At 52.7% G+C, this 114211-nt stretch overlaps 10 protein-coding genes across 14 annotated transcripts; 4 read left to right on the forward strand and 6 right to left on the reverse strand.

Moving 5' to 3' along the window:
* Positions 1–347: 347 nt before the first annotated feature.
* Positions 348–14161, reverse strand: PIN1 (peptidylprolyl cis/trans isomerase, NIMA-interacting 1). The gene is made up of 4 exons (XM_075076188.1): positions 14041–14161; positions 11554–11754; positions 4946–5056; positions 348–1643 (listed from the first exon to the last, which is right to left on the reverse strand). The coding sequence occupies exons 1-4, from the start codon at positions 14096–14098 to the stop codon at positions 1534–1536; spliced, it is 480 nt and encodes a 159-aa protein (XP_074932289.1). The 5' UTR covers positions 14099–14161; the 3' UTR covers positions 348–1533.
* Positions 14162–14447: 286 nt separating this feature from the next.
* UBL5 (ubiquitin like 5) lies at positions 14448–15430 on the reverse strand. Its single transcript, XM_075076189.1, has 5 exons — positions 15338–15430; positions 15113–15173; positions 14931–15014; positions 14780–14817; positions 14448–14666 (listed from the first exon to the last, which is right to left on the reverse strand). The coding sequence occupies exons 2-5, from the start codon at positions 15166–15168 to the stop codon at positions 14623–14625; spliced, it is 222 nt and encodes a 73-aa protein (XP_074932290.1). The 5' UTR covers positions 15169–15173; positions 15338–15430; the 3' UTR covers positions 14448–14622.
* On the forward strand, positions 15397–17896 carry FBXL12 (F-box and leucine rich repeat protein 12). Its single transcript, XM_075076185.1, has 3 exons — positions 15397–15548; positions 15622–15694; positions 16194–17896. Exons 1-3 carry the CDS (start codon positions 15448–15450, stop codon positions 16971–16973), a joined length of 954 nt encoding a protein of 317 aa, XP_074932286.1. The 5' UTR covers positions 15397–15447; the 3' UTR covers positions 16974–17896.
* A 2090-nt stretch (positions 17897–19986) lies between these two features.
* On the forward strand, positions 19987–23328 carry LOC142048891 (hepatic lectin-like). Its single transcript, XM_075076187.1, has 6 exons — positions 19987–20143; positions 21060–21167; positions 21573–21647; positions 22007–22158; positions 22568–22680; positions 22970–23328. The coding sequence occupies exons 1-6, from the start codon at positions 20101–20103 to the stop codon at positions 23103–23105; spliced, it is 627 nt and encodes a 208-aa protein (XP_074932288.1). The 5' UTR covers positions 19987–20100; the 3' UTR covers positions 23106–23328.
* A 4479-nt stretch (positions 23329–27807) lies between these two features.
* On the forward strand, positions 27808–55857 carry LOC142048805 (LIM homeobox transcription factor 1-alpha-like). 2 transcript variants are annotated; one of them, XM_075076007.1, is made up of 9 exons: positions 27808–27994; positions 28454–28522; positions 32159–32345; positions 51844–52076; positions 53540–53697; positions 53788–53865; positions 54550–54682; positions 55078–55236; positions 55608–55857. In XM_075076007.1, exons 1-9 carry the CDS (start codon positions 27808–27810, stop codon positions 55760–55762), a joined length of 1359 nt encoding a protein of 452 aa, XP_074932108.1. In that variant the 3' UTR covers positions 55763–55857. The 2 variants fall into 2 exon arrangements, with proteins under 2 accessions (XP_074932108.1, XP_074932107.1); XM_075076006.1 differs by lacking the exon at positions 27808–27994 and having other exon boundaries at positions 28465–28522.
* Positions 55858–63345: 7488 nt separating this feature from the next.
* CHCHD5 (coiled-coil-helix-coiled-coil-helix domain containing 5) lies at positions 63346–65134 on the reverse strand. Its single transcript, XM_075076010.1, has 4 exons — positions 64998–65134; positions 64771–64911; positions 64500–64651; positions 63346–63806 (listed from the first exon to the last, which is right to left on the reverse strand). The coding sequence occupies exons 1-3, from the start codon at positions 65117–65119 to the stop codon at positions 64501–64503; spliced, it is 414 nt and encodes a 137-aa protein (XP_074932111.1). The 5' UTR covers positions 65120–65134; the 3' UTR covers positions 63346–63806; position 64500.
* Positions 65135–65182: 48 nt separating this feature from the next.
* ATP13A1 (ATPase 13A1) lies at positions 65183–81675 on the forward strand. The gene is made up of 26 exons (XM_075076000.1): positions 65183–65544; positions 66277–66366; positions 66671–66861; positions 67205–67277; positions 67604–67759; positions 67897–67966; positions 68627–68733; positions 69366–69495; positions 70080–70135; positions 70745–70871; positions 71146–71283; positions 71783–71903; positions 72523–72680; positions 73483–73658; positions 74042–74152; positions 74664–74789; positions 75111–75219; positions 75761–75960; positions 76355–76451; positions 76888–77069; positions 77878–77992; positions 78584–78780; positions 79200–79342; positions 79917–80028; positions 80277–80420; positions 81267–81675. The coding sequence occupies exons 1-26, from the start codon at positions 65218–65220 to the stop codon at positions 81375–81377; spliced, it is 3567 nt and encodes a 1188-aa protein (XP_074932101.1). The 5' UTR covers positions 65183–65217; the 3' UTR covers positions 81378–81675.
* A 294-nt stretch (positions 81676–81969) lies between these two features.
* Positions 81970–83999, reverse strand: MVB12A (multivesicular body subunit 12A). The gene is made up of 9 exons (XM_075076009.1): positions 83863–83999; positions 83692–83787; positions 83498–83594; positions 83279–83405; positions 83064–83186; positions 82829–82911; positions 82420–82484; positions 82281–82331; positions 81970–82178 (listed from the first exon to the last, which is right to left on the reverse strand). Exons 1-9 carry the CDS (start codon positions 83989–83991, stop codon positions 82116–82118), a joined length of 834 nt encoding a protein of 277 aa, XP_074932110.1. The 5' UTR covers positions 83992–83999; the 3' UTR covers positions 81970–82115.
* Positions 84000–84093: 94 nt separating this feature from the next.
* Positions 84094–89120, reverse strand: DSN1 (DSN1 component of MIS12 kinetochore complex). The gene is made up of 11 exons (XM_075076005.1): positions 88974–89120; positions 88837–88882; positions 87359–87706; positions 86864–86937; positions 86613–86685; positions 86149–86236; positions 85069–85128; positions 84812–84883; positions 84564–84711; positions 84369–84456; positions 84094–84290 (listed from the first exon to the last, which is right to left on the reverse strand). Exons 1-11 carry the CDS (start codon positions 89103–89105, stop codon positions 84202–84204), a joined length of 1218 nt encoding a protein of 405 aa, XP_074932106.1. The 5' UTR covers positions 89106–89120; the 3' UTR covers positions 84094–84201.
* Positions 89121–89218: 98 nt separating this feature from the next.
* Positions 89219–104355, reverse strand: PBX4 (PBX homeobox 4). 4 transcript variants are annotated; one of them, XM_075076001.1, is made up of 9 exons: positions 104032–104355; positions 100576–100649; positions 93123–93364; positions 92573–92763; positions 92131–92266; positions 91729–91885; positions 91423–91529; positions 90489–90590; positions 89219–90063 (listed from the first exon to the last, which is right to left on the reverse strand). In XM_075076001.1, exons 1-9 carry the CDS (start codon positions 104256–104258, stop codon positions 89971–89973), a joined length of 1329 nt encoding a protein of 442 aa, XP_074932102.1. In that variant the 5' UTR covers positions 104259–104355; the 3' UTR covers positions 89219–89970. The 4 variants fall into 4 exon arrangements, with proteins under 4 accessions (XP_074932102.1, XP_074932103.1, XP_074932105.1 ...); XM_075076002.1 differs by having other exon boundaries at positions 90504–90590; positions 104032–104354; XM_075076004.1 differs by lacking the exon at positions 104032–104355 and adding an exon at positions 103306–103676 and having other exon boundaries at positions 90504–90590.
* Positions 104356–114211: the final 9856 nt, after the last annotated feature.

Below are 114211 nucleotides of genomic sequence, written 5' to 3' on the forward strand. Positions count from 1 at the left end.
GGCACTAGAAGTGCTGATTTTACCTTATCTGAAGTAACACCTTGCACGAGCATTTAAACAGCTCTTACGAAACAAGACATCGACTCGATGCGAAGCAGGAGACCCCCACGACAACAAGAGATTAAAGAATCCTAGCTAATAGCTTGAGACACATTTGGAGAAGTTGTTCTTAGCACCGTGCAAGCCACAGTTCCATTTTAGGATTAAAAACAAAACCCCAAACAAACCCAAACCAACAAGAGCCAACTCAGCACGTATTGCAGAGGTTTTTTGTTTGTTCTAATAGAAGCAACGAGATCTCTGCGGGCAGAGGAGGAGAAATAATCAATACCAGAGCTCTTGAAATGTTTAATTGGAGAGGGCTTTATTTTCTGCTTAAGAGAACTGGAACTATACAGCTGGTTTGCATCGGACCAAAGCTAGGATTCCCCCCCCGCCCCCTTTTTATTTCACTAAACATAAGCAATGCAGTGTAACCGGAAAACAACGACTTACAGTGTCTAAACCACAAGTTGATCGAGAGGAGCTTGAGAAAAAACAACAGCCTTCTAGCTAAAACTGAAAATCCACAATACATTCTGCCCTACAGAATGGCACTGTCATGGCTAAATAATGGAGTGACTCCAGGCTGGAATGGGAAGCACACAGCATCCTACGTACCGCTACACAGCTCGGGCTGGCACTGATCTTCCTGCAGTGGGAACTACTGGCCGTTAGCCTCTCTCGTTTGTATTCGGAACCGAAAGGCATCTTCAAGTTTTAGAGTCAAAGCAGTGGCAGGTGCAGAGAGAGCTCCCGGTGCCACCGCGTGACGGGACAAGGGACGACGCTCCCCGAGACAGCTGCATTAAGGGAAGCTATGGACGGACACCGAGGGATGGGTGCCCCGCGCTAAGCTGGCTCATCGATTTTGATATCTTACGGTCAATTGATGAATGGCTTTAAGTAAATCAGTTCTACAAACCAACAGACCGGACTGCAGAGCAAATACCGTTCGTTCGGGTTATAAATGCGTTTAAGCAAACATGCAGAGGGGTTGGGGAGTTCATTCCGTCGTAGCACCAGAGTTCACAAGTCAGCTTCGCCAGCATCGGTGCCGCACTGCAATAAATACTCTGCGTCTCTAACAGGGTGGACGTGGGAAGCACTGAAGGGTGACCTTTAGCGTTGACAACTCCTCGGCTTAGGAGACATGTCAATATAACTCAAGCAGCTGTGGCATGCCAGAAATGTTGTTTTTAAACATTCTCTCTGCTTATGAAAGGTGCTACCCGTCTTATTTTGATTGTGTTCTCAACCCTTGGCTAACCATGCATCTCTGCAGGTGAAAAACATCGTGTCAGGTGCCACAGAAGATATTGAGATATGAAATGAGCTGGGCTTTTTTTTTTTGGTTTTTTTTTTTTTTGTTTTAAACTGAATATGAAGTTCATTTGGGAGAATGCAGGGTTGGAGTAGCTTTTGTTTTGTGGGTTTTATTTTTTTTTCCTTTCTTCCCCTCACCCTTTCCTTTCTACATGTCACCAAGGCACTTCACTCTGTGCGTAGGATGATGTGGATCCCTGATTCTGTGAAAACTGGTCCGCTCATCTCACCAGCCCTCAGCGCAAATGAGGCATCTTCAAAAGGTTTCTGCATCTGACCTGCAGAGAGCAGACACCAGAAAGTTCAATTAAGCTCAGCAACAAATGGAAGATCTTTCTGAGCAAGCAAGCCTCAAATGAAGACAGCTTCCAGGCAAACAACAAAGTCACCAATTAATAACTTGCGGGGGGTGTTTGTTTTCATCTAGTCCCTGAAGATGATTCAAAACAACTCATTCACACATGCATGTACACAGACTTTCTTTTTTAAACAGGGAGGGTTGTTCAGATCCTACAGACATCACTGCAGCAAGGAAAGATACTCAGAGAGCTGCGGACCCAGACGGCAGAGGATCTCTGTTCTGCAGACTCACTGGCACAAGTGGATGTTCGTCTTCCAGTCCCGTGTGCCCTCCAGGTACGCAGGGGGAATGGATGCGGTGTGCATTACAAGCTGCGCTAAATAATTTACAAGGCACACGTAGATAATGTCATGACCTAGATAAGAACTGCTCTTAAGGCTCCAGCCTCCAAGTCACTCAGTTTCAGGAGGTTTAGTAATCCAGGCTCAGGAAAGCCAGAGGTGCTTGGAGGAAGGACCCCGTGCGGGGATTCACGAGTGCAACTACCGCAGCTCTGCAGTGGGGCGGAAGGAATAAGCAGCACAAGTGCTCAGCCAGGATAATTCAAGTCAAGAGGAGAAACACCAGCCTGTTGCAGGGCGGGGGTCCAAGGGGGACAGTATTTTTGCCCAGTTTCCTGTGACAGAAAGTAGAGCAGAAAAACTGCCCACCCCAGACAAAATAATGAGGTTTTACTGTTACCAACAGGTCAAAGTCTCACCGGGGGGTTCTCGGCAAAAGCTTCAGCAGAAGGACAAGATGCCTGCGAGGGAAGGCCGGGAGGCGACAGTCCCCCAGGCACAGAGGGAACCCTTACTTAGCTCTTAGCCCTGACCACGCTTGCCAAGCTTGCCTCGAGATGCCTGAGGAGATGTACAGAGCAGCGTCTTGCCAAAAACGCAGCATCCATCTCCTGTTAAGTTTATGACCCTTGTCTCCAAGCTCCGAGGCGGTGCTGTAGCTTTGGACTCTGCAGCACATTAGGAGGGGGCTGCAGAAAGCTTTTAGGCAGCCTGACAGCTGGATCCTCAGCAGACGTTGCAGCCATACGCTAATCTCTTTGCAAACTAAACCTTCCCGACCCTTTCAAAGACCACACATCCCAGACGCGTCGCGTCTAGCCCAGCAGCATCTCCAGAATTTAGGTTTTATTTCAGGACCTCCATCCATCCCCACCCCCTTCTCTAGCAAGGCAGTCAGGTGCCACAAGAGATGCTCAATTCCTCCCTTTCAGGATGAGGAATACCTTTGGCTTGGTATTTTCCCCTTAAAAAAAAAAAAAGGGGGGGGGTTTATTACTGAAGTGACCCGATGCACACGGTTTTCCAGAGTTTTGCTTCTCTCATTTCAGCATTTAGATTAATTACCAGGAGAGGGGAGCAGCTTGCCTGGCTTGTAAGCTTTGGGTACAAAGCCGACATCATTCGCTGTCAGGCAGACCTGCCTCGCCACCTGAATTGTTTTGGTTTTTTCCACTAGGACCTGAAATCTTGACTTCAGATGAGGCAACAGCCTCCCTGCTGCACCACAGTGGTCTTCCTCAAGCAGAAACATGACTTTTTTGAAGGGTTTCAGGAAGACAAATTGAAATGTTTTAATAACTTCACCTCTGAAGTAACCAGTGCTCCAAGTTCTAACAAATTACATTTTCAGCCCAGTAAGAAGAAAAAAAAAAAAAAAAAAAAGAGAGAGGCAGAGAGGGGGATGGAGCGACAGCGCAGGGTTTTGGCCACCACGCATGGTTCCAATGCCATCTAGTGGAAACTGGCTTTTGCAACGTTTCTTTACAATTTGGTGCAGCCAGAAAATCAGTATAAATCTCTTTCCGTACATCTCCAAAGAGCACAATGAGCTGAGTTTCTGCTGAACCCCAACCAGCAGACGCAGCACCCTAGGGTTAACGTTTCATTATAGGCAATAACATATCTCTCTTTAGCCCTGCCTGAAAGGGCCTGGTAGAGGAAGGAACTGTTGCTGACCTGCACCCTAAAAAGGAACAGTGATTAAATACAGTATTTTGGTGGGGGAAAACCCCCCCCAAACCACATTCCTGCATAGTTCCACCTGCCAAAGCTGGGTGGGCTTCAGGGAGCAGGGGCCTAAAGAGCATCTCTGGAGGCCCTTCCATGGTTACGTCTGCAGCAGCAGCGAGCCCGCTGGTGTGTTTAGTATTCCTGGGACATCCTAAGTGGGGTAAAAGCCTGGCATGACGAGGCAGGTGTGCAAAATCTCCTGCAAAACCTGTATACTTGCTGCAGGGCGAGATGAGGCGAGCTTCTGAATGCTTCAGTCCACGAACTCTGAGCGTGAGCTTAGGAAAAAGGCTTCCACTAAAAGGACACGCCGGACTGCAGCTCACTGCTTCGGATGCGGACAGCTCTGACTACAGATCCCCCTCTGGGATCGCTGCAAGTCCCTGTGACTTTGGGGCATAGATTGTAACAATAAATAGAGCATTCGCTCTCCTTGGCGGGAACCTTTCTTGGCCGTCTTCAAATAAAATATGCATGTACACTCTCGCTATAAAGAGATTTTGGGTTGTTCTTTGAATATTGTAGCTGTACTCATGACGCAATTGCTTTCTATTTTCCTCCTAGTGGAAATTACTGCAAAAAGCATTCGTAAGATAAAGCAAAAGAGGTTTCAATGTTACACTTTCCCATCCCAAAGATTCTTCCTCCCACACCAGCAAATCTCATTAATGAAGAAGCATCCCCGAGCTTTCTGTCGTCGCTCCCTCATTGCACTGATCAATAATCCTGTAACAAAATCTCTCACCAGCAACATTATTTCGGCAGGCTGTGAATTGTTCTTATTTCCACGACTTGTTAACAGCTTTCTCACTGAAGCTTAGAATGCCAAATTATTTATCTGGCGTGCCGTTAGCACGACTTATCCACTTTCTCCTTATTCATGGCTCATTATGCTGTGCAACTGGATTTCCATTCAGTGTAGCCGGAAAATCCTTTTCCAGAGGGAAAAGCCAATTTCACGAAGGGCGTTTGCACAACGTTGCCTCTCTGCCTAGAATAATATTACGGTTGCATTCCTAATTGGTTTAACTTCTAGGCATCAAACTACATTTCCTGCACAGCAGGCCGCCTAGCATATAAATCCATTTTCATGTTCATTCCCCCAGCAGCGGGGTGCATTATTAAACCCCACCCCCTGCCAAGAAGATCAGCATCAACCCTGTAATCTTGATCTGGTGTTCACGCTGCCAGGCTGAGCTCGACTCACCTCTTCCAAATGCACCCAGGTCGCCTCCTGCTTTTGCCGAGCTGCAGTCGCTAAACTGGGAAGCGAGAGATTCAAAATCCTCTTCTCCCGATTTTATCTTCTGGATGTAGCCTGTAAATACAGGGAATAATTCTGTCAGGAGAAGGAAAAACAGGGAAAGACCAAAAAAACCACCCAAAACCCTCACCTTAAGCATGACATCCCACAGCAAGAAGGGCACAGCCACGGACACACACCACGTGCACGCAGAGAGGTTTTCAAACCTCCTGAAAGACGCCAGAGCCAGAACTAAACTTTCATAACACCCCAAAAGCACTTTATTTTTTGCCCAAGCACGTTTCCACCTTTGCACCGTGGCCCGGTTCTATTTAAGCTTCCATGAAATAAAAAATGGTGATTCCACCTCCTACTGCCCCTGAAGCATGGGAATTTATTATTGGGCTTCAGAATAGATGAGCTTTTGATTTCAGAAGGGCTCACCTCAGTAGGAGAATGAGCATGAAGAATCCCCGAGGAGTGAATTATTTGTCAAGACAGCTTTTTAAAAGGTCAGTTAAGAAATATTCGTAGGTTTAACCGAGAGCTCTGCCTCACTGTTATGAATCTTCCTGAATGAGCAAAAAAACACCCTGCTAACTCATAACACGAAAACCTAGGAGATAAATCATATTTTCCAGTCAACAGCTTGATAACATGATTGGGGAGCCGCTAATTACAGATCCTGACTGCTCTCGGAGATGGGCAAAGCACAAGTGCCACTGATGTATCCCTTAACACCGCGTGAGGCAGATTTTCATTGATTCTCGAGACGAGAAACTCCTGTTTAGTTTCATGGAACTCAACCAGCTCCTTCCTTAAAAGGAGCGTAACCACACATCAAAATCCCAAGCCCTCTCTGGTCGCACTTGCAGCCACCCCCCACCAAAACAGCATTTAGTACCGGCTGCAAGAAATGTTCCTGCACGAGGAGAGCCGTTTAAGCTGGACTCGAAGCCTGCGAAGAGCAGTTCTATCTGCTGTAGGTCCGGCTGCCGGTTAACCCCCCACCTTCCCAAGGCAGCCTGCTCCTGCCAGAGGGCCTTGCCTTCTACGCTTTGGACCACAAGACCAAACTGACTACCCAAGATGATCAATTAAGACTAAATTACATTGCGAAAATCGTTCACCCATGTATTCTACGCAGGGGAGCATCTCCCGGAGGAATCGGTCCACGTGTGCCCTGAAGCGCAGAGGAACAGCCCCCAGACCCGCGCTCCAGCTCCCAGCCCAAAGCAACTCTCCACACCAGGTGAAATGCAGTTAAACTTATTTCTCACTAGAGAGCTGTTTAATTTTTAAATCCTTCTTTCCAGAAACCTCCCGTCAGCTTTTGAAAGAACCAGCAAAGCCTGACTGCCTTCGATTTTAGACCTAAAGAGTCTTCCACCTTCAAAAAGAGATACTGAGGGGCAGGTGATTTTCTTGAACAGAGAAACAGCAGTGTTGTTCTACCCCCTCAAAGCTATTAAGTCTCCTGGTTTTGATAACCAAACTTTCTATTTCAGGTCACTCCCATGTAAGCCCTGCAGCCTGCATGTATAAAGAGCCTGCACTTTGCTAGATAAGCCTCTAAAAAAATAAAATAATATGAAAAAAATGGGCTGAGCATGATTTATTCCAACTGCAAGCAATGGAAGATCCCCACTGGAAAAGGGTCACGCATGTAATTCAAGAGCTAGGCTTTATTATTTGGAGGGATGCTCTCACAAGAGGAAGAGGACAATTTCTGATGCAAAAGAATGAGGAAATAAGTCTTTTCCAGCTCATTTTAATGCTATAGACTTGTATACACCGGAGAATATACCTGTGAGGGCTGGGGGCAGATAAGAAAATATTCCTTAATGAGAGAATGAAGGTTGGGGTATCCAGCAGCAACTGAAAAAGCAGGCTATCGGCTTTGGAACGAACCCCTTTATTGCAGTTTAATGCTTGCAAGACCAAAACAAAGGGATTTTCAGTCTTCAGATTAGTCTTCTAGCCTACAGCCCATTTTCCCTCATTAAATCAGCTGCCACTAGCCTAAATCTTTGAATTCAGCAAGGCGTTCAGGACAGCTAGGTTTGCTTTTCCAGCTGGACCGGCCAGGAAGAAGAGCTACCAAAAAAATGGGGATAGCAGATTGATCACCTCTTGTTCGAGATTTTTATTTTTAAACGGGGGTCCTGAATAGAATTCAAAAGCCATAGAAAGTTATCTTAACTCCTAGAGCACGTAACCTGCTTCAACAGCAAACACCAGCAGCGGTATTGTCACCGAAGGGAGATTAGACACGTTTATCCCACCCGCTGCCTCAAGCACACACGAACAGGTGGAGAAAGACTAAGGTGAAAGTCTGAAACTCTACAAAACTTAAGACAACACCTACTTATCCTGTGTTAAAAAGGCAATAAGGGTTATTTATCGGGGTGGAAGACAGTTCACAGCATTCCTACGTTTTAGGAAAGAAACAGATATGGGTTCATCCTACTAAACTAAGCTGCTTGAGCGTAAACAGCCTGCTTGTTGACAAAACAGGAGTTTATCCTAAAAATACCTACTTGCACCACCAACAAACACGTGCACAAAGCCGCCAGTCCCCAGCAAGTACCCGTCACATGCAGAAGTGTCAGGGATTACAGCTTTAAGATACTGAAGTTAAACTAATAAAGCATCCAAATTAAGGATCAGAGTGATTTATATCCAAAAACTGCCTGCCCTGGTCACACCAGCAGGTTTTGAGGGGTAAAGAGCTTGTGGAGAAAGCCAGTCAACTACATATTGAAATAGGATTTAGTTATTAAAACCCCCTAATTTTACGCTAGTGACCAGCCTGAGAGCAAAATCTGCCTGTCAATGAGATGAGCGTTCTGCTGGATAAAGCCTAAGGCTGAGGCAGCTGTCCTCACCTCTGCCAGAACAAGACACGCTGTCTAAACTTTGCAAAGTGGGATTAACAAGCCTTTTCCCCAGATGATCTCAGCCGTTTAGAACAAGTTATGCAGATGAGGAACTGTCCGGGTTTTAATAAACTACACCTTAAAAAACCTCCAGGCGTAAGCAAAATTGAATAATGGGAGATGAGTGCAAAGAGAACATGATGAAGAATGGCATTGGATTGTGCTGAAATGGGGAGTGTCGGGGAAGTGAAGCTTTTGGGGACTGATCTTTGGGATGAATCCCAGCTGACTGTGCAACAAGAAACGGGTAAGCTAACGAAACGTGCAAATAACGAGCTGGAGGGTGGGGAAGCACTGTCAGCAGAAAGGAGGATCAGAATATTAAACGTGACCTGAACAACTAAGCAAGATCCAACAACACCAAGCAAACTCACACACGGATCTGCAAAGCAGCCACAAGAAAAAAAGTCTGATGTATGCAGAGGTCCATCGGGAAGAGGAGGACCTAGATGCAGAATTACAAGGAACTCCAAAACCAGCAGTATGACTTTAAAAGCGAGAAGTGCAGCACTGAAACTGTGGTATCCTCAGCAGAGGGAAGGGCAGTGGTAAATGCCACAGTAGAAGGCACTGCCAAGAGCTAATCTGGAATATTGCATACCACGATGAACCCACGCTCAAGAAAGATTAATCGGAACTGAAGTGCAAAGGAGGGCCAAGAGCAGAAACAGCAGAACAGATGACCTACATTACCAGAAACTAAAAGCCCGGTTGGCTCAGTGTGCAAAAACAGGCTGGTAAAGAGCAGGGCTCTCTAAATCCACTGAGAGGTCAACATCAGGAAGAAATTAAATTTAATTGAGTAATTAAACAACACGAACGCAAGAAACGCCGGCTTAAAACCAATCACAAGCAGTATTTAGCTGGAAACTGGGTTTCTACACCCCAGAGCAAAGATGGTCTGGGATAACCTTCACAGCAAATTCAGCCAGAACCCTAACCACCTCTTAAACGGCGCTTGATAAAGCTGGCAGAAGGGACTAAGAGGTTTCGCAACCTTTAATATCAGGGTCAGGCTCAAATCTGAAATTTCTTTCTAGTCCCACATTCCCGACGATGTTACCACCTATCAAAAAAGCACCTGGTGAGCCAAGTCCTCCAACTCCTGCTGTACCACAACGGGAGAGCTAACCTACATTTCATTCTCCACTGCGACTTTCTTAATGGATTAAGAATTATTCACGGACGACGCACCCCTCCATCCTTCTCGACTCACCTCCCTCATTACTGGAGAAAAGCCATCAGATGGAATATTTGACATCAGTCAAGTTCACCTACCGAAAACATTTATCTTTGGTATTGTCCCCTCCCCTGCGGGAACAGAGAGCTCCCGAACCAAATTTCTTTCTCAGATTTTTATTGCATAAAGCATTAACGCCAGAGCTAGATTTGGAGGGAGATCTCAGACATAACCGGTCTCCAAACAAAACATGAAAACGTGTGGTGCTGTGCCTGTCGAGCGAATTCCTCCCCAGAGCCCTACTTAGACAATTCTGCGCTATAATTACATTCACCAGGTACAGTACATCTGTTCAGAGAAGTTCCTTGATGCCTGGCTGGCAGGAGCCGTAGCAGAGCTAAGCCGTGCATCCTCCCAGTATGTTTCAGCCATTCTAGAAACTTAAATTACAGCAATATGCAAGAAGCCACCATAAAATAATTAATCATAAGCTGATGTTCCCTATGACCTTCCCAGGAATAGTGTTTATTGGAGACAAACTTGGACAGAATGGTGGTTAGGGGTTTGGTTTTTTGACAACAGTATTCCTGTTACAGGAATTAACTCCCTAACAGCCTTCACCCAGACGGCAAGCGGGGTATTTACGTGAATAAAGTTTTAAGCACGACTCTTTCCTCTTCAGACACCACAGAGAGATTACGAAACAAGGAGTTATTCGATAGTGAGGAGGGTCTGAAGCTGCCAAGCTTAATCTCATTCTTTCGAGCCAAGGAAAGCTTAAGCTGTTTCTTCCCACCACCTTACCAGGTAGCTAAGAACTGCGGCATCTCAAAGTAAAGCACCCAACCAAAGAATTACAACAATTGTTGAGCCCAAATAACGTTATTCAGGCCTCTAACCAGTTTACAGAACACCCGCGTATCAAAAAGCCTACCTGATCACAAGCTCCTGAAATACCTGTTTAGAGATAACGAGCCAAGTTTCCCTTCTAAAATGTGATTCCCACTTACAAAGATCCAAGTACCTCAAGGCCCAATTAAAAGACACCAGCATCATGCATCATTTAATCTCTGCTTGGCAGAAAGCACCACGCTGGCCTTTTGATGAACACTGCTCCAAGAGATGGCTCTAAAACAGTTTTATTCTTTTTTTTTAAAAAAAAAAGAAAAAAGAAAGAAAGAGAGAGACAGAATTTGCAGCTCGGCTGAAATATTTCAGTCTATCTTTGCCACAGTCTCCACTCCCTTGGCACAGATCTCCGCACTAGGCGTGCATCCTGCTTTATCGCCTCCGGTCACGCTTTCTCAGCCACCCTAACCCAAAGGAGACAATTCCCTAAGGAAATTCCCACCTGTGCCAGTTAATTTAGCCTCCCCTTCCAAAAGGCGGTGAGCAGATACCACCTGCTGGTCACTGCCTGGCTGCTTCAAATTATTTAGCAAAGAAACTTCCCCTCCCAGGTCTCTCAAACAAGAAAGTCCTTAAACTGATTGTTGGTTAGGACCAAGGCAATGGCCAAAACACCCTCCTTATCTTCCCTCCCTCACTGCTGAAGCCACAGAAGATAGCACAGGCCCAGAACTGTGGTCCATATCTGCGTGCTCACCGCTCGCGGCGCGTCAGCTAGCCTTTGCAGCCTCGCTGCCAGAAGAGACAAAGCCACCCACTAAAGAGCACGCTCTCAGTTTCATCAGTCAATCACTGGGACTGACTTAAACCTCACCCCAAGCCCCCAAATTCCTTATCCTAAGAGGTAAAAGCCAGTAGTAACAGCTGGACTTTGAACTTGCTTCCCTAAGATCAAAACCTCAACTTTAAAGAAACGTGACATCAATTCAATTTTACTGCCAGAGCTGCAAGGAAATAAAAAAACCATCTAAAGATTAACACCACCGATGGCGGAAGGCACGCAGCGCCCTCGCTCCTAGAGCGGATCACAAGCCAGAACACTTTGGGAAAAGCCCAAGCGGCCAGGTCATCGCACAGCCTCGCGCAAGGCCGACTGCCTCCTACAAGCAACTTGATTTCAAGCAGAGGTTAATTAGAACTTACTCTAAGTTGCTGTTAGGGCAAGGAGTCAAGTGACATTAAATAAAAAGAAATGTTTAAAGAACATTTGTTTTAGCTTTAAATAATTTTATTTTTAATATAAAGATACACATTTACAAAGAAAATACAAACAAACCTCTGAAATAACATTACAAAAAAAAAAACCACATAGGGGAGGACACACGGGCTGGGACCTATCTTTACGTCATTTAATCGTACAGTAAAATCGTTTCTCCAAGTGGCTGGGCCACGTAAAAGTCCATGTTCAAATCACTTGCCTTAAAAAACTTTGCTTTATCAAGTTCACAACACACTGAACCCCTCAGCTCGGGGTCCAATTCTAGCCTTATAATGACTTTTCCCCTTCAACAGTATCATATTCTCTCTCTCCTGCATTTACTTGCCATTTATAAGCTCCAGTGCCTCATCTTTGGTCCGCGTGATCTTTTCCTGCCTCCACGACGAGGGTCTTCTGGACTGGTTGTGTTTCACCAAGAGATGTGAACATCGCACTTTGCTAGGCTCCCCTTGGCCGTTCTTCCCGCTGCCGCTGGGCCGTTCCCACTGGCTGGCATTTGTGATGTGGTTGAAGTAATAAACACGGCCTGCGGACAGAGAGAGGGGCTGGGGTTTAATAAAAGCTCCCGACAGACCCCAAGAATCAGCTTCTTGACCCCAAGAATCAACTTCCTGACCCCAAAGGCACCTCAAATACGAGATTTCTGTGAGTGCCTGGCCACATCCACGCAATTGGCTCAAACACACGAGGTAAGAAACAAGACTTTACAACTCCACAGGATTTCCTACGCGAGCGCTTCCGTCGGGAAACGCCTTGAGTCAAAGCAACAGCCCCACGCGGAAGCAGGCTCCAGCTGTCTTTCCAATTCACGACGCTCATGCAGATCAGCGACAAAACACCCACTGACACAGTCAGAAACCATAAACACCCCCAGGCAACACCCTGCCACTGCTGAGGAGGCGGACTGTGCTGGGTTTCTGGCCTGGGGATAAGACTGTGTTTCACCTCAGCCCTATTTACAAGGGTGAAGCTGGGTAAAGCCTCTCTGTTAAGCACATCCTGCAGCAAACGTGGCGAGTTACTGTTAGCAAAGATCACATCTTTGCATCGCACAGACCCTTCCTTCTGAAAAATCACTTTTTTTCTACCAGAAAATAAGACCTTCCTGCACAAGTTATCCATGGTTTCCCTGGGTAGCAGAAAATGAAGCTCCTGTGAAGGCACCTCCTGACATGTTCAGCGTTAAAGCCAGGTAATTCTGCTGCTCAAAGGCCTTCCAGTGCCCAAAGCCACACGTGCATTTACCTGCAGTAACTCACAGCATCAATCAAGATATTTTCTGCTAGCAAATCATTCATCCCAAAGCTCTCCACTGAAGCTAGAAGCAGACTAGTCTCGAGAAAAGAGCCAAGCAAACCAAGGTGAGGGACTGCAACAGCAGAGCTGTGTGGGGGAAGCTACGACCTCGTAGCAAAGGGCCCGAGTTGCCCATTTAAATCCCAACCAACAGCCTAAACCCGCTAACTGCAGCAAGCCACGGAGCCCCCTCTCTCCCTCCAGGACGCTTCAACCCCGGTAGTTCTGGCAAAGGAGGGTTCACATGGGCCCCTGTTCTCTCTCGGCCTCCCTAGACTCATCATCCCCACCTCAAACAATGAGTACAGCAGCCAAGTCGATGAAGACGACCTCCTAGGAACTGTTTTTCAGCCACTAAGCATGGAAAGCTGTCACTGCAAAGGGCAGAACTATACTAAATGCACCATCCTAACCAACAACGTCCCTCCCTGAGCCACCGGCAGCCCCACCAAGGGCAAAGCATCCTGCCACGCTCCAACCCGGCCTTGTAGAGAGCAGCTTCTCTCCTGCACCACTTCCCTCCCCCAGCTACCCCCAGACAGAGCAAACCCCCCTCCCCAGCCCCAGCTATCCCTCCCCAGCAGACAACACTCTCAGGAATCATAGAATCACGGAATCATTAAAGTTGGAAAAGACCTCTAGGATCATCAAGTCCAACCACCAACCTAACACCACCAGGCCTCCTAAACCATGCCCCAGAGCACCAGGACATGTTTTTTGAACACCTCCAGGGAAGGAGACTCCACCGCCTCTCTGGGCAGCCTGTGCCACTGCTCTGGCACCCGCACAAGAAAGAATTTTCTCCTCATATTCAGGTGGAGCTTCCCATCGTCCCGTTTGTGCCCGTTGCCCCTTGGCCTGGCATTGGGCACCACTGAAAAGAGCCCGGCCCAGCCCCTTGACACCCACTCTTTAGATATTTATAAGCATTGATAAGAACCCCCCTCAGTCTTCTCTTCTCCAGGCCAGACCCAGGTCTCTCCGCCTTTCATAGCATCAATAAGGTTGGAAAAGACCTCGAGGATCATCAAGGCCAACCACCAACCCAACCCCCCCCTCCCGGCCTCCTAAACGATGCCTTGAAGCACCACATCTACACGCTTTTTGAACCCCACCAGGGATGGGGACTCCACCACCTCTCTGGGAAGCCTGTTCCTGTGCCTGACCACTCTTTCAGTACAGAAATTGTTCCTAATTTCCAATCTAAACCCCCCCACCCCCGACGCAGCTTGAGGTACTCGGGCACGACGCCCCTCAGGCACGGCCGCCTCCACGCCAGGCACCCCGCATACCCCCGTCCAGGCTCTCAGGCCAGCCCCAAGCCCAGCTCCCCAGACCCCGCCGCCCCCAGAGCCCGCTCAGAGCCCTCAAACCCCGCCGAGGCCCAGGCCGGGCCCACCGGGCTGCACCTCCGCCGGGGTCCTGGCCGGGCCCCCGATGCCCCGAGAGGCCCGGCTCACCGTCCCGGTAGCGGCGACCCCCCCAGCCCCTCCGCTCCCGTCGCCGCCGTCCGTACCGGAGCTGCGGCTCATGCGCTTCTCCCAGCCCGCGGGCAGCTTCTCCTCCTCCGCCATCTTCCCTCAGCTGCGCCTCCCGCACCGCCCGCGCCCGGCCCGGCCCCATTGGCGCGGGGAGGGGCGGAGCGATCCCACCCCCTCCCTCCTCCCATTGGCCCGAAGGAAGGAGACGCCCAACCTCCCCGCCTTGTCATTGGCTGAAGCGCCCGCCTTTCTGGCGCTCATTGGCTACAGGCGGGAGGCCGCATTGAAGGCGGAAGCAGTGTTGGGCACGTGACGCAGGAGCGAACGGTGGCCGCAAAGGGCACAAAAGCCGTAGAGAAACAGAAGCGCGTCGTTGCCCACCGCTCCGGCGGCTCCCGGTGCCCCGTCCCCGCTGCGCCGCAGCCCCACAGCAACCACAGACTCGAGAAACACATTTATTATAAACCACTTAAACACTTCAGGGCAGGTTTAGAGCCTCAGCGTGGCTCCAGCTCGGCCATACCGGGCGTGGGGGGCGGGGGAACAAGGAGTTGGGGGAGGGTCCCACGGAGAAAGGAGCACTGGGAGGGGCGGGAACCGGGAGGGGACGGTAACGGCTACTGGTAGTAGAGCTCCAGGTTCATGCCATCATGGATCTCATCTGGAGGATGGAGTTAAGGAGAAGGGCGGAGGTCGAGGGGGCTGGGGAACGTGTGGACACCCCACCCCACCCCCGCGTTAACACCGTAAAAACACCCGCCCGGAAAAGGATACAGTCGCCCAGCGTGACGTGATCCTTGAAGATGGTGTACCTGCGGGGACGGAACGGAACACACGGCTGTCGGGCGGCCGGGACCAGCTCCGCCGCCCCCGGGATGGCGGGGTTGGGGCTGCGGGGGAGAGGGGACCGGAGGGCCTCACTCACCACTTCTTGAGCACGATTTTGTCCCAGCGGGTCCCGGTCTGCGCCGCGATCAGCTTCTTCAGGTCACGGATGGAATCCTCCGTGCTGGCGGGGCTGTTAAGGAAACGGGGGGAACCGGGAGGAGCCCCCCCTCCCTCCGCCCACCCCGGACACCCCCGCCCAGTCCCGGTTCCCGGGGATACTTGCATTTCACCCGCACCTTCTTGCCCAGACGATCGTTGCAGACGACTTCGATCATCGCGGCTGAGGGATGAGAGGGGTTAGCGGGGACGGCACGGGACACCGGGGGTTACGGGGTGGCACCGGTAGGGGAGAAGAGGCACCGGGAGGGATTGTCGATAAGGAAGGGGGTTAAGCAGGGAGGTCTCGACGCCCCCGGATCCCGCCCAGGACCCCCAGGTACCCACCGAGCTCTGCGTCACTCCGCCACAGCCGCTACCGTACCGGAACCGGAAGCTACCGGTAGCTGTCCCGGAAGCGGAAGTGACACTCGCAACCGCTAGGTCAAGGGGCCAAGATGGCGGAAGCGGCGGGAGGAGAACTGCCGGTTCTGCCCGACTCGGTGATGCTGCGGGTCCTGGCGCTGCTGCCGGTGCGGGACCGGCTGCGGGCGGAAAGGTGGGATCCCCGCACCCCCGATCGGTACCGGCCGCCCGGGCCCCGCCGTTGATCGTCTCCCGCCTCCCCGCAGGGTCTGCCGGCGCTGGCAGCGGCTGGCGCGGGACCGGACGCTCTGGAGACATGTGGATCTGAGCCCGTGCCGGGTACGGGCCGCCCGACCGCCTTCCCGCGCCGGGGGAGGGAATCGCTCCACCGCGGGCAGGGGCTGAGATGGGGGGGGGGAATCACCCCACCGCGGGCAGGGGGTGAGATGGGGGGGTGGAAATCACCCCCCTGCGGGCGGGGGCTGAGATGGGGGGGGGAATCACCCCCCTGCGGGCGGGGGCTGAGGTGGGGGGGGATGACCCAAACTGCGGGCAGGGGGCCAAGATGGGGGGAATCACCCTACTGTGGATGGGGGGCTGAGATGGGGGTGGGAATCACCCCAGTATGGGTGGAGGGCCAAGATTTGGGGGGGCAGATCACCCTGCAGTGGGCAGGGGGTTGAGATGGTGGGGGGGAATCGCCCCACTGCGGGCAGGGGGCTGAGATGGGGGGAATCACCCCACTGCAGGTGGGGGGCTGAGATGGGAGGGGGATCACTCCACTGCAGGCAGGGCCCCCCCCGCCCACCCCCTGGGAACAGGCCCTTTTCTTTCCCAGCGCCAGATCAGCTCCCAGACCCTGTGGTACCTGGTGCGGTGGCGTTTCTGTGACAGCCTACGGACGCTGCGGGTGGGAGGCAAGCTCTGGTCCGGCAGCAAGCGGCAGCTCCTCTCCCCGGCGCTGCTGGCCGCCCTCGGGAAGCGGTGCCCCCAGCTCCACCGGCTGTGCCTGGCAGAGATGGACCTCCGCCCCATCCCCTATGAGAGCATCCCCCCTTCCCTCACGGCGCTGGAGCTGAGTTACTGCGAAATTCCTGCCGCCTGGTTCTGTAGCTCTGCTGCGAGGACCCTGCCGCAGCTGCAGCACCTTGTTGTCCACAAGGTCCCAGCCTTTTCCAATTGCCATCTGCTGAACGTCTCCTCCCAGAGCCGCCTGAAGACACTGAGCCTTTCTGGCACCTACCGCATAACAGATACAGGGATTCAGGCCGCGGCTCCGCACCTGGAGGAGCTGGAGCACCTAGTGCTGCACGACTGCCGCATCGGTGACTCTTCCATGGACTTCGTCGGGCGCCACTTGAAACATCTCCGGTTCCTGAAGATTGAGAGCACTTACCCCCTGACGAATGTGGGTCTGGCTTGTTTAGCAACCCTGCAGCACCTGGAGACGCTGTGCCTCGACGTCGGCCACGAGATTCCCCCCAGTGCCATTATTGCTTTGTGCCAAGCACTGCCCCAGCTGAAGAACCTCAAATTAGGCAGGGCTTGCTTTGAGGATGGAGTAATAGATAAAATTCAGGCGAGTTTGCCCAACTGTAGTTTTTCACGTACTCCTTGACACGCAGCCTGAAGCAACAGGGCTTTGGCCATTCACTGTTACACCTCAAGTGCTCTTTTTGGAGTTAAGTCTCTTTTCGTGGGAGCGGCTGTACATATTTGTGAGATAGAATTTTTGTTGGGGCTAGACCAGCAAGTGTGTCACGTGAAGTGGTTTGTCAGGAACTTACTTCTGGTAGGATCCCTCCTTTTCCGGGCATCAGGGGAATAGGAAACCTGGGGAGCAGCCAGCCTTGGGGAACCCCAGTGATGAGCTCACCAAAGACTGGCTGAGGTTACAAGTTTAACCTCTGCCTCTTCCTCCTCTTCCCTCGCTGGTAAATGTCAGGCAGCAACTTAACGAGGGCAGAATTCAGGGAGTAAAGCGAGGTACATTCCTGCCACTGGGGAAAAAAAAAGGTCTGGTCGCCCAAACCCCAGATTTCCAGTTAATATCTAACTCCGATTGCTTAACCACCCTGCATGTACACTCCAAACTCTGCCGGGGAAGAAATACCTCAGCGACACGTGCCAGAGCTGCTGTGTTCTTGGAAGGGCTCAGCCAATCCACCCAGACAGCGAGCGTTTCAGTCCAGGATGTCACCTTTCTTCCACTTCCCTTCAAATTCAGTTCTTTGAGTTACCGGAAAGGTTTTGATCGCGGGGCTTCCGGAACACCTGGTGCCGAGAGCCACGGGTCCCGTTTGCACAGCAGATGGGCTGGTGCGAGCTCTGGGGCATCGCCGGGGGCTGCTGTCGCCTCTGGGCTGTGCAGCAGGAGCAGCCACGTTTCCTCATCACCTTTTATTGTCCGCCTCCTCCTCCCTGCAGCGTCTGAACACCAGATAACTGACGCTGAGCCTTGTGACATTGCTGCCGTTGAGTCAGCCACGGATGTTTTGAAATCAAATATTGTATTTAATAAATACAAACGCTGTTGATTTATGTTTTCTCTCGCTGCAATGTTTTAACTGAACTTATGTCTCTGTTAAAATAAAGAGGCTGGGCAGCGCTCGCCACCGAGCGGCGTCCCCAGGCGTTAACAGCTGAGGAGCTGCTGACCTGAGATGAAGGTACAAGCAGGGACATCGTGTCAGCACGCTCGCCAGGCTTGGCACAGGAGTCCCTCAGGGAGACCCATCGATTCGTCTCCTGGTTTAGTCAACCCATCAATCCTAACAGAGCTTCTCCCTTACGGCAGGGAAATACGTGGAGTTACCAAGAGCTCAAACCCAACACCCAAGTCCTGGATTCTCCTAACGCGCCGATCCCCTCCCCGAGAGATTCCCCTACGTTGTTCACATCCTCCCTGATCCCAACAGGAAGAGACGTGACCTGATGTTTCCCACAGAACATTAGTTGCTCTTATTTTTCCCCTCCTTGGGAGCAGGGAGAGACAAGAGCATTCTCCTAGGAAGCACAGCGGAAGGGTGAATGTCTCAGCTGAGCCTTTTCTGGGCTCTGCCTTGAGATAAAGCTGTTTCCCCACACACACACCCCCTGCCCTCCATTCAGCTTATGCAATAAGCCGTTGGTTTTCAGACCTGGATGGCAGTGACCCCGTGTGTGATGAAATCCTCCTTGTGTGTCTTGTTAACAGCCGGTCTTTGTGCCCTGGCCTCCTTTCTGTTCCTAAACGCAATCTCAGTGTAGCTTTGGGGCAAATAAACAACGGCAAAATGCCCCAGCTCTGCTTTGGAAAGCATCCCAAGGCTGCTGGCTTAATAACTGTTTATCACGGGCCCAGAGATTTACGCTGGAGTAATTAACGTTATTAAAACTTCAAGCATTATCTGTCCCAGCACTCTCTGGGCTGGGAGAGCGAAGGTAAAACAGCAAAAGGGAAAATTAAAAACAGTTAAAAAAAATATAAAAACTGTCAATCAGTCAAGGCGCAGCTCGACGCGGGGAGAACCTCAATGTTCTCTAGATGTTTGCAGTGGGATGTTTGCGAGCCTGACGGCGCAGCGCTCCCGACAGCGTCGTTTCATATCCGACAGTCCCAACTTGCCAGTTTTCCACCGTCTCCGCAGAGCGCGTAATTGCTAACCGTGGAGTAGCACGGAACAGCAGTTACAAGCTCGTATGGCACAAAGTGGGCTTTTCAAGCCTTGGAAGCAGGAGGGGAGCTGTAAATAGCAGGTGACCACGGGCAAATGATAGGAATAAAGGTTGTCTTGAATCATCAGTTCTGTTTCGGCCCCGGTAGAACAGCAGCTCGCCCTCCCCACACATCTACTGAAGCTTTTGGAGGGCTCTTCTAGACCCTTATTGCTTCTAATTTCCAAATTCAGGGGGTTTCTACCCTTTATCTCCATTTAATCTTTTGCCAGCCTTTAACCTGAACTGTTCTTCCCCCAGCCCCACCCTGCAGCTGCCTACGTGCACATCATGACATCAAAGCCCAGCTTTTTTAAAAATACAGACTAAAAGACTTGCAGAGAGCCAGCTAAACCCGCAGCGAGCCAGCTAAACCCGCAGCGACGCCAGGGCATGGAACAGCTCTCAGAGTCCTATCAGGGCTGAGCCGAGCAAAGGTCCGCAGCCACCAAAGTGAGAGGAAAACTCGGAGAGGCCCTAAACGTCCTGGGTTATCAATTACTGCAGGGAGGGAGCCTTCGTGGGCAAGCTGCTGCTACGCCTCTGTCCCACGTAGACCTGCATGGCACGTTCACACAGGTGCTTTATCAGGTCCAGCTCCGTTTTGTTTTCTTGGGCGAGCGCATCTGGTGGGGCCCCACTTGTGCTGTCAGCTTCGGTTTCCAAACCAAAGGCCTTTTCCTATTTTCCTGACCCGCTCATTTCCACGCTTGGGGAAAACACCTTCAGAAAGGTGAGAATTTACCCTTTTTTAATTCGAAGGGATGAGGAAGATTTACAAACAAAAAGGGCACCCAGCTTGGCTGGAGAGGGGGGAAAAAAAACCCTCCCGACAGATGAATTATTGGAACTGGACACGATCCAAGCTGCTATTTCGAGAGGACAAACCAATAGGACACAGCCTCAAAAACCGCTGGTTAAATTAACCTTTGGACGGGACTGAACATCCCTAGAGGTGCTGCAAGTTCTGTGTTCCGGAGCTCCCGGTGAAAAAGCTTCTGATTACTTGGTCCTAAGCTGCATCCTCCTCCCAGCCAGAGCTTACCAGGATGGACGAGGAGCATCTTCACGATGATCTGCAAGTTCTTAAAGGTAAACTTCAGCCACTTCAACCCACCACCTCGAGGACATGGGCAGGAGCAAAGAGGGTAATGAGACTGTATCTTGTAGCGTGGTCTTTCTCCACCAACAGCTTGGTCTCTGAGGGAGAGGAAAGGCCGTGCTCTCCTTCCTCCTCTGCTTAGGCAACTCAGCTGCTCAGCTCTAACGGGGTTGTTTGGGTGGGATGGGGAAGCCCACCCTGGTGAGCTTGTCCCTGGGCTTGAGGCTCAGGTGGAAGATGAGGGAAAGGGATGTCGTTGCAGTTGTGGGCTGCCACTGAGCTGAAGGTCTCCTGGTCTTGTGAAGCTGGTGGTGCCACCTGACTCGGTTCAGCCTCCAGCACGTCTCCTGGACCAGAGTAAAATTAGGCTCTTCCTGGAGTCTCCCCGAGCCCAGCGCCCTTGCAGACCTCCCAGGGCTGAACCTTGGGACCCATGGGTATTTCCAAGGTTCAGCCCCTCGGAGAAGGGCAGCTGATGCCAGCCAGGGACAGTAAAGAGCCCCCAGACCCACGCTGTCACTTGGGGGACCATCTCCCTTTTGAAAAGCGTTATGAGGCAGCCAGGAGGGTTTAAAAATGCAGCCCAGGACACATGGCATAAGCTTAAAATGTCTTTTCCTTTTGCTTATGTGGTACCTGAGATGCCCTGCCGCGCCCTTAAAGCCGCTACGGTGCTAACACAATGCACCCTGGGACAGCCATCCATTTTGGGGTGCTTTCAGCCCCCTGGCTGGGTCTAAACAGGAATTATCATCAAAATCTTGGCTTCTGTAGCAAATAGTTAACTATTACGGGTTATTTATTAACTCTTCTATAAATGGAACCAGAGGAGCTATGAAAAAAATCCCAGTGATCCCAGGAGAATATTTTCACGTCTCTTTTTCCCCCCCGCCCCCTCTTTTACAGACAGAAACTTCTTCCAGCAGAGGCTGAGATCCTTTCTCACGGTATACTTGCTACTGGCCCTCCTCTTCTTCATGCTCATCACCCTGTTTGCTGTGTCGCTCTCCAGAGGTACTGGGACATCTTTGAACGAATTAATTAGGCACTAGGGAGGTACATGAGGTCTAAGTGCACGCTCTGGAGCCTCTATAGGTCCTAATTCCACAGGACGGGGTGGCCAGAGGAGCTCCCAGACCGGCCCATGTAGCGACCGCTGATGTCCACGCCACCCTCTCTACATAAAAAATATATATAAATATATAAAATACAGGCTAATCCAAGCTATAAGCCAGTATTTTAAGTTTCCCAGGATTTCTTTGCCCCAAAGGCTGCTGGAAAAGTGCATTCCCAGCAGATTAAAGAAGCCAGCACAAAACATATCTATAGCCTTGCCAGGGTGAGGTCCCCACAGGCAGCCCTCGGCGCACGGGTGGCGACACAACCGATAACCAGCACCTCTCCGTCTCTCTCCGATAGTTTCATCCATTTCCTCTAAACTCAACGAAGTGAAGCCGGAGTGGAAACAGAACTTTTCTGGCAAGGATTTTCTGTGTAAGTCCTGGCTGTTGCCCAAAGCTTTTCTTCCCTGCTGAGGTTTCCCTAACTTATCCCCCAAAGCGTTCCTGCTGAGGCGGGGCAGGGCACCCACCCCCGCCCGCGTTTGCTGCTCTGCTGGCAGCAAACGCTTTTGTATTTTAGAAATAAGCTAAATTTTCCTTGTGGTAGAGGCTTTTTTGGCTACCAGTTGCTGCCTTCGTGGCAATACAGCGTAAAGCGAGCTTCGGGGCTTTGCCGCTGTGTCTGTACCAGTTTGGCACTGGAGCGCTGCTGGGAAAACCCTCTCGCTGGGACGAGGACCAGCTCGACTGCCCGCAGTGCCCCTGACTTACCCCTCGTCCTTCTTTCACCAGTGTTTCCCTGCGGACCCAGATCCAGGGAATGGGAATACTTTGATGGAAAATGTTACTACTTCTCCCTAAGCAGAACGAACTGGTACAAGGCGAAGGCTCAGTGCGAAGAGATGCACTCGCAGTTGGCTATAATTAACAGCTACACCAAGCAGGTAAAGACCCCCGCTCTAGGCAGGGAAGCCCGAATCCTGCCCGCAGCCCCAGCCTTCTGCAGACACCCCCTCACCCCCGGCTCCCTCCCTGGCTCCCTGCTGCCATCCTGCACACCCCAGCCTCGCCGGGCAGCTGGGAGCTGGTGCTTGTTATCCTTTGCATCAGCCAGCAGAGAGCAGGCACAACCTGCCTGCCCGCATCCAGAGCTGCTCTTGTGCGTGCGGGATGCTTAGAGGCAGCACCAGCGCCTATCCCGCTCCTCCACCTTGTCAATAAACAGCCAAGTGCAGATTTGTACCTCTCCGGCTCCTCCACGGCACAACCGCGGAGCTGAGATTGCCCCGAGCCTGCCAGCTCGAGGAGCCGTTTCCTGGTGCTTTTCCCTCCTGATCCCTCTCCCCGCTGCAGAATTTTGTCATGTTCAGGACAAGGAATGAGCGTTTTTGGATCGGGCTCACGGACGAGAGCATGGAGGGGGAATGGAAATGGATCGACGGAACCGACTATAAAACCACGTTCACGTGAGTGCCGGCCGGCCCTGCGGTTTTGCGCCCAACACCCCAAAACAGCAGGCGGCTTCCCTGCCTGCACCCCCCCTGTTTCAGCCAGCAGACTGGGTTTCTTCACCCTGCCCTGGGTCGGGCACTTAAGCGAGGTCTAACAGCAGCACGGGCAAGAATTAGCATCTAAACCCACCTAAAATCAGGCAGGTTTAGCTAGTCCCTGCCTTTCTCCCAGCCCCAGGGAAAGGTGCTCCGCTCAGCTGCCTGCCCCCGCTGCCCGCTCTCAGTTTGATCCTTCTCTTCCCAGATTTTGGAAGGAGGGAGAACCCAACAACAGCGACCACAACGAGGATTGTGCCCACGTCTGGATGTCCGGGAAGTGGAACGACGTCGCCTGCACCTATGAGTGCTATTACGTCTGCGAAAAGCCTCTGCCCAACTGAGCAAAGCCACGCGCGGAGGCAACCTCCGACGCTCTGGCACCCCAAATGTTCCTTTTTCTTCTTAATTTATACTATCGGAGTGCCCGCTCCCCCTCTTCCTCTCCAGCACGCTGTCCCGAGGAAGAGCGGGGATGGATTTTGATGGTCCTAAGCAATATACGCAGGAATCTGGGTTCTCCGTGGGGAGCTCAGCCTAATAAAGGACGATTTTTGCTCCGGTTAACGAAGCTTCTCTGTTTCTAGGCGTGCGTGTGAAGGGGTGGGGGCGAGCTGGGGCTGCAGACGGACGCACGCCCTGCAGCTCAGCAGCAGCGCCGGGAGCAGATGGGGACGAACGGGACAGGATAGGGGATTTGCTGCCCAAGGCAGCATCCCGGGAGCGGGACGGGGGCATCTCCCGCGGTAGCACCAGGGAGGGGAGGCCTGGACGGACTAGAGCAGAGCTGAGCCACGTCCGAGAGGGTTCGGTGCCTCCGCCGTGAGGTTTCCTGCTCCTGGGGGGGTTTGGTGCTAAGGATGGCTCTGCGTCTCGAGGAGCAGCCCCTCTGCCTGTCCCCGCTCCTCCTGGCTCGAGGCCCTGCCACCGAGCCGAGGATCCGCGTCAAGCAGCCGTGGGACACCAGTAAACACAGTTTCACAGGTGGAAATGAGGTTTGGTTTCCCTACTGAGAGAAAAAAAACCGTAATTTTAATAACTTTTCCTTTTTTTTTTCTTCTCTTTTCCCAATTTGTATTCCGCATGACAAAATTGCCCGGTACTTGTTTGTTAGAACATCAAGCTCGATGGTGGTTCAGCTCTGCATCACTGACGGGGTCCTTGGGCCAGCGGCGGGGGCTGCAGGACCCCGCAGGGATCGGGCTCCCTCCCACATTTTCCATCCTTTCACGAAAAAAAAAAGCTCATTTTTGGGCCAGGCAGGGAAACCCCAAGCTCCCACCCCGGTTTCACGCAGGAGTCGCCTCACAGCGCGCGCCCTTGTGCTACGAGCCGCTGCTGGCACCCTGCTCGTGCACAGCGTCAGCGGGTGCGTGCAGCTGCGTGTGCGCGCGGCGAGGTGTGCGTGCACGCTGCAAGGTGCGCGTGCGTGCTGCAAGGTGCGTGTGTGCCCACGCGTGTGCGTGCACGCTGCAAGGTGCGTGTGCGTGCTGCAAGGTGCGTGTGTGCCCACGCGCGTGCGTGCACGCTGCAAGGTGCGTGTGCGCGCTGCAAGGTGTGCGTGTGCCCACGCGTGTGCGTGCACGCTGCACGGTGCGCGTGCGTGCTGCAAGGTGTGCGTGTGCCCACGCGTGTGCGTGCGTGCTGCAAGGTGCGTGTGCGTGCTGCAAGGTGCGTGTGTGCCCACACGCGTGCGTGCACGCTGCACAGTGCGTGTGCGTGCTGCAAGGTGCGTGTGTGCCCACGCGTGTGCGTGCACGCTGCAAGGTGCGTGTGCGTGCTGCAAGGTGCGCGTGTGCCCACGCGTGTGCGTGCACGCTGCAAGGTGCGTGTGCGTGCTGCAAGGTGCGTGTGTGCCCACACGCGTGCGTGCACGCTGCACGGTGCGTGTGCGCGCTGCAAGGTGCGTGTGTGCCCACGCGTGTGCGTGCACGCTGCAAGGTGCGTGTGCGTGCTGCAAGGTGCGTGTGTGCCCACACGTGTGCATGCACGCTGCAAGGTGCGTGTGCGTGCTGCAAGGTGCGTGTGTGCCCACGTGTGTGCGTGCATGCTGTAAGGTGCGTGTGTGCCCACATGTGTGCGTGCACGCTGCAAGGTGTGTGAGTGCGCTGCAAGGTGTGTGTGTGCGCTGCAGGGTGTGTGTGTGCCCACGTGTGTGTGTGCACACTGCAAGGTGTGTGTGTGCGCTGCAGGGTGTGTGTGTGCCCACGTGTGTGTGTGCACACTGCAAGGTGTGTGTGTGCGCTGCAGGGTGTGTGTGTACCCACGCATGTGTGTGCCCTGCAAGGTGCCTGTTTGCCCACGCGTGTGTGTGCACACCGCAAGGTGCACATGGGCGCTGCAGGGAGTGAGTGTGTGCCCTCACATGTGCGTGCAGAGCACAAGGTGCGTGTGTGCCCTGCAAGGTGTGTGTGCGTGCCCCAGGGAGTGTGTGTGCCCATGCGTGTGTGTGCACTCTGCAAGGCATGTCTGTGTGCTGCAAGGTGCGTGTGTGCCCACGCGTGTGTGTGCACAGTGCTAGGTGTGGGTGCACAGTGCTAGGTGTGGGTGTGCCCATGCGTGTGCGTGCACAGTGCTAGGTGTGGGTGCACAGTGCTAGGTGTGGGTGTGCCCATGCGTGTGTGCGTGCACAGTGCTAGGTGTGGGGTGTGCCCACGCGTGTGTGCGTGCACAGTGCTAGGTGTGGGTGCACAGTGCAAGGTGTGGGTGTGCCCATGCGTGTGGGTGCACAGTGCTAGGTGTGGGTGTGCCCTGCAAGGTGTGGGTGTGCCCATGCGTGTACGTGCACAGTGCAAGGTGTGGGTGCACAGTGCTAGGTGTGGGTGCACAGTGCAAGGTGTGGGTGTGCCCATGCGTGTGGGTGCACAGTGCAAGGTGTGGGTGTGCCCACGCGTGTGCGTGCACAGTGCTAGGTGTGGGTGCACAGTGCAAGGTGTGGGGGCACAGTGCTAGGTGTGGGTGTGCCCACGCGTGTGCGTGCACAGTGCTAGGTGTGGGTGCACAGTGCAAGGTGTGGGGGCACAGTGCTAGGTGTGGGTGTGCCCACACGTGCGCGTGCACACTGCTAGGTGTGGGTGCACAGTGCTAGGTGTGGGTGCACAGTGCAAGGTGTGGGTGTGCAGTGCAAGGTGTGGGTGTGCCCATGCGTGTGCGTGCACAGTGCAAGGTGTGGGTGCACAGTGCTAGGTGTGGGTGCACAGTGCAAGGTGTGGGTGCACAGTGCTAGGTGTGGGTGTGCCCATGCGTGTGCGTGCACAGTGCAAGGTGTGGGTGCACAGTGCAAGGTGTGGGTGCACAGTGCAAGGTGTGGGTGTGCCCATGCGTGTGCGTGCACAGTGCTAGGTGTGGGTGCACAGTGCAAGGTGTGGGGGCACAGTGCTAGGTGTGGGTGTGCCCACGCGTGCGCGTGCACAGTGCTAGGTGTGGGTGCACAGTGCTAGGTGTGGGGGCACAGTGCTAGGTGTGGGTGTGCCCACGCGTGTGTGCGTGCACAGTGCTAGGTGTGGGTGCACAGTGCTAGGTGTGGGTGCACAGTGCAAGGTGTGGGTGTGCAGTGCAAGGTGTGGGTGTGCCCATGCGTGTGCGTGCACAGTGCAAGGTGTGGGTGCACAGTGCAAGGTGTGGGTGCACAGTGCTAGGTGTGGGTGTGCCCTGCAAGGTGTGGGTGTGCCCATGCGTGTACGTGCACAGTGCAAGGTGTGGGTGCACAGTGCAAGGTGTGGGTGTGCCCACGCGTGTGTGCGTGCACAGTGCAAGGTGTGGGTGCACAGTGCAAGGTGTGGGTGCACAGTGCAAGGTGTGGGTGTGCCCATGCGTGTGCGTGCACAGTGCAAGGTGTGGGTGCACAGTGCAAGGTGTGGGTGCACAGTGCAAGGTGTGGGTGTGCCCATGCGTGTGCGTGCACAGTGCAAGGTGTGGGTGCACAGTGCAAGGTGTGGGTGTGCCCATGCGTGTGCGTGCACAGTGCTAGGTGTGGGTGCATAGTGCAAGGTGTGGGTGCACAGTGCAAGGTGTGGGTGCACAGTGCAAGGTGTGGGTGTGCCCATGCGTGTGCGTGCACAGTGCAAGGTGTGGGTGCACAGTGCAAGGTGTGGGTGCACAGTGCAAGGTGTGGGTGTGCCCACGCATGTGCGTGCACAGTGCAAGGTGTGGGTGCACAGTGCAAGGTGTGGGTGCACAGTGCAAGGTGTGGGTGTGCCCATGTGTGTGCGTGCACAGTGCAAGGTGTGGGTGCACAGTGCAAGGTGTGGGTGCACAGTGCAAGGTGTGGGTGTGCCCACGCATGTGCGTGCACAGTGCTAGGTGAGTGTGTGCGCTGGGGGGAGCCGCTCTCCCCCGCCCGGTACCGGGGGTGCCCGGCCGTGCACCCCCCCCCCCCGAGTGCAGCTCGGGGCCGGGGCTGGGTTGGGGGGGGCAGCACCCACCGCCCCCCGGGACACCCTCCCGGCTGCAGCCCCGGGGTCCTGCCCGGTGCTCGGGGCCGCCCCGGAGCTCCGTCCCCGCCGCTCGGTCCCGGTTCGAGCGGCGGCCCCCGGCCCGGTCCCCCCCGTACCCCCCCCCACGGGCGATGCCCACGGCGGATTCGTTCGAGGAGCCGCGGGAGGGTCCCGGAGCCGGGTGCCCCCGGACCCCCCGCCGCCCCCCGCCCCGGTGGGACCGTCTCCGGGACCGAGCGGGGCCACGGAGGCCCCGACGGCGGGAGGACGCGCCTCCGCCCGCCCTGTCGGCGACACGGCTGTCGTGACAGAGCCCGACAGCCCGGCGGTGAGCGGCGGAGCGGGGGCGGATTAGCGAGACCGGCGGCGCGGAGCCTCCCCCCCCCCCCTTCCCGCGACAGCCCGCACCCCGCGGAGCCTCTCCCCGTGCCTGCGACAGCCCCTGTCGTGAGGAGCTCTCCCGCTGTCACGACAGACGCCGCCGGGGGCGCGCCGTCGGCATCGCTTTTTGGGAGCACCGGCTTCCACCGGCATCAACCCTCGGGGGACACCGGGGAGTGGGGGGTTGGGGGGGCGTCCGGAGAGGGTTTGGGGGGGGGTCCCCGCCTTGATGGGGCCCCCGACGCGCTCCCGGCTCAGGCGCGCTCCCGGGGGAGGCGGGGGGCGGCGGCGCTCACGGGCGCGGGCGCGGACACGGGCGGGGGCTGCGCGCTCTGCCCCGCGGCCGGTCGCGCCCCGCTCCGCTCCTCTCCCTTCCCCGCCCTGCCGGTACCGCGGCCGCTGTCGCTACCGGTGTCGTTATCCCGGTAAGTGCCCGCGCGTAGACGGGGCGGGAGGGGATGCGGTGCCGGTAACCCGGGATGCTCCGTACGGGGAAAGCCCGGAGGGGTGGGGGTGGGGGGCGACACGGGTGTGCGCCCCGTCCGTGAGCGGAGGGACCGGCACCGGCAGCGCGGGGACCCGTCGGGCTGCCGTATCGCGACAGGACGGGACGGGGTGTGGGGGGGGAAGCACCGCGGCCGCAGCCCCCGGCGCAGCCCCCCTGGTGGGCTCCGGGGATGCCGGGGGCAAGGTCGGTCTTAACCCCAACGGGACCGGTGGGAGCGGGGGGGGTGGACGCCGTCACCGCCGTGATTTCGTTGCCGTTCGTTAACCGGTGCTCCGGGACGTGGAAAAACGACCGGGAGGCAGCGGGTAACCTTGACCCACCCGGGGGGCGACCGGTCCCGGTCCTTAACGCTCCTCTCCGCCCGCAGCCCCCGCCGGCATGAAGACGGAAGAGGCTCCGTCCTGCCTGCAGCAGGCAACGCCGGTCCTGGGCTTCGGTGAGTGCCGGAGAGAGCGGGAGCGGGTGCCACGCACCGGGGAGCGGGGACCCCCTCAGCCCCCCACGCCCGGGCTGCTCAGGCAGCACCCGTAGCTGCCTGCCCCATCCTCATCCTCCCCGTGCTGCTCCGGGGGTCTCGGCGCATCCGCAAGTTGCAGCGGGACCAGCCGGCCCTGCCTGCGCTGCCCGTTTTCCCCCAACCGTATGATCCCATCTACGGTCACCGGCATTCCCGGCTCCTCTGCGGTGTTTATTCCCCGCTCGGGAAGGAGATTCCTTCCCCCCCACATTGTCGGGGTGACCAGGGGAGAGGGAGCACCCCCTCCTCGCTCAGCCTGGCTTTGTGGTTTGCTGATTTTGAGGCAGCAAAAGGCACGGCGAGATGTTGGCACGCTGCAAAATGCCATCTTGCAACCCCAAAGCAGCTGCGGCTCTGTGGGCTGGGGCTGTCCTTAACGGCAGACGGCACCGGCGTTTAGCGAGGCACAAGGCATGGAGCTCGGAAGGGACAGGGACCCCCCAAGAATCCCCCCCTTTTCTGCCCCGACCTCCTGGATAAACCCCTTAGGGTTCATACCGGTCCTTCGCTGATTTTCGGGAGCATCCCGTGAAGGGCCAGGCTGCGGTCGCGTGGCCCTCGACCACCCCAGCCACGGGCAATAGCTGGTTTTGCTGACCCAAAATTTAAATTACAGTGAGAATATCTGCCCACGAGAGCCCACGAGAGCCGGTGGGGAGCTGACGCACCGTGGGAGGGCCTGGATGCGGGTGGGGGGGGTGGGTAATTTTGGATAACGCTGGGGTGAGGCACCCGAGCTGCCTCCCCTCCGCTTGGGTGCTGGGCTCGCCGGGTCGTATCCCTTTTCCCTTTCTCAGAGAGCCACAACATGGTGGCTTGGGATTGCTCATCGTTAATATTCGCGGGTCTGAACTTGGGTTTTTAGAAGCCTGATGTCTTTGGGGCAGCGTAAGGCGGAATCGCCTTTACTTTCAGTTTTGTCTCTTTCTCCCGGGCTGGCTGTGGGGGGATTCAGGGAAGCCGACAGCTTTCCCCGGGGTTTTCACATCCCCCTCGTCCCCCCGGAGCTCGGGATCGCTCCCTCATGTCCCCTTGTGTTACGGCATCGTGGCCTCGTGCTGAGCAAGGCTCAGGTGTGACTTGTTGCTGGGTGGTAACCTCTGCTCCGGGCCCTGCCTGTGCATCCCGAGCCTCGACGCGGGCAGGCAGCAGGCAGCATTCTGCTGCCTCTCACCACCCCGAACCCCTGGCATCCTCCTGCCTGTTCGCTGAGCGAGAGGGAGGGACAAACCTCCCCGGGCTGAAGTTTTGTGTCTCTCCCTTTTAGACTGATCCCATATTCCCAGAGCTCCCTGGCGATTTAACTATCTGCTCTCCGACTAATTTGCTATTAGGTTATTCCCCGTTTCCCCCCCAAAGATTAAAGAAGAGGTGGGGAGTTTTAGTCCCAGATGCCCGTAACCTGCTGGAGGTTTGGCTGGTCCCGCGGTGACACGCAGCTCGTGGGGTCAAAGTCAAGAAGGGTGAAAATATTTGACTGTAGAAGTTAAGAACGGAGGAAAAAGTGAGAAGCGGGGGCTCAACGTGGGATGAACATCCAGGGAGAACCTCTGCACGTGCCCACAGCCACCGGGATGTGGTTGCTTGTTGCCTTGGCCATCCACGCTACCCTCCTGGCATTATAGAGCTGCACCATTACAGCTCTTCTGCTGCTGCTCCGGCACCACCAGCAGCGCGGCAGACGTTCGTTTTTCCTCTTCTTGGGCTAAAATTCTCATTTCCACTCCTGATCTGCTGGATCCCAACGTGAGGGAGGGCTCTCAGGGTCTGGTCCCCTCCGGCTGATGCTGCCACCTGATTTCCAGGTCCCAGCACTTAATTAATGAGCTGTGCCGAGCCTGGGAGCTGCAAGGGACTCGACTTGCCGCGACGTCCTGCGTCGCCCAGGCACGTGGCTGCAGGCTCAGCCAGCTGGGATGCTCGAGGTGCAGGACCCAAACCCAAGCATCGCAATGAAGCGGGGCAGAAGCTGCCTTCGCACAAGATGCCCCCTTTTTTGGGTGCATAGAAAGCCCAAATTAGCCCAATTTCCCCCCCCCCCACACCCCGAAAACAGTCCCTCCTGTGTTGGGGTACCAACAGCAGCGCCCTTCAAGGCAGAGAGCATTTGCCGTAGTTTCAGTGATTTCAGGACTTTGGGGAAGCATCTCTAGCTAAAGTTGGACAGAAGGAGTGTTCAGAAAGTTTCCTGCTCACGGATACTTTCTGACTGCCTGCGTTTGGCCTCCGCTGTGGCGGTCCTGCCTGTGCCGTGCCCCGCTCATCCATCCTCCTACCACAGATTTGAGCCTGGTGAGTCCAAGGAGGCGGAAAGCGAGTTGCCGATGGGCTGATTCAGGGTCCTGGCCGGGATCTTCATCAGCGGAGGCGCGTGGTCAGGTGTAAGGGCAGCTTCCCAGAGCCTGGGAGGGAAAACCTGCAGGGCTGGGGGCGTCTCTGCATGTTCCTGGAGAAGCAGAAAACCCCCTTTTGCTGGAGATGCTGCTGGGTCAGGGCTCCTCTGCACCTCCCAGCCTTGCGCAGAGGTGCATGGCTCTCCACTGGAATGTGTCTCCCGCTATTTGCCACCGCTACGTCTTGGCTTTGACCCCATGCCCTGGGAGAGCGCCCAAATTAGAGCTGGGCTTAGGGTCCCCCCTCAGCCCCGCGTTCCTCCAAGGTGCAGCAGAAGACCTTGGTTGCCCCTGGCAGCTCACTGCCTTTTAAAACAGCCATAAACTTCGTCCATGGGATGCCATCATCCCCCCAACCCTTCGAGGGGGCTTGGGCAGGTGTTACCCCGGGATCCACAAGCTTACAGGAGGATAAAAGCATCGAGAAGCTGGAGAGGACAGAGATAAGTGGTCGTAAAACCCAAGGAGCTTGGCAGGGTGGAGGTTGTGGACATCGGAGAGGGTGCCGCTGCCTGGCTCAGCCTCCAACCCAGATCCAGCACACCAGATAGCGTGTTTATTACTCACTCCTTTACCTTGAAGTTATCATGATAAAGCCTTTGAAGAGCAGCCATAGATTTACATGTTGATAACACTGAGGAAGAAAAAAACCCCCAAATCTCTGGAGCCTTTTTAAGCAGCTCTTCGCACCAAATCTGGGGTGAAATGATAAAATTCAGATGCAGGTCTGTTCTCTGACCTGGGCCGAGGTTTCCAACGAGCCCAGCACCCACAGTCTCCGGCCGAGACGCACATACATTTGCCCTCTGGTTCCCCAGCGTGTGTCCTCCACATCCTCTGCGATTTACACATTGCCAGAGCCGCGGGCTTGGGGTTCACCTGCAGAGGAACCCAGAACCTGCTGCTTTCGCAGAGCCAACTTTGGCATTTCTTTTCAAGCGTGTCACAAAAACCTCCATGCCGAGCCTCCCTTCTCCCTCCCCTACACTAACGCCACGTGGCTTTAAAAAAAGAAAAGCAAAACCCAGCAGTAGATGATTGCAAGGAGTTATGTGAGGCTAAGCATCACCCCCCAAAAGGCAGACGCTATTACTGCAGGACATGATCCGCCCCCCCAGCAAAGGCAAACTCCTTCTCACGCCATCTCTTCGCTGCTGCCCAGGTTCGGACTCCAAGATGCGGGAGGTGTGCGCCGGCTGCGACACCCCCATCTCCGACCGGTTCCTCCTGCGAGTCAACGAGCGCTCCTGGCACGAAGGTTGCGTGAAATGCGCCGTCTGCCTGCAGCCGCTCTCCGGGACCTGCTACTGTCGCAACCGGCAGCTCTACTGCAAACACGACTACGAGAAGTAAGTGCTCTCCGGTTTTCTCTGGTTTTTCCGTCCCTCTCGGCTCCGTTTTGACCGTGTTGGAGGCTCAGTTGTGAGGTGGGGTTCTGGAAGGGTGGGTTGCGAAAGGGCGTCGTGGTGTCGGAGTCGTGTCGGCGGGCGAGGACCAGGGATAAAGACCGCAGAGGTGTCCCGCAAAGCGATGCTGCCCAAATAGAGGGACAGAAGCGTTTAGCTCTGATTTAACTTGGTGCCGTGGCAGGGGTGAAGAGGAAGAAGGGATGAGCTGTTGGCTGAAGAGGCAGAAAGGATGAGCCGTTGGTTGTTGGGATGCTTTCTCAAGGAATGAGGGACGTTCGAGGCTGCCCAGGAGATGAAAGCGCTCCACGCCTTGTCCTTCTGGGACACGCGGGCCGGCAGATTTAACCTGAGGAGCTTTGCTTTGCAGCAAAGGTCCTGCTCACAGGGCGAAGAACGGATCAGGCGAGGACAGGAGCGGGCACGCTGTCCCCATACCGTTACGCTGGGAGCTGCTAGCAAGCTCTGCGTGCTCTCGCAGCGGGGCGCCCGCTCTTCGGCGCCTGTCTTTGCCGTGGCCAGGGTGCCGGGCTTTGCTTGTGGTGGGAGTCAGGTGCCTTCAGGAGGGTCAACGCCACCAAATATTTAGAATAGAATGGGAATGGAATGGAAATAGACTAGACTAGACTAGACCTGACTAGACTAGACTAGACTAGACTAGACCAGACGAGACCAGAATAGACTGGACTAGAACAGGGTAGACTAGACTAGACTAGAACAGAATAGAATAGACCTGACTAGATTAGACTAGACTAGACTAGACTAGACTAGAACAGAATAGAATAGACCTGACTAGATTAGACTAGACTAGACTAGACCAGACTAGACCAGAACAGAATAGACTAGACTAGAACAGGCTAGACTAGACTAGAACAGGCTAGACTAGACTAGACTAGACTAGACTAGAACAGAACAGGCTAGACTAGACTAGACCTGACTAGACTAGACTAGACTAGACTAGACTAGACTAGACTAGATTAGACTAGAACAGAATAGAATAGACCTGACTAGACTAGACAAGACTAGACTAGACTAGACCAGACCAGACCAGAATAGACTAGACTAGAACAGGATAGACTAGACTAGACTAGACTAGACTAGACTAGAACAGAACAGAATAGACTAGAATAGACCTGACTAGACTAGACTAGAACAGAATAGAATAGACCTGACTAGACTAGACAAGACTAGACCAGACTAGACCAGAACAGAATAGACTAGACCAGAACAGGATAGACCAGACCAGACCAGAATAGAATAGAATAGAACAGAACAGAACAGAACAATTTGAGTTGGAAGGGACCTACAACAATCATCTAGCCCAACTTCATGTGCTTTTGAACACCTTGCTAGGGCTCCCAGGAGAAGACAGGGCTGCCGCGCTCCTCTGCTCGTTGTACAGTTTTCATTGCGTAGATAAAAGGAGGTGTTTGGGTGTTAGTGAATCCTGGCGGAGCTGAGCAGAGGGGAGCGGCGCGCGGAGCTGGAGGGGCTGAAGGCATTTTGTAAGCGGAAAGCTGGGTTGTGGTGGTGTGATACGGAAGGAGCCAGCCCTAAAATGTGGCAGGTAGCTGGAGAGGCTGCAGGAGAGCTGGGGAAGCAGCCGCCCTGCGTATCGTATCAGCTCTGGGCTGCGTGATTCGATAAAATATAGCCGTTGCTGTGTGTGAAGTCCTGGGAAAAAACAGGTTTTTAGCTTTATCCCAAACTCAGCCTTGTCTGCAAAACTCAAAGGGCAGCACCCCGCTCAGTGCTGGAGACGGGTCCCTGATTTTCGGCAGCGCCTGGGTGGGCGGCGTGGCCGCACCCTGCCCCAGCGCTAAAGCAGTGAAGGCTTTTTTGCCTTTAGTGGTCATAAATGTGCTTTTATTAACAAAGCTGCTCAGGTGCTTCTGTTAGCGTTTCTCGTACTGTTGGGAGGTGAACACGGGATGGAAGGTCTCCTCTCTCTGCCACTGCCTGGCTCTGTGGCCACAGGTGAATCCTTTCCCCTTCACTCTGACCCCCTCCAATGGAAAACTGGAGCCTTGACCCTTTGCTTTCCTTCAGTCGCTGGTGATTTCCTTTTCCAAGGGGCACCGGGAAGCCCAGGGAGCCTGTTTGTGCACCCCCATGGTTTTGCAGCCTGGACGCATCTTGCAGCAGAGCAGCAGCTGGAAATGAGTCTGGGAGGACACAGAAAGGGGCTGCCCTCTGAGGACAGCCTCGTGTCCCCAGTTCTGCCTTCCCCTGGCAGCCACCACGAGCCCCAGGTGGCACTTTTTTTTGGGGGGGGTGATGTGGCACAACAAGCCACTCGTTTCCCCTAAGGCTGATCCCTGACAGCTTTGAGCCGGAGCGGTGAGAGCTTGTTCTCTGGCCACCCCCTTTCCTTCAGCTTCTCAGGAACATGAGATAAGCTGGAAGAGCCTGAAGGGAGTGCAGGATCTGCTCCTCTGAGCAGGACTTTGAATGATGAGCCAGCGCCGCAGCCTCCTGCCTGGATGCACCAACCAAGTGGCATCGGAGCCGGGGCAGGGGCGATCCTGCCGGAGGTTATCTCTCAGCACGGAGCACTTTGATCATGTCTGTGAAAAACAGAGCTGCTTCCGCGCTGGCTGCTGGCTCCGTCCGCCTTGCAGCAGGGCAGGGGTTGGCTCAAAGGCACTGCCTTTCCTTTTGCCTCTGGCAAGAGGGCTAAATAAGCACGGTGACACTCCGGCGAACTTCAGACGCGTCGGAAAACACAGTGAGCTTCTCCCTCCCTGGGCCAGGGAGCTCTTTGGAGCTCATCAGCTCCGTGACTTCGCTGGTTGTCATCACAGCTGCCGCCAATGCTATTAATGCCGTGGCAGGAGGCACCGAGGAGATGGTCCGGTGTCAGTTGGTGGCTCGTGGTGACGGCGATGCCTCCTCGGTTCTTCACCTCGGTCAAACAGGCATCTCCCATGGGCACAACACGATCCGCTTCCCACACCCTCCCTCCGAGCTCATCTTCCCTGCGCTGAGCTTCCACTGAAATACTGGGGGGGACAGTGCTGCTGCCTGGAAACCCAGTGTCTGTTGTGACCTCCAAGCCTTCGTCTGGCTGTGACCTCCAAGGCCATGTCTGGTTGTGACCTCCAAGCCTGTATCTGGCTGTGACCTCCAAGCCTTCGTCTGCCTGTGACCTCCAACCCTATGGCTGGTTGTGACCTCCAAGCCCGTGTCTGGTTGTGACCTCCAAGCCCCTGGCTGGTTGTGACCTCCAAGCCCGTGGCTGGTTGTGACCTCCAAGCCCGTGGCTGGTTGTGGCCTCCAACCCTATGGCTGGTTGTGACCTCCAAGCCCATGGCTGGCTGTGGCCTCCAAGCCCGTGGCTGGTTGTGACCTCCAAGCCTGTGGCTGGTTGTGGCCTCCAAGCCCGTGGCTGGTTGTGACCTCCAAGCCCGTGGTTGGTTGTGGCCTCCAAGCCTGCGGCTGGCTGTGACCTCCAAGCCTGTGGCTGGTTGTGACCTCCAAGCCCGTGGCTGGTTGTGACCTCCAAGCCCGTGGCTGGTCGTGGCCTCCAAGCCCGTGGCTGGTTGTGACCTCCAAGCCCGTGGCTGGTTGTGACCTCCAAGCCTGTGGCTGGTTGTGACCTCCAAGCCCGTGGCTGGTTGTGACCTCCAAGCCCGTGGCTGATTGTGACCTCCAAGCCCGTGGCTGGTTGTGACCTCCAAGCCCGTGGCTGGTTGTGACCTCCAAGCCTGTGGCTGGTTGTGACCTCCAAGCCCGTGGCTGGTTGTGACCTCCAAGCCCGTGGCTGGTTGTGGCCTCCAAGCCCGTGGCTGGTTGTGACCTCCAAGCCCGTGGCTGGTTGTGACCTCCAAGCCTGTGGCTGGTTGTGACCTCCAAGCCCGTGGCTGGTTGTGACCTCCAAGCCCGTGGCTGGTTGTGACCTCCAAGCCCGTGGCTGATTGTGACCTCCAAGCCCGTGGCTGGTTGTGACCTCCAAGCCCGTGGCTGGTTGTGACCTCCTAGCCCGTGTCCGGTTGTGGCCTCCAAGCCCATGGCTGGTTGTGGCCTCCAAGCCCGTGGCTGGTTGTGACCCCCAAGGCTGTGTCAGGCTGTGACCTGTGGCTGGTGCCGCTGGGCAGAGCTGGTGACACACCGACCTTCAAGGATGCTGCGAAGACGCTCCATCAATTCCCTGAAGTTTGGCAGCATCCTCTAAAGACTTAACGGTCCAACCTTATCTTCCCTGCGCTTCATAAGGGGGAGCGCAGCCTCCTCCCAGCCACTGATGCAAGCGCTTGGCAGCGACTGGAGTGGTAATAAAAATACCAGGGCTTGCCCACTTCCCCATGGTGGCTGGGAGAGGCAGGGGCAAGGAGCCGGGCAGGCACAGCCCGACGTGGAAAGGAAGGACAGGCTGCGTGAGCACGGCAGCACCCACCCCCCGTCTCCGCAAGGGGCCGGGGTCCCGGGATGCTTTGAAGCAAAGGAGGTGAACCTCCGCCAGGTCTTGGCTTCAGCTGCTGTGCAGGTAGACGGGAGGCGCTGGAGTGGGTTTGACCACTGTGGTTAAGGGTAACCAGATAAAAATGTGCTTGCGAAATCGATCTGTGAGGAGCATCGTCTCCTCCGGGCAGCCGGGTACCCGACCCGAGGCCAACGATGGCGCTTCCACACGGGGAGACCTCAGCCTCCAACGTTGCTTATTTGCTATTGATTTTTTGGGGAGGATAGCGTGGCCGCGCCGTTTTCCCCAGCATCGTGCCGCATTCGGCTGCGGCTGCAGGGCTGCAGACCCCCGGCACGACCTGCTCCAACCCACTGCTGTGCTCTGAAGTATCTCAGCTGGTTTCAAAAGCACCCCTTGGGGTCTCCAGCTCCTTAAGTGCATTTGAAAGTTGGTGCTTCAGGCACTTTTGAAGGCGTCTCAGCTCAGCACCTTTGTGCTTCCAGCATGGGAATTTCCAGGGAGGCAAACTCTCAGTCCTCCTGTTTGGAAATCTTGTCCCCCCCAGAGTATTCATTCTTGGCCTTGACTTTCCAAAGTTTGTGGTTTTGGCCAACGATGAATCCCAGACTGCAGAATTCAGTGTCGCCCTGGGCTGCGGCGTAGACCGGGGCTTGCAGCGTGGTGACCTGGAGGGAGACCCATCTGGCATTTATTCCTCCTCATGTGAAACTGCGCAATAAGAGGAAAATGCTTTAATGGAGAGATAAGCCAGCAGCTGCAGCTGAACGTGGGGGAAGGAACGGACTGTTGATCTAGAGATGAAATGTTAAGCCTGAAGATGGATGTTGTTCTGCAGTCCCTATCACATAAAACCACAATCTGAAGGCTTTTGTGAAACTCTCCTCTTCCCCTTTTGCCTGGGGCCCAGCCAGCTCTCCTGTGCTTCGCTCAGGCACCTGCCCTGTAAATCCAGCTCCGGGCAGCTCGTGTAAATGCAATGGCTCAGGAGAAGCAGGGAAGGGACGGGGGGAGGAAGGAAAAATACTCCTGAACGATGATAGAGTGGCTGCAACGGCCGGGTCCTGGGCGCCTTGTTTACTTTGAAGTTTGTTTTGCGGAATGACAGGCGATGTGGGGGCTGCTGGGGAGCTGTCAAGAGGGATCTGAACCGCAGCCTCGCGCTGGCAGCCTTCCCCCTCTCCTCCACACTCTCCTTTTGCCCATGTGGAGATGATTTGCTCGTCCTCTGTAGAGATACGGGGTGAACTCGGCTCGAACCTGACTTGCAGCTTCTCCATTGCCGAGCGGCTGCCGGCACGTGACCGGCACAGCTGAGCACAGCCCGAGTCCTCCGAATGCCCTCCTCGGCCTCGGCCTTTGCCTGAATCGCCGTGGTTTCTCCATCTGGTTGTAGGAGGGAGAGGGTTGAGGAGGGGTTGACCAGCACGTCCCTGCCATTGCCTCTGCCTGCAGCCCTTTTGGGGTCCTCTCGGAGCTGTTCTCATCCTTGCCAGGCGAGATGCGCAGAACCTAGCGCTGCAATTGAAGTCGAGATAATATTCCTAGCCACGAGGGTTTTGGAAGCCCACCAAAGGGTGGCCAAGGTTCAGGGAGATCCTTCTGAACTGAGAGCAGCTCATTTGCCTTTCGAAACCCACCAGAGAGAACCTCAGCCACCCCTGCGTGTCGAGCAGGGATGTTCAGAGAGCGGAGGTGGGGAACTCGGGCTCCAAGACCAGGGCGTTTGGTGCACGGCTGCCAAATCGCTATTTTGGTACCCTGCAGTGACACCCAGCATTGTCCTCTTGGGACTTTTAACCATTTTGGCCGATTTTCTGGGCTGTGCAGGTTAGGAAAAGCCCAGCAGAGAGGTAAGCGGGTGCGATACAAACGGAGTTGCCTGAGAAATGGGAAACAGGAGCTGGCTTTTTTCATCGGGTGGAGGGAGCAGCTTAAAGATGTGGGCTCAGGTGATGGCTGGGATGTGGAGGGAGGGCAGAGGGGACTGAACGTCTCTTGTGCAGCCAGAGAAGCAGCCCTGCTCCTTCCTGCTGAGCAGGCAGGGAGCAAGGCAGGGACCCTCCCTGCCCGAATATCGGGGACTGACCCAGACCGAGCACCTTGGCAACTCTTCTGAGCAAGCTGGTTAATGTTTAAAACCATGTGGGAGGGCCCCCCTCCAAGCAAAGATCTCCCGGGTCGGAGAAGCCGGGACAGGAGTTGGACAGGAGTGAGCTCAGGCGCTGTGTGCAAACCCCATTGCATTCCAGGAGCAGGAGTCAGGCCCTAAAAATGATGAAATTAGTGTTGAAACCAGAGGGATTTGGGATTTTTAAAATTTTTTTTTTTTCTCCTGGTGGGATTTTTTTGGCTTTTAGTTTAAAAGCTTCTCTTTCCCCTTTGCTGCGTTTGGGACACTTAGTTATAGACAGCTCAGAAATTATCAGAGCGCTTTCTAGGCATCAGGATGCTAAAAAGCGGTGCTTGAGATATATTTATAACCCAAAAAAACAGGGACTTGAGGGCAAAACAGTGCCGAAATGTGACGAATTCCAAGAGCTGATGATAGCTACTACTCTTAAAAGGCTTCTGGTTGCCCGTCCAGCCTTGCTTTACCATGCACCACTGTTCCCGATGGTGCCAGGCGTCCCTATACTCTTGCTTTGAAGGCAGCAGGCAGGGATCCGTCCCTCCTGCCCCGCTCGGCCACGGGCAGCTTCTCCGTCTGCTGAGCCACAGGGTCCCCCCCAAGTCATGTCTCCTCCTGGCTCTCCCTCTCTGTCGGGCTGGAGGAACGTAATGAAAAGCGACAGTGCTCTGAAAAGTGAGCAAATAAATGAGATAATCAGCACCCTTGACAAGGCAGTGATGAATGGAGCCCGCGTGCCCGGCTAACAGACCCTGCGGGTACCTCCACGAGCCGCACGACGAGAGGCGAGGGGATGAAGGAGGTGGGAAGGAAACAGCCTGCAACTCCTTCCAGCTCCTCTGGGCTGGGTGATGGGGCCGAGCCCCGACACCCTTCGACAGCACCCGTTAGTGGGACGCGTGGTGCTTATTGCTGGTCCTCCGAGGAGCATCCACAGCTGTTATCTAAGAGATACTTTGCTCCTCCAAACTGGGGAGGTCACTGCAGCCACCCCTGCTCCACTGGTGGGCAGCGGGACCTCAGCAGTGCGCAAACGGGGCAGCTGGAACCTCGGAAGGAGCGCGGTGCCCTCTTTTTAGGACAGCCCCGGTGGGTTTGCGGCTTTGCATCTCTGTCGGACGCGGCGGGACCGCTGCCGCGGGGCAGGACCGCTTCCCCGGAGCTTCGGCAAACAGTCCAGTCGCAAAAGCTCGTGCCTTTTCGCCATCCCAAACATCTCCTCCTCTTGTCGGGCGGGTGGCGGAGCCCCGTCTCCCACTGCGAGCGAAGCCCGTCTGATGATTAATGACGTTAATTACACGAAGCTATTCCATCCCCAGTTCTCACTGTTCCCTCGCATTGGGTTGTTCGCAGGGCCCAGGAAATTAAACACTAACTCTATAATCACTGCGAAATGAAAGAAATATGCAGATGCGCCTTGAGCGTGATTAAGGAACCAGCCACCACGTGCTGTCCCGCTCCCCGTCGCCGTTGGATCGGTTTTATAACGGGGAGAATACAGGGGGGAGGAAGAACTTTTTTTTTTTTTCGTGTGCAGCACATTATTTTTCTCGTTTAATTAAATGTAATTTACTTTGATAGATCCTCTTTTTCTTTTGGGCTGGTTTTTTCCTTCCGTGTTTTGCGTTCCACGGCTTTGAGTCTCTCCTGGACCCACGTCACCAACTTTCTTACTATTACTGGGCAGTGTTTTCCTAACCACCCAGCTCCTGGAGCTCCGTGACCACAGTCTAACATCAGCTACACCTGCCTGTAAAAATAATTTGCTTTCTCTTCTGGTGAGGAAAAGGAAAATACGATCCCCAAAAGACTTAGATGTCAAAGTAAACAGCTATAATTCAAGGTATCAGCTCCCCCCAAGCAGAGGACACAGATGTACCTTAACAACAGAGCGGTTGTAAACGGTTTGGATCCTCGGCACTGCCAGTGAAAGATGTTTCTCGCCCCTTTCAGGCTGCAGGTGACTTTACGGGCCTGAAGCAGATACCGAGGATGCCTCTACCTGGCACCTGGCTTTGGGGAGGTGGACGTGGTCCAGCGGGCAAGCGGGCTCAGAGCGGCGCAGGGATCGACAGCCCGCTCTTCGGGGCTGAGCTTATTAACGTGGCGCTGACAGACACGCTGCAGCTCTACCTTCCCACGCTCGCAGCCTCGCAGTCGCGCTTGCGGAGCTCCCCGAGCTAGCTCTAGGTTTGGCCACTGTTTGCTGGGGAAGGAGGAGGGGGGTTTTTGCTCAGTCAGCGGTGGCTGTGAGGGCGAGGGTTTGCACTGGACACGGTACCTGGCTGCATTCTGACAGCGTGCCCGGCAGTATTTCCCCAGGATTAATTCGGTTTAGACCCAGCACAACCCCAGCTGGGCTTGCGGGTTTTTACGCTGAGAGAACCGGTGTCTGGGCGAGGAGCGGTGTGGTTGCTGCGAGGCTGGGCTAAGCAGGCAAGGAGCAGGGGTAGAGCTCTGGGCGCCGGTGCTGTCCTCAGCCCAGCACCTCCGTTTCCCTCTCGGTGCCTGGAGCACCGCTCGTCCCTTGCAGCAGGTACGAGCAGTGCAGGCGGGGGAGTCTGGACGTTAGCGTGCACGCACCGAGCGCCGCGGCTCGTCTGCAGGAAAGCCGACGCGCTGCTCTGTTGACTTTCCCAGCATCAGCTCCTAAAGCAGCACACCGGGAAGGGCTCTGGGACACAGACGTACAGTTTTGAAGGCGCTGAAGGGTCTGAGGCTGCACCATACTCCTGCTTCTGGACGCAGCATCTCTCTCAGTCCGGAACCAGGGACCACCAGAGGGCAGCCGCGAAGGCAAAGGTGCCAGAAATAAACTCCTGAGAGCCAGCTTCCAGCAGTGCCAGGGGCTGCAGCGCTGGAAACAGCAGGCAGGCAGGTGGGCAGGAGCTGTTCCCACGCAGCACGAGCATCCTGATGGGCAAAGGGGAGCCCTGAACTGTTAATGCTTTAAGAAACTGTTTTTCTCCCAGACTGGAGGATTCCTGGAGCACGGCAAGGGGAGCCCAGACCCTGATCTCCTCTCTGATAATCAGAAGTGGTTTAGAGAGGATGCACTGGAAGGTATTTACAGGCACTGGGTCTAGGAAAGAGTTTGCACTAATGTGGAGAGCCCACAGCTGGTGTGACCGATTGCAGGATTTAAGGGAAGGTGATTTAGGAAACACAGAGGTGCTACCATCCCCGTATTCTCACATCTTTTATTTCTAAACTTGTCTAACACGGCAAGTGCAGCACTTACAGTCTATCACCCAGTGTCTTCATCCTCTGTTTCCTTCTTTGAGAAGTCTGGGTGAAACCAGATGCTAAGGAAACACAGGTAACAGCTGGCGACGTGGAATGAGCGTTGTTGGTGTCACACAGTACCCCGAAAACGAGATCCTCCGGCCGGTGCTCCCGGTCCTCTGGGAGGAGCTAAGTTGCTCTTTCTCCCTTGTTTCTCCCAAGGTATTTTCCTACCTTCTGCTTCCCAACCCTCCCTCTCTTTCCCTCTGCTGTTTCTGCTCACCGATGGTCTCTAGAGTCCTAGTAGCTGCACGCCTCCTGCATTGCTAACTCGCCGCTGGAGAATGTGGCCCCTTCTTTCCTAGCTGTTGCACAAATTGAATTATAAGCCAGATCCATAATCTGCTTCCAGCTTTCATCTCCCCCTCCCCCTTAATGCAATTAAGATTAAATGTGGTTAATTACAGTTTATCCTAACTATCTTGGTGGCAGCTTCACGCATCTTTGACTGCTCACACAGGTTTTTTCCATTATCGAGGTCCTGCCGATAGAGCCGCGGTGATATCGGAGCCGGTCAGCCTTGCATGGAGAAGCACCGTCCCAAATCCCCTTCCTTATTCCTGGATGTGGTTTCGCTGGTGCCAGGAGAAAGGTGAAGCTAGAAAGAAGCCTGGCCTGTAAAAAAAACAAAGATGCACAAGTTTAATTACCAATATGCTTTTACATTAATCCCCCCCAGCAGTGTAATTCTACCTTCAGTGCTACAGTCAATTTAGGGCCACAGTTTAAGCGGAGAAATGAGCAGGGAGGCAGCACCGCACCCATTTAATGAGCTTCTGCACGACCACGCAGCCTTTGCTAGGCGACTGCCAAAATGGAAGCTGCCTCGTTAAACTAGACTCGGCCTCAAACCAATAATCCCAGGTAGGCTTGGAAGCGCAGCAAAGCTGCTTTCGGATCACAGTCCTCCGCTTGTGTACGACTTTGCGGGCGAGGAGAGCCCACGCTGCGGTTTGTGATCTCGTCCCTGAGGCTTCGGCTTGCTTTTTTTTCCCCTGTTCTTTCCTTTCTTCTCGTAACTTTTAACTTCGCTTCTCTTCATCCCTCCCCCTCTGCCATCACAAGTCGGGCTGGTCTGTACGTGGAGGTCTCCCTCACTGTTAAGTCAGCCAGTTTCCCCAGCTAAACAGGTGGGTTCCCATTACGTGACAGCCTAACAGCTTTCACCGTTTAAAAAACCTCTTTAGGTTTTTTAAATCTGGATTATGTTTAACTGGTATCTGCCTCGGGAGCATCCCCACAGAGGGACTCAGGAGCCGGCTGCGCTAGCTCGGCGGGCCCTCTGTCGCAGATCGCTCATCGAGGCAACTTTACATCCAATTTGTGTTCCCGAAGGTCGCTGTTAGCAGAAGCGTACCTTTTCTCTCCTCAATCCTTAACGCAAGCTTAGTTTCTTGCTGAAATACCAAGTGGCCGCCTCTTGGGCCACGGCCGGTTTGTACGAGCGTTTTAATTCTGCCCCAAACGAGCCATGCTTTAAAGGACTTTAAAGGCGGACTTGGTCTCAGCCCTGGCGGTGGGGATGCTCTGTTACTCCTAATCCGCAAAGGGAACCACGGCACAGAGAGGATAATCCCAGAGCTACACAGAATCTAGGCAGGGCACGGGCAGGGACTACACTTTCTAGTTGCCAGATGCCCAACTCAGCCCCGGGGTGCAGAGCTCTGAGATCCTTTGGAGGTACCGGAGGCATTTTGCCAGGGAAGCTGGCTCCCGTCGCCGCGTTAGGGTGGGATGGAGCTAAACGGCGTTCCCGGTGGCGGGCGTCAGCCCTGGCCAGCCACGCTGCCCCGTTACCGCTGCGTGCTACTGAATCGTCCCCCGTGCCGCCGCGCGCCCCCTTCCTCGTTTCGAACGGAGAGAAGAGGGAGAGAGCGCAGAGTTTAATTTAAATCACATCTCCCAAGCTTGTTCTTTTCTCAATCAATATTGCTTTTTACATCATATCTAATCTCTTTTTCCCCCCCTCCAAAGTAAAGTTTAATTAAATAATTCTAATGAATGTTTAATGATGTTCTTTTGTCATTATTAAATCTGTAATAAAAGTGTCTGCAGCCCTTCTACCTCCCTCCCCCTCGCTTCCCCCATTAATACCCCCACCGCCAGCCCTCCCTCTCCCGTGCACACACTGTCCTGCTGTCTCTCTTTTTCCCTGCCTTCCCCCCTCTCGCTGTGACAACGCCAGCATTCAGACCTGCAAACAGGAAATGAGAAAAGGAGAAACAGGATATTGAGTTTGGATACTATCTGGATCGGTAATATCACCCCTAGCTACTAAGCGAAGGAACCCTTCTCCTGCCAGGCATACTAATGGAGATGCGGAGGCTTCCCGGAGCCATGCAATAAGGCAGGACAAAATCAATATGAATTGATAACTCCCAACTTTAAACCCGCGGACCTGGAGCCAGCTTTCGGCTTGTGCCTTGTTGAGTGGAGATGGGGAAAACGAGAGGAGAGAGAAACCAGCTGACGGTTCCCTTCTCGGCGGGGGGGCAGCTGAAAGGTGCTGTCTTGGTGATACAGGACCAGAAAGTTTGTCTCCCCCCAAAGAAGTGGAATCCCCACAGAGACGCAGTTCCCTTTTTTGTTTTGTTTTTGAACCAGGGACTGGAGCTTCCTAAGAGCTCCGTGTCGAGCAAGAGCCAGCTTGAGTCCGAAAGCGGGCAGCTTGCCGAGGCCCGACCCCACCTCTGTGCGCCTGGAAGAGAAAATCATCTCAAAAGGAAGGCGGCAACGCTGTTCTCTGGGCAGGCGGGCAGAGGCGGCTGGCTTGGGGCAGGACCCACCTCCTCTATCTGGCACGAGCAAGAGGCTTTGCTCTGTCGTTCCTGACAGCTCGCAGAATATCCTTTAAAAAGCACCAAGGGCAGGACTCCCCGAGAGCTTCGGAATTTCTCTCGCGCGAGCTGCAGAGAAGTAAACGCTGCACCTGCACGCTGTAGCTCTGGGCGTCCCGCAGTCCCGTTCCCGCCCAGCTCAGGGTACGACTCCCACGGCCTCCTGTTGGAAATATTGAAAAAAAAAAAGCATTTAGGGTACACTCTAAAGAGCATAAAACCAAAGCTGCAGCCTAATTTCCAGCCCAGCGCAGGTCTGTAGAGATTCAACAGCTGAATCCCACCTTCCTGCAGCTCAGCGACAGCCTAACGTGGGGTTAAAGCGGAGCAGGAACATTTTTGCTCTGCTTTGCCCAGGTGAGGGTGATCGCAGAGGCTGAATTCCCCTCCACCGCACTGCCCCAGTGACAGAGAGTGTTTTCAGCTTCGGAGAGCTCTCACAGGGCTGCAAGGGCAAGGCAGCCTGGATGTTAAACGGGGTGTTAGCAGCTCGCAGTGAAGGGCAGGAGGGAACCGCTCCGGGTACATGTACGGCCGTCATCCCGCTGTCCTGGGTGCGTTCGGAAGGAGTCTGCTCATTTTCTTCCTCGGCAGCAGCGGTTAATGCTGGCTCCTGTTGAGAGCCACGATCCCTGGCAAGCGCGCTCCTGCCATGCTCCTTCCGTCACCACAGAAGCCCCCAGCCTGGGGGTACAGTGGGGTTTGGGAAGGGCTGCACGCTGCGAGCTGCCCCTCCAGGAAAGAGAGCACCTGTGGGTACAGAGGCGGGTAAAACTCATTTTTGGGACCCATTTTCCCCACCACTGAGCTCTGCCTGCAGGGAGCGGCTGTGGGGTGTGAAGGGAGATGGTTTGGGGAGGGGTACGTGCTTGCTAAAGCACAGAGCCCCCTTTCCCCACTGTATTTTAGCCGGTAGCACCGTCCCTCCCACCTCTGCTTCACCTGACAGAGACACTCACCACAACACAATCCCTCCCTGGCAGTACTCAGGGAAAAGGGGGGGGAAAAAAATAAGAAAAGGTAAAAAAAACAACGCACATTTTTTTGTTAGCATTCAGCAGTGATATGACAGGCGCCCTATGAATTCTGGGAGATTTTAATAAAGAAGACAGGCCTGTGAAATTTAATAAAAGAGTTCATCAGATTATATGGTGATGGCTCAGTGCCACCGTGCTGGCAGTAATATCCTCGCAGTGGGGGGTTTAACCCCTTGAGGGACAGAGCAGCAGCACAGTATTAAATCTTTCAGTAGCATTTCACTTGTGTCACTTTAATATTTATGAATCTCTCCGGCTTTGGGAACCTCTTTGGTGTTGTTTTGCTTTTCTGTTTTGCTTGTGCTTTAAGTTTGCGGTAGCGGTTGGGGTTTGGTTTGGTTTTTTTTTGCCCAGCAGCAGTTTTCATCGCTGACATGAACAGGATAAAGCCCAGGGAGCAGAGCTCGTAACACCTCTTACCTTCTGGGCGGATGCCAAGGGCATTTACGGGGTCCAGTCAAGCAGGACCACACTTAGGAGATGCAGGTTTTGTTGGTTACTCTTTATAACCAAGCGCAATTACGCTGAACACTGCTCGAGGTGCTAGGTGTAAAGCTCCGGGGAGATGTCTCTGCTGCGTGCCCCGTCCCAAAATCCTCCTGTTCTACACGGCCCTGGTGCTGCCCTCATCCTTATAAGTAATATTTCCAGCGACGGATAGAGAGGGTCGGGTCGTTCCCTCTGCGCGGCTGCGAAGATGCAGCAGCGCTAGCGCGATGGTGACTCTTCTCCGACTCCTACCCCATCCTTCGGCCTTTTAGCGAAACGCTGAAGTGGGATGACTAACACCTGTTATTTTAAATGTGGTTTTCTCCGCTCCTCGGGGGGGGAGAACTTTGCAAGCGGCAGGCGCTTTGGCTTTGGTCAGCTTTGACTTCTGAAGACTTCTTTTCTGGTGCACACGCTCGCATTAGCGGAGGTTTGAGTATGTTCGAGTCTTGGCTATTTCCGACAAGAGGCAACTACATAATTGCACGATTAGGAAGTTCCTTTCTGGGGGTAAATCTACTCATGTAACCCACAAAGAGCTTTGGAGGGAACGGAGAGCAAAGGTAACTCCTGGCCCCAAATTACTCCTTTTCTCTCCAACCCAAACCTTGTTGGAAGAAGTCAGAAATTAAGCAGAAGGAAATTTTTTTCCCTTTATCTCCTGGTGCCACTCTGTATCGCTGACCTGGGGGAAATGGCTGTTGCGGCAGGGAATGAAAGAGCGTATTGTGCTGCCGCTGCCTCCTCGTTTCCCTTGCGTGTCCCCTTCCCCATCGCGCCCCTAGCCCCCAGCCCGAAATCTGGAAAGAGGCTTTGCAAGTTCCACTTCAATATTTCAGACGGCTACAATGGATTTTCAGCTCAATGTTAAGTAAACAGACCTTGCTTAAGCCCGGACTGCTTCATTTTGACTAAACCCTAACTAAATAAGCCAGTTTCAAGAAGCACAGGCCTCCCAGCTTATTCCTCGCTTCATTAACACCTTTTAATCCCACCGAGACAATCATATGCCCCCCAAATTACCCTTCCGAGGCCTGGGTCAGCATCTTCTCCGTGCCATGGCAGGTCAGAGAGGTTCTCAAATAACTTGCTGCTCCGCTCATGCCTATCTGGAGAGCTGGGAGCTGGGCTGCCGCCTCTCCAGAGCCATGGGCAGGGAGAGCGGGGCCCTGAGCTGCGGCAGGGGTGCTCTGCAAGGATTGACGGAGAGTTAGGGGGTTGGGATGTGTCACCAGGGCTAAAGTCTGACAAATCAAGCCCATGAAGCATCTGAAAAGACGTAGAAAGATCTCAGAGCTCCTCAGCTGGGCGCAAAAGCCAGGCAGGTGCACGTGGTCGCTTTGCTGCGATTCCTCTTCCCGCTGCTCCGCACTTGGAAACTTTACTGAACTTCTCGGGGGGAAATTAATTACATGCTGGGCTCTCCCCAGCTGTTTTGTTATTAACAGAAAAGCAATTGTTAATGGTAAAAAAGAGACAGTGAAGCTGTAGGTAGGGTGAGGGAATCGGCTAATGGAATTGTTTTTCGCAGAGTACGTAACTCCTCGCCATAGGATGCTGTTGGGACCAAGATTTCACCAAGCTTCAAGAAGATGTTGGGCACTGCTGGAGTGTCCAGGCATAAAAGAGCAATAAATAGCAGTGGGGCTTTCAAGGCATTGCTGCACGGGCTCCTGTCAGCCCTGTGGCCCCGGGGCTGGCCTCAAATACCTCCTGGCACGAAGAGTGCGGGCGGGCAGTGAGTTTGGCCTCCAGCCCGGCGTCCGAGCTCTCTTTAAGATACCGCCTCTTCCTCCTCGCCTGGGTGAGATGTACTGCCTGCGAGTTGGCAGACGGTACGATGTGCTCGCCCTTTAGCAGGGCGGCCACCAGGCTGCCATTCTGCCCGCGACGCCGGTCCCCTTGCCTTGAGCGGCCATCGGTGCGAAGGAGCGGCTGCCCAAAACCGTGCCCGTAGCCCCGAGCCTCTCGCACGATGCTGACTTGCGAGTAAACGTTCCGCTTGCTCCAGAGCTGCCTTCTCTGCGCTTCCCAAGTCGTTCCCGCTTACAAGCCCATCTGCCTTCCTGCCGCTGACCCTTTTTCCATCAAGGTGAGCGATCCCCCGGCAGGAAAATCAAATTCCATCATTTGCGAAGGGAATTAATTTGAGGCAAGCTGGTACGAAGGATGTGGGATGCGTACCTACGTGCGTGCACCTGCTTCTGCTTGCCGGATGGTTTCAGCATGTTCGCAGGAATAAAAGTTGATAGCCTTACCGCAAGTCCTGTAAGGAGATCTCGAACAGAAATCAAACTCGGGTGGGATTTTGAGGAAATAACGAGTGTTGAGTAAGGATATGGGGAGACTTGGTCAAAATAGAGGTGGAGGCACGTGGACTATGAGGCTCAGGCAGCACAAGGGTCTTTCCAAAAGAAGCAGGCTATGGCTGTCGGGAGTTACAGGCACTTAGGAGCAGTCCTGCTGCCGCCGAGGCTGTTCCCTGGGAGCATGCACAGATCTCGCTTATATCACTGCTTGGTCCTAAGAGCACTTTTCATGACGAACCTGGGAACGTGCTTATTTTTCGGGCTGTCCCTCAGCGTACTTTCTGCAGGCAGCCGCTTCTAGACATCGTGTAGCCGCGTCCACAGCGCGGCCTCCCAAGCCTCCTTGTAACCCACCGCCAGCAACGGAGACGTATTTTGTTCCTATGGCAACCCAAACAATATTACCTTGACTTAAACGGATTCAGGCAATATTAAAACCAGCCTCTTTAGGAATTCCTGGTGTTGGAGGGGCTGAGAATTTTAATTTTGTGTAATGCGAGCTGACACCGTGTTTATGAGCTGCTTGCTGAATGTTTTCTTCAATTAGTACAAAGCAGAGCGGATTTGTTTTCGGGGCTGAGCTGGGAGATGGGAGGGTGCGGGCCCTGCGATGCCAAAAGCGTTATTGAGTTACGCTGCAGTAACGGTGCTTCCCTCACCTGATAGCTGCAAAAAAAAAAAAAAAAAGCCCTTTTCATGGAAATCTGGCACATGACAGCATCTTTAAGTAAGGTTTGCTAACTGCGTCGTCCCAACAGCAGCGGGAGGGACGGGCCCTGGTGCTTTGCAGGTGAATAGGTCTCCTTTCCCAGCTCTGGCATCTCTTTCCACATTTCCTTGTTCTGCCCCATCCCTCTCGCTATCAGCCTGCCTGCACTCGGAAGCACATCACGCTCAAAGCTTTCCTCTACCTGCCTCGGCTAAGCAATATTCTGGATGGTCTCGTCAAGCAACCAACAATATCACGAGGCCAGACATATAAAGGGACCCAGGGAATGCTCCAGTATCTGTATGGATGAAAATAATTAAGAAAACACAAGTCTGAAACAAGACCGGGAGTTTTCCATCGGTGTTTCCCGAAACTATCGTGTTTCTTACTTGGAGTCGGGTCGGGATATTGAAGCAAAGCTTCTGTTTGTCAGTTCTATGTTCTTAATGTGTCTGTCTCCGGATTTGGGGCTCTGGGGCGGAACCAGCTTGGCCTGCGGGTGTAACGGGAGTAAATCCATCTCTGACAGATACGGTGAGACCAGATGTGAGCTTGGGGCTAGCTTGTCTCAAAGTCAAATGGTATTTGTGTCACTAGATTCAGCTACACGACAGCACGTAGCGAAGCCAGGCAGATCTTTGGAGGCAGCAGTTCTCCCAGCTGAGATGCAAAAGAACCATCAGTACTCACTTTTACACTGGTTGTTTGAAGGATAAGGGGCAGAAACCTGGGAAGAAGAGTAGTTTGACTCCCCACAATTGGCATAACTAATTATAAGCGGTTCTTAAGAGGATAAAGACATGACAAAGTCTAGTTGCTGGGCATGGAATAAAGGAAGGTTCAAACTGGAAATAAGGAACGAGGAGCTAGTTAGCCTCTGGAACCTCTTCCAGATGGATGCGGACAGATCCTCCTTCGCTCGGAGCCTCCAGACCGCGACATTATGGCCTCCATGGTATACCTCCCACCAGCGAACAGGCTTGGGGTGGGAATCCCTGGGCGAGATTCTCTGGGCTGCAGAGAACACGGGGTCAGACTACATCACTGTCATCTTCCATCCGGGCTTAAAGTCCAGGAACGTTAATAACTTAACGTTTAGTAATATGCCGCATGTTCCTGACTGAGGCCAGATCGCCGCGATCGCGGACCGGCTCTATTGTTGGGTCTTTATTCCTTTTAGAATTTCACTTCTGCTGTAACAGAGGGATGTTGGTGTTAGGAAAGGGACAGATTTGGACTCAGCCCAGATTTGGACTGGGATTGTGCCTGGAACACGCTCCCAGTTTGCTCCGTCGTTAAGACAGCGAGAGGTTGTGGTTAAAAGGCTGCTCTTTCCTCCCAGCTTTTTCAACTCCAATTCGATTATTATTTTTCAAGTGTGACTTACAGAAAGACAAAGAGGAAAGGGGGAGAGAGAGACGGGGAGGGAGAACACGCATGCAAACACACTCACACAAAGGAGAGAGAAATCCCACACCATTCCAGTTGGAATGTCCCAGACACTTCAGCCGAAAGCCACCGCACAGCACAAATCCATGGTGGTATTTGGAAGGGATGAGCCCACCCCTGTAAGCCTCTTCATCCTGCTCCACAGAGTTTGCCAGGAGGATTAACCCAGTCTTGTTCTCAATCCCAGTTTATGAGTTCCCTGCTGGTGGGGAAGATCCTGTGTGTTTAAACAACAGCCTAATTAATCCCTATTTTATTACTTTCTCTTGTCAAGTGGCTAAATAGAAGCTGTCAGCCGGCAGCCACCACCGCTCACATTTGTTTAGATCCCAAATTACTTCATCAGAACCATCTGCTCTGTACGCGGGGTGCTCAGCAGTTGTTTATTTCCCTCTCTGGACACGGTGTGGGGCACAAACAGCCTCCCCTGTGGGACTGCCTGCGTAAGGCTCCTCCAAGGCCTAGGGACGGTCCTGGAGGGGTTCATAAAGTCCTCTCGCTAGGAGCAACCTAACAAAGCCAGGCAGTGAACGGCCCTAGAGAGGAAGAGGGGACGTGGAGCTCTGTCTTGTTGGGCCAGGCAAGTTCGTGCTCCTCCCTGGGGCTAGAGAAGGTCAGAAAGCCCCAAAACACAGTTGGGATGTACGTTTCTTGCTGGGATGTGCTAGCGCAGCTCCAAAATCCACCCCCTTCTTTCTCCTGGCTTGCTGAGCCCCAACCCAGGGCTGATCTTCCCTGCCCAAGTGTCTAACCGCCGGGCCCTTCTTTGCAGGCTGTTCCAGACCAAGTGCAGCAGCTGCTTGAAGGCGATCGCCCCTTCCGAGCTCATCATGCGGGTGCTGGAGAACGTCTACCACGTTCACTGCTTCTACTGCTGCGAGTGTGAGCGGCGCCTGCAGCGGGGAGACGAGTTTGTGCTCAAGGAGGGGCAGCTGCTGTGCCGCAGTGACTATGAGAAGGAGAAGGAGATGCTGAGCGCTATCAGCCCGGCACCCACCGAGTCTGGTGAGGGGCCGGGGCCGGAGCGGTGCTGAGGGTGGGGAACCAGGGTGAACCTGGTAGAGGTCAGGTAGCGCCTGGTCCCTAACGAACCACAGGGGAGGCTTCAGGGGGAGGAGGTGACTTGACAGCCCTTGACTCTAAGGGCTGGAGTAGTAGAAAACAGACAATATTTAAAGGTACATAAAGTACTGGCAGTTTTCTCCTCTCCTGGATCCTCAGGAACTTACAGGTACACAGGAATCATTTAAGTTCCAAAGGGCCTCTTTTATCCTAATATTGAAGACCCTATAATGGTTCGCTAGAGGTCTCCAGTAGTATTTGGATCCCTCTAGGAATTCCTGATACCGATGTTCTGGATCTTCTCGTAGTAAGAAGCAACAACCACCATCCTGACCATAGTCCCGGTACCAGGATAGGCGTTCGGCACAAGATGCCTTTCCCAGTCCCTGCCAACTTGCTGAATTCTGCTGTTTTTAGACTTGAGTTCCTCCAACCAGGTCTGAATGGAGGTTTTTCATACAAAGGGATAGGAAAAAAAGTGTCACTGAAGGTGTATCTTACAGGAGCAGGCAAGGAACACTTGGCCAAGTTAATTAACTAACAAACTGCGTTAAAGTGTTTAATATAACTTATTTGGAGCAAAGCACATTGACATCACACTCTTCCATCGAGGGCCACAAAACTGCTCCGTGGGCTGCAGCACCTCTCCTACAAGGCTGGGAGAGCTGGGGTTGTGCAGCTGGAGAAGAGGAGGCTGCGGGGAGACCTTATTGCAGCCTCCCAGTGCTTAAAGGGGGCTTATAAGATGGGGACAAGCTTTTTAGCAGGGCCTGTTGTGACAGGACAAGGGGGAATGGTTTTAAACTAAAGGAGGGTGGATTTAGGCTGGATCTAAGGAAGACATTTTCACAATGAGGGCGGTGAAACCCTGGCCCAGGTTGCCCCGAGAGGTGGTCGAAGCCCCATCCCTGGGAACACCCAAGGCCAGGTTGGACGGGGCTGTGAGGGACGTGATCTGGGTGAAGATGTCCCTGCTCACTGCAGGGGGCTGGACTAGAGACCTCTAAAGGTCCCTTCCCGCCCAAACCAGTCTGTGATTCTATGAGATGTAGGTAGGTGGAGGTTGTAGCATCTTTTCCCCTCGGTGCTCGGCAGCCAAGGGGGTACCAGGCTGCCGAGACCTACTTGGCTGATCCGGAGGGGTTTGGGTGGGCTGCTCTGAGCGGATCGTTACAGAATGGACGATACAGGGCCACGGTGGCCCATCAGCTCCATCTCTGAATTGACAGCGTTGCCCTGAGCCACGGCTCAGTCCACGAGCTTTGCTGGCTTCGTTCTGTGCTTCTGCTCTAAACCGCACCTTGGAAGGAGCAAAGCTCTGACACGTTTCTCTGAATCCTTGCGCTGGGAGCTGGCCCAGAAAGGCCACTCTCCGCTGAATCACCGCTACTGATCTTCCATTGCAGTGAAAAGCGAGGATGAAGACGGCAGCCACTCGCACGGCAAAGGCAGCGAGGAGAGCAAAGACCACAAGCGCTCCAAGCGCCCGCGCACCATCCTTACCACACAGCAGCGTCGGGCGTTCAAGGCCTCGTTCGAGGTTTCCTCAAAACCTTGCAGAAAGGTACAAGGAGGCCACTCAGCACAACTGCTGGCTTGGATCCTTTTAAGTGCAACTTAAGTTCTGATTCAGCTCTCCGGGTTTTGTGGACAGGTAAGAGAGACCCTGGCAGCCGAGACGGGCTTGACTGTGCGGGTGGTACAGGTCTGGTTCCAGAACCAGAGAGCCAAGGTGAGTGACGGTTCCCGTGCCGCAGCCGGGCTCTGCCTACCCGCAGGATATCACACATGCTCGTTTGATTAAAAGGAAACGTAGACTAGCTTAGAAAAAGGGAAAATGGTTAGAAGAAGAGAAGGGCTACGCAGGACCATCCACAGGTCCACCTAGTCCCACAACGTGTATCTAATAGTAGCGAAAGCTGAAAGAGAAATACAAAAATTGATTCATTATGGATGCTTGCAGGGCTTAATATTTTTCATGTTGGTTTTTTTTATTACGCTCTTTCTACTTGGTTTTCCCCCCTCGCTATAGAAAGACTGGAAGGATTTCCTACTTCTTTCTTCTAGGAGTTGAAACATTCCTAATTTTGCAGAATTTAAAGGTTGAAAACAGAAAACGTGGCTTTGCAAACCTCGCTTTGTAGTAAAACAAAGCCCTTTGTTTTTTAAACTGCAAATGGCATCTCCCAAAAGATAAGAGAACCTTTTCTGTCAGCCCCGTTCCTCACAGGGGGCTGAAGGCAGGGAGCATTGACTGCAGAGGAATCACCCAGAGGAGCTTGAGCAGGATTATCTCAGGGCAGTGCTCGGTCTCTGCGAAAGGCAGGCGGCAGCAGTCCACGGCTCTGTTAAACGCAAGCCACTGCCCTCCCCTCTCAGTCAGAACCTCAGATCCGGGGTCTCCGTCTCCTTGCAGATGAAGAAGATTGCTCGCAGACAACAACAGCAGCAGCAGCAACAGCAGGAGCAAGACCAGCTGGGCAACCCTCGCTTAGGGACCGGGAGAGGGACCGGTCGCAACAGCAGGCAGAGCAACGACGACAGCGAAGGTGAGGAGCCGCTGCGCGCGGTGACAGCTCTTGGGGGCTGCGCGCTGGGATGGAGGGGATCGACTCGGATGCGTTGGAGGGAGAGCGTGCGCAGGAAGAGATTAGCAAAAAGTGTGGAGGTTGTAACTGGATTGGTATGGGCAAGCTGGAGTAACTAGGTAGTGTTCAGCAAGACTCGTGGGTGCTCGCGATGCAGCACATAACTCCTCTTTTTGAGAGGGTGACGGGGTTTTTCTGTTGCGTGGATGCTCAGAGCCTAGTACCGTGCAGCGCTGGTCCCGAGTTAGACCGCCAAACGTTGCTGCAGCCACATGAATAACGTGATGGCGACAGCGCTGCCCCACAGCGCGCTGCGCACCCTTTGCTTCAACCCATCCCCCTGGTTGTGTCTTTAGACGGCGCAAGCGTTCACGGCCTGGATGGGCTCATGGTCCCCTACCCCAGGATCCCCCAGCAGCAGCTGCTGCCCCTGGATCAGAACGGCTACAGCACAGACCTGTACAGACAAGGGCTGACGCCGCCCCAGCTGCCAGGAGACCACCTGCACCCCTACGGTAGGAGCGCGGTGTGGAGATTATCCTGTCTCTGCGTCCAAGCCGCACGTAGCAGTCCAAGTCGTGACGAGCCAACTCCGCTGTGACCGCTGGCGAAGGCAGCAGCACACTGGGACTTGGCGCAGAGCCTTTCCCAGAGGTTGGGTGAGGCCGGAGCCTCCGACCGAGCTCTGCTAGGGGCTGGGGAGCGAGGCTGGGGTCCTACCTCCATCCAACACGAAACGGTTGGGTGAGGGAGGAAAGAGTTATGCCTAAAGCTGGTTGTACGTGTGGGGCTCACCTCATCCCTGCTCAGGGTGACCATGGCTCCAGGTGAAACATGACATGCTCGTGCCACGTTCACACTCATTTCCTTTTCCTTCCTCTTCTAGACTCAGAAGGAGTTTTTCACGATATGGACAGTGACAGCATCAGCCACCTGGGAGACTGCCTGCTGTCAACGGCTGAAGCCAACCTCCTCCAAGCCCGCGTGGGCAACCCCATTGACCGACTCTACTCCATGCAGAGCTCCTACTTCACATCCTGACCATAGAAAAGCTCCCGACTCTTCATGAGTATCTCGGATGGATGCTGCTTCAAATTCAGAATGAGGGCGAGGGAGAAGAAACAAGACTGAGACCTTCAGAGACATTCATTGAGCACTGCACAACGGAGGAGGCAACTAGGTCTGCCACACATACAAGCACTAATACACGGAGACCTTTCACAGCCTGAAGGACTTTGGATCGCCTCTCTCCTTTTTTCTAGCCACGAGTAGATCGATGGTATGATGTTGTTTAGCTGTAACTTTAGCGGTTTGTCCAGTGTTTAAGCTTTTGAGCATTATGTCCTGCAAACAAAGACTGGCCAAGCTAACCAGAGCTGCCCCTAGAAGTAGGAGGTGCCCTTCCCACAAGAACTCCATTTATTCCAGCCTCGGTCACAGCTGAGCTGCTCGCTGTGCCGTTTTGCCTCATTTCCCAATCCAGATACAGGCTTCACGGGACAAGGTTAATTTTCAACAGTAAAATCCAAGGTCCTGAGGCATCTCTAAACGATGCCGCTGCTGCTTCAGAGATTTTCTTCACGGTTGTCGACCAGTCGGACCAGGACAGGTTTTTTTCATGTTTGACACTTGGGAAATGCACACTAGTTTGGCCCCTGGTTGAAACGGCTACGCTCGGGTATCTGCTTCAAGAAACAACAGAATATTTATCCTCTGTCGTGTTCAGGGGTGCCAAGAGAAGCCTAACACACCCACAGTGAGTTCTCTATCACCTTTACGTCTGTCTTTTTCTGAAGGGGCAGTTTTACTCCCTGTTTGGACAGACCAAAGACGTATTCTCACAAAATCACAGCTGCCAGCCACACTAATTTCTGCCAGTTTCTTTTTTAAAACAGCAAAGTGAAACGCTTTTACTCTAAAAATATCCCTGCTAGAAAGCCCTGGCTCTGTCGGTCTGTCCACAGAGGGATTTCCCACCCTGACTGTGCTCCCGGTCCACTCAAGGCATCCCAGCACTCGCTTCCCTCCCACAAGCAATGAGAGAAAGAAACTGGATTGTGTTACGCTACCACACATCCCCGCCAAGTCACTTAACTCCAAGAGGTTAGTTTTTGCTTCGAGGGCAACCCCGGGGTGACGTCAGGACTCAGCCAAGAGAAAAGGGTGTCTCCACTGAGGGCCGAAAGGAATAATCCATGTCCTCTTACCCGTCATCATGCCACGAGGCAGGCGAGTTACGAGAAGCAGGTGGGCACTAATATGCGTACCCACAAAAAAGGGCAAGAAAGAGAGAGCAGAGAATGGACGCCTGAATTGTTACCAAAGGGAAATTCTTTATTCTCCTGCTGAAGACCCAAACCTGGGATTTTGTTCTTTGTATACGTGAAGGATTGCCGGTGTTCCGGGAAAGGTCGGGCTTTCCCATGAGCCTGCCTGCAGCATGCCAGCTGAAGGAGTACCGTCCTCCAGAACTGACCTGCCCCTGTCTATTTGAACTGAACAACAGGCAAGCAACTTCCAAAGGAAATAAGGACTTATTTTTAAATCTTGGACCTCCAGAGTTGCGAGTCTGGAGCGGTGCAACCCAAAAACCTGGCTGACTGATGTTTCTGTATGTGGTGTTTTCCTTCTAAGCCTCCACAGGCTTCTCAGTCTGATTTCAAAGGTGTGTAGTCTCTCAAATGAAACAAACAAACAAAAAGAAATGGCTAATTTTTGTTGTCTGCCGTTACAGAGGAAGATTCCCAGGAACTACATAATCCTGGATTTGGGGATGAAAGGAGATGATACGTTTTGCTTTTTATTAGGATTTTTCACCTTCTCAACTACTTATAGAGACCTGACCTAAAGAATGACGTGTAACAGAGCCACAGCCCTTATAAAGATCCCTCGGCCGTTGCTTCACCTTTAATAAAGCTGTGTGAACGTGACACGTGCTGATGTGCAGTCACTTCCCGTTGCGTTTAGTGCCGGGTTCTGTAGCTGGACTTGCCTTCGCTCTCAGTATCAATGTCTCTCCCCAGAAGGCAGTCGTGTACATAGCTTACAGACACTTTGACATTTCTTTTTATGAGGGGAGGGGGAGCCTTTCGCAGAAACAACTATTTATGACATATGTTTGCCCAGATAGACAAGTTCTAGACGAAGCTGCTGCCGCTGGGTGACTCCCACCTTTGTTGCGTGGTCATCCACCCCTAAGAATCGAAACGGGAAAACTCCTAAAGCTGTATGTTACTTCTAGAGGCTCCTGCACTAGAGGCGGTCTCAGTTTAGGCAAAGTTTTAAGAGAATGTTACAGTGAACTATGTGCAAATCAATGTTTCTCCCAAATACCAGAGCCAGCTTCACCCACTGAACCCCCACCCTCTCTTCCTTGTGCTCTAGTGCTGTGATGTGCCGATGGTTTTTTTTTTTTTTTTTGCATGTACGTTTGAAAATAAAAACAACAACAACAAAAAAAAAGCAAACTGTAAGTGGAAATGTGAAGCTTGCCTCAGCACAGTCAGTCGAAGCGCACGCACGAGCAGTCAGCTGGCTCCCTGCAGCCCCGCGAAGGCTGGCCCGCGCTCCTCAGGAGGACGGCCCGTCCGTTACCTTTCCCAGGAACCTGGTGTCCTGGAGCAAAGGAGTATCTAGCGTTGGCGGCTGTTCGTACCTTAATAGAGCCGGCAAACGCGCTAGCAGGAGGCAGCTAGGTGCAAGAGGAACTAGAATCCCAATGCAAATAAATAAATCCGGTGAAGAGCTGCGCTAGACCTGGAGCTACCGACGCGAAGGAGTCTGATAGTGACAAGAGAGTTTGAGTACAAGAGCCAGTGATGAAAATTCAAACCCTATAGCTAAGGGAAGAAATGATCCCCTCTCAGGTTGCAGGTACTCCCCAGTTTTGAGCGCAGATTCTGCCTCAAATGAGCAGAAAAGCGGACGCTAAGCAGCCCAGCTGACACTGTCAGCGCCCAGAAAGCTATCAGGCTTGCCAAGCAAGTCCTGCTGCTTCTCTTGGCAAAGGATAGAGCTGCTCTTAGCATCGACAGCCAGGTATCAGAGTTCAGTGACTGCAGGTGAATCGACTCCCAACCGTTTCTTGTGGCTGGAAGTCTTCTTGCAGTGACAAGAGAGCTGGGGAGACAGCGACAGGAGTGCCGGGGGGGGCATTACGTGGGAAGAGGCAGAAGTAGCTTGTGTACGTACGCAGAAGGGATCTGACCCTTTGGAAGCCACGGGGTATCAGCGTGCATCCCAAAGCACCCCCGGACACCAGTGAATTAACGCTCGCGGCTATCGTAGGGCTTGGGGAATGTGTACCGGTGAGGAAATAATAGCAGCAAGAGGCTAAGCCCGCTCTGCAGCAGAGCGAGGAACAGAACCACACGCACCTTGGGCAGCACCCACGCTTTTTGGCTCTCCCGTTTTGCTCTGCATGGTCAAGAGACAGAACAATCGCTCTCACTGAGCAGGGAGGTGCAGGTCCTTGGCTGTGACATGCCAACGTATTTGCTGAGAAGGAGGGTTAGGGAATGCCCGCAGCTCTCTGAAATGCCCAGATGTGTTTCTCTCCTGTCTTTGCAGACAGGAGAATAAAGGTGACTAAAAGCCAGTCAAGGCGACAGAGTGACCATGAGATGAAAAACGCTCCCCTCTGCCCACACGATTTCCCTCGTGTTCACGAGGGACTCGGAAAAAACCCACCTGGACGACAGCCAAGTAAAGCAAGCGTGTGTGTGTATGGAATGTGGCTCCGTACAGCGCTCTGCCCTCGACAGTTGCCCATTTCAGACCCGGGCCTGCCAGCAGCACTAAATCTCTCCCTGTGACTGCAGACACCAAAGGAACACGCTGATTTATGGTTCCTTTAAGTAAGAGAAGCAGAGTGTAAAACGAGAATATTTTCTGGATGAAAAATTAAAGAGATGTTTTTGTTAGTTCCTCATTCTAGGATCGTGTGTAATTTACCTTATTGGTTTTAAAGTTCCACTTGAAAGGAAAAGTGACATCAACAGGAGTTAAAGCAACAGGCTGAAAAAAAGCCCTGACACACTTAACTTCACATTCTGAGGGATCTAAACCAAGAAGAAATGGAGGAAAAACAAAGCAGAGAATTAACTAACCTAATGATCCTTGGCTTTTTCTGAGTGAAGGACCTCAGGACTCCTTGCATGCATTAATTAATTATCCTTCATTACTCCCCAGCCAAGTAGGTGTTATTTATTTCAGAGACAAGTAAACAGAGGCAGAGAACACGTTATGACTAGTTTCCAAGGCCACACAGAAAGACAGCGGCTAAGTTAAAAGAGAAAAAAACCTGACATCCAGTTTCCCTAACTACCAGCCAAAATGCACATTTGACCGAAAACAAGAGTCGAGAACAATGAAAAGCGGAGAAAACAGAGAACCAGGAGGTAGAAACCGAGCAGAGAATGGCAACGCCCATGGCAGAAGAGACAAAATGGAAGGACTATAGTGACACAACGTGTGGAGGAAGGATCCTTTGCAATAGTTATCCCCCAAGCAAGAATGCCTACACAAGCCTGACACTGCTCTCTCAACCATCTTAGAACTTGCTTCTTTGGGTTCTTCTCCCTGGTACTGCAGGGGTTTAGTGTTGATTTGTGGTCGGGTTTGTGTTTGGGAGGATGTGAGAGGACCAATCTATCCAAATCCTGCGCTCAGTCTTCCCCCCCGCCCCTCCAAGTCTCCCGCTCTGGGAAATGCAGGCTTATTCACTTATTGATCTCAGCCACTTGGCATTCGTTTAGCTGAATCTCTTTGCAGCCTTTGGAGATAAAGCTGAACCTACCAGTTTGATTGACTGCCTGAGGACTTTTATTCCCTTGTTTAGCTTTATGCCGGTAACTGCCCTAACAGCTTCCCGCACTTGCCTCCATGCCTGTCCTAGTCAGTGCGGTACGAGACAGTATCATAATCCTGTGGTACAAGAAATGAAGTGAATGCTTCCTTGGGTCCCAATTCCTGTTTCCTTCTCAGGTTTTCAGAGGTCTCCCTTGCCAGTCTACACCTTGTGAAAGATACCGGAGCAACCGATGCTCCTTTTAGCTTTTCGTCCTACGTATTTCCAGTGACAGGCCCAAAAAACCAACAGCTGGATTTGGAAATAGCAGCTTTTCCCGACACTCACAGGGACGCCCGCTCACCCTCTGTGTATGGCTTTGCCTTATTTCCAGCTGCTGCCATGCATCCAAACAAGTAGGATCCACAGCAGCCCTTCCTTTACGGTTGTCAATGCCAGAAATAGCTGTAATTGCCACGCCGGTTTTATTCCAGCAACCGGCAAGAGCAGGTAGCCCATGCAGTCAGAAAGAGCTGCAGAACTCCTGCTCTGTGCCGCGCACCTGAAGAGGCTTAGGCCCCTCTGCCTACGCGAGGATGAAACTGATTAATCATGCAGTACTGCCCGTCTAGCTCCTGACTGCTTCAAGGCTAAGGGGAAAGCAAGAGAATACTCCCCGCCTTCTCCTAGTCGTTACCTGGCACATCCAGTTGAAGGGAAGAAAATGGTTGGCACTCCTTTCACTTTTCACAAAGAAATTTGCCAAATTTCCCCGGGCTACGAGTTGATTTAATCTAGAAACTTCCGAGGGAGCTGGTGAACTGAGGAAGGCGACAAGTGCAGGTAGTGACCATCACCACAATACTTCCCGCCACGGAAGGTTCCGCCATTCCCTGCTACACAAGGTTATTTTACATTTACATTACGCACATAGTGAAAGATGTACGAGGACGTTCTTTATTCAGAATAAAACTTGCCGCTGCCCAACATTGCCTCAGAAAGCACTTTTCCCCTCGATTGCACACGGAAACAGGATGAAGCAGCATCTTCCTCTCCCTCCTCTGCCTTAGTAACATGTTAACTGAACCCCGTGCCAGTTTGGCTCATCGATGACAACGGCAAGTGCCTGGCAGCTCAGTGGTTAATGTGTTAGAGCAAGTAATAATAGAGTGGCTCAGGCTCCTGAGAAGGAGGAGGCATAACTGGGCTTAAGAGGGGGCCCAGTGCACCTTAAACGTAATGAAAAATGGCTTTTCTGCTGACAGGCTGACATTTCAATACAATGTCAACAACATGTAAAGCACCTTCGCTCCTGTATAACGGCATCCTTAATAAAGCTATTCGCACCACAGATATTTATGACTAATGGGGAGCTGCCTGGTATAAATAAAACTCAAAAAAGACTCACTAAAAATAGATTTATCCTCCTTTTCTGGTAGCACTTGCCCCCTCTCTAAATTAATTTTGAAGCAAAGCCACCGTCCCTTTTTTTCTCCCAACTTTTCTGCCAGAAGATAAAACTGCTCTTTACGTTTCAAACACACGGCCTTTGATAAAGGGAAACAAAGAGTTTTCTGCGAGCGTGCATCTGTTTTTAGACGTGACCCCAGCATCTTCCTGTGTTCCCGTCACTGCTGAAATGTGGCCACCTCTACGAGACAGACGCCAGCGATGCCGACAGCCAGCTTTGTGATTCGGGCTCCGCTAGAAACTGGAACAGATCGACTTAAATCTGCTGTCCCTCTCCCCAAAGGAGTTAAACTCTGCCCAACTGGAAAACGCAAGCGATGTTTGCCAACCACCACAGGCTCAAAGGCAAACGCTTGGACTTATGCCTGGCTGAAAGACGAATAAGGATTAATGTGTCCCAGGAAGGGGGTAAGAACCCCTGGGAACCAGGTCGAAGCCAAGTTTCCCGGTCCACGCCTCACCCTCTCCGAGAGGTACAAAAAAACCCCCTCGCAAACACAGCAAAGCTGTGCTGTACTTCCAGACAAAGGCTCTGCTGGCGGGGTACACAATAGTTTCTGCGTGTCGCCTGCTCCCCGCACGCCTCTGGAAAACGTTGGGGTTTGGTTCCCTGTAACTTTTCTGGAAGACCAAGTTCCCACCCCAGCCAGCAACAAAGCTGCTCCTCCGAAGCTATGTTTGTATAACTAGGTCATAGAAGCTCATTTCTCCTTCCTCGTACCAGGCCTTGAGTAGCCCAAAGGGATTTTTCCAAGGTTTAAACTTCTGCTGGGAGAGATTCTCAGTCCCGCTGACAGACAGCACATTAAACAGACCTACAGTGATTTTCAGGCACGGCACATGGGAGCAGAGCCACGGCTCCTAGATCGCAGCGCCTCAGAGCTCTCCCTCCACAGAAGAGCTCACAAATCTCCTGAGCCCCAGGTCTTAATCCACACCTCGCCAGACCATCTATTGTTTCTTGGTTTAATTTCTTTCCCACTAGTTACAGCCCAGAAACAACCTCTCCTTAGAGCTGGGCTCTTTGTTCCCCTGTTTAAGAACAACGGAGGTGCCCCCCCACCCCCCTGCACTGGAAGATCTCTGCTGCGCTGTCGATAGAGCCGTCAGCGCTCGGAAGTCCGCAGTTTTTCTGCCGTCTCTGCCAGTGGGAAGACTCCCTCTGCTGTTCTAAACCAGCAGAAGGCCCGGGGCTACAACCCCTCACAGCACCCCCAAAATTGGGAGCTGCACAGGATGTTTTCAAGGGGGTCAAACTGGGACATTTACAGCCAAAGGAATGTCCCTGGAGTGGGTCCAGCTCAGAGGGCAGCTTCCATCATCAGTGGGAAAAGCCAGAACTGGCGTTGGATCTTGAAAAGTGTTGGGTTTTTTTTTTTATTGGGACGAAGGAAAATTTTTTGCTTAATTATCAAAGGAACTCTCGAAGAATACAGACCGCAGAAAAAGAGGTAGGGGCTGATTTTAAGCTTTCAGTTCTTATTCAAGCACATCTGCAGGCTGCTGCTGATCCTTTGGTGTCGCTTCAACACAGTTCTGTGATTTATTTACTGATAAAAAGTTTTTAGAGGCAACTCAGCAGCCAAAACCCAGCGTTATCAGCACACGAGTGCCGACGGATCAGGAATGCTCCGACACCCCGGTCAGAATCCAGCTCTCTGCTGGAGACAAGCGTAGCATGACCAGAACCAAGCAAACCACATCACGGGGCTGCGCTTCGTTTTTCAGAGGGGAAAAACCAACCCAACCAAGCATTGGAACGATACTCCAGAGTACAGAAAGATTTTTCCTTCACTCCTGAAGATGAATTTTAATTCCAAGGTTCCCCTATGAAAAAACAGCACAAATAAAAGCATCAGGTAGGCTCCGTACGTATGCAGCACCCTAGTTATGAGGCACAGCAGATTGTGACAGCAGGTCACGGGAGTATGTCACATTCAGGTGATCTCTGGACGCTTAATAACATATTATTTACTTCAACCTTGCCCCATCGATCTTTACGAGACCTTTAGCAGAGCGCTGCAAGCTGACCTACCCCAACAAAGCCATTCTGTGTATTTTATGGTACAAAACCAACGATCAGGTTGATTAACAGATTTAGACAAAACCCATAACTTTACCCCAGCAAGACTGCTTTCCTCCCAGAGCCTTTCGCCACAGGGTATCGGCTTAGTCCGACACTGAGAACGACCAACCCGTTTGGAGAAATACACTGTTGTGTTCACGTCTGTAACAGCCACACGCACATCACTTACAGCCCATCAATCCACGCCAGTGAATTACCGCACTTTTAGCCTAGATACGCTTCCCCGGCTCTGTATTTTTTGGAGAAGGCTAAGTCTGAGTTTACAGAGACAGGAACGGAAAGTGGGTGGGAGAAACACGCGGGTCTGTGTGTATTCTGGGCTGTGTTATTCCACTCTGGCTGTTTAAACAAGCAGTTTCCAAGCAGACGGGGAGAGTAGCTGTCAGGAGGAGGTCTTGAGGGAAAGCAACCCCGCTCGGCAGCCCGCCGCTCACCTCACGTGGAGAGCTTCACCCGGTCAGCGCAGAGCAGGAAGGCGTTGACATGCTCGCTGCAGTTCATGACAGAGGCTTGGTTCTCCTTCAGACACTGCTCGAAGGCGGCGAACGGCTCCGCGCAGTCCTGGCGGATCTGCTGCACGATCGGGCTGCGGGATAACACCGAACCCTCAGCTCCCGGGGCGCCGCACGGCCCGACCGACAGGCCCAACCCTCCTGAGGCCCAACACGGGAGGCCCAACCCCGGCCCCATCCCTCCCGCACTCACTGAGCGGCGGCGCAACGGGACATGCTGAGGCGGAGCCCGTGACAGTCGCGCTGCCAAGAGGCCGGGCTGGCGGCCACGCACCGCCCGTACTGGTCCATCTCGTTGCGGCAGTAACGTGCCGTGATTTCCAAGGCCGCCTGCCTGAGAGGAGACAGCAAAGTTAACGGGGGGGGGGCAGCGCGGCCTACCTCGGCCCGGTCCCCCCGCCGCCGCCGCCGCTTACTCACATGCCGCCGCCGCCACCGGTGCTCCCGCCCGTACTGCCGCTGTGCGCATGCGCCGACGCCGCTAGGTCCCTGTGCGCATGCGTTGTGCCGTGGGGGTCGGCCAGCCGCACGGTGCGACGCATGCGCAGTGACGGGGAGGCGGTGATTCCTCCTGCCTACTGCGCAGGCGCCGGGCGTCCCCTACCGGAAGCGGAAGTGCGGTACTGCGGTCTCTCAGAAGATGGCGGAGGCCGGTCTGGTTCCGCGTCCCGTGGACGAGCTGGTCTCGTCGGTGACGCTTTACCGTCGGCGGCCGCGGCTCCTCCACGGCACCGTGTTGCCTTTCGTGGCGGGGCTCTACCCGGCCTGGTTGTGGTTGTGGGGACCGCGAGTGTGGGCGGCATGGGGGCAGGCGGCGGCGGCAGAGAAGGAGGAGGGATCGGGACCGGGGCCTGCGCCCCCCGAAGCCGCGCTGCTGGCCCTCGCCGCCATCGGGGTCGTCCATCTGCTGACGGCGCTCTCGGGGCTGTGGTCGGTGCATGCTCACTGCGCCCTCACCTGCGTCCGGGTGAGTCCCGGTGCTGCGGCGCCGGCCGCGCTGGGGAATCCGCCGGGGCTGTCGCCGAGGAGCGCGGGGAGGCTTCTGCCGCTCCCCGCGATCTCTCCTGTCGTGCGGGGGCGGCTGAGGGCGCGGGGGTGTATCCTACGACGTGGCAGAGCCGCGTCAGCCCCGCAGGGAAGCTTTTCACGAAACCGCGATAAGGGGGGGGGGGTGATGGGCGTGAGGAGATGCTTTGTACCGAAGTGCTTCTCCCTGTAGCTGGGCTGGGGCGGTGTGGCTGCAAGGTGGCTGTGGGGAAGGAGGGGTTCAGCAGGTCCCAGCCCCAAAGCGGTGTTGGGGAGTCCAGCAGCGTGTCTGCACACAGGCCGCCTGGGACGAGCTGCGTGTTCAGGGCAGGGGCTGACTGCCCTCACTAGTGTCAATCGTTCCATCTTTTGATGATGGACCAGCCAGTTGCCATTTTTGCAGTCGCTGTTGTAACTGTGTCTTAGTGGCAGCTATATATGTCTTAACTGCACGTGAAGTACTGAATATAATTCTTTTGGAGGGTGCAATTTGGGGGATGGATTGTGATAATTGGAATGTCATTGATTCTAACAACAGCTCCACAGAAGCACCTGACTGTAGAGAGCTCTTTTCTCCGCGTATCTTAATGCCATCCGGCAAGGATTCCTCCCGGCTCGTTGAAATTCAGCATCTGCGATCGCTTTTACGAAGCGTGTCTTGTTTGTTTTTCAGGAACCATGTCCCAAGAAAGCCACGTTGGCTAAAGTTGTGCCAACCCCCAATAACGGATCGGCAGAGCTAGTGCCGCTCCACAGAGACCAGGTAAGGAGGCGGCTGTCGGGAGCAGAACTGACGTTTGTCATGTGCCAGGGAACTGCTACATCGCGCCGCCAGCCTGCAGCTTGTTAGCTTTTACCTTAAGTAATTAGGGGAAAATCAGCTGCAGTGGGTCAAAAGCAGGGATGTTAGAGATTGCACAGTGTTTCCTGGTGCGTGTAGCACAAGCAGAATTGTACAATAACTAAAGTTGCAAGGGGTTGAGGTTTCTTTCTTCAGGCCAGACAGTTTGTGAAGCCTTTGGTGTGCGTTTAACTGGTTGTGTTTTTCTTTCCCCCCCTCTCTGCAGGGTGAGGATGGGCAGGAGGCTCTGTCCTTTGAATTTCAGAAAATCAAATACTCATATGAGATAGACGGCAAGAAACAGTTCCTTCCCGTAGCTTTCCCTGTGGAACATCCCCTTTGTTACTACCAGAATGCCCGAGGCTATCAGGAGGACAAAGATATCCGAGCAGCCGAGAAGAAATACGGTACCAACAAGTAAGTTTTGCAGGCGTAGATCTCTCCTTGCTGAAGTATCCCAGTGAGTCAGGAGCAACGGTGTCTAACCACAGTTCTAGTCCTGTTCTTTAAATATCGATTATTCCTGGCATTTGCTTCAAATTCCTGTAAGGGCAGATAACGGTATCAGACCAAGTGGTTTTATCCAGGGTGGGTTATAATTGGAAATTAATTGCATATAACAAACTAATTGAAGCAAAGTAATTGAAAACAGAGAGACTGTGGACATTCTGGAGTACCAGAGGCTGCAGGTGGCTTTTGGGTTGAGCTTTTGCTGAGAATCTGGAACGTTTAGGCTAACAAGGATTCAATTCTTTCCCAGGGCTGAGATGGTGGTGCCGGAGTTCTTGGAACTCTTTAAAGAAAGAGCTACGGCTCCGTTCTTCGTCTTTCAGGTAAAATAAAGAAACAGAAAGAGCTGTAAATACTTCTCCCTGCTAAAAAATGAGAGGATTCTTTACAATCTTGGCTCGAGAGCCATAAATCAGCTGGCAGCTTTCTAAAATCAGGAGTGGGTTCTGTCCTTGCCCCGTGATATTGATTTTACTTCTGGGAGTGACCCCATTTCTCCCTAATGAGTTACTGTGATTTTCTGTTTTTCAGGCTTCCTACAATTAAATGCGTACCAAGTTAGCTAAAAACAAAACAAAATTCCTAGAAACGGAAGACTTTTGTTTTCTGAGGGAGGTCAGAACCTCTGCATGTCACATTCTCCCCACAGGTGTTCTGCGTGGGCTTGTGGTGCCTGGATGAATACTGGTATTACAGTGTTTTCACCCTCTCCATGTTGGTTGCGTTTGAAGCTTCTCTGGTCCAGCAGCAAATGAGGAACATGTCAGAGATTCGAAAAATGGGCAACAAGCCATACATGATCCAGGTAAGCAGAAGCAGAGAGGCTGGTGCCTGAAACTTATGACGTAGGTGTCTTTTAGCTGCTTTGCTTTCTCCGGTCCTTTTCCTCTGGTCCTTTTCAGGTGTGTGCAGGGCTTCTGAACGCGCCTTTTCTCCCTACAGGTTTACAGAAACCGCAAGTGGCGCCCCATCTCCAGTGACGAGATTATTCCAGGGGATATCGTTTCCATTGGTAATGATTTGCGCGATAGTTGTAATCAAAAGCCTGTTTAAAATCAGATCCTTTCCTGTGCCTTAAGTTGTGCGTTAAACTGAACCAGGCATAAAAATCTAGTGGTCTTGGTCGGGTGCTTTTGAGGACTTTGACTCATAGGTGTCACAGTTGAAGGGTCCAAGAGTTAATTCCTTGGGTCTCTTGGACCTGCTAGTTGTCTTAAAGAAAGGTAAATGCCTGATAAATCAGCCTCAGATTCTTCATCTTAGGATTGTGACGATGAGGAGTTCTCAGAGCTCTCTTCCTCCTGACAAATCTTCCTAGAACGGAAAGGGGAGGGGTGGATCTCTCTCTCAACCCTGCTCTCCCTTTTAAGCTTGTATTACCCCGGGGTGTGATCCCAGTCTCTGAAGCCTGAACGGCAGTGAGAACTAAGCAACTTGATTTTAAACTTTCCTGGTCTCAACAGCGACCTGACAACCTTCAAAACCTTTCGGTTCTCAGCAGTGCTGAGTGGGTACATGCTGCAGCAGACTTGGCAGCCCACGGGAGGTTTGAAGCTTTAGGAATCTCCTGTATCTCGGCTAAACTGAAGGAGAGCTGGGCCCTGCCAGACAAACGGCCAAACAGTCGCTTCTGTCTTTGAGCTGCTTCTCGGTTTTAATGTATTAATTGCAGGCCGATCCCCTCATGAAAATCTAGTGCCGTGTGACGTGCTGCTGCTGCGTGGAAGGTGTATCGTAGACGAAGCGATGCTGACGGGGGAGTCTGTGCCACAGATGAAGGTCCGTGTGAAATGTCCTCTGTGCCGTCCCTTTGTTGCAACCTGGAAAAGGAGAAATTCAAGCCACTGCAGCATTTGCGAGTACAAATTAGCCTCTCTCTGTGAATGCTGGCCCAGGCAACCTGGTCTGTTTGTTATTGGCTCCCTATCAGTGATTGATGGGCTCTGGTAAATGAGAAACAGAAATGTCTGTTTTGTCTGGCAATGTCTCCGGCCTTTGGGGGATGAACTGCATCGTGTGGGCATGGCATCACCCTCCTACGCATTCCCCAGTCTGGATTCCTTTAGCCGGGTAGAGGTGGGAGGAGGAACAAGTGTAAAGCACTTCAAAACCCTGAATCTTCCTTCTTTTTGTGCCAGTGGGTGACTTAAAAATGATAAAGTAGTTCTTGCAGAGCCTCCCTTGCCGAATTCAGCACGCCAAGGGCGAGCTAGTCCCCCAAACCCAGAATTCCCACAGATGCCAGGCTCTAAACCGAGACCGATCGGGAGCTGAATGGCGTGTTAAGCTCTGGATTCAGTTCAGGCCGCCTTCAGCTGAAGCAAGGCTGAGAATGTCTTGTGGGATAAGAACAGAAAGGAACGCTTGTACTTCACCTCTTGTGAATCTGAGACCTGAACGTTGCCCTGCAGGAGCCCGTGGAGGATCTCAGTCCAGAGCACGTCTTGGACATGCAGACAGATTCCCGCCTACACATCATATTTGGGGGAACAAAAGTGGTGCAGCACATCCCGCCCCAGAAAGCCAGCACAGGACTGAAACGTATGTACCTGCACAAGTTCTCTCTGAGAAGGCATGTCATATACCCAGAGGTTTATTTTAAATGGCCTTGAATCAACTTCTTGAGAAAAATCTCTTTAAAGAGATGATTCCCCCAGGGAACAAAGGATGGGACAAGAGGAAACGGCCTTGAGCTGCGTCAGGGCAGGTTTAGGTTGGGTGTGAGGGGAAATGTCTCCCCTGCCAGAGCGGTCAGGGAGTGGCACAGGCTGCCCCAAGAGGTGGGGGAGTTGCCATCCCTGGGAGGGGTCAGACACCGCGCAGACGTGGCCCTTGGGGACGTGGTTTGGGGCAGGGGGAGTTGGGTTGGGGCTGGACTTGATGACTCAAGAGCTCTTTTCTAACCATAGTGATGTGATGATTTCGGAGGGCGTCATTGGGTCGGTCTCCTTGGCCCTGTCCCTAATGGTTTGCTGTGATTATTAGACTGCTGTGATACTCTATTAAAGTTGATGACATCCCCTTCTAAGTGAGAGGAGGGTGTAGCTTCAAGTGTGTTCTGTTCGTGATAAGCCTATAAAAGATTTACACTAAGCTTCCCGTCTTCCTTCCTGCTCCTGTTCCAGCTGTCGATAATGGGTGTGTGGCATACGCCCTGAGGACCGGCTTCAACACCTCTCAGGTAAGACGTGAACGTGCCTTCTCACCTCTGTCTTGTCGATGAAGTTGGTTGTGTTGTTCAGCGCTTCGCTGCAAGGAAATGCTTGTGAAGTACAGCAGCGGGAAAATACAGATCAGGGCGTTAAAATCGGTTGTTTGTTTGGAAGAGGAATAAATAAGGTTGCTCTCTGTGTGTCACAAAAGTAATCTGATGTTTGGTGCAGAAGCGTGAGGGTCAGGATTCAGGGTTCCTTTTGTGACTGACCGCACTAGGCACGTACTTCAGCTCTTGGTTATCCCTGTTTCTGTCACAATAATTGTTGGAAGAAGGCAACTGAGTGTGTTCGTAGAGACTAGAGATGTGAACGTGAGCTTTTTCGATTGAAAATTGAAGACTGCTTCAAAGCAATCATCAGCTTGAGTGACTTGGCAACGAGCTTGGGGTTTTTTAACAGATTAATTATGGGTGACTCCAGGCTGCTGCCTATTAAAAGGACCACAGAAGTTGGAATAATTTTCAGGCTCTGGCACCAAAACACCACAGTGTAATTTTAAAATAGGGTTTCATATTTTTAACAAAATACTGCGTGCGGCAGAGATAGCTTCTTGCACTGAAGGCTGTTCTTCTCAGGGGAAATTGCTACGTACAATCCTCTTTGGGGTGAAGAGAGTGACAGCCAATAACTTAGAGACCTTCATTTTCATCCTGTTCCTGCTGGTCTTTGCCATTGCTGCTGCAGCATACGTCTGGATTGAAGGTGAGATTTCTTCTTGCCTCTTCCAGGTCTCTACACAGGACTTGTACCAAAGCTTGTGGGAAGGACAGTTGACGTAATTTCTGAGAGTTACAATAGCTGGGTTGGGCTGCGCCAGTGTTTCAGTGTAGGGGCCCACACTGCATTCTGGATGCTTTTCTTGCCCTCCCACAGCCCTTCCTAGGTAGGTGAGCTTCTTTGTGGTACTCATCTTAGTTCTGTGGGGCACACAGCCTGAGGATGAGGAGATATACAGGTCTCCTGTCTTGTTCCCTAGGCACCAAGGATCCCAGCAGGAACCGTTACAAGCTCTTCCTGGAGTGTACTTTAATACTGACTTCGGTCGTTCCACCCGAACTTCCCATTGAGCTCTCGCTGGCTGTCAACACCTCCCTCATTGCCTTGGCCAAGCTCTGTAAGTACCAAGCCTAAACACAGAAACAAAAGTAGGGCTGCTTTCGTGTCCTCTCGTGGAGCTGCGAGGAAATTCCTCGCTGTTGGTGTGAAATTACTACAGCGGCCTCAGTTTCTACTCAGTGACAGTGTGGGGTCTGGAGCTGGGGTATATGAGGGGGTTTAAACTCTGAAGAACTTAAGAGGTGTGTGCTTTGAAGTGGGGCCTAAATCAAGTGTAGGAGGGAATACATTCATATGAAAGCCTGCTTGCTCAGCAGTCCTGTGTTGAGCAGGTTCGTCTATATGGAACAGGGCGGTCAATGGCTTCTACATCACTGCTACAGCTTGGTGTCTATTCTGGTTTCAAATGCCACAAAAATTCAGAACGGGGAGTTCAGTGTTCATTAACTCTAGCTGAGAACAGCGTTGATAGCTCCTGTCTTGTGATAAAAGCTGCAGAGCATCCAGTCCTGGCTTTGTTGTAGCTGATGTCTCACAGAATTTCTTTTCTCTTCTAGATGTGTACTGTACGGAGCCCTTCCGCATCCCCTTTGCAGGCAAAGTTCAAGTTTGCTGTTTTGACAAAACTGGCACGTTAACCAGCGATCACCTCGTAGTGAGGGGAGTAGCTGGGCTCAGGTAGGTCCTGGGTGATTTTCGTTATACGATCTGCTGCGCTCTGGGTGCTGTGGGAACTCCTCTGGCCCAAGTGAAATCACATTCCAGTGGGGAAGAGAAGATAATCAGGGACACAGAGGGTGAAAGAAGTGGATTGAGCTGGAAGGAGAGCGGGTCGTTGGTCTCTGGCAACGAGTACGGGCTCGGGGCTTGTGAATTTACTTGTCTTGGACTTCTTGCATAGGGTTTTTACGTGACTGAGGTCTTCGCTGCTCCTCTGTGCAGTAGCATCCTGCCTTCTCGTTCCGCTGCCATAATAAGCTGTGCTCGAAGGCTCGATGCCGCAGCAGAGAGACATCCCCAAGTCCTTTGATTCTACTTAACTGTGTTAGTTCAGGCCTCTGGTTCGAGAGTTCTGCTTGAATCAGGTTTGCTCTGGAGGCCTGGCAAAAATGATGGGCTTTGGCACCGTTCGCAGTTGAGACGGCACCAGATTTCCTATGGCTTTGATCTCGCCCTGAGAAGCTCCACTCTTTACTGTATTAGAGTAGGAATTTTTGGCTGGGAAAAATTCCAGAGTTTGTCTGAGGTATGTGAATGGCGTCTCTTAACATGGGCTGTCTTTTTTTTCATGCTGCAGGGATGGGAAGGAAGTGACGCCGGTATCTGACATCCCTGTAGAAACCCACCGAGCGATTGCTACTTGCCACTCGCTTGTACAGCTGGATGATGGGACGCTGGTGGGAGACCCGTTAGAGAAGGCGATGCTGATGGCTGTGGACTGGACCCTGACCAAAGGTAAAACCTCCTTCCAGCTCCTCGCTGGCTGATACCTGAGCCCTGTTTAAATACGCTGTGGGTTGTGGGGGGTTTTTTTGGGGGGGTGACGACGCTAACACTGTTTTTGTCGGTTCTGAGCATGAAATTACCTAGTCCCTGGAGATTTCCCATGCCTCATGCTGGCTTTCTGCAAGGAGTGAATCCCAGCTGGTACGATCCCAGGAACTGGTTTGAGGCATCAGAAATCCTTGCGGTGCGTGTCTGAGGGACAACAAATGGTAGAAGTTCATTCTCGGGACTGCAGATACTGCAGTCTGTCACCGGCATGCTCAGGTTGGTGTCCTTTAGTTCTGATTGTGCCGACTCAGTAAAATCAGGGCGTGATTAGTGCAGATGGCAGCAGTATAAACATGACACTGTGGGTTTTGGCATGGTCTGCGGGCCGTCTCTTTGGAGGCTCTCTGCCCTGCTTGCTTTTGCACGCGCAGGTAGAAATCTTCCAGAAACACTGTATACGTATCCCACTGAAACCCATGCTGTTGTGGTTTGTGCTTCTGGGTTCTTACCTGTGATGATAATATCTGCTATAAATGCACCTTGAACCTGCTGTGGAGCTGTTCGTACTAATGCTCGTAGGTGTTCTGATCAGTTCTAGCCCTTAATCCTTGGCACCAGAATTTCCAGTTCTGCACGCTTGTATCTAAGGAGAGGAAATTCATATGATCTCGGTGACCTGTGGGTTCCTTTGGGACCCGAAGGGAGGGATGTTGCTTTTGATACCGAGAAACCTTTCAGGATTTCCTGGTCTGTTTGTTTCCAGATGAGAAAGTTTTCCCCAGAAGTATTAAAACTCAGGGACTGAAAATTCACCAGCGCTTTCATTTTGCCAGTGCCCTGAAAAGAATGTCTGTCTTGGCGTCGTACGAGAAGATCGGCTCGACTGATCTCTGTTACATTGCAGCTGTGAAAGGGGCCCCAGAGACGCTGCACAAAATGGTGAGCGCATCTCTCCAGGAGAGGAAGGGCCTCCTCCCCTTACACCTCTGCTTGTCCCTGCCAAGCCTGGAACCTGAGTGACGTAGGGATTTCATCCTGCAAGAGCACAGTGAACCCGTGCCTGAAAACAAACTCCACTGGGGAGTTTCAGGCTAATCCCAGTGAGGTCTGAATATCTCACCCTATACATTCCTGGCCCTCTTGCTTTTGCTGACAGCAGAGGGCTAAATCTGGGGGACCTCCACCTCTGCTCTTGACAGTGAGGGGACCCTCCCAAAGATGCCTCTTTCCCCTGTCTGCATATTTAATGTGAAATGCTGAAACAGGCTGCTGAATTGTCTGAAACTGTATTAATATGATGCTTTTCCCCCCACCTTCTCTAGTTGTCTCAGTGCCCCAGCAACTATCACGCTGTCCACACGGAAATCTCACGTGAGGGGGCGAGAGTGCTGGCCCTTGGCTACAAAGAACTGGGGCACCTCACTCACCAGCAGGTATATCTGTCTGTCTAAGCCTTGAAATTGAGCACCTGTTAAAGGAAGCCGAGGTGGGGCGGGACTCTTCTGGGATGTGGTTGCCCAGAGCTGCTGTAACCGTGCGGTTTTTATGATCTGGGCCTTCTGGGAGGATCACAGCCCTTGCATCGTGCTCCCAGCTTTGAATTCCAGCGCATCGTTGACCGACACTTCCATTTCCCTGTTCGTAAAGCAGGGTCAGCTCTTTCCTTGTAGCAACGGAAAAGGCTTAGCACTGGTCTTAGCTGTGGACTTGGTTTTATACAGGGATGGGCATGTGTAATTGTTTTCAGGGCTGTCTCTGTGGAGCTTTGTTCTAAAAAAGCCTTCCTTCTCGAGCAGCTGGGCACTGTCCGGGGTCGCTCTGCGCGTCTCAGGGCACCAGTTGTGTTTCTAGTGATGCTTTGATTGCCAGGAAGCACCCATTCGAAAACAAGACTGCTGCTACAGAGCAGCGGGTAACACTCTGTTTGCTGACTTGCTTCGGCAGGTGAGAGACATGAAGCGCGAAGCTTTGGAGTGTGATCTTAGATTTGTTGGATTCATTGTGGTTTCCTGTCCTCTCAAAGCTGACTCCAAATCCGTCATCAGGGAGATCCAGAATGCATCGCACCATGTAAGCATCAGCAGCTTCCTATCCTGGTAGCCGTGGCGGTTGGGATGTGGAATTTCAGTACCAGAAGCCCCTGTGGAGCAAGGGCAAAGACTTCCCCGTGGCGAAGGCAGGGAGATGTTGTGGGTGTCAGGTTATTTTTGTGGTGGGATTTGCCCTGGCCCCGAGAGCCTTCATGCAGGGCGCTGCACAGAGCTACATCTCACTGGGGGTGTCACCAGCATCCGAGCTGGGCAGAAGTCCTTCCAGCATAAAGAAAACTCACTATGAAGTGCTGCTTGTTTACCCAGAATTGATTTTTGACCCCTCTCGCTTTCCCCTCAGGTAGTGATGATAACAGGAGACAATCCTCTCACTGCCTGCCATGTGGCCCGGGAGCTGCACTTCCTCCAGCGGGAGCACACCCTCATTCTGCAGCCTCCTGTGCGCAAAGGTAGCCGAGCCCGTGCAGGAAATGGCTCTGTGTTTTAAAGGGAACAGCCAAAGCCCTACTGGGGCATCATATCGAAGTTAGCCACATGCTATTAGCACTGCTGCTCAAGGAAATAACTCTGATAAAGAAAATAACTCGCTCACTTTCCAGCATCCCAGATAACCCCGTGTCCTTTGCCCCTCTTCCCTGGCTTGGAGTACTGTCCAAACCATGTACGTTCCTCTGCCAGCTCCTAAACTGAGCTATCTGAGCACCAAAATAGCAGAAATAATGGCGGCTTGAAGGTTCAGGTGCAGGTTCAGAGGCCATCCAGGGAAGCTGAGAGCCGGGTCACTGACTGCAGGGAAGGAGGGTCCACATAAAGACCCTACCTAGATGGGAGGTGGGCATGTCACTGTCCTGAGAAGTGGAGGGCCTCGCGTCCGTAGTGCTGAGGGGCTGCAAACGCTGGGGTCAGCGTCTCTCAGGTGGCTGGGATAATTTTTCACAGCCAGGCACCTCACAGGGCACGCTGGTGTCAAGCTCGTGCTTCTCTTTCCAGATTCCAGCTGGCAGTGGCAGTCCATCGACGGTGCTGTCGTGCTCCCAATCTTGCCAGCCTCCTTGCAAGAGCTGACGCAGCAACACGACCTCTGTGTAACTGGGGAGGGTCTCTCGCACCTACAGTCTGTGAACAGGCAGCAGCTGCTGAAACTCATACCGCACATCCAGGTGTTTGCCAGAGTAGTGCCAAAGCAGAAGGTGAGAGATTTCATCTGTGGGTAAAACCCGGTTTTAGCAGAGTCCCCAGCTGGGCTCATATGGTGCCTGGGAGCCACACAGATGCTAGCACGATTAATGCTAAAGCTATTATCAACAAAGCAGCGTAACCTCTCCCAGTATTTAGACCAGAAGGAAGCAAGAACCAGAGCTCAGGATGTGCCACGCTGTTATCCCAAAGAGCTCTAAGCCCGCGGAGCTCGTTCTGGCTCTGCATTCCTAAAACAGAGCCTGAAGGTGAAGCTTTTGGAGTCTGGGCGTGAGGCCAGCGAGTTCCTGCAGGACAGAAGCGCTTGGCCAAGACGTGTAACCCAGCCTGAGCTGCAGCGTATCGGAACGTGCAGGGTGCCGATCCTCACCCCGTTTCTTTTTGCAGGAGTTTGTGATCACCACTTTGAAGAGCCTGGGCTACGTCACGCTGATGTGTGGGGATGGGACCAACGATGTTGGAGCCCTGAAACATGCAGATGTGGGTGAGTCCGCGTGCGGGACCCACGTGCGGCCCTGTCTGAGTCGGGCTAGCCTTCCTAAACACGAAACCAGTGCTCGTTTCTCTGGTCTTTTGAGGGCTGGAATCGATCTAAACAACATCATTTGGTGGCATAAACCCAACGTAGAGGAGAAGGATCTTTGTGGTGGTGGAATATCCGCTCTGTGCACACGAGCAGGCAGCGGGAACTGGCTGCAAACATGTTTTCCTGGAAGAAAGAGTCTTCCTAACTATTTTTTTCCCCTAAGCTTTACCTCAGCAAGTGTGACATGCCTGAAGTCCCTGCGTAACTCGCCTGCCCGCCTGACGCCAGGTGTAAATAGCAGTTGGGATTCCTGCTTAGTGCAAATGCTCTGCCTTGCCATCAAAGGGGTGACAGCCCTTTTTCCCTGCAGCTAATGTTTTTACAACTCTTACAGGAGTGGCGCTGCTGGCAAATGCTCCCGAGAGACTGCCGGAACGGAAGAAGAGAACTCGAGATGGACCCAGTGATGGGAGGCCTGCTTTGCCGTCGATGGGGAGTGGAACTGTGAAGCCCACCTCCCGTGGTGCCAAGCACAGAGTCATGTCCCAAAGAGAGGAACAGCTGGCCATCCAGAGGGTCGGTGACTTGATGTTTAAAATGTTAACTTACCCTTGCTCTTTGTTCCTCCCGTGGTTTACTGCTAATTCATGAGAACTGGAAAGAGCAGAGTATGCTGGGAGGTATGAGGCACTGGCGAGGCCCCACCTCGAATGCTGGGCTCAGGTTTGGGCCCCTCGGGCCCTTGAGGGGCTGGAGCGTGTCCAGAGAAGGGCAGCGGGGCTGGGGCAGGGTCTGGAGCACAAGTGTGCTGGGGAGCAGCTGAGGGGGCTGGGGGGGTTTAGCCTGGAGAAGACGGGGCTGAGGGGAGCCCTTCTCGCTCTCTGCAGCTGCCTGAGAGGGGCGGGAGTGAGGGGGGGGTCGGTCTCTGCTCCCAAGGAACGAGCGATGGGACGAGAGGAAACGGCCTCGAGCTGCGTCAGGGCAGGTTTAGGTTGGGTGTGAGGGGAAATGTCTCCCCTGCCAGAGCGGTCAGGGAGTGGCACAGGCTGCCCCGAGAGGTGGGGGAGTCACCATCCCTGGGGGGGTCAGACACCGCGCAGATGTGGCCCCTGGGGACGTGGTTTGGGGGGGTGGGGGGGTTGGGCTGGGGCTGGACTTGATGGTCCTTGAGGTCTTTTCCAGCCTTAACGATTCTATGATTCTGAAAGACCAGCTTTTCCTCTTCTTATCCTGAAATAGCAGAATGGGTTTGGGCAGAGAAGGTGCAGCTTTTCCAGCCTCTCAGCCTCACCTTGGAGCAGGGGCGTGGGAGAGGATAGCGCAAGATCGTCTTTGATCCAGGCTGTGATAATGAGGTGTGCGTTTGTATCTTATTTGCCCGCAGGAGCGGATCAGTCAGGTTCTGAAGGATTTGGAAGAGGAGCGTGTACCAGTTGTGAAGCTGGGGGATGCCAGCATCGCAGCCCCCTTTACCTCCAAGCTCTCCTCTATTCAGTGCAGTAAGTGCATAGTGGGAGCTGAACAGCTGGCATGTGTCCGGAAAGATGGGGGCGACCTCTTTAGCAAGGCCAAGGACAAGGGGGAATGGTTTTAAACTAAAGGAGGGTGGATTTAGGCTGGATCTAAGGAGGAAATTGTTTACACTGGGGGTGGTGAAGCGCTGGAAGGGGTTGCCCAGAGGTGGTCGATGCCCCATCCCTGGGAACACTCAAGGCCAGGTTGGATGGGGCTGTGAGGGGTGTGATCTGGGTGAAGATGTCCCTGCTCACTGCAGGGGGTTGGACTGGAGACCAATAAAGGTCCCTTCCCACCCAAACCAGTCTGTGATCTCCCTGTGTCTGGGTTCCCTGAGGCGAGTAAGTCTAGATGTAAAAGAAGCCAAGACAGAGAGTGTGGGCGGGGAGAAATGCCCCCAAACCCACGGCCTTGCCAGCTTTTTGTGTGGAGCCAACCCTGTGGCGGTTTCTTGGCTGGGGCCACACACAGTGAGGGGTTGGTTTCCCCCTGTACTGCTTTGGAAAGGAGAGGATTGAGGGACAAAGCCCCAGAACCTGTTTTGTTTCCAAACGCTGCTTCCTCTTGCTCCTTAGTCTGCCACGTGATCAAGCAAGGTCGTTGCACGCTAGTGACAACACTCCAAATGTTCAAGATCCTTGCCCTGAACGCCCTGATCCTTGCTTACAGCCAGAGCGTCCTCTACTTGGAAGGGGTGAAGTTCAGTGATTTTCAGGCAACCCTGCAGGGTCTGCTGTTGGCCGGCTGCTTCCTTTTCATCTCCAGGTCAAAGGTAAGGGGAGGGAAGTGCGTGAGGACGGTGGCTGGTTGGTGTCAGTCATACCAGGATTATTGAAGGAGAGCCTTTCTCTAAAAACCCCCATTTATTTTAGTAAGTTAAGTCTGCAATGCTGGAGGGGGTGGGTTTTTCGGTTCCCTTGGATGTGGGAAGCTCCCGAGGCCAGCGCTTACTTATGGAGCATCGTGTGATTGCAGGCAGCTTTGTGCAGCTTACGGGAAGAGCAGGTGGAAGAGGTGGGACGGGTTCAATCGAGGCTGGTACTTGCAGCAGTTAAGCTGTAGGTCTCACATCCGCGAGAAGTGGAATTCTTGCCGGAGTTTCCCGAGAAACACAAAAGTTAGTTGGATTTTGCTGGAAAACTGCCCAGAGATGGTCAAAACAAGTCAACCCTGCTTGCTTTTCTCTGCCAGCCTTTGAAGACGCTTTCCAAGGAGCGCCCGCTGCCGAACATCTTTAACCTCTACACGGTCCTGACAGTGCTGCTGCAGTTCCTCGTGCATTTCCTCAGCCTCGTGTACCTGTACCGCAGCGCCCAGGCGCGCAGCGATTCCAAGTAAGTGGCCCTTCCTCCAACGCTGGAATGTTTTCTCTGACTGCTGCTAAGCAGGAGGATGGAGAGAGGCCTCCCTCACCGAATGCTTTCCTGAGCACACTGAGCGTTGGGAGTTTAATGTGTTAGATGTGCCCAGAAAAAGCATTTTTGTTGCGCATCGGCAGCAGCCCAGCACGGCGGGGAGGCGATGGAACTGGTGGGAGTATGGTCTGTGGTACGTTGTGGTTCTGATGGTGTACTGTCCCCATGCTGGGAGGGGAAAGGGAAATAGAAATAACGCCAGTAAGAAGAATTACTGCAAAGTTAAAAAGGAAAATGGGGGGGTTTTTTTCTACTTGATTTTTATTTTGTAAAAAAAGCGATGATCACCTATGCTGGCAGCAGCTGCAGCTCGGCTCTCGCCCGTGCAAGCACGCGTGTCGGACATGGGGCTGCGGCTAACGGGAACCACCAAAATATGGGAACAAATTGCGGTTGCCCAACAAAACTCCCACGTAGTTCAAATAAAGGGTGGTTTAAATAAACTGGTGATTCTACGTCCGGTCTGCTGATCTCCAGCTTTGTTCCTTTTCAGACAGGAGGAGTTTGTGGATCTGTACAAGGAGTTTGAGCCCAGCCTTGTGAACAGCACTGTCTACATCATGTCCATGGCGATGCAGATGGCCACGTTTGCTATCAACTACAAGGCAAGCCACGTTTAAGTCACATCTGCAGCAGCACCAGAGAAGGGACTTTGTAATTAAGGTGCAATAGCACAAAACAGTGTTCTTCTCTGATCGTAAATGACATTTTTGTCAGTGCTCTGCGGGCAAAACCTCCCTCTTTTTGCACCAAGTTGGAGCTGAGCTTCCCAAACTGTGTTGGGAATTGCTCCGCATCCCCTAGTCCGGACGAGTCCAGCCTCTGCTCACGGTTTCTCCCCGCTGTGTTTCAGGGCCATCCTTTTATGGAGAGTTTACGGGAGAACAAGCCTTTACTGTGGAGCATCGTCCTTTCGGGACTCGCCATCGCGGGCCTCCTCACGGGCTCGTCGCCAGAATTCAATGAACAGTTTGGCTTGGTGGAGATCCCTACGGAGGTGAGCGGGCAGTGGTTCTCTGTCCCTACCGAGTTTTACCCACGGTTTCCAGCGGGAGGACGGGGCTGAACCTGCCTTCAGCAGCTCTGGAAGAATCCTAAGGTTTTTACGTTGATAGCTCACAGGAGCACTGACCACCTAAGTAGTTCTGAGTGAGAGGATACGGTTGCGCTGAAGCAGGACAACACAAGAAGGACATGGAGCTCTTGGAGCGGGGACAGGGGAGGACACAGAAATGCTCCAAGGGCTGGAGCCCCTCTGCTGTGAGGCCGGGCTGGGAGAGTTGGGGTTGTGCAGCTGGAGAAGGGGAGGCTGCGGGGAGACCTTATTGCAGCCTCTCAGTGCTTAAAGGGGGGCTGTAGGAAGGGTGGGGGCGACCTCTTTAGCAAGGCCCAACGTGCCAGGACAAGGGGGAATGGTTTTAAACTAAAGGAGTGTGGATTTAGGCTGGATCCAAGGAGGAAATGGTTTATGCTGAGGGTGGTGAAGCGCTGGAAGGGGTTGCCCCGAGAGGTGGTCGATGCCCCATCCCTGGGAACACTCAAGGCCAGGTTGGACGGGGCTGTGAGGGGCGTGATCTGGGTGAAGATGTCCCTGCTCACTGCAGGGGGCTGGACTAGAGACCTCTAAAGGTCCCTTCCCACCCAAACCAGTCTATGATTCTCTGAATTTTTTACAGCACACCCTGAAGTTTTTACAACTTAGCGATGCTGTGAAGGGAAGAAGTTCAAGGCATAGCTCAGCAGTTGCTGCAGAGAGCGATAGCGCCTTGCGGGGCAGAGGCTCCGTTCTGCGGGGCCGGAGTAACCGATGAGAGGGACTAACGGCTTGCGTTTGTTTTCCTAGTTCAAGATCGTCATCACGGAAGTGTTGCTGGCTGACTTCTTCCTCGCCTTGTTAGTGGACCGAATTCTTCAGTTTCTGCTGGGGAGCGCAAAACTTAAAGTGCCTTCCTGAAAGGGATTCCGAGGTCCTCGCCCCCAGCAGCGCTACGTGCGGGACAGCCCCCAGGGCCCTGTTTCACCGTCGCGAGAATCATCTGTAATTCTTTTGACAATAACTCTGATCCCGTTCAGAAACAGGCGTGGGGAAGGGATTCTTCCAAATCATGCGGAAATCACCTCTGTGAAACAAGACCTGACTTTTTAATGTTTCCAGGACGCACCACCAACTCGCGGGAGTTTTGTACTGCCCTAACGTTTAAGGAAACGTTTACAGAATTTGGTAACTAAAATGAGAATCGATGTATTTTGAACCGTGTTTTGGAAGTTCCTTTGTGGGGCCGAAAGCTTTGTGATGTTTTCAATAGCCAACGAGACCGAGCGCAGGAGTTAAAACGGGGAACAAAGCAAAGGCGAGGCCGAGGGGTAGGAGCTCTTATGCTACAGAAACGCTAGAAACGCCCTCGCAGGAGGTCACGGTCAGAATAAAGAGCCGTAGCGTTGAAAAGCGCAGGAGAACAAACGCTGCCGAGAACTTCTCTGCGCTGCCGGACGTGCCAGCCCTGAGACCCTGTCTATCAGAATCATTACAGAAATGTTTTGGCAGGTGAGAAGAGAAACGCATTTATTAAGCAATTCCTGTAATCAGGTATCGATTTGCATTTCTTCAGGTACCCTGAAATTTGATCTGAGAGGAGCTCAGCCCAGCTGGATGTTTGACTACGGTTTATAGCCTCGAGGTAGACTCCGGGTGCTAACAAACGCTGGGTGGGAGCCTGGCAGCGGCCGTCCTTTCGACTACAAAAGCGTAATTGTACTGAAAAATGAAAAAATGAAACCCAACGGGTCAGGACAAGACCTCCCTATTTGAGAAATTCAGAACAAAAAAAAGAGGTGCGGGACAAGAGCAGCCACTTACCTCCTTCTCGATATCAGCAAGTGATTTAACGTTCAGGTCCGCAAGGAGAGCCTAAAAACAAAACCCCCAGAGGCATCAAGTGTTAATTTTGGTTAGTTGGGAGGTAGGGCTGAAAGCAGCAGCTTAAGGGAAGACTCACGTTACTGCCAGAACTGAGCTTGCTTTCGAATTTGGGGTGTAGTGTGAAAGGCACGCCCTCCATAGCTGGGAAGAGAAGGGAGAGGCGCTTTAGGAACGGCCCAGGAACCACACCATTAATTGCCATGTAACACGGATGAGCGGAAGGGGCCACCTTAGCACCCAGAGACGAGGCTGAGCGAGGTGTCTGTGCTGGCTTAATTCAAGCAAGGAATAACTTTCAGGAAGGGAGAAGTCGTTAACAAAACCTCCCTCTCAAAGCGTAGCTTGATTCCGGCCTTTGAAGGGAACACTGGTGCAGAAGGACTTGTGTCCGAACCAACTACCCGCCCAGCTTTGGTTTTAAAGCACTCAACTACGGCTGCTTTACGCAGCTTCCCCGCTTGACTCCAGAGGAGGGAACCGTTCACCTGAGAGGCCGTAGATATTGGAGGTGTCGTAGAGAGATTCGTGCTGAGAATCGCCCTTGACGCCGCACCGAGCCGCGGGTGCCCTGGAGCACAAGAGAAATAAGTAACGGTCTCACCTCGGGGTCTCTCGAAGAACGGGAACCACGAGGTGGCACCAGCAGCCGCAGGATTTATTCCCAGACTGGTTCAGGTGAGACTGGGGAAGGGGAATAAAAAACTAGGAAGGTGGATGTACTTTGGGTGTGAGTCAGAGGCCTGGAGCGAGAGCTGCTGCAGGCCTGTGCTGATCGGCTGCGCCTTGGGGCTGCGTTTCGAAACTGGCCCTTTTTTACACCAGATGGCAAAATTACCCATTTCCCTAGGGAAAAAAAAAATTAAATATAAGAGGTTTTTTTGTAGGGCTGGATTGAGGGGCTGCAGGGTGGGGGAGGGGGGACAGGACCCCCCTACCCTATTTTCATGTAGTGTGGGAGGGCTTTGCTCTTGGAGCTCAGCTTGATGTCGAAGACGGCCGTCTCGGCGGTGTCCAGCGGCAACAGCTTCACGTACACCCGTTTTTTCCGGGAGAAAGCGATCCCTGCGGATGGGGGAAGCGGGTGACGGGACCAGGGGGTGACCGGGGGCCGGCCCCTCCGCCGCCTTCCCCTCCCCCGGCTTGGGGGCACTTACGGGACTCCGGGAACTCGGGGGCGCGGGTGTAGCCGGTGGGTTGCGGGCTCCGGTCACTCAACACCTGCACGTCGGTCACCACGGCCCCGGGAGCCGCCTGTACCGGGACGGGACCTCGGTACCGGGGCAGGGCAGCAACCCCCCGCCCCGGGGCTGGCACCCCCGGCCCCGCCGCATTCCCCCTCGCCCCGCACCTGGGCTCCGCCGGTGCTCACGCACAGGTACCCGCCGCCCTTGAGCCCGAAGCCTTTGCCCAGGTTGGCCGCCGCGCCCTCCACGGTAACGGTGATCTGCGGGAAGCGGGAAGGTCAGGCCGCAGTGGAACCGGGCAGCCGAACCCCCTCGCCACTCCGTCCCGCCCCTACCGGGGTCCAGCCGGCGGGGGCTGCCTCGGGCGAGGCGGCCCAGGCTACGCCGGTGAGCGGCGCCTCCTCCGCCGCCGCCATGGCTGCCGCTTCCGCCCCGGTAGTGCCGGAGCTCCGCCTTCCCCTCATTGCTGAACCACCATTGGCCGACGCAGACGCCGCCAACGACGATTGGTTGAAGCGCTCTGAGCGACGCACGAGTTGGCCATTAAGCGGCGACCGACCCCCAGCACGGCTTCAAAGACGGAAGCGCGGGGAAACCGGGCACCGGCCCGCCACCGAGCTCCCACCGCCTTTATTGACAGCAGCACCGACAGCCCGCAGCCCCCCCCACCCCGCTCAGCCATCCGGCGGCAACGTCTTCCTCGGCGGAGCAGAGATCAGCTTGCGCACAGGGGAGTTCTCCATATGCCGGAAGGTCCTGGCGGCTGGAACAGGGAAAAAAAAACCACCCTTAATGACCCCCACGGAGGCTTCCACCTCCCCCTCGAGGGACTCCTGCTTACCGAGCTGCTCCGACAGGCGCTGGAGGTACTGCTGGCTGTCCTGACTGAAGGCCTGCAGCAGTTTCACCGCTTGCTGGAGTTCATCAAGCTGCAAAACCAAAGCACAGCAAGAAAAAAACCCAAAATGATGAAAAATTGCTAAGATCCTTACCAGGGGTGGAACATCTTTCTTCTCAGGCGGCCAAGAACACTCACCACGAGCTCCATGCAGCTCAAGACCTCCCCCTGGTCAGCCAGGATCTTCCGGTAGTCGGGTTTGGTGCTGAGGACTCGGGCCTGAGATGTCTGGAGGTAGCTGAGAGGCTCTGCCTGTCCCTGGCTCCTCCTGCATTCCTCCAGCCGCCTGCAAGACGAGTCCCTCAGCTTGGGCAGGGCTTTGATATTTCCTTTTTCTTTTCAAATACCATAGAGCCATAAGAGGGAAAGGGGGAAAAAATCCACACCTGGACGTGCCTTCAGCGCTCTCCTGGTGGCGCAGCAAGAGCTGATCCCAGGCCTGAGATTCGGCGGTGAACCTGCGGAGCAAGAGGCAAGGACGGGGCTGTAGCCCAGAGCATCCCTCCGGCGAGCTGAACTACAGTGCAGGCTCGCAGGAAAACACAGCTGAAGGATGAAATACACCCAAAATACCCTCTAAGAAGAGGAGTCCACACCTACAGTGGCAGCAGGAGTTCTAGGCCGGGGGCGCAGTTGCTCTTACCTGGCAATGTACTCCTTAACTTGGGCCACTGACTCATCCAAAGCTGAGTCCAGCAAAATCCTAAAGCACAGATCCAACATCAGCACGGCAGAGGGAGGTATATATGTGCCACACGTATATCACAGAGCGCTCCATGCCCGCTCAGAGCTTATGCAGCCATTGCAGAGTACGAAAGAGGAAAGTCTCCTCAATCTCCTTGATAAACGACCCCTGAATATTCCCGGTACTGGTTGTCTGGTGATGGCGTCAGCCCCCAACAGCCCCGTAGCCGCAGGTAACGGGGTTACCCTCTGCAGGTTTAGGTGACTGGGCCATAAAGCAAAAGCAGGAAGAGAGAAGCAGGGAACGGCAGAGGGGTTTGGGCAGGAAGGGACTTTAAAGCTTCTCTCCCTCCAAGCCCTGGAGCAGGCAGCTCAGAACCCCGTCCACCTTGACCTTGGGCAGCCATGGCGTCTCCGGGCCACCTCTTCCACTCTCACCAAAAGAATTTTGTCCCAATATCTGATCTAAATCGACCCTCTTTCAGTTTAGAACTGTTACCCTCGTCCTGTCACTACGCCCCCCAATGGAGTCCCTCCCCGTAGACCCCCCTCACACCCTGGGAGGCTGCCAAGGGACCCCCCGGAGCCTTCTCCCCTCCACACTGAACACCCCCAGCTAGACACGATCCCCCAAACCCACGATCCTCATCAGCCACATGCAAATACCTGTGACTTTTATATTTATTCAGTTAACAGGCAAAATCTTATTTGATCTGTCTTTGACCTAGGAACCACTCCCCCTCTCCAGACCCTGCCTGTGCACAATGGGGTAATATCACGCTTTCTTTCCCATTTCAAAGTTTCACCCCCTAAAAACCTGCCGGGATGTCTGCACGTTAGCCTTTCCTCGCTGGTTCCCTTACACTTGCCCAGATGAGGGAAGCCAGCTAATGAAAATGTTTGATGAACACACGTGAGGGTGAGGGAGGTTTATGCCGAGGTACGAATGCGTTTTGTGTCCAGGCTTCCCCCTTCCCTCCCAAAAGCACGACGCCTCGCTCCCGATGCTCCACAGGGGAAGCGTTCGGCCAGGCCTTACCCTTTAGGGTCTTCTATGCAGGTCTTCAGCGTTCCGTCCCGCTTCAACTTCTGCACATATCGCTTCAGGTCTTCTGAGACCGACTGCACTGGAGATGCGGACAAAAGAAAACAGGATAAACCAACGCTCATACCCACTGCCTAGAAAATTAGTAATAGTGAGAAATGAAGCTGGTTCCTAACCCGCAGATACTGTTCTGATTCCTGATCAGAAGGCGTTCTAGTTATTAATTACACTCTTTTCTGAAATAACAGCCCATCTCTGTGGCCACGGTTTACTTCGGCGTGTCCGTTCGCCTTCCCTCCTGAACACTGAGGTCACGTGCAGCATCTTACAAACATCATTCCCCTATTTTCGGCCGCGCTCCCCCCCTTCTAGAAAACAGCTCGTCCTGAGAGGACGCCAGGGAAGGGGTGGTATTTTAAAGTCAGGATTCCCCGTGCTGACGCAGCATCACACCCTACCATTAGCTCTGAAAGCCTCGGGGCTGAAGCCGTCACTTTGCTTCAAGACATGTTCGAGCTTCTGCGCAGAAAACTAACAGAAGAGAGAAAAGAACGTCTTAGCACCCGAGTTGTCGTTACTGAAGGAGAACAAGTCTCTCCTCCCCTCGCAGGTACTTCACAGCTTGGTTATACGGAGCAGAATGTACATTTAGTGGCAGAAGAAAGGCAAGAGGAAAAAAAAAGTCACTTTTAAAAAGAGAGGACTTTACCTGGAAACTGGACAACAGCAGCATAGAAAGCCGGTCTACCTCTGGCAGATCCAGGCTAATTGATTGGCTCAATTCTGAAAAATCAGAACAAAATTGTTTGTGAGCAATTAAATCCACACTAAGCTGCGAGCGGCTGGAACGTTCCTGAAAGATACTAAAAGCTGTTGTAGAGAAGTGTGGTTTGCGGGTTATGGGAGGAGCAGGAAAAAGAGAAACAGGACTCCTGACAAGGAAAAGTCACACTTAGGGCTCAACCATGGAAATAAAGACAGACTGAGAACCACAGAAGCTGTTAACACAGCATCTCCTTTCATCCTCAACCACCCAGACCTCCCAGATCACTGCCAACACAGACGTCCATGGCTACTAGTTAGGAATAATGCAACCAGACTTAACTACCCTAAAGACTGTGCCATGAAATTCAATTTCAACTTGCCACAGGCTGCCCTACAAGTTCGGAGAGAGATGGATAAAGGGAAGAAGCGGAGCAGGTACCAGTGACATCCTTGTGAACAGGAGGCAGAGATTTTCGGCGTTTTGTCCCCTTCAGGCTCGAACGACACCAAGAGCGACGCTTGGCTTGAGGAGTGGAGATGAGCAGTCTCGGGGACAAGTTAAAAGAACTCAACATATAGTCTTTCCTGGGACTCCTCCTACAGGGAGACAGCTTCTTGGGACTAGGTCCAAGGAAGCTTTTCCTGAGGCTGGGACTTCCGTGGGATCTTTCATTCGTAGCCGCTCTGGCGGTCTCACAGGGACTAACATTATTCTTGTTAATGACAGTTATGTCAGGTTGCTTTACGGACTGCTCAGGATCCACCTTCTTCTCTCCAGGGTCAGGATCTGAGAAAACCAAACACAATCAGTATATTTCATAGAACCATAGAATGTCCTGAGCATGAAGGGACCCGCAAGGACCATCGAGCCCAGCTCCCGGCCCTGCCCAGGACACCCCAAATTCACACTGTGTCTCTGGGGGCCGTGTCCAAGTGCTCCTTGAATATCGCCGGGCTGGTGCCGTGATGCCTCCCTGGGGAGCCTGTTCCAGGGCTCCACCACCCTCTGGGGGAAGAGCCTTTCCCTAACACCCAGCCTAACCCTCCCCTGGCACATCTCCCTGCCATTCCCTCGGGTCCTGGCGTTGGTCACCAGAGAGAAGGGATCAGCCCTGCCCCTCCTCCTCCTCCCCTTGGGAAGAAGTTGCAGAGCGCCATGAGGCTGCCCTCAGCCTCCTCTGCTCCAGCTGAACAAACCCAGGGATGAGAGAGAAACAAGAAATGAGAAGAAGCTCCGTTGCTGTGCAGGTGCCAGAGCAGGGGCACAGGCTGCCTAGACGCGGTCCTGTGCCCCCTGCTCTGGGGGTGCCTGCTCAAGCGGGGGGTTGGGACGGGATCATCTCAAGGGGTCCCTTCCGACCCCCACCACTCTGGGATTCTGTGACTTCAGCCGCTCCTCGTACGGTTTCCCCTCTAAACCCTTCCCCAACCCCGTGGCCCTTCTCTGGACACTCTCCAGTAGCTTTATATCCTTTATATTCTCTATATCCTTTATATCATTGATATCCTACACCCTGTGGCGCCCAAACCTGCCCACAGCACCCGAGGCGAGGCCGCCCCGGCGCGGAGCAGAGCGGGACAATCCCCCCCCTCGCCCGGCTGCAAAGCAGGGCTCGATGCCCCCCAGGGCACGCTGGTGGCTTGTGTTCAACTTTCTGTCTGTCAATGTGCAAACTTGCTTCTTTGCAGGGTCAAGTGAAGAGGAAAAGGGTCTTTCCCAGGGATGCAAAAGCACCGAACCTGTTCTTCGCGCTTTGCTTTCTAGCTCGCAGCAACAGCGCCGAGGTGCGACGGCTGCATCACCGCTTCACAGCCTCCCCAAAGGCCGCCGGCGCCTCCGGTTCTCCCTTCCAGCTCGGAGACTTCTCTCCCGGGACGGCCAGCCCTCCCCGCTCCCCGGCCCGCCGCCGCCCTTACCTGACGCTGCACCCCCAGCCGCAGGGCGGGCTCCGCCGGCGGAATGCTGAGGGGAGGGGAAAAACGGTTAGGAGGCCGGCAGCGAGGCCTCCCCGCGGGCTCCCTCAGCCCATCCGGGTCTCCCCCGCGGTGCTCACCTCCTCCTCCGCCCCGCCGGCCGGCGGGGGCGAGGCGGCTGCCGGCCCGCAAGTCCCCGCCGGTGCCTCCTCCATGGCGGCCGCGGCGGCCGTTGGGCGCGAGGCAGGGCGGGAAAGCGCCGCCCGGCGCATGCGCAGAGCGCCTCGCCCCCTCCCGCCCCGCCTTCCCCTGAGGGAGCCCCGCCGCCTCAGAGTCCCGGGGAGCGGGGGGGAAGGGAAGGAACGAAACCACCAAAAAAAAAAAGGAAAGAAAAAAAAAAGGCTTTGGAAGTTTATTATCTTTGATAAAATCTCAACTGAAAGGGGTGGACTCCGTGTTAACAGCTGCAGAAATGCACAAAAACCTATTATCCATGGGGTAAGTCAGGTGGTTGTGTTGGTTTTCTTCACTAGACGTTAAATTAGAATTACGTGGAATGACACAGGATGGAAGGTCCTACCCGAGAGCAAAGTCCAGTGAGAGTTTTGGTAAAGCAACGTTCTGATTAATTAGCTCAGAATGAATTCTAGTTAAGAAAAGCTTATTTTCCTATACAAAATTACAATACAGAGAACGCATACAATTACAATACAGGGGGTTTAACTGTTAGTAGCTATCAACTAGAACAGAAATTTCATAGTAAAAAACTTTATGGAAATTAAAATAAGTCAATTTTCTTAAGCTGTAAAACTTGAGACAAATGCCAAGTTCTAGAAGAGACACTTTCAGATTCTTACCATAAAATCCATATTTTAAAAAATGAATTTGGTTAGGAAAATGAAGCAAGTTCTTTTAAAACAATTTCACATCCCAATGGGCATAAGTAAAAAGAACTCAACTGCGTGAGGCTGAGAGGTAGAGAGGTATCATTGTAATCACAATCTTCTATTGGTTCCAGGGTTTTTTCTGAGGTAATTAGCTGTGTGTCAAGTTGTATAAACAATAGTATTGGCAAAAGAGCAACATTGACAAATTACACTAATGACCTCTTTCCTCTCATCAATAGGTCCTAAAAACTTAATTAGACGCATCTGAATTAACACTTCCAGGGTCTCCAGCAGGTGAAGTGATTGATGAAGGGGTGGTAGCATCCTGCCAGCTGCCATTAGCCTGAAGGGAGAACAAATACATCCTTTCATTACATCCGTAAGAAACTACTTGCGGACAACAAAGTTTGCCTTTAGATAAAGGTTTACACCTTACAAGAGACAGTGGTTTGGGAAAGAAATAACTACGTATTGGCTCTGGAAAAGCGCAGTCCCCCAACATCCTGTAAAACCTCTTCCCCAGCCAGATTTTACAGCATTAATTCCTAGTGCCATCTCCTTATGGCAAGAAGCGCCCAAATTTTCTGGTGACCGAAGCCAAAACTTTAAATCAAGGCTCTAGGAGGGAAAGGCTGGTGTATTAAACTACATCTTTTCCAGCTTTTTCCTATCCCCGCATCAGAGATGTCAGGGGGAATAAAGAGCCAATATTTATTCACAGATCATTAACCAATCTGTGGCAGAATTTGTGTTTCTAGTAACTAATACCTCAGTACATCTTACATCTATGCGCTGCGTCGTATACAAAGGATTCCCCACAATTGTGTCATATCTTCCTGTCTGGTGTATGACATGATGTAAGGAATCCATCTGGAACGAGAACCCACACAGTGAGAACGATAAGGATGAGAAGTGGCGTTAAAGAAATGCAGCAGTACGCAGTAGGGATCTGTTGGGCCAAAAATTCTTAATCGAGGGGCAGGTTTTCTTGCAGGAAAACAAGTTCTCTTTGCAGTTCTTGCTATTAACTGAGCCACACCCAGCTAGTTCAGAATTGGAGCCTGGGATCATGCCCATCACCTACAGCTTTTCTGACAGAGGAACAGACTTTACGCAGTTCAGATGGATTTAGAAATTCAGCAGAAAGCTTAAAATGGGTTTAACAGTACTGTTAATGACAAATCCTAAGCAAAGTCCTACTTATAGGGAACAAGACTGACTCTAAATTGAGAAAATACTAGTTTGTTAATGAAAATTTAAAGGGGCAGAAGAATAGCAGTAGGTTAATTTAGGAATCAGTTAATTCTGTAAGAGAAAAATCTAGTTCCGAGAGAAAAAACACAGTTGAGCAGGTTTGTTTCTTGACTTTTTTTTTTGTTTGAGAAGTTTGACTCTAGTCTTTTCTTGCAGCCTAGCCAGGGCTGGCCAAAGACAGAAAAATCCATCCCCATCTGGTATTAAGAGAATCTACTTGAAAAAAAAAAAAACCCAAAACAAAAACCCCAAACCAAACAAGATTGTCTAATCCAAGCCCGCTGTTCGAAGCGGGATCAGGTGGAGGAGGTTGGGTTTTGAGTATCTCCAAGGACGGAGACTCTACAATCTCCCTGGGCAACCTGTCCATACCATAGAAAGGACAGAGAAATGGGATTTGAACATTTATCTCACTCTGAAAGTATGGTGGTTTTTTTTCCTTACTGACCTGCGACTGCACATTGGCTCCCACTGGGGAGCTCTGGTAGGAAGTCAATGACTGCAGATTTATAAACGCTTCTCCGGAATTTGTCATCTTAAAAGAGCCAGAGGAAGCTGAAAGAAGAAAAAAAAGAGCAGGTTTTAATGAGAAATAAAACCTGCCAAAAATGGTTCTTCAACGAGTATTACTTCATTTAAGTTTAAAAGAAGCCCTACGACTGTTTCAAACATCGGTGTTCCGTGGTACTAATTGTCACGGGAAATAATTAGAGACTTCCAAGCGGATGGACTCTTTGCCAGCACCTTCGCTCACCTGAATTTGGCGTAGAGGGAGAATTTGCCTGGTTGCCTTGAGCCACGACATTAGTCGCATCCACTGCTGTTTTGGCAGCATAGATATTCGCTTCTTCTTGGAACTTCCCCATGTTTTTTTTGTATCTAATTCTTTTGTTACCAAACCAGTTGGAAACCTGGAGAGACATATTGCTGTTAGTGTTTGATCAAATTATTACATTTTCTACTTTATTTGGAAGTTACCTGCAAAGGAGATGTTTTAAACTAGGCTTCGAGCAGAAAATACCTACTACTAAACCCTTCGGAATAACCTAAATGCTATTGGAAGTACCAAAAACTGAAGCCTGTTGCCAACTACAAGGGAAAAAACATTGTCTGAGGGGAAAAAAAATCACGTAATTCCAGATAAAACGCTCCGTACCTGTGAAACTGTGATGCCACCTTTCTTTGCTAGCTCTTCTTTGGCCTCTTCACTGGGGTAAGGATTACTCAGATGCGAATAAAAATATTCGTTCAGTACTTCTGTTGCCTGTTTGCTGAAGTTACGTCGTTTACGCCTACAAAAACACCAGTTATTCCTATTTAATGGCGTTATAGGGTAGACCGGCTAGAGTACACCCTTGGCTTCTCTTTTACTCTGAAATACATTTGCTTTGGAGGAGAACGTAAGAATTGAGCAGAATTAAACAGGTGCTGATGTCAAACTACACCCTAGCGGGCAAAACGGGTGGCGAGTTCTTAATGTTTAAACTAGATCGACACTGGGAATGCCGGACTTGTGATTTCTTACGCGATCACCGGCATCGAGCAACGAAAGGCCGGGCCTCAAACGTCTGCTATCGCTCGGTTGCGTTTTCTCGTACCTTGCGTCAAGGAAGCGGGACCGCAGGATCATTACTGCCTCGCACGTGCTCTGCTTCAGCTGCATCTGGATGGTGCTGAATTTGCCGTGGATTATGTTCACCATGCGCTCTATTTCTTTTGGCGAAATGGGTCTCGTTCTACTCTGTTCCCTAAGCAGGTTCATAACGTGGGTGGTGAACTCACTGCAGGCCTGAAAATATACACATTTGTATCGACAAACAATAAAACACCCTGGGATTCGTTTCCCCGACAAGAATATATAGCCAAAAAAAAACTTCAGAGGAGTTTCCATGTTTCAGCTTTACTCTAGTTACTCTTAAAAACCGGCAACAAAGATACATGAAACATTTATTATCTTTAGTTTGATGTCCAGTCCCTCCATCTCCACCTCACTTCCGTAACACTGAGACAAGGTTTCAACTGGATTTGATATCCTCGCGTTCACCTGAATTCATTATACTTCCTGTTCTGTTCTTAAAACCGACACCAAAGGAAAAAACGGTTATTTTTAATTGAGATGATAAAAACTCTTCCATGCAGAAAGATCACCTGTTCATATTTCTCTAGCTCAGAGTGGTATATCTGTCGGATCTGTGACAGCTTGGCCCTGTAGTCAGAGTGTTCAATGCTATTGTCATTTGGACAGCCACCTGATGTTGCTGCTACAGCCATCGGTCCTCCTCTTCCTCTTTTCTCGGGCCCGGAGACACCCTCTGCCAGCAACATGTTATCTAGTCTCATTAGTTGAGCATCTGGGGGATCTTCTTCCTGAATACCGCGAATACTTAACACTAGATAAATATAAAGAGGGAAGCAAAAGATTATTTCCGAAACAGGGAAGAACATCCACTTCAATTCTGGCAAAGCACTGAAACGCCCGTCAGAGGTTTTGGCAGGTCTTGAGCTCAAGGGGAAAATTAAAAGGGAGCATTTAACAAAGCCACGAGGCAACACGGCAAAAACATTGTTCAGCGCGAGAAACACCAAAATGTAAGGCCAGTTTTCAAAGGGATGCGGGCAATATGACGACTCGGGGCCGTACTAGTTTATACTACGTTTAGAAATTATTTATTATTAATTTAACATTATTTAAATATTATTATCTAGCAGTCTATAAAAATCAGAACGAGGTTCTCCCAGAGCAGATGCCCCTGTACCAGCCCGCTGCCCGGCTCCTTGCACGGCCCTCAGCAGCGTTCAGACAGACAGACAGATTATGGTGGATGGACAAAAGGCCCGAGCCGCTGGCACAACTGCTGTGCCGCTACGTCCAGGGATGGAAATGAACAGCACGCTAGTGTGAGATCCCGTCGGAATCCGTGCAGGAGGCGAGAGTTGGGCCTCGGCTGCTTTGTTTGCCAAGGATGCCTCTCTGCTGTACAGCAGCAGGCTGCAAACTGATGTCTTAACAGCGCTGGAATTTTAAAATCAATTAAAATCGATTTTAAATCTACTTAAAAGCCATCAAAACCTGAAAGAACGTGGAAAAAATGCACCATAAGATGGTTTCCTTATATTCAACAAACCCAGACTGCAGCAGTCTTCACGCTCCGATTATTCAAGTTTGATTCCAAGCAAATTTATTTTAAAAACTTAAATTCCCTACTTTTTTGACAATTCGTTATGAACTTCCTTTTTCAAAAAGCGTAAGAACTCACAAGATCTTGAATCAATACAAAAAAACACCAACAGCTTTTTGGCTTTTGATTTTATTTTAATTGCTAGACAATTTTAGTTGGATGCCCAATTGGTCTTAACCTTGTGAAGGTCCAAAATTCCAACGCCCTTTCCTAAGTTGTACCTGGCAGGTTACTGGGACGGTACGTTCCCTACAAAGACACAGACAAGAGATCTCTCGTTACGCAAAGATTCTAGCGCAAGGGCAGGAGAACAATGTATATATATAGAGACATTAAACACGCATTTATAATAATTTTCAGCATTTTATAGGCAAAAGAATAGCTCATCTAAACGAAAAACTAATAATATTTGAACACACAAGCAGCCTAAACTCACAATCACGTCGCTGAACTTAATATTTCGCAGGCTATACAGAAATGACGACGCGATTCTGAAGAGAGCGCTTTGGGGTGGCTGCGGCCCTTGGCTCGCTCTCGGCAATCCAGGTCGTCTCCCGAACAACCCCGGTCTTTTCACGAGCAGAAAAAGGTAAGGCAAGAGCAGCTGTACCGTAGTACACGAGGGACTGGTGAACTCGAGCTAAGACAACGAGGAAAGGACTATTTAAAGAGTTAGTGGCTTTTCTAACTCAATATGGAATTTAAATTAATACCTTTTTTAAAAAATAGCAGACCCCCTCCTGCATATGCTCTTGTGAACATCACAAGAAATGAAACACACATGGAAAAAAGGGGCTTCTTTATTTGTTGGTGGTGTTTTGTTTTTAAAAATCGCCGGCTCTCCTCTCTTCCAGAAGACCCAGCAGAGTTCAGGAGCGGCCCTTTGCTCCTTGGCCCGTTAGATAACATTCAAACATTCACCCGCTCTGTGTGTTTAACATTTTCATCAATGACTTAGTGGGATCGTGGCTACCCTCAGCGAGTTTGCAGATGACACCCAGCTGAGCCTGGCTGACGTGCCAGAAAGACGGGGTGTCATCCAGAGAGACCTGGCAGAGATAGAGAGGGGGGCCTGGGAGAGCCTCCTGAGGTCCAGCAAGGCCAAGTGCAAGGTCCTGCCCCTGGGTCGGGGCAGCCCCGGTACCAACACAGGCTGGGGGTGGGGGGATGGGGAGCAGCCCTGCGGAGAAGGACTCGGGGTGCTGGGGGATGAAAAGCTGGGCATGAGCCGGCCATGTGCGCTCGCAGCCCAGACCCCCAGCCGTGCCCTGGGCTGCATCCCCAGCAGTGTGGGCAGCCGGGCGAGGGAGGGGGTCCTGCCCCTCTGCCCCGCTCTGTGAGACCCCCCTGCAGTGCCGCAGCCAGCTCTGTGGTCCCCAGCACAGGACAGACACAGGGCTGTTGGAGTGGGGCCAGAGGGGGACACAGAAATGCTCCGAGGGCTGGAGCCCCTCTGCTGTGAGGCCGGGCTGGGAGAGCTGGGGTTGTGCAGCTGGAGAAGGGGAGGCTGCGGGGAGACCTTATTGCAGCCTCTCAGTGCTTAAAGGGGGGCTGTAGGAAGGGCAGGGGCGACCTCTTTAGCAAGGGCCAATGTGCCAGGACAAGGGGGAATGGTTTTAAACTAAAGGAGGGTGGATTTAGACTGGCTCTAAAGGGGGAAATTGTTTACGCTGAGGGTGGTGAAGCGCTGGAAGGGGTTGCCCCGAGAGGTGGTCGATGCCCCATCCCTGGGAACACTCAAGGCCAGGTTGGACGGGGCTGTGAGGGGCCTGATCTGGGTGGAGATGTCCCTGCTCACTGCAGGGGGCTGGACTAGAGACCTCTAAAGGTCCCTTCCTGCCCAAACCAGTCTATGATTCCATTATAAAACCCACATTAAACTACTTGGTCTGGCAAGCATAAATTCAGTGGAATGGGTATTTTGGCGTTACCTTTTTATTTGAACGTGCTTCTGCCAAACGTCTTGTTATGCGCATTACGATGCATACCAGGGTACCTCACGTTGAAGTCAAGCTCCCAGCTGCAGCTTAATTTTATGTCACTTGTCTAATTATGGTAATTAGACATTAGTTATCATCAATTACACATCAGCTCATCTCAAGATGACTGCTGAAAAGCATGTATAAAGCACCTTCCCAATCCTGAGGGAAGACTCTCAAGATTGACTGGCTCTAGTGAGTCACAAGAAACTAGAAAGGAATTAACCAGCCGTTCGTAAGCTGCCGTTCCAACCTAGCCATTCAAACTTTTATTTAATAAACTCTCCCAAGGGTGAACAGACCTAAGAATCGCTGAGTGCAAGAAGCTCGGTCCGTCTGACCCGCTCCATCAGGTGGATTTTAAACTTTTGGCATAATTTTATCTTAATACGCGTTACAGTTAAAACCCGAGTTTTTATTTTTAAGCCTAAGCCCTCATCTGGAAGGGACACCTTTTGCTTCAACTTTAGTTTTGCTCCCGGTATCTTCACCTAATGCTCACATTTGTACAGATCGTCGGTTATGTCAGATTCACTCAAAGCTACCTGTTCAGTGAATTCCTAACTCTGCCGCAAGCAGCTGCCAGTTCCCGTTTCCAAGTACGAGAGCTGCAGTTGTTCACCTACCAACCTTCCAGAGCTGCTAATCTCAAGAGATGGTGTGACAGGAGCGCAAAACCATTGGAGCTGCAGGAATACCATGCTCACACCAGCTTCCGTGAGTCTTTTTTGGTAAAGGTAGTCAGGTAAAAACAATGCCAGAAGTACGTGCCATACCACCAAGAGTTTTGTCAGGGCAGCTGCATCTACCCTGCGAGCTTTTGGCACGCTCCGTGGGTCAGGCATCACCCATTTCCATATACAGGCCTGAAAATTCCGCCAGCGGGAGTTTGACCAAAGAGAGAGGGGAGAAAAGTTACCAAAATAAGAAAAAGAACCTCAGTCAGCACTGACTTGTTATGTGTGCCTGTCCTGACACACCGCTGCCTACCTCCTGGCTCACGGTACTGCAAGAACACTGCTCTGGAAAGCTGACCTCTCTCAGCAGCCCTTTGGCCGTCAGATTTTTAAGTCCCCACAACAGTTTAAGACCATACGACAACTCTTAATACTCAAGACGCTCAGAGACTGGAGCCATGGCATAACCAGTTAGAGCATAACCAGTTACAGCATAGCCTGTGGTTTAAGCGTCATTTAGAAAGTCCTTGCCTAACAGTAAAATCCTTCACACTTAAATCCTTCACAATCCATCACTTTTATAGATGTTTAAGAAATAAAACTGAGGAGTCGCTCCTGTCGGATGTACCGATACGATATTGTGTGTTCTCTGGCACGTCACCTACCAGATATTCATCAAATATGTAAAATAATTGCACTGAGCAAAATGAAATTCCCATCATTTCTAATTAATCTTTAATTAAAATACACCGCAACCTAAGGTGCTGGAGCCTCACTCAGTATGCAAATGCAATCATTACAATATATTTACATCTCATTAATTAAAGATTTGCAGTTCTGTAATGAACTGTACAAGATCACTGGTACCAAAATAAGTGATACACAATTTGCTTAGACTTGCTTTCCTTCCCAGATTTTCCTTCCTGGAGCGAATAACGGACAGTAACACGCGACAGAGCAAGAAGAGCACAATAAATGCATCTGTCGGGTACAGAACGTACAAAGTTAGTCCCAAAACCTGCCATTTTAGGGCCAGAAATGAAGTGCCTGTACCGTATGATGTATAAAGTACCTACGCAGGGTGCAAGGAAGTAGGCGGTTGGGTCCTGGGCCTGCACGCCAACTCGTCTCCGTTTTTCCCAGATGATCCCATCACCTGTGTTACACTTGCAAATATTTATCCTATAACTCAGGCTAAATACCGACTCTGGATGTTTTATTCAGAGGGATTTGTCGGTCCAAACACACCGTTAGGTGAGAAGGCAGGAGCGTGGTTTTTTTACCAGCAGGTCACCTACAGCAACCACGAACCCCTTCTTACACCACCTAAATGCTGCGCGCCACTGAGCAGATCTTCCACCTGCCCGAGACACCCCATTTCCCAGTTCACAGCCCTCCGTGGGGATACCGGCCTCCCGAACACCCCACCGCGGAGAACGGCAGTGCCCTCGCCTCGGCTGCTCTCACAGCATTGTCAGAGGAAAGCGCTTTCTCCAAATCCAAGACAGTCTTGCCCGTTCCCAGGGCAGGTGGGGAGAAGAGAGAGAATGGGAACAGAAGACAAAAGCCAGCGGGGCTCCGAGCTCCGAGGAACAAGACTCGGCTACGTTAGAATGTCAACAAACTCGGCAACAAAGAGAAAGCGTGTTCCTCGGCCGCGCCGCTTGCCAAGTTTTACGACCGAATGAAAAGGTACCCGCTGAATTAACCTAGCCGAGTGCCAGCCCATTAAAGGAAGGACAGAGGGTTGCAGCGAGCAGCGACAAGGAACAATAAATACTGGTACTCCATGTTACGACGCTGCAACAAACCCCTTCCCTGCCACAGGCCAGAAACACAGAATCAGGGTCCTGCTGCGCAGCGTGTTCCACAGAAGCGGGTAGAAATACACTCCCCCTGCCCCGAGGGGCCTGGAGCCCGTCACAGACCAGCGTCTTCCCAGCATCAGCCGAGAGGAAAAACTCCGAAATCTCATATTTGGCACCAAAAACATGCGTCTTGAACACTACAGATGTTTCATTCTGATTTTACGATAGAATTATGCCATCTTTGCATTCATACAGCTTGAATCATACCTGAAGCGTAACCCGACCAGCAAAAACCCTGTCTGCTGCACAGATTAAAACTGCTCCGAATGCTTCTGTGGGTTCCCCAAAAAACTAAGCAGGCTTTACTGGATTAGGTGCCTCTCCAAACAGCTCCAGGCGGGTATTTAAGACTTGAAAATAAAATACCTGGTTTTCCCCGTAACGGGTTTAAAATTTTAAAAAATTAAAAATCACTGGGGGGGGGGGGGGGAAGGGGGAACAAGGCTTGAACAAAATATTAAATATGGCCAAATCTCTTTACATTACAAAGAGTCATTTGTAATTCAATTAATAAACACGAGCAGGGAGAATTTTTCAGCACCTTTCGGCTGGCTGCCCATTGCCAAGGCGTACGGCTTATCCTGAGCTATTGTGAACGACAGCAGCGCTCCAACAAAGAACCGAAGAAAGATGGGGCGGGGGGGGGAGGAGGAGGAGGAGGAACATGTTTGAAACCGATTTCCGAGCTAGAAAAGAAGCTTGCGTGTCTGGGTCACAAAGAAAGCCCAAAACCTTGTGCCACAGTATGTCCAGGCTTTTGTTTGCTGGAAGCCGTAACATCTGCTCCCCATAATTTAAATAAGGAATAGACAGACCATCAGACATTCAAAAACCTGGGAGACCGAAGCAAATCCAGCGCAACCGCGCTACCGGAGTCTGTTCCTGCAGGTGGATTTAGCTCAGAGAAGTCACGGTTTCAATCAATAAAACGCAGAAGGCGGCTTTCAGCGTGGAAAAGAAAACCAGAGGAAAGACCCTCTTTAAGGACAGCAATCCACGAAGGACAGAAACAGGAACGCAAGGACAGACAGACAGGAACGCACACTTAGTACCATATTTTTTTCAGGAGAAGGCAATACATGCAACCAAACTCTCCAGAAATGAACGTGTGATGTCTGCCTCAAGCCACCCTTGATGCCAAGAGCACTGCAGAGGACTTTGATGTGTTTTTAGAAAACATAAATTAATACAAACGTAGGTTTCAGATGTTAAATGTTAACATAATTAAAGCTTTAAAAAGACAAACCCACCACATTTTAGTCACCGATAATGAAAGTAGTTACTCTAAAAAAATCATCAAAATTCGCTATAGTTTATAGAAATCAGATATTCAAACAACATCGCGTAAGCGTTCCTGGATGAGCACGCACCGGGTGATTCAATAAGGAAATCCATTCGCCGCCAGTGCTTGGGCTCCTCACAGAAAGCTGGGGGTCACCACCTCCATTTCCCGCTACTTCCTGTCTCCCAGCATCGCCAAGCGTCCTGCCTCTCTTTTTCTCTGTTATTTATCAACTTTGAACTCCTCCCACCACCACAATTTTGGTACCAATTCCTTAAGGGGAAAAATAAAAGGGCACGACGGCATAGCAGGATGTTTCAGGACTCCGCAGGTATCCAAGCGGACACCAGAAAAACCCAACCTAGAGATTCTTCGCACACACCCAGACACTTGCCGAAATAAGCAGCGTTATTTTCTCCAAACCTGCGCACGGAGAGCGGTATAAAAAACACATCAAGACAATTTCCAGCTTTCAGAAGACTATTAAACCAAAAAAAACCCCAGCCTTAAGTTGTAGAATGTGAGGGAAAAGACAGGCCACGCCAACCGAGAGTGGAGCTGACGACTGAGCGCGGGTTTTGTTGAGAAGCCGAGGCCGGGGCAGACACCAACGTACCTGTTTTCTCCTTGATCTCACAGAGCACACTGAAAAGAGCGGGCTTCATTCTGTGGCAGTTCAAGGCGTGTTTTCTGAAATGGAAGAAGAGAGAATGAGTGAACGCCAACCGGAAAGGTCGATGACGCTGCCAAGACTTAGAGGACTGGATCGCGCTTCAGCAACAGCAGGTTAGCGCCTATGATTCGGAAAGGAACGTGCAAATTTGGGTGAAATGCTTCATTTAACCGCCACACACGGTCACCGCTAGGAGCAAACGGGCACAAAAAGAGGCAGGCCTTAAAATTCACAATTCTGCGTCGTTTATAGGGACCGCGAGCACCTTCGGTTCTACCAAGGGCAGATTTTATACCTGGGGGCGTTAAAAAGTTCTTTCCCGAGTTAGTAAATTGAGAAAATCTAATAATGGAATCCATCCAAAAGCAAGAGAACAGTGGTGGTTTTAGAGCCTATAGATCCCGGGGAGCAGGAACGACACAGAAGTACCACTCGCTGGCTCGCCCAGCTTCTGCAGCGAGCCGCCACCTGATCCAGTGCAGAGCGCTTTGTATTTAACAGCGTTTTAATACAAGCTTTCTATGCCCCGCGTGCTAATTTTGCCTTTTTGAAGCTCTTCCAGGGTTTGCTGCTTTTTCGTCCCCCTTCTCACCAGGAAGAGCCGATGTTAAGGACCGTTAACACAGAACCCATCCTAACGGCTAAGCAAAACACAGGATTATGGTTTTTGCCCCGTTGAAAACGCATTTGAAGCGTGGCAAGCGACCTGCGAAGGGGGGAGCTGAGGTTTCCTACGGAGCACGGGCGGTGTTTTACCTAACCGGCGCCGATTGTGAAGGGCAGCCAGCAGTCGGGTGCCTACCTTCCCCTGGAAGTCAGTGGGAAGAAGTATCTAGCTGCCTCAAAGAAAGTCTCTTTTCCTTCCTGCGACCCCTTTTTGTAATTCAGAAAAAAATAATATTTAAATCGCCTTTACAGTTAGGTTTCAATCTGGTTTTTACAGATATACAAACTGGCCGTCCTTGCACACCGGTCGCTCCTCCAGCTATAGGGAACGGCGCAAATCCAGGTGTTGGGCTTCCTTAGAACCCCTAACACTTACGGCTGCTGCCAGCGACTCTCAACGCAAGCTTTTAACAAAAATCGCAGAAGGTGACGTCGATCGGCCGCTTTCCTTCATGGCATGGCCAAAAGCAGCATAAACCCCATTCAGCTACGGAGATGTTTGATAATATCAACCCCAAGACAAACGGCCTGAGAACAAAGGCAGTGGAGACGCCGGCCTAGTGGAGTCTATTGTCCTTGCCTGATGAGGGAAAAAAAAACGGGGGGGAGAGAGGGAGAGAGAAAATGAATTCCCAGCCTCCAGACTGCGCTCTCCAGGTCTGAAAAGCGGCGTTTAGGTGCACGGCAGCAGAGGTGCCAGACCCAGAGATAATGGCGTAATTATTACGGCCCCTAACTCCTGTGAAGACGACTAAGGTGATAAGATAACGAGTTTAACAGCGGCGTGAAACTCATCCTTGGGAGATTAATTTCCTTTCAATGCAACTTTCCCCCAAGTTTTCAACTTGGATTTGAAAATGTCTCGTCGTGTGCACGGAAAGAACCCTCTGACATTCACCAGGCGTTAAAATAACACAGCGACACCGGTTTTTTCATATAAAAGAATAAAAATAATTCCCAGCAACTAAGCAGTTAATGCCACGTTACTGAGGTGCGAGAAGTCCCGGATCCCCCTCCGCATCCCCGTATTGCTTGTGTCGTGGGTTTAACCAAGCCTGAGTTTTACTTTCTCAGCAGTACGTCCTCTTAAGGAGGACTAAATAAAACCAACAAACTTCTTGTCCGGAAGGCAAAAGCTTCTTTTATGCAAATATCTGTGAAAACACACCAAAGGTGCTTTAAAATCTGGGGGCCTTCACAGCTGCCGTGCTTCAGGGGGACTCCGACAGCGTTTCTACGGCAATCGGCAGGGTTTAAACGCCGCTCAGGCCGTTTTCCTAAGCCCCTTCTTCAACTCTTATTCGAAAGCAAAGTTTCTGATGAATTTATTCTGCTCAAAATCTTAAACATGATGTCGTGAGAGAAAACGGCAGCTCTCGCGCAGCACACAGGGAAATCTGCACCTAGAGAATCTATACGGGAGCTGCGGGCGGTGATTTCTGAGGCAGAACCAGGGAGAAAAGAAAAACAAACGCAGGTTTTGGGAAGAAGCAAGTCCTACACGTGAGCCACCGCAAGCGCCGCTCACAGGTTTCACCGCCCCGTTGGAAAGTTACCTGGAAGAGTTGACTTTGAACCCAAATTATGACTTTCTTAGAACGTCCCGTTTTTTCCTTATAGGCAAATAAATCCACCCAACCGTCAGGAATCCAGTACCTGGACTCAGTAACGCCGCTGCCTCGGCACGCCAGTGGGTGACGGCAGGAGATAGCAACGGGCGTACCCCAAACCGGCTAAACTTTGGGTAGAGATTAAGAAAAAAGGAAAGGGCAGGGTTTTATTGGGCAGGGAAGGGCGACCGCGCGCGGCCCCCGACCGAGGGGAAAACCGAAGGAGCCGCCTCGCTTTAACTGAGGAAAAAAAGGCCACGAAAACGATTTCGTTGATTTTTGGGTTTTTTATAAACCCGCTCTGTAAAGTCTCCACCTTCTCCCGAAGCGGCCGACGGCGGGGGCTGCCCACCTCGCGCGCGCCGAGGAAGCCGAGCGACTAATTACGTGTAATTACCCCGCGCCAATCAGGGCCAGACGCAGCTCCGGGGCTCGGCGGACGCACCAGACGACGCTCCATCCCGTCCATTTCCAGGCTGGCTTTTTTTTTTTTTGCCATATAATTATTCCCAACCCAAGGAAGGCGACGAGGCAGGGAAACCAAACGACTTCGTTCTTTTTCCTTTAAATACGATTAATGGTGGTGACGAGCCGGTGGGCCCCTCGCGCCACGGGGGCCACGACCGACCTCCGGCCGCTCTCGCCTCCCTCCCGAGCAAACTTTGACCCTCGACGGCGACCGACGCCGCTTCGGTTTTCCCGTTCCGGGCGGGAGAATCCTGTTTCCACTGGGATGACGGTCGCGATTACATCACCCAGGGCCAATTTCTTAATGCGTCGAGAAGGACGGAGAGTCGGAAAATTAATTTACAAGGAACCCGGGCATCATCCCGGCGTTGGGTGTTGACGCGCTCTCCCGCTACCGGGAGGCCGAGACACGGGAATACCGGGAACCGGAGAAGGAACCGGGCAACTTTCTGTCTCCAGTGGGTGATTTCCCGGCGAACCCCGCCGCGACCCCGGTAACACCGGAGCGGCAGGGCCGAGGGTGTCTCGTTCCACCCCCCCACCCCCCCGCCACGCCGCGCAGAGCTGAGTCACGGTGGCGCGGGAAGGCGGCCGGTACCGAGCCGCTCCGCCGGCCCGAAGCCCCCCTCCCCGCCCGCCGCAGGCCCGCCGGTACCTGGCCTGGGCCTCGTCCAAGCTCTGGTCGGTGATGGCCATTATCTGCTGCAGGACGTCGCCCGTATCGTGATGCGCCGGCGGCGGCCCCGGTTGAGGCGCGGTAACCGGATCCCCGGCGGCGGCGGCGGGCGGAGGGGGCGGCGGGATTCCACCGGGTAGGGTCACCCCGCCGCCGCCGCCGCCGCCGTGCGCCGCCGCCGCCAGCAGCCGCGACGGGTCCTCCATGGCGGGGGGCGGCGGGGCCGCTCCGCCAGCGGCTCCCACACAACAGGGCCCAGCGACCCGCGACCCCCCCCGCCCGCCGCCGCCGCCGCCGCCGCCGCCGGTGGGCCCGCCCCGCCCCGCGACGTGCCACGCCCCCGCCACGCCACGCCCACCGACGCACACCGGGGAGGGCGTGGCCGCCGCGAGCTCCGCGCTGGGTCCCAGCGCCGACCGCCCTTCGGCCCCGCTTGGTGTCCCGCCGGTCCCCGGTCCGCACCGGCGGCCCCGTCCGCTCCCTGCAGCCCCGGTGACTGCCGAGGAACCGACGGGATCGCAGTCGCGGAGCGTCGGCGCGGCGATCGGCCATTCCATGAACCCGGGCGGTGATAGAGCACGGGGACTGAGCGCGCCCTCCCTGTTTGCCGGTCACACCAAGTCGGGCGGGTGTCTCGGTGTGCTCGAGGGCCGGAGGGCTCTGCAGGGCAACTGGGCAGGCTGGATCCGTAGAATCATCGAATCGTTAAGGTTGGAAAAGACCTCGAGGACCATCAAGTCCAGCCCCAACCCACCCCCCCCACCCCCCCCCATAAACCACGTCCCCAGGGGCCACGTCTGCGCGGTGTCTGACCCCCCCCAGGGATGGCGACACCCCCACCTCTCTGGGCAGCCTGTGCCAGGGCCTGACCGCTCTGGCAGGGGAGACATTTCCCCTCACACCCAACCTAAACCTGCCCTGACACAGCTCAAGGCCGTTTCCTCTCGTCCTGTCACTGGTGACTTGGGAGCAGAGACCAACCCCCACCTTGCTACAACCTCCTAAGGTTGGAAAAGACCTTTAGGATCATCAAGTTCAACCATCAACCCAATGCTACCATGCTTCCTAAACTATGCCAAGGTCAATCACAGAATCCCAGAGTGGTGGGGGTTGGAAGGGACCCCTGGAGATGATCCCGTCCCACCCCCTGCTTGAGCAGGCACCCCCAGAGCAGGGGCACAGGACCGCGTCCAGGCGGGGGGTAAATGTCTCCAGGGAAGGGACCCCACAGCTTCCCTGGGCAGCCTGTGCCCCTGCTCTGGCACCTGCACAGCAACGGAGATTTTTCTCATGTTTAGGTGGAATTTCTTTAGTTACGACTTGTGCCCGTTGCCCCTTGGCCTGGCGTTGGGCACCACTGAAAAGAGCCCGGCCCCATCCCCCTGACACCCGCCCTTCAGATATTTATAAGCACTGATGAGACCCCCCTCAGCCTTCTCTTCTCCAGGCTGAACAAGCCCAGGTCTCTCAGCCTTTCCTCCCACGGGAGATGCTCCAGCCCCTGACCATCTCCGTAGCTCTCTGCTGGCCTCTCCCCAGCAGCTCCCTCTCCTTCTTGACCTGGGGGGCCCAGAGCTGGTCATTGTATGATGTTTTCACTCCTACCCGGTGTCAGGCCAAGCATCGAATAGACATGCTACTTTGTCCTGATTCTCTGCTTTTTGCACTCAAAGAGAGAAGAAGTGTTCAGATCAATGCTAAGCAGTAAGAAACATGGTTGAAGGAAGACTCAGACTACGTACTTTCTCTTTGTTACTAACACTGTTCGCATTTTTGAGTAACCCGAGGAAACTCCATCACCTCTAAACCCATTTATTCTGCCCAGCCACCGCCAAGCTACTGACCTTCTGAAACACCAACACCACGGTACCAAACAGCGCCAGAATTGCCTCCTGCCGTCAGCAGGCGGCACAGGCTGCAGCCCCGGCTCGTGCCACATTCACTTTGCCTCCTTGGAAAGTTGCTTTAACACAAGCGTGCGCGGCTCCGAGTGTGCAAAGGCTTCAACAGCAAAGCCGCTACTGGATTTGCAGCTGAATGAGCTTTGCAGGTACAAAGCAGCGCAGAGAAAGTTAATTTTCACAGAGGGTCACCCGGAGAGCTTTATATGAAGTTTGGGCACCCTCCTAAGCTGCTACTTTAAAATTATAGCACTGTAGGCAGACCCAGAGTTGCCTAAAAATGGAAGTTAAAAAAGGAGAAAAACTCAAATTTCAAGCCTGTATTTAAATGCTTCTCTACAGGCACAGCGCTGACCACACCAGTCACCGTTCTTCACCTCTCTGAGCATTTTACAGCCCAGCAGTATGACGTGCGTATAGGATTTACGTCCCTTTGCAGCTGCATTTCAACTGGAAGCATCTCCCACGCTCCTGATTGCTGCCGACCCAACACTCGCATCTTTGCCTCACAGGCAAGGGTAATTTAACATTCAGTGTTGCAGTTTTAGTGCTGTTTAAAACAACAATATCAATTCTGCAAATATGAAATACCGCTGTTCATCCTCCAAAGCGGGCGTAGGACATTGATCTTCCGCTTCAGAACACAAAATCCGGGTTCGATCCCTCCCTGAGCCGCCCAGTGGCCGGGTCTCGGTGTCAGGCAGGCGCGCCGCCTTCTCCGGCTGCTCAGCACAATCTTTGTAAAGAAAACATTCCCTCCTAGACAACATGATGGATGATGAAAGTGCTGCAGACTGACCCGGAGCTTCCCCTGCGGGGATGTTCCCAGCGGAGCCGCGGATGGGCAATCGCTCGGCTGAAGTCGCTCCGCTCTGACAAAGTGAAAACACCTTTTCTGCTCCTCTGTGGCGAGCACACTGACGGTCTTGTGGGAAAAAAAAAAAGTTTACTAAAAACAGCAATTACGGTAACGTACAGGGTCCTTATGACTCCGGAGGGCAGCAGGGCCCCTCGGGGGTCCCGGTGAAGCCCCCTCTCCAAATACAAATCAGGGGAAGCTCCTTCTCCGCCCGTGTAACTTATTCCCTCTCCCATAACCCCATGTACTTCCTAAACCCACTGACATTTTTAGACACCTCTGCAACCGTAATCAGTGCGGAGTCATGGTCAGAAGTCTTAGCATACTGCTATTCCTTGGGGGGTAACTGTTGTATTTAGACAGAAGAAGACAAAAATCTGTTATTTTAGAAAATTCCAAGAAACTGCTGGTATCAATAAACACAAACATGTAAGTTCTGAGTTCCCAGAACTCTGCTCGCCTCCATCCAGATAACAAAATCTTGTTTCCAGGCAGAGCATTACCGTTCTCTTAGTATTGGTGCATTTATTGATTGAACTGACTGAAGCTTTAAATCAGGGGGGAAACAATAACCACAGTAACGCTCTTGATCGACCTGATCTTGGTATATTTACCCTTTTTTTTTGTAAAAAAATCATTGGGCAGTGGTTGGACAGAAGCAGCATTAATACCCAGAAACAGAACAGCTTCTTACTGCTTTATTTTTATGTATACATATGTGTGTATGTGTATGTATATATATATAGTCCCCTGTTGAATTTCATTAGGTCATTGTGTGAGGTTTAACAAGGCCAAGTGCCAGGTCCTGCCCTTGGGTCACACCAGCCCCAGGCAACGCCCCAGGCCTGGGGCAGAGGGGCTGGGAAGTGCCCGGCGGAGAAGGCCCTGGGGGTGCTGGCTGACAGCCGGCTGGGCATGAGCCAGCAGTGCCCAGGTGGCCAAGGAGGCCACCAGCCCCCGGGCTTGTGTCAGCCCTGGTGTGGCCAGCAGGAGCCGGGCAGGGATGGGGCCCCTGTGCTCGGCCCTGGGGAGGCCCCACCTCGAATGCTGGGCTCAGGTTTGGGCCCCTCGGGACAAGAAGGGCCTTGAGGGGCTGGAGCGTGTCCAGAGAAGGGCAGCGGGGCTGGGGCAGGGTCTGGAGCACAAGTGTGCTGGGGGGCGGCTGAGGGAGCTGGGGGGGTTTAGCCTGGAGAAGAGGAGGCTGAGGGGAGCCCTTCTCGCTCTCTGCAGCCCCCTGAGAGGGGCTGCAGTGAGGGGGGGGTCGGTCTCTGCTCCCAAGTCACCAGGGACAGGACGAGAGGGAACGGCCTCGAGCTGCGTCAGGGGAGGTTTAGGTTGGGTGTGAGGGGAAATGTCTCCCCTGCCAGAGCGGTCAGGGAGTGGCACAGGCTGCCCCGAGAGGGGGGGGAAGTCACCATCCCTGGGGAGTCAGACACCGCACAGACGTGGCCCTTGGGGACGTGGTTTTGGGGAGGGGGGGGGGGGGGGGTTGGGTTGGGCTTGATGACCCTCGAGGTCTTTTCCAACCTTTATGGTTCTACGATAGCTGGTGTGGCCAAGCAGCACTTCTGCTCATGCTAATACTTTCCACCATTATTAGCACATCAAGGGATTGGCAGCAAACTACAGGTTATTTGTTAAAATTTCCAAATGTGAGAAACTAAAATAGAGCTCCAACATTTATATATACAGAAAACCGAGCTCTAGTCTGGTTCCTGACCTCGAGAAAGGCACCAGAGCAGAACTTGGGGGGGGGAATGATACAGGAGAGACGGAGCGAGGCATGGAAGAGGGTGACCCTGACAGAGAAAACAGATAAACACCACGAATCCCTGGGTTGTGACTCGGCTCAGAACGCCTCCTGTGTTATCCCAGCTCACCCGTATTTATCCTGCAGCTTTAGATAGATTGTAGCACAGCCCTTTTTAGTGGAGAAGTTCTGCGGCATCCAGCGATCTTCCATTTATTCCAACATAACGCCACAGATTCAGGATCTTGATTTAGGCTTGGCTTTACAAGCCAGAAATCCCTACTCAGCTCAGTAAGACAGTGACACACACACACGTGTCATGGCATTGAGAACACACAAACTTTTTTTCAGGCTTTATTTTAAGCTGGTTCTTGGATAAAACCTCTGAATTGGATTTGGCCCCAGTGTAACACCCATCAAGACCCCAAAGGTGGCAAAACCCGGCTCCCCCCATCCACACTTGTCGGGTTTTCACAGCAAGGGAACTAATTTTCCCATATTCTGGGGCTGAACACTTATGACCCCATGGCTCCGAGCGCTCTGGTACTGCCAACCGATCAGAGACAGAGCAGGCGCCACAGAAAAAAAAAACCGAAACCCACTGTATTTCTCAGCCTTTTGCTAAAATGATTAATAAACCATCTTTTCTCATTCACAGGCTTGCTATAGGGGGAAAGGGAGCTGGATTAAAAGATGACAAGAAATTAAATTGTCTTGTGAAAGTTCTTGCTGATGCAGCCAAGGGAACGGGGAGAGCTGTCTCCAGCTCCCTGATAAATCGCCCTGCGCATTTCGATTGGAAATAGACTGGGGTATAATTAGCAAGTGAATTCTCTCCTGTCAGCACAAAAACAAAAGAGGTGGGTGAGGGGAAAGAGTCCGTTTTAAAACTAAAGCCAGGACTTCAGATGCCAACTGGCAAGTCATAAACAGAGCCTGAAGCCCACAGAGCATCATTTTGCAGGGAGATACACCCCCACGGCAGTCTCTGCCTTATCCTGGGCATCTCCACAGCAAGAGCTACAGCTCAAGTAAGCAGTTGTGTTGGGATGGGATTAAATCAGCTGCTAGACCTGTGATCACGGCTTTTGCAACGGGAGGCAGCAGCACACAGAAACGTAGATCCCCCCAGCAAGCAGCTTGCGTGCTCCCCAGCTGTATTTCAGTTAGTCTGGACAAACAGACTTATTTTAAATGCCTCTACCTGTAAGATACGTAAATTATATGTACATGTGTGAGATACCTGCCCGCTACACCCGCGCGCTGTTTGTGTGTCCTTGCTCCCGCATCTGTGTCCGTCACTTGCTGTCGGCGTCCTGTCCATTGGAGCTTAAGGTTTCACGGATCAGTCGGAGGCTTTTGCTCAGCCCCCAGATTATCAGGAAAAGTTGTAGGAAAATGGGCTCCGCTGCCACGACTAACGTCGCCCAACTCCTAGACCCGCATACCAGCAACAGCACGGGTGGCACAGCCCCTCCATGGAGTGCTGAGAAGTGCCAGTAGGCCGGCGGGAGGCCACGCATCCCCCTTCGCAGGGGAGAAAGGGATGTGAAGCAGCAGCGACAGGCAGAGAACAGGAAAACACATGGCGAAAGAAAAGCTTGGCTTGCATTGCCTCCCGGCGGAGGAAGGCTACAGCACGCCACACAACAGCCACCCTCACCCCCGCAGCAGCTGCCAAGGTTTTCCTGCCAGTAAGGGGACTCGTGAGCTACTTCAGGGAGAATCATACACTCGCCATTTCAAAACACCGCTTGTAGAGGTCTCCGTGGGCTCTGGGGAGCTGCGTCCCGTCACGTGCACAGTCACACTGCTCCCGACTTCTGCTCGTGGTTATCCACGCACGTGTCCTGCAGCTTCAACCTCAAGCTGCTGACGTGTCCCTTGGCTACCGCCGCAGCAGCCTCGGGAGCATCGAGCGCCGTTAGAGCGGGTGAAGACGACTTGCGCAGTCCATGCCTCGGCCCGTACGCGACACCGGTGACACAGGTCACACCATCGACACCCCAAGGACTCCCTGTCCATGTTATGCTGGGATTCTCGGGCATTGGCCTTCGTATTTGTGAAATACCTCCTGGTCTCGCTGTGATCTGCCAGCGTTTCCAAACACCGATGGGTTTTACTTTGATTTGGGCTGTGCATTAAGTTGCTTCTTAGGCAATAGTGAAATAAAACTGACCTACACTCGCAGCAGCCCGCGCCAGAAAACATCAAGATATGAGGATGCATCTTTGATCTCCCATTTGTTGTCATCAAAAGTGCAATTTCCCCGAAAGCCAAAGAGAAAAATAACAGCAAGCACCGCTTGTGAAGGTCCCCAAGGCACAGGGAGAGCAAGGAAAAGAGAAAAGCAGCAGTGCCGAAAGGATTTCTGTTTCTCTGTCGCTACAGAGCACGGCAGCCAATTAGCCATTGGTATCCCCAGATCCCCCTGCCCTACCAGGCTGCGTTACTCCTACCATGGCAAAAGTGGGTGGTAAGTGCTAAAAACCAGAGGTGGGTATCGCCAAGTCAATCGTTTTGTGAAACATTACTACACCAGAGCAAAATCCGGCCTGCAAGCTCCTCTTCCTGGCTGGTGGCACCAAGGTCTAGATGAGCCCACGATTATGAAACTTAGGAGAAAGATATCCTCCCGCTGCCTTTGGATGTTCTTCCCGTGTAGGGCTGGGGACATCAAGGGGGTGACGGGGACGCTTTGGGGCATCAGAGACACCTACAGGCAGGTTTAGTATCAGGCGAGGAAAATCTGAGAAATCCTAGGCATGTTTTTTTCCCAGTTTGTACTCTTTGCTTTCAGCGAGCAGAGAAAAACCTAGAGATGAGACAGGTTCTACCATGAAAAGGGGCAACACAAGTCAGCCAAATGCTCCTCTCCAGATGCAAGCCGAGCAGAAGTCAGCCGAACGCTGTGTCACCGTTAGAGGAAACTGAGGCGAGGTTTCTTAGGAAATGGATGTGAACAACTGAAAGACAACTTTATTTTCCCTGCTGGGAAATGCAGGCAAATCAGAGCCCCTCCTTACCTCTTCCCTCTGGTCCTTGCCGTATTCTCCGACAGGCACAGCGTGAGGACAACACACCCTCAAGACCACCCATTACAACAGAAGCATCTCCCAGAAACCCCATCTGAAGCCGGACTCCGGGCCAGAACAGGTTTCAGATGAGACTCAGGTTCTTCTCACTTTTGCTCCCAGAAGTTACACTCACATATTGTGTGGGAGTGTGGACTCGTGCAACCCAACCGCTGCTGCTAAACACTGTGCTTTTTTTATAGAAAACTTTTCACAGAAATACTGCAGGAAGTAATTATTACACCATCAGCGTGACCTTTCCTGAATTATCTTGGCCACACACGTGGGAGATATCAGGCTTCACTTCACAACGGCGTTAATAAATGAGCGTCCCAAGCCAAGAAGAACTCACCCCGTAAAAGCTTTAGGTGCCCGCCGTCTCCTCGCTGGCCTGCGGCAGGAGGAGCACAACACAAACGTATTGGCAGGCTCCAAAACTACCTAGAGCCATTACACAGACCAGGGCCCAAGCTGTCACACCCGTCATCCTTGCACATTCAACGTAAAACTCTCAGCCCTGATATTCCAGTATTGTCCAAGAGAGTCAGAAAAGCACAACAGACTCCAAATAACTTTTGCATTGGTTACGCTTACAGTCTAGCGGGGACTTTGATTTTAATTTTCCACGTCTCTGGAGGTCGGAGAGATGATGAACTGAAGTTTAAAAACAAAGAAAAACCCACCATCACCAGCTTCCCCTTATTAATCTCACTTTCCCCCTTACTCTGTCTCTCCCTTTTTTCTTGGTCACATTGTTTCTTCAATAAAATAAACCTTCGGAGTCCACCAGTCCCTACAGTATCCATCCCCAGTGCTACCCTCCCCAAAAAAAACACACCAAAATCCATATTACTTTTGGCAGCAGCTTGCTTCAGGAATTCCAACCAGTCAGCAAGGCATGACCTCTCATTCCTGGAACCATACGCCCTATCTTTGATCAAGTTGTGTGTTCTCACTTGTCCCACATTTGATCCCTTTAAAATAGCTCCTAGGTATCTCTTCCTTCCTCCCACCCAACACACAATAAGTCTAGAACAAGTCTCACACACCTCAAAAAAAAAAAAAAAAGGATTAAAACCCCACAAAAAACCACCCTAATTTCAGGGAGATTTCCTCTAAAAAAAACCCCAAACACTTGATGAAACCAGCGATGAACCTTCAAAGGCAGTTTCACACTGTGATTAAAAAAAAGCAGGGGGTCTTCTCAAAGTGAAAAGAGGGATATTGCCACATTTAAGCTAGAAACACCATAGCTTGTGGATTGTGAAGTAAAAAATGAGTTATCCCATAAAGCTGGCAGCATCCAGCTCTGCGTCCAATGGTAAAATTATACTTACAGTCTTCTAAGCAGCTTTGGGAAATGAACATGTAATCGGATAACACCACACCCTTCGCTGCAGCATCTTGTTTGGGACAAAAAACAGCGAGTGGAAAACACAGTGCAACGTGGTTCCTGCCTCCGAGTAGTTAGACGAGGCTTTGTGTTTCTAAATAAAACTAGAAAGTCAAGTCACATGGGACATTGAGCAGCCTAAAACCTGCTTTTTTTGTGATGCGTGTTCGTCTATGTCCCTCCTGTCCCCATCTTCATTGCTGGGAGGGCTGTTAAAATCCTCCTCCTAGCTCTTCTGCCTCATTGATTCATCATTTCTTTTCAAATCTCACTGAAAACACCACTTGCCAGGCTAGTTTCTATGACTCCTAATTTCCTGCTCTCTCATCTCTTACAGCCAGCTGACAACAACTAGAAATCCATGGGTCCCAAGTCACTCAGGAAGAGGAGCCTCGCGGAAGAATTCCCGGCAACCCACCTCCGTTCCCGACGGATGCCAGCCAGAGACAAGCTCCGTGAAAGGTCTGGGGCTTTTTTCCCCCCCCTCCTCCTCACACTAATCAGTTGCTATTTACCTTTGTGAAATCACGCATCAAGCTGCATTTATACATTCGGTTACCATTATTCAGCAAAGTCCATTTTTATACAGAAAATATTGACGTCCTCCATGTAGTCAGGATATTCCGCTTGGTACCAACTAGTCAGATCCTTGGTATACCTTCCATCAGCGCTACGTACAACAGCTCTTCTGTATTTTTGCTGGTTTGGCAGTTAGGCTAAGTTTAAATAAGCCATTTAAAATCCGGGGGGGGGTGTGGGTGTGGGGGGGTGTGTGTGTGTGCGGGGAAGCCCCTCGGAGCTGACCTTCTCTATTTGGTGATCGTAGAGCATCAAGAGCATGTTCTCAGTGACTTCAAGTCTGCCTGTGCTGCGGGTACTTACACACAAGCGCTTGCCAGAGCGGGATCGCGTTGCTGACACGCAGCTCGCCAAGCAGCCAGCAGAAGGCTGAGGTCAGGCTTGTTACTGGATCCCTCAGGGAAGAACGTGTACAGCTTATTAAAGGCCCAGTTGGGCATACAAGCCCACTGCAGTTCTTTTAGGAGCCAAGCGGCATCTCACCCGCTACAAAGACTCATTCACGCCCAAAGGCAGCCCAGGCAATTCTTTACACACCCCCCAATTAAATCAGACTTGTACTAATCCCGCACCTAGGCAAAATGAACTTCCCTATTTCCTCCT

The sequence above is a fragment of the Phalacrocorax aristotelis genome, chromosome 28 (genome assembly GCF_949628215.1).
Source record: "Phalacrocorax aristotelis chromosome 28, bGulAri2.1, whole genome shotgun sequence".
NCBI classification, from domain to species: domain Eukaryota; kingdom Metazoa; phylum Chordata; class Aves; order Suliformes; family Phalacrocoracidae; genus Phalacrocorax; species Phalacrocorax aristotelis.

Bases quoted from the DNA above. Each gene is read 5' to 3' on its own strand.
- CHCHD5 (XM_075076010.1), bottom strand. From the start codon at position 65,119: ATGCGTCGCACCGTGCGGCTGGCCGACCCCCACGGCACAACGCATGCG. The intron at 64,912-64,997 runs GTGAGTAAGCGG...GTCTCCTCTCAG, and splicing joins ACCGGTGGCGGCGGCGGCAT to GCAGGCGGCCTTGGAAATCA. The intron at 64,652-64,770 runs GTGAGTGCGGGA...GTTATCCCGCAG, and splicing joins TCCCGTTGCGCCGCCGCTCA to CCCGATCGTGCAGCAGATCC.
- UBL5 (XM_075076189.1), bottom strand. From the start codon at position 15,168: ATGATCGAAGTCGTCTGCAACGATCGTCTGGGCAAGAAGGTGCGGGTG. The intron at 15,015-15,112 runs GTATCCCCGGGA...CAGCCCCGCCAG, and splicing joins AAGGTGCGGGTGAAATGCAA to CACGGAGGATTCCATCCGTG. The intron at 14,667-14,779 runs GTATCCTTTTCC...TCCATCCTCCAG, and splicing joins TCACGTCACGCTGGGCGACT to ATGAGATCCATGATGGCATG.
- LOC142048805 (XM_075076007.1), top strand. From the start codon at position 27,808: ATGGGGCCCCCGACGCGCTCCCGGCTCAGGCGCGCTCCCGGGGGAGGC. The intron at 28,523-32,158 runs GTGAGTGCCGGA...GCTGCTGCCCAG, and splicing joins AACGCCGGTCCTGGGCTTCG to GTTCGGACTCCAAGATGCGG. The intron at 54,683-55,077 runs GTGAGGAGCCGC...TTGTGTCTTTAG, and splicing joins GAGCAACGACGACAGCGAAG to ACGGCGCAAGCGTTCACGGC.
- MVB12A (XM_075076009.1), bottom strand. From the start codon at position 83,991: ATGAGGGGAAGGCGGAGCTCCGGCACTACCGGGGCGGAAGCGGCAGCC. The intron at 83,187-83,278 runs GTAGGGGGGTCC...TTTTTTCCCTAG, and splicing joins CCACACTACATGAAAATAGG to GGAAATGGGTAATTTTGCCA. The intron at 82,485-82,828 runs GTGAACGGTTCC...TTCTCTTCCCAG, and splicing joins CAATATCTACGGCCTCTCAG to CTATGGAGGGCGTGCCTTTC.
- ATP13A1 (XM_075076000.1), top strand. From the start codon at position 65,218: ATGGCGGAGGCCGGTCTGGTTCCGCGTCCCGTGGACGAGCTGGTCTCG. The intron at 66,862-67,204 runs GTAAGTTTTGCA...ATTCTTTCCCAG, and splicing joins AAGAAATACGGTACCAACAA to GGCTGAGATGGTGGTGCCGG. The intron at 67,278-67,603 runs GTAAAATAAAGA...TTCTCCCCACAG, and splicing joins CTCCGTTCTTCGTCTTTCAG to GTGTTCTGCGTGGGCTTGTG.
- LOC142048891 (XM_075076187.1), top strand. From the start codon at position 20,101: ATGGACGAGGAGCATCTTCACGATGATCTGCAAGTTCTTAAAG. The intron at 20,144-21,059 runs GTAAACTTCAGC...CCTCTTTTACAG, and splicing joins TGATCTGCAAGTTCTTAAAG to ACAGAAACTTCTTCCAGCAG. The intron at 21,168-21,572 runs GTACTGGGACAT...TCTCTCCGATAG, and splicing joins TGCTGTGTCGCTCTCCAGAG to TTTCATCCATTTCCTCTAAA.
- PBX4 (XM_075076001.1), bottom strand. From the start codon at position 104,258: ATGGAGGACCCGTCGCGGCTGCTGGCGGCGGCGGCGCACGGCGGCGGC. The intron at 93,365-100,575 runs GTACGTTGGTGT...ATATTTATCTAG, and splicing joins TGAGATCAAGGAGAAAACAG to TGTTAAGTATTCGCGGTATT. The intron at 92,764-93,122 runs GTGATCTTTCTG...GTATATTTTCAG, and splicing joins AGCTAGAGAAATATGAACAG to GCCTGCAGTGAGTTCACCAC.
- DSN1 (XM_075076005.1), bottom strand. From the start codon at position 89,105: ATGCGCCGGGCGGCGCTTTCCCGCCCTGCCTCGCGCCCAACGGCCGCC. The intron at 87,707-88,836 runs GTAAGGGCGGCG...TGGTTTTCTCAG, and splicing joins GGCTGGGGGTGCAGCGTCAG to ATCCTGACCCTGGAGAGAAG. The intron at 84,457-84,563 runs GTGAGTGTTCTT...TTGGTTTTGCAG, and splicing joins TGAGCTGCATGGAGCTCGTG to CTTGATGAACTCCAGCAAGC.
- PIN1 (XM_075076188.1), bottom strand. From the start codon at position 14,098: ATGGCGGAGGAGGAGAAGCTGCCCGCGGGCTGGGAGAAGCGCATGAGC. The intron at 11,755-14,040 runs GTACGGACGGCG...CTCTGTCCGCAG, and splicing joins GCGCATGAGCCGCAGCTCCG to GCCGTGTTTATTACTTCAAC. The intron at 1,644-4,945 runs GTGAGTCGAGCT...TGCTCTCTGCAG, and splicing joins CCTGGGTGCATTTGGAAGAG to GTCAGATGCAGAAACCTTTT.
- FBXL12 (XM_075076185.1), top strand. From the start codon at position 15,448: ATGGCGGAAGCGGCGGGAGGAGAACTGCCGGTTCTGCCCGACTCGGTG. The intron at 15,549-15,621 runs GTGGGATCCCCG...GCCTCCCCGCAG, and splicing joins GACCGGCTGCGGGCGGAAAG to GGTCTGCCGGCGCTGGCAGC. The intron at 15,695-16,193 runs GTACGGGCCGCC...TTTCTTTCCCAG, and splicing joins TGGATCTGAGCCCGTGCCGG to CGCCAGATCAGCTCCCAGAC.